The sequence below is a fragment of the Excalfactoria chinensis genome, chromosome 2 (assembly GCF_039878825.1).
Source record: "Excalfactoria chinensis isolate bCotChi1 chromosome 2, bCotChi1.hap2, whole genome shotgun sequence".
NCBI classification, from domain to species: Eukaryota; Metazoa; Chordata; class Aves; order Galliformes; family Phasianidae; genus Excalfactoria; species Excalfactoria chinensis.
In genome coordinates, this window is record NC_092826.1 from 6340735 (window position 1) to 6484913 (window position 144179).

General features: G+C 37.5%; 1 protein-coding gene and 1 long non-coding RNA gene across 2 annotated transcripts; one reads left to right on the top strand and one right to left on the bottom strand.

Annotated features, from left to right (window-relative positions):
* The first annotated feature begins 8360 nt into the window (after nucleotides 1-8360).
* On the top strand, nucleotides 8361-11477 carry LOC140247645 (uncharacterized). The gene is made up of 3 exons (XR_011902736.1): nucleotides 8361-8503; nucleotides 8627-8680; nucleotides 11353-11477. It is a non-coding gene; the product is annotated as an uncharacterized lncRNA (long non-coding RNA).
* Nucleotides 11478-24991: 13514 nt separating this feature from the next.
* KHDRBS3 (KH RNA binding domain containing, signal transduction associated 3) lies at nucleotides 24992-101966 on the bottom strand. Its single transcript, XM_072328323.1, has 12 exons — nucleotides 101716-101966; nucleotides 101468-101652; nucleotides 79984-80102; nucleotides 69027-69143; nucleotides 67051-67197; nucleotides 63168-63307; nucleotides 54529-54721; nucleotides 43440-43522; nucleotides 32273-32331; nucleotides 29049-29198; nucleotides 27604-27663; nucleotides 24992-25721 (listed from the first exon to the last, which is right to left on the bottom strand). The coding sequence occupies exons 2-10, from the start codon at nucleotides 101553-101555 to the stop codon at nucleotides 29107-29109; spliced, it is 1038 nt and encodes a 345-aa protein (XP_072184424.1). The 5' UTR covers nucleotides 101556-101652; nucleotides 101716-101966; the 3' UTR covers nucleotides 24992-25721; nucleotides 27604-27663; nucleotides 29049-29106.
* Nucleotides 101967-144179: the final 42213 nt, after the last annotated feature.

Below are 144179 nucleotides of genomic sequence, written 5' to 3' on the forward strand. Positions count from 1 at the left end.
GTGTAATCAAATTAGAGAAAACTGGTACCTTCCAGAGGACAACTAATTAATCTAGCACACAGGGAATATGAAGAATGATCAAAGTTGAACGTAGCTAGAAGTAGCAATGGAGCTGTCTGTAGGCAGCATCTGTAAGACTGCAACAAAACCCACCAAGTTACAGAGTCACCGATTCTCTACAAAATCAGGTATGCAGAACCTAGTGCTCTGATATCCTGTAGTATGTTACTGCTTATGTAAGCACTGTCTTATTCTTATTAAAGGAAAATAAATTATATTGCCTGTGTTTGATCTGGCACCATGCCCTTGAGCCTTGGTTGTAATCTGCACGCAGAAATGATGGGGAATAAAAAAACAGAAGGGCTATAAAACTTCATGGTCAATAGAGCATCATAACTGTCTCTTGGGGAAAGGAGAAAAGCCCTCTTAAGAGAGTTTGTATGCAATAAGACGTGGTTGGTTTTCTTGAATCCCCAGAGGGTCACTATTTTGTTTGAAATATGTCTATATCCAAATTAGGATTATGTAAATTGTACTTTTGTCCTCGACATCTCTTTTCTATCAATATCACTACTTATGAAAATCTGACTGACTAATTGATTGTCTTGGCTGATGACCTTGATTAATCAGGATCTAGGTGAACATCTTAAAGACTCAGAGATAGCTTTTTAGCCAGGAAAAACAGATCAACACACGATTATGCATTCTGGTGAGTCAAGTGCACCCATATGGGATCTCATCTCCTGTGTCTCTATTTCACTTCTACTAATCTAACCTCTTAGCAACATTTTAGCAATTCCTGTGGGTGAAACAAGCAGTGAATAGAAATTGAAAAACTACAGACAAATCTGAACTTAATTCCATCAGAGCTGATGGATTGTTTATTCCATTATCTTAAAGGACACCAGTTTGGGTAATAATAGTATTTAATGTGAAGGCTGCTCCAGAAGTAATGCCTCCTATTTTATTATGTTGGTCCACAACAGAGATGAATGTTGGTGGTAAGGCAGAAGAGGGTGAACCTTCCCACCAATATCCCATTGAATTTTGTTGCTGTGTGACAGCATGACAGCAGAGGTGCAAAATGGAAGTGCATATGATTCAAAGGTGTGATGAACTAGAGCCTGCATGCCCTGCTTGTAAAGATCTACATGTCCATCCGGAACATATCATGTCTTTCTCATTCCTGTTGCCACAGCTGAAATACATCATCTACCACCTCACTGTGCTCACATCCACTGTTTGTTCTCCATAAATTTTTAGTAATCATTGATAAATGTCACTGAGTGCAATACCACCATACCACCAACATCCATCTCTGACTTTCTGGGCCAAGATAATAAAATAGGAGGCATTACTTCTGGAGCAGCCCTTGTACCTTCATTGACTTCCTTACTGTAAAGTAAAACAGTAGTAATTGCATTTTACTAAAGATTATTCCTAGCTGCCTCAATGGGAAATAATTCTGGTTTAAACTGATTTAGAAGCATCCAAGTAGGAATTTGCAGTGCTTTTCTTCTGTTAATTAATATCACTTATTCACTTAAACAATAGCAACAGTTCTCTAAATGCATTATGGGCAGGGGCTGGGAATAGCATGCAATGCCCATATACAACATCTTTGTCTCACAGTAGCATGCCTGTTTTCCTTTTCTTTAGTTGGGTAATTTAATATAGCTTCTCTCACTCCTCTTCACACCCACAAAGCAAAAGCCACTATACTGACATTTCCAAGGCAAAAACATGCAGTTTCTTTTCTTCATCATTTTATACTCTATCGGGGTTATCCTTTTAACTAGTAGGAGAGCCAGCTTCACGTTTCATAGAATATGCCCTTTTTAATGCAATGCGTTAGCTAGAATGACATTTCAGTGCTGATCCTGAGAAAAGGACGTTGCAAAGTGTCTTTATGTGAGATAAATCCAGTGTAGCGTGAATAAAAGAATTTCCAATGCATTTCCATTCTGATTACATACCTACTTGGAAAACTAGATGTCTTGTTTAAATCATCAGTCCACTGGGTTCAATGCCATGCAAATTACAAAGAAGCTCTGTTTTGCAGGACCTTCTGTACTGGATCCATTGAACAAATGTGAATGTTTCATCATGCAGAGCTGAGAAAGTTTGTTGTGACACTCCTCTGCACGGATTGTGTCACTTTTCAGACTAAACTGGCTTTTTCAGTCTTTGTTCAGCAGGTTATGTCACTTGAATATACTGTAATTATTTTGAAAAAGATTTACTTTTCATTCATTACTTTTTCATTCATTTTGTTACTTCAATAGGAAATCTATTCTGTTTTTATTGTCGTTTTCTCCTTTTTGTTTGTTTGCTAGAAATATTAATAGAATCCTTTTTATAAAGGAGCTTTATATTCCATTATATGCTACAGTAGCCTTATTGTGCAAATAGTATTATTACTTCTATTTTCTACTAATAAAAGCAATAACATAACAAACGTAAGTACTTGTTTCATTTTGTGAAGATTATTCTTTTTCTAAAAATTAAATTCCAGACAATTCCCAAAGATAAAGAGGACATTTTTCTGCCAATATTACAGTCGTCAAATGGAAAATGGTATTTGTGGTGCAGTTATTGTTAACAAGCAAACAGATGGTGATCTGTGGGACAGGGAAAATCTTGGTGCACATCTTTCTTTGACCGATCCTTTGGTTTACAGGTTAATTTCCTTTCAGCGTTCTTCAAATATTACACTATGTCACAGTCATTGTAAGACACTCATATACAATGCTGAGGCTGAAATGAACAATCACACTACAAACATGAAAAATTTTACACTTAATTCTGATTTAGAGGAAGGAAGGAGTATGGCTACAGAACTGATGTTTAAGAATTCAAAGGAAAAACAGAAGAGGTCATTACCGGACAGCTTAATTCTTTTATTCCCTTTTTTATGATTCTGACATTATATATTTATTTCAGTCCCTTATGTTTTTGACAATGTACAATCTCATTATGTGAAGTTCCCAGTATTTCACTTACCCCCTTAGGGTATGTAAAAATAGCAGTTTTGTTTGTTTGATTTTTTGTTTGTTTTATTTCTTCTGTTTCTTTTGATATAACTTTTCTCCAGCTTTGCTTTTAAATGTTGTCTAGTTCTTAATGTTTCAGATGTTCTAACACGGTCTTATTTCAAGCTTCCTTACCTATCTGCAGAACCACCTCCTAGAGGACAGAAGTGCAGCTTTCATACTAGACTGCCCTACAGTTTCCCAGGGACAGAGTTGGAAGGGACATCTGAAGGCTATCTAGTCCAACTCCCCTGCAATGAACGGAGACACCACAGCTAAGTCAGCCAAGGGCCTAAACCAGCCTTGCCTTGAAAGTCTCAAGGCACAGGGAATCGCCTCTTGTGTAAGACAGAGACAAGGACCACCACTCAGCTAAGACATGGAGTATGGGGGACGATCCACCTTTATCTCTCCAGTCAGACTGTGGAATGGCCTGGAAGGAGAACTGCACGTAAACATGGAATTCTCAGAAATTGCTGTGGTCCCACCATAGCTGGATGTCCTTGCCATGCTCTGTTCTGGGCTATTTAAATATCTGAAGAGATAGCCCTCCATATTCTCCATCCACATATTAGCACATGCTGTCTATCTCCACCATGTTGGACCTAGTGTTCTAACAAACACGTATCTGTAGTAATCACTTCCATCCCATTACGTTCCCCACATGTACTTGAAAAAGAAAAAACAATTAAATGCTCCATGCTTCACCCTTCCTTAGCATTTATTTCCCATCCATGCTCCTACATATTAATAGCCAAGCAGGTATTTAGAAGGAAGTGCATGGGTTACTATTACTCATTCCTCAGCTAATGCGTATCTCTTTAAAGAAGCCATCAGGAATAGCTGCCTTCTCCCTTTTACATTTGCTGCAATACATTTTATCAATGGTATAAACACCAACTCTTCCACACTCTGCTCTACACTAGCAGTAAGTTCACTCTTAAAACAAAGAAATAAAACTTCTTATAAGTAGAATGAAACGACCTTTATTTGTTGTATGGCTGAGCAAACTTCATAAAAATAATGTGAAGACTGTGCCATGAGGTAAGGAAAGATGGTAAATTTAGGCTGATGCTGTGTCCTCAATTTGAACTGTTCAACAAGAAAGTATACAATAAAAGCAAATAGTTGGCTTTAACTCAGGCTCTCTTGGAATTCTCATTCTACTATATGCTTAATATATCTTCAGTTACTTCCAGAGTTGCCTATTACATGAGACAGAATTACTGGGAAAGCAAGAATGCTGAAAGTCTGTCACTAGGGATCAGAGCCCCTTCAAACTAGATGCTAAAAAGTGAAATCACAGTACAGTCCTTGCCCAGACTACTCAGAAGTTAAATGCCAGAAGGGTTGCAATAGATGAGCCATTCAGACAGATGAAGGGAGGAAAAGGAAAAGAGGCTGAGTACATCTGAGAGTAAAAAGAACAAAGGTTATGAATTCCAATATAGAGGCTTTTCCCACATGTGGGAGTTAAGGTAAGGAAAGCATCTGTAAGCTTGAAAAAGAGCGAAGAAGTGAAAAGGAAGCACGTCAGTCTTCTGTTCTTAGTTTGGAATGGACATTTGAGTGATTGTGGGTTTTTTTCAGTCCATCCAGGTTTAAGCTAAGCATTCTAATATTAAAACAATTAAACAAAACACCTTAAAATAGTGCTATCAAATAAACCTGACAGATGGGTAGTGGCCTCAGTGTTTCTGTTAGAGGGATGCAGCTTTGGATTAGTACTTCAAAATTATATGTCTATCTTAGCAATAGGAACCAGTGTTGTCAGCACATAGTACAGGGAACTAGAGATTGATTCAGTTGCCTTAAAAGTAGGCATCCACTTTCGTTTAAGAGACTTTAGAGCATCCTACTTTTTCCCTAGATTCAGGAACATGATATTGGTCTCCCAGCATAAGTTGTGTGCTAGATCTACTCATTCAGATATCTTGACACTAGACACCTGTGCTTAAGCATCAGAATAGAGAAGCAGTCAATAAATTCAGAGGAGCCTATGGAGAACTTACAATCTCTTAAACAGGGATTCAGCTTAGTTGCCCAATTGGATAACCATGCTTGACAGCTACCCAGCCTCCAGCTATTGCTCTAGATGGTTGTAGAGATCTAGCCAATGCTGTCTCATGGATATTTAGATTAGATGTTGAGAGAAATTTTTCACTAAAAGAGTAATGAGTTGCTGGAACAGGCTGCCCAAAGAAGTAGTGAATGCCCCATCCCTGGAGATATTTAAGGCCAAGCTGAATGGGGTCTGGGGCAGCCTGACCTAGTGCCTGATTTAGAACTGGCAACCCTACCAGCAGCAGGGGTGAGTGAAACTAAGTGATCTTCGAGTTCCCTTCCAACCCAAGTCATTCTATAGTTCTATATCATGTGGATGTGAGAGAGACTGTAGGCCATCAAAGCAAGGACTAGTTGTCTCTGGGACATCAATTGAACAGATCCTATGATGCTTGGTCGCTTCAATAATTCTGTAGGTCTCTCTGTCATGACTTTGGTCTGGATTTAGTTGCCTACAGAGAAACATCTACTATGGTCTGAGACTCCACAAGCTGTCCTACCCGGCCTCTAGTGGCCTAGAATCAACTGGGCTTTGGTACCATCTTAAATCGCCTATGTTTTTGAGATGCTTAAGAGATGCTCCAGTGATGATAATGAGAAATCTAGCATAACTGGAAGGGAACACCTCCATTTAAACTAACAAATGTTTTCATTATTTGTGGAAATATGTAAAGGCAGGCCTAAATGAAAGGAAAGGTTAACCCTGATCTTATCTAAAATATAAAACATGAAAGCCCCTGCATGTGAGGGGAATGTTACAAATTTTCCACCCGAAGAAATAATGTATAATGGAGATCAATTATCTTGACATGAGACTCCAAAGCAGCAGACATCCCACTATGTAACTCGTTTTGCTGCTGATGTCTTTTCATAAAATAACAGAATCATATCCATCAGTATCTTTCTGATGTGTATTTGTATTCTTGTTAAAGCAAATGAGAGAGATAACAGAAGCAAACAATCAAAACCCTCCTGCAGTCAGTGTTTTTAATTACTATTCTCTGTGAGGCACAGCTAGTGATCATGAGTTGTTGTGGGGTTTTTTTATGCTTCATCGCTGCATGACAGTTTCACTGCTATGCTACTAACCTAATTGTGATCTCTTCCTCAGCAGAATGAGTCCTGGCTGAACAGCCAAACATCTCTGATGCAAATTCACAAAACACCTCATGACTTCCTCCCAGCATCAGTAAGGAAAAGAAAAAAGAAAAAAGGAAAAAAAACAACTGAATTATCTTTTAAGTTGACTGGATTTCTTTTTTTTATCTTACTTGGAGTATGGAAAGAAGATTTCTTTACTGAGTAAATGCTTTATTTAGAGTCATTTTCTTAACTGCATTTTAGCTGTGTAAAAGCTACTGACAGCTTAAACTTCTATGTAAAAAAAAAAAAAAGATACAAACTAAGCTTTACATGAATTATCTTAAGCTTACAAACACATAAAGGTTTTTAACTTTTAATTTTTATTTATAATTCCATTTTAACAAGCTTTAGCAACTAGTTTTCCATCCATTTAGGCCCAGCTCCAATTTCAAGGTAAGGTGTTGGGAAATAAAATGCCATAGAGTAAAAAATATCAAAACTAAGTGGTAGTTCAGTATGACAAGACAACATATTACTGCCCAGCTGGGATGCCAAGAGGAAAATCAAAGCAAGCACTGGTGTTTGTAACCTCCCACACAACATGACAAATGTACGCTGTGATCTCAAGAGAAGGGAGGATGAGCTCAGGAAGTGTGTAATGAATGGCGCTCTGTCTTTGAGAGTCAGCAGCACTGGGAGCAACTGTGGTTCCAGTAAAACTCCATTTCCTACCATGTTTTTATATTGAGCTGTTGATAATCAATAGCAAAAAGAACTCCTGTTCCTATCTCTTCTACTGAAAAGACTCAACACAGATCTCATACAACATTTTAGTGGCTGATTGAGCCTTGGATCCCCTTCTGGGAGCTAGCAAGGAACAGCAGAAGTGTTTTCCGCAGTTTCATGATAAATGATCCCCTCTTACCAGCAGAGGGCGACACAAAGCATTTTTGAGCTGTCTGGTCCCAACTAAAGAGACTCCTAAGGGATTTGCTGAGACTGAGCACACTAGAGGAATGCAACTGCGGGTGACAAAGGGAAGAGTTCAGGAGAGGGATGTGTAAACAAAAGATAGGGATATGGTGGCAGGGCAGGTTCATATCACCTGGCTGAAATTCAAATTGATGACATCAGTGGGTCTTTCCTTGTCCACTGACACAGTTATGCCACCATAGAAGGCCATTAGATTGGTCAGACAGGCCGTACTCTTAGTGAAGCCATGCTGGTTATTCAGATGATGAACAGGAAAGGAGCCTGAGGAGGCTCCCACTGAGATTTGCCCCTGAGGAGGTGGAGAATTAAGTTGTACCCATCAGACAGCTAAGCTGGTCAACCCCATTCTATGCAGCAGCATGGCATCAGCTCCTGTGATTAAATGGAGGCCTATGCACAGGTATAAATAAATAAATATATAAACACCTTTTGCACAAACATGAAAACCAAGAGTGATGAATTCAGGCTTGGCTGTTACTTTCTTCCCTGCACAAGGACTGTGCAGTGTGAGGACCACTGTGAGATATAAAGAAGCATTGACTCTATTAGCTTTTAGCTATTCACCGTATTAATCATAATCCAGCTCACCTTTCAAAAAGTAAATAACATCTTTAAGATTATCAGAGTCAGTTTCAAGCAACATTTTTCTTATTAAGCAAGCACACGGGACTGGGAAAAATCGATAGGAGAGTTAGACTTGCCTCTGCGTAGAGGGTGTTTGTGATCACTCGTAAGTCACTGTAAAAGATGACAAAGCTGCCACATCATAGGGAAAAGTAATTTTACAGAGCTCAGGTGAGCTGAAGTTTCTGCCTTCTCCACTCCCGTTAATTCAGTACATCATGTGTGTCCACCAGCTAAATGAATCTGCAAGCTTGCCAGAGACAGATGGTCACCACAGTGACGGAGATCAGTGTGCTAATTTCCACTTTATGGGCCATGACTCCTTCCAGTTTCTTTTCAGCTATAAAGAAAGGAATCCTAACTCTTCCTGGACTTTGCAGGTCAGTGAATTCGGGCTGCAACAGCTCGATGTTGCAGGTGGTTGGCTGATGACATCCATCTGGGGAAAGGAGAGGTTCCTCATTTCAGCTGGTAGGAGGAGACTTGAGTGATCTCCACCACATTCATCACCTGGCTGACACAGTCCACTTCCCTTGCTTTCCTAGTCACCTCAAATAACTGCAAACAAGAATGGAAATTCAGTGAATTTAATGTAGCTTTGACTAAAGCTACCATGTACAAAAGTGTTTTAGTTTCCAGTGTGATTTTTCCAAGTAACTTCATGAATATGAGACTTTAAAAATTAATTAATTATGCCAAATTTTGAGGTGATTTTTGAGGGGTTTTTTACTTTGTTGTTTGTAGTTGAGGGAGTGGGCTGATTTTTTATCAAAAGAGTAATGAATTTTGAATTCTGTTAGTAAGCCTGTTATTCATTTGTATTACAACAGAGCTTTGGAGGTTGCAGATGTAACGGGAAGACCAGTGGTTCTGAATAAAAAAAGGTAAGTAGCTATTCCAGAAAACTATTTGCAATGCAAAGGAAAGGTGATAAAAGGAACAACAGAAGCAGAGAAGTATCAAACAAGTTGCCTCTGGATTTACAGCCTATCTGTATTAGAGAATCACTCCATTTACCTTCCATTTAGTGGATTGCTTGTAGTAGGAGTTAAAGAACATCAATGAAAACAAATATATATGTGTTAGAAGTTATGAACACTGAAAAAAAAATGCTTCTAGAGAGGAAACAATGTGGGTTTGTAGTAGTACCAGTTATGATACCAACCTCAAACACATAGCAAAGCCACTACCTTTCCTTCTCCCTCCTGTATCTATTACGTGAATGGAATAAAATTATTCTACCAGTGACTTTCAAATAGATGCCAAACTTCACCTAGATTAATGGGCTATTATTTTTTGTGTTTGTCTTTCTACCATTGTTAATTCTGACTTGAAGTGCAGCTACTAACGATCAATCGGGCTTCTAATATGCAAATCTTTACATTATTAAAAGCAATGACATGCACAGAATGTAGCGTAGCTGAGACTTTACTTTGTTAGCTGTGTTCACCAGACAGTTCCATAACCTCCATCTGTCCTCTGTGTATATTTTGGTAACTAACATTGAGTGACTATCTAAAGTGAATACTGTAACCCGTACTGTGAAATCAATCAATATTACTTGCTGCCATTGATATTACATTCTGAGGATATTTAATTGTATATCTCTGGAGCACAGGTGTATTTATAGAACGTGTCAATACATTTAGCTGGCTGAAATGGAAAAATAAAACCTTATTTCATTTTTAGTGGTATAAAACTTGGTCGTGCAATGTAGTAGAACTGCTTTATCCAGACCTATGTATTCCATGAAAATAGAATTATTTTCAGAATCTTCTCAATTTTTAACTGAAATTCTTTATATTGCTTCAAATTTCCTGTTGGTGTAGCATAGCAAGGATAGTGTGCAACTAGAATAAGATTATTTTAAGCTAACTTCTGCATTTGCTGTAATCTATATAATTGGTTCAAGATCAATTTTTCTAGGCAGTGAAGCACTTTCAGTACACAGTCCTGATTCATCTGTGAAATGTGCCCAATATATATAAAGACATCCTGGCTTGTATCAGAAATACTGCTGCCAGCAGGAAAAGGGAGGTGATTGTCCCTCTGTACTCAGCTCTGGTGAGGCTGCATCTCAAGTACTGTATTCAGCTTTCGGCCTTTGAGTTCAAGAAGGACACTGAGGCCCTGAAGCACGTCTGGAGAAGGGCACTGAAACTGGTGAGGGGTCTGGAGCACAGGTCTTATGAGGAACAGCTGAGGGAGCTAGGCTTGTTTAACCTGGAGAAGAGAAGGCTCAGGGGTGATGTTATTGCTTTCCATAACTCCCTGAAAGGAAGTTTTGGAGAGGTGTGCATTGGCCTCTTCTCCCAGGTAACAAAAATAGGATGAGAAGTAATGGCCTGAAGTTGCACCAGGAAGGTTTGGATGATTTTTTCAGATATTAGGAAAAAATTTTTATCAGAAAGAGTGCTGAAATGGGCTGCCCAGGGAGGTGGCAGAGTCACCATCCCTGAAGGTGTCCAAGGAACGTTTAGGTGTTGTACTGAGGGACATAATTTAGTGGAAAATATCAGTGGTAGGCAGACAGTTGGACAAGATGGTGTTGAATGTCTTTTCCTTCAACATCATGATCCTTTAAATTCAATATAATGTATAATATGTAACATATAATGCATAATATATTAACACATTAATGTTATACATAATTAGTATGTGCATATATTTCCATGGCCAGTGTACGGAAGATAATATTTAAGAACAACACCAATTCAAGTAGAACAGAAACTGTTTCCAATGCTATGTTTACATATGCTTAAAAAACATTTTACGTTTTTAAGAAAGAACAGCAAACAACACTGTTTTTAGTGAAAGACTTTGCTTTTGAGTTGCAATATGGTCAGACAGTTATGCTAGAAATGTATGTATGCCTGAGATCATTCTTTGGCACCGAGTGGTCTATATTTGTACTATTAAACAGTTCTAGCCTACAAAACAGGGTGAGCACATCCAAACTACTAACTGGGAATGGTTTCTGGTCTGTGCCGATTCCCCTAATGCGTCCAGGATGTGTTCGGGAGAGCACCAGTTGGCTGCAGTGAAAACCATAACAGGAGCCATTTAACATGACTGGCGATCAAGTTCTCATCCCTGGGAATGTTCCCTGGCACTGTTCAATTAGCTGGGATAGATGTAGTCCAAAAGTCTAAACTAATTACTGAGAAAAGAGACAGTAATTCAGTGGTGGTCTTTCATTGCCATATGCTGACACCTTTGGGGCCTGGAAAGGAAAAAAACATCCTACAGAAAGCTTCATTAAAGGAATGCTCTGAAACACAATGCAATGGGGAAGCAATTTCAGGCATCACTTATAGCACAGCAAGCAGTGTGAACATGAGCAAAGGAGGGAAAAATGAGCCCATAGGAATATGTCATGATAAAACCATGCTTCCCTTAATTTCTTTCTTACTATTCCACTAGAAAAAAATTGTGTTAAAGTGTTGAAGAAACAAAACAATTTCTTACAAAGATAAGCAGTTTCCTTTAAAATAAGCCTTTTGAATGATGTGTTGGCATTACTGGATTACAGAATTAACCACATCCTGTTCCATAGGAAGAACTCAAATCAGCTCCCAGTTAAAGCAGACTACTGGATCTGGTATCCTGAGACTCTGTTCAGGACGCAGTAGTTAGGAGGAACAGTACAAGAAACAGGAACATCTCACTTGGGAGAACCTTATCAGATAAGGCAAGTGTACCACATACAAGTTGCAGCCTTGTAAAAGCCAAGATTTCACAGTAAAAGGGCAACTGCAAATGATAAATCCCTCAGACTGAATTACTTTCCTTACACACGCACACTTAAATATATGTGGTTTATAACAAAATGTCAACTAGACCTATCCTCAGCATGGATTTGCCAGTGTAGTAATTGAGCCCACTTAATCTATTTTCTTGTCACTTGTTTTAGAGTATCATGTGCACTGGATCATAGGAGAAGGAAGAAACTGTACTGGGACGCATCATTTTGCTACTGGTATTGCATCCTTATCTGCCAGACCTCTAATGACAGAAATCGTCTGGATCAGAAGATATTGCATCAGAAAGGAGATAAAACAACACGTGAAAAGGCTATAACTTGCACTAGACCTCTCTAAGTTATCAAGTACTGGATATCCTTTGAAAACAGACAGATCGACAAACATGGAGGCAGAGGATAAACTCCTTTCATGTTTACTGGGACACAAGCCAGGATATGACAAATGTATAATCATTCACCTATTAAATGGAACAACCAAGTTTACTGTCTACCTCCAGTACAGCTCAACGACGAAGAGAGGACTAGTTTTACAGTTTTCTCAGTTGATGGAAAACATACATGTAGGGCATGACGGACATAAAAGTAACTTGATTGTGTCTCAACTAGTTCTCCTTTACCAGGACAAATTCAGTATGTGCTTAAAATGACTGCATCTCAGATGTGCCTCACTGCCCACTTGTGTACTGTTATAAGGAGAAGTTGTCAGATCGTGATCTATGCACCCTGTTAGCTTTAACCAACTTCCATTCACTAAATTGTGAGAGATGGATAAAGGTCAATTGGTAGCTGAGAAAATTGAGCTTAATCACAGGCCACCTAAATGAGGAAAGACATTACCAGCTGGTATTATATAGCAAATTAAACAGGCTGTAAACTCTCCTGTAAAGGTCATTATACATTGTAAGGCAAAGGTTGTACTATGGAAATGCTAACTGATTTTTAATATTGGCTGCTGACTTTCCTGTAGAGGGTGCTGAACGCCTCTTGGGAGTACCTGCTGACACTCCCAATTCAGCCATAATTCCCACTCCGTACCAGTAAAATCAGATAGATTTTTGAGGTCTAGTCCAGAAAAGCTGGAAAAGGAGTAAGGACCCAGGTAATAAGCATGACTCTGGCAATGACAAACTATTCAACTTCTGTCCACGGAGAGAGATACCACTGCATCTCATCTAGAAAGCAAGATAATTCCTTCCTCTCTGCATTCAGAGATGGAAAGGGCAAGTTATTATCCATCACAGAACTGGTCTGAGCACAGTGTCAAGTCCACAGTGTTTTCAGTATTTAACTCGCATTACATTTCAAATCACTTAAATGTAAGTGAAAGAGCTCAATAAAGAAAAGTCAACAAACTCATACAAGTTCAGTGGAGGCTGCTGAGATGGTCAGGTCTACAACACCAAATCAAGAGGGAGTGGCTGAGGGATAGAAGTTGTTCAGTTTAGACAGTGGAGAAAAATGATCTGAAGTGCTGGTTGGTGCTCAGCTGAACATGAGCCAGCAGTATGCCCAGGTGTCCAAGAAGGCCAATGAGATCCTGGTTTGCATCAGAAATAGTGTTGCCAGCTGGAGCAAGGAGGTGATTGTCCCTCCGTGCTCAGCTCTGGTGAGGCCACACCTCAAGTACTGTGCTCAGATTTGGGCACTGACCAGACATTAATGCCCTAGAGTGTGTCCAGAGAAGAGCAACCAAGCTGTGAAGGATCTGAAGTACAAGTCTTATAGGGAGTAGTTGAGATCTGAATGTATAAGGCTCTGAGGGATGTTGTTAGATCCCATTGCTGGCCCTCTTTTGAAAGGGAGGTTTCAATAGAGACCTCCTCAGGTCAAAGGAAGCTCTGTATAAACAGCGATACTTTCCCTTCTGTAAAGTATACGGTTGATAAACTTATTGTTTGCATACAACCAGTAGCCTGCTCTGATTGTCATCTTCAATAGCATGAAATGCTTTCAGAGCAGATAAGGTTACTGAACGCATGCAAAGCCCAAATCTTCCCAAACTCATTTAATTAGAGTCAGCTCCTTTTCAAGGAAAACCTGAAAGAAAAAAGTACATTATTTGGAATAATGTGTTTTCCAGGGCTCTGGTATGGCAGACTTCCTTACTCATGGACATGGACTGCAATGACAGAGGAAACCTCTGGCAAAGCACTGGCAAATTCAGCTCTAAAATGAACTCTGGAAGGCTAATCATCATTTGTATTAGATCACTCACATGCAGAAATAGATAAAGTCTGTGAAAGAAGGAGGATAGAACTTAACGATGACATCGTTTTGACAAAGAATAACTACAACAACAACAAAACCTTTGCTGTTTCGGAAGTGTATATTTCTAGGGGGAAAAAAAAGTAGCAGCATTTCAGCTTTCAAACTGGGACTTCTTTAAATGACACTTCCTGTAGTTTAGACAACATTACCATTTATGTTCAACTTGTCACAGCTTTGCACAAATGCTCAATACGAGAAAAAAAGAGAAAAAAAAGAAGGGGAAAAAAAAAAAAAAAAAAAAAAAAAAGGAAATGAAAAAGCACTACCAGGGCTTAAAAGGAAGAGAGGAGAACAAAAGACAGCTTATTCCCAGTGCAATCCAGGCTCCTTTTTTGTCAGATTTAAAGAATTTTATCCAGTTTCCCCATTAATCAGCCGATAAAGGGGACCCACATTCTGACAAGAAGCATAAGATAATGTCAACATTATTTGCAAACTGCTACATTACAGTGACAGCCTAATGTTTATTACTGTCAAATTACTGTCATTTTATTAAAAGGACGAAAAGAGCTGGCTTTGCTGAGCACAGCTCTCAGTCCCACTAGACTAGTGAAGCTGCTCCCTCTTCCCCCTTGCTGTTCACTGTGATGGAGCACGGTACAAACGTTCCTCTGTACAGACAGCACCATGAACATGCAAGTTAATGAACAATGTGGGGACTTTTAAATACCGTGAAGCCTTTTTATCTGAATCACCCTTTGTGTTTGTTTTTTTTTTCTCTCTCCTCAAATAGAAATATGTATTATCACTACTGTTTATTCTCTTAATAGCTATTCTCCCCATAGCATTTGTACTGTTAGGGCTACATTCCGCTAGCCTTACACCATTTGGAGAAACATTTTCCTGCTACATCAGTTCTGGCTCTTGTGAAGAGGCGTGCTTCACAATTTTAGGAAGCATCTCCATGAGGTGCTGGCCCAAGTTGCCCAGAGAAGCTGTGGATGCTCCATCCCTGGAGGTATTCAAGGCCAGGCTGGATGAAGCCCTGGGCAGCCTGATCCACTGCTTGATTTAGTGGTTGGCAGGGGGGTTAGAACTAGTTGAGTTCTGAGGTCCCTTCCTATCCAAGCCATTACGTGATTCCATTATAGCCTTTTAGATTCGGGTCTGTTACTGAAATAAAGTCATGTTCTCATTACTAACAGTTTTCCAGTACAAAATGATAACACTTGGTAACAAATGTGGGCTAATTCATTCTGTAGGCTCATCTGAAAACACGTTAACTTTGTTTTGACAGTGTTAACAAGAATGGAGTGGAACTGGTATCTGAAGATGGTAAAATCCAACCTCAGAATCAGTGGTAATTTCCTAGAAGTCTTATTACTAAGAACTGATACAATGCTTACACTAGGAAAGGAAGGGCAGGTGCTGTCTCCTTTAGCCTTCTTAAAAAGCTTTGAGATTCCTTTACCCAGCTTTGAAAAGAATCATTGGATTTGCATTTTCTGAGAGAAAAAGGACAGATGAGCCTCCTCTGCTGAATAGCCACGGGCACTGCTAGCAGGAATGGGATTTCTTACGCTGTTCTCAATGTATTTATAACAATATTTTAGCTAATATTTATTTATTGCAGGTGAACGTCATGACAGATGAACCTATATAGGCCAGAAGAACTTTTTTTCACTCAACTACATACTTCAAAAAAGAAGAAAAAAAGCTTCAGAAATACACCTTGTTCTGTGCTTTGCTGGTTTCCATACACAGAACCAGTCCTCTTGGTATGACCCTTGCCTCCAAAGTTTGCTTTCACGGCTAATAATAAGCAGACTGCAATTAGAGTTGGTTCAAATAAGAGTTAGAATGATTACTTACAAATTTCAGGACAAAGAAAATAAACTCAGGACATGCCTAACTACACACAGGTGAATACAGCACAGAAATACATGTTAAATAGCAAGTCTCACAGACACAGATTTTAATAGAATAGGTAGGAAAGAGAAAGCATAGAAATGAGCTGAGAGTTAAGAGCAATTGGCTTTGGCTGTCCCTGAGATATTTGTTGAGATAGAAGAGGAAAAAATCTCTTTCAGGGACCAGGAGAAATGCTTTCAAACTTAAACAGAAGAGATTTAGATTGGACAGAAGGAAACAAAAAAATTACGGTAACAGTGGTGAAGCAGAGGAATGGGTTTCCCAGAGAGATGGTGGATGCCTCATCCCTGGAGACACTCAAGGTCAGGCTGGATGGATCTGTGAACAACCTGATCTGACTGTAGGGGAACTGTTCAGGGGATCTGGACTAGATGACCTTCAAGGGTCCCTTCCAACTCAAAAGATTTTATGGTTCTATGATTCTACAAAGTGTTTCTAAGTTAAAATACTCTCAAATTCCATCCCAGCTGACTGTCCACACCAGACACGGTTCATCCCATAGAGTTTCAGTAGCTAATTTAATGATGAAGCTCACATATGTGGAATCAACCACTGCAAAACCGAATCAGAAGAGACCTTTCAGATACCTGCACACCAGCAACTCTTGCCTCTTTCCACCACATCCTGAGGCCTGTTGCATTCTGAATCAGATGATACACATTGTGGAGATACTGAAAAAGTAAGGCTGGTGAGATAAGAGGGGCTATGGAGAAGAAAATGTGAATCTCGTATGCATGGAGATTCTCTGTGTGAAGAACTTTTTGTAAATGTGTACATACAGAGCAATCCTGAGGGATGATACCAAAAACTAGAATCAGCTCAGGTGGATTTTCCTCTGTGCCAAGGATTTACCTTGTGCACCTCACACGGGAATCAATCTACATCAAGAGGACTTCTCTGTTGTCTTCATTCCATATTATGGGAAATGGCCAAGATGGTGTTTCTGTCCTCTTGAGGAAAGAGATTATCTTTTTCAAACATCTCACTTGCATTGCAGATTGCTTGCTTATTGCTTACTTTTACCAAGATATTTAGGTTAGATCTTTTTTTCTGGGAGTCAGCTTAAAGGTTACAGCAGGAATACAGACTAAATTTAACTAAGTCCAAGAAAAGGGAAGGGGGCACATCTGACAAAACCTTAAGAGTTTGTTTGTTTGTTTTAGTCAATATCAAATACAAATGACCTCCAGAACACTGACATTTAATTGCAAATATTTAGTAAGCCTGAAAGTCTGTCTCTTCCAGAAAAGATCGGTAAATTTTTCAGGGAATGGGGGGAGATGAAAAGAAACAGTCCTGTTCTCAGGGCTATAATAATTTAAGGACCGATATCTCTATCAAAATCTGAATCATTACGCCTAAATTTGCAGATGTCTGGAAAAAGATTTTAAAGTGAAATAAGGCAGAAGAGTAGGAGCTCTTTACTCCCAGGGAATTTCATATGCTTGAAGAAAAGCAGTTGGCTTTGCCTTCTGCTGAAATGCAGCTCTCTCTGGGGTAGAGAGAAGCAGCTGTGTAACAACACATAGCGATGGCACACAGGAACTTGTCAGGAAAGGAAAAATTGCACATGAAAGTATAGTGGGATCATGAAGTTTGCTAGACAAACTGTGCTGTCATTAGCCATTCAGATCATCAGATTACTAGGACAGAGATGGGGATTAAGTTCCTGTACCACAGGGGCTTTAAACACTCCTGTATGGGAAAGCTTGAAGCTTGATATCTTATTTGAAGGTTGGCAACCACCACCTCATAGAGCCCTTTGCTCTGGTACTGCTGCCCTGCTGTTGCTTATGCTGTGCAAGTGTCATAACTGCAGATTTATTTTCACTGAGGAGCAACATTTGGTTACAGACTGAGAATGCTGGTTCTAATAACTTGGGTTGCTTCCAAAAAAGGTTAAAAAATAAAAAATAAATAAATAAAAAGAAAGGCAACAATCCAAATATGTATCGAAAGCTGCACAACCCACCGAGTCAACAGGGACCTGAACTGAGATAATAAATAACTGGCTCTGAGTGGACATTTAAAGGACTTAGCAATAGGCTAATAGGAACAATACATTCATAGACACATTAAATAAGGCAGTGCTGTTCAAGAGAAAATAAGTAATAAATTGCAATTGGCTAGGGCTATTTTTTTGTTTGTTTTTAATATATACTAGGATACTCTTTGAAAAACAAATTCCTGAGAACGTTGCCTGCTCTTGAGATGTATTCGTAGCAGAACAAAAGATCTGCAGGGATGATTAATAAGTAGCTCTGTTTCTCAAGCGCTGATTAACTGCATTCCCACTTACACAATACTCCACTTGAATTAGCAGAACAGGATTGTCAGTGAATGGCACTAATGGGACTGGTAGCAGAGCAGCATGAGGAAGTCAATTCTTTCCTGTAAGCATATTCTGATTATCAGAAACTTATTTGTAATCATCTCACTTACAGTCTGCATTTGTACGAGCGAGAAGGCAGAAGAGGGAACACAGACTTCATGTTAAGAGTGATTATTCATTATTAAATTAACTACAATATTAACAACTGCAATTATTTCAACAGCAGTACATGTGGGTTGATAAGGATGTGTCATCAAACCTCAGACAACCAAATGAGGGCTCTAGCATAGGAGTTCTCCCACAATCCTTTGGGCAAATCATACCTGGAAGGCCTGCTTTTCCCTTTCTTCCACTGCTCCCTCTCACAGCTGTCCATAGAGGAAGCAATTAACAACTGCAGGTCCAGACTTAAGAACACATTATGTGGGTCCAAAACCACCTGAAGCACATATGCCTTTCTATGAAGTAAAGGAATTTACTTCCCCTGACTCTGTAAATACCTTTGAAAACCTCACAGATTCTGGTAGCATCCTACAAGAATCAATCAGAGGTGCCATGAACAAAACTCATATGATGGTCTTATGCCTGTTGGTTGAGGGAGAAAAAAAGATGTGACTGTTACTGACTTGATGAGAAAAAGGAACAAGAAAACATGCTGTATGTTTTTAACCTTCTTCTTATGTATCTTTACAAAATGGAAAGAAGGAACGATCACTTTTGTTTTAGATTGCTCTCAACTACCTTGGCTTGGGAAAAGTTGGATAATTAGCCCAGTGTACTAGGTAATGAAGAATGGGGGAATATTTGAATGAAGATGCATCTCCCTATTCCTTCCACTTTTTCTTTTTCCTGCTATGTACAGAATCAAAAAGACAAAGTAAAAGAGACCTGGAAAAAGGCAAATTTCACATCCATCACCAAGAATGAATGTCTGGGGAACTGCTGGGAAGCTTATGGTGTAAATTCATGCAAAGGCACATCTTCACAGAAGCATGTGATGGACAAGAAGGGGACTGGCAAGAGCCAGTATGAATGTACTGAGGGCAAATGACTTGTGACCAACCTGTTTGCCTTCAGTGGTGAGATGACTGCCATGGTAGGGAAGGGCATGGGAAGTGCGGCTGATGTCACACACTTTGACAAGAGTGGCAAACTTGCAATCAAACTGGAGACAGAGTGGTTGAGTGGGCTCCACAGTGGTAGGAAAACTAGGCTGCACTGAAAAGCAGCTTGTCATCTGGAGTTAGGGGTAGTGGCCACTGGGTTAATGCTTTGGTGACAGCTAATTCCTTATGGCACATCTCATTGGTGTACCATACCAGAGCCAACAAAGGATAGTAGCACAGAGTGCACTGTAAGCACATTGGTTTAGAATAAATTTGTGAGTTAGGATGGGTCCAATTAAGACAATACAGTGCAAGGCAAGGCATTCAGGCGAATCTTACAATGACAGTACTGCATTACAGAATCACAGAACAGTTCAGGCTGGATGGGATCTCTGTAAGTTATCTTGTCCAACACTTCTGCTCAAGAAATCTCGCCTACAGCAGCTTGCCCAGGACTGTGTTAACACAGAGAACTATAATTAGTGCAAACGTTGGGGAGTTGTGAGTCATTGTCATGTTTTATTGTTTCTACATGTTTTTCCTTTCTGTGTTTAATCAAATATATACATATATATTTTATTTGGCCTAGAAACTCCAGGCTTGTCCTCAGAGAAAAAGCATACTTTCAAAATATGTTTCTTTGGAAAAAATCATTGGAATAAGTTTATTTTGAAATGAAATTGTAACTGTTCCAAACTCTGGAGCAACCAGTTTTCTGGGAAAAGTTGAGTTTCTGAAGAACATCCAAATCAAGAAGTTCAACAAAAACAAAAAGTCTTAATGGCACATACAGAACTATCCACTGAAAAACTGCATCGATGAAAAATTAAGCTTGTTTTGGCTGTTTTTCTGTATAGTGCAAAATGATCTGTGTACATTACTTCTTCCTTAACACAATAGAATTTGAAAGTCTGCAAATTCCTCAGATGTTAAGAACCATAGGAATATACTGCCTTAGATTTCCATTAGTGGAAGTGCTGCATGTTTTCTGTTTTTAGTTAAAAGATTTCCTACCCATATTCCAAAGGAGAACTAATCTTATTTATACAGCTCTGGATAACTGGAAAAGTACAATCAAGGCTTTTATTTTCTTTCTATGAGGCATCTAATGGTTATTACTGGGGGCTAGGTACTAATATTTTAGCTTCTAAGCTGAAATAGGAAATATTTTACTTTCTTTGTGCTAAGTTTTTATGCATAGAAATTCAACTACATTTTCTCTGGTCTCCAGTCTTTCCTGTAGCAATCCCATTTAAATGTTTCCTCTAAGCAGCAGCCAACATTTATCTGAAATGTGATTCAGTGATTTATACATAACCATAAATTTTCTCCCGTATGGGTCGATTCAGCCAACGTTGAAGCTAATCCTTAGATTTAAAGTGCTTATGAGCAAAGAAAAGTATGTAGTGATGTTTAACAGAAGGCTCTGGGAACAAACAGTAGGTATGGAAGCACACAAGACAAGAAGGCCATATCACAGGAACATTTGAAGTGGAAGGCATCAAAGGATAAGTCTTTTTCCGCTCAACCTTGGCCAGAAGGAGAGGATGAAGGTGGGCAATAAACAGAGTTATGTGTACCTCTCTCACCTACTCCTACTCATTAAAATCCACTCTATGCTGTGTACCAAACCACATCTTCCACAAATTACTATGACAGCTGTTTTCTGTGATTTTTTTCCAAGTTTCTATTTATTTCCAAACCATATCAATTGACATTATTTTCACTGTATCAACAAGCCTAGATTAGGAACTGAAATATAAGTCGGAAGCACCATGCCTCACTTCAGACATCTAAAGATTAAACATCCAAATGAGTTTAATCACCCACAAAATCATGGGGAAAGAGCCTGTTGCTTTCAGAGGATGAGACACCTGATCCCAATGTACTTCTGCCTCAGGTAAGATGAGTTATCATTTGAGCTCGTTTCTCTTGGTTGACTGTGACAGGAGTCTGGGCAACCAATCTCGAGTTTGCCATCTGACTTTTAGAAGCATAAATTGTCACAGTTATTAGATCATTATTGCAGTTATTAGATCATTCAACCTATTCTCCTGTGTAGAAAAACACACAGAAGCCTGTTCTCGTTTACGTATCTTGCTGCTGTGGCTAACCCCTCTCATGTGAGCCTAACTTCTCATTTAAGACGGCAGTGCTCTTGCACCAGCATTAGTTCTTAGTTTTTGGTTTTTTTTTTTTCCATTGCTAGACTAGTCATTTAGTACTTTTTATTCTATCCGTGCTCACACAATTATAAACCACAATCAAGCTTTTCAAGTTGTTCACAGTAAGATTTCTTTATTCTTCTATTCACACTATTTCTAATACAGGCCAGGATGCCCTTGGCTCTCTTTGCCACCTGGGCACACTGTCAGCTCATATTCAGGTGACCATCAGCCAACACCTCCAGGTCCCTTCCCTCTTCACAGTCATCGAGCCACTTATCCCCAGGCCTATAGAGCTGCATGGGGTTATTGTGGCCAAAGAGCAGGACAAAGCATATCAAACTTAGAGGGTCTCAACTGCTGATAGAATAATGATAGAATAACTGAATCATGAAAAAGTACACACTTATTAATATACTGTATAACTGAGAATGTCATCCCTGGTATATTTCTGGTTCAAACCATCAGAAGTTAAGAAGCTTAAGTGCAGTAAAAAAGGAAATTATAAACTGAATATGGTTAATTTTTGCATTTGGAAAATTCCAGTAATTCCAGACAACCTCCACAATACATGTAGAAAGTATTCACCATACTTAATGTATACTTGGTCCTCTCATTGGATTTCAAGCTTGTGATCAACTATCCTGAAGGGCCTACTGAGTTTTTTAAAGAGTAAATATTCATATTGCAATATAAACATTACAAAATTATCTAGTAGAAGCCTAAAGTTCACGAAAAATACATGTAACAGAGCAATTCTGTAGCATTCCATTGACACTGGAGGCAAAAGGTTGCATCAATGGATTTATGAGCTGGTAACTGAATTATCAGGAGAATTAATTTCAAAATAGATGCTTCTTTCAAATACATCCTCAGTGACAGCAGCGATTTCTGTAGAGGCAGAGTCTGCATCTTTTCTCTAAGTAGGAGGTACACAAGAAATAGCCACTTCCAAATTAAGAAGAAATAAAATCACTCAGAAGAACAAGGAAATGAGACAATATCAAATGAAGATGCTTGGTAGGGGGAGGGGGCCAAATCTTCCAAAGGCAGATCAACAGCATTAGCACAAGTTACTGCGTCAGTCCTTTGCATTAGGAAGCAATGAACAACTAACTCAGTTTGTTTGAATCAGCAGCTGGAGCAGTTCAGAATGTTTTCCTTTGGAGGGGAAAATCACTCTAAGGTCACTAAAGCAACATTCTCTTTGACTCCACAAAGGGAGGGGTCAGCATTTCAATTCAGATAAAATTCTTCTATCTTGACTTTATACATCATTTAAGCTGTGTTACACCAAATTATTCCAGGCATAATGAGCTGTGGATAACTTCAGTTTTGCAAAAGCAGAACCTGACTCTGTGGACTGATTCACATGGGATTTCTCTCAGGGCGGTAGGAGCAGAACCTCGTTTAGTCAGTAACAGCACAGTAGCTTTCTGTCTTGAAATAGCAAGAGTTATTTTGATATCTGGATGTAAACATTTCTGAGAGTTTTTATCCCACACACTAATTAAATCTAAATTATTTTTATTTCATAAATCACAAGTATCATGAAAGCTGGAAATTTCCATAAAGTCTCTTCCCTCATTTGCTATTCTTAGTAATGTCACCATTTCATACTCTCTTAATACTTTCCAATAAGGAGACTAAAAAAGAACGATACAGCAAAGCAGCTTTATTTCTGCCCTTGGCTAAAGTTTCTGAGCATTTTAAAGATCCAAGCTAACAGAGATGTGCTCTCAGCTTGTAGCTGTAGAGACAGCCTGCCTGAAGACAAGCACCAATGCACTGTAAACTCATTCAAGGCTGCACAAACATTTATCATCTTACCAATATGTGCTTTAACACTAACTACCTTCAATAATTTCCTTTACCATAGGGGCTTTTTTTCCCCATTAAGTAAAATGCATCTGTCTTGGAAAAAAAAAATTGCTGAGCTAGTGAAAATAACTCTCAGCCTCTTGAACCAATTAATCTTTTTCATAAACTCGAAGTCAAAGATACTCTTGAATCTTGTGGTGCATTTTCTCAGCTGTGACAGCATTAGGGTTGTTGGACATCAGTTATTTGGCAATTTTACCACCCAAGGGTGGATTCAGTACCATCTATCAGCATATTAAATATATTTTTAACTTTGATAACTATTTATTTTCATCTTTAAAGTTTCCATTCACTTACCCAGAAGGATGAGGAGTTCCCACTTGAAAAGTACACTCAGCAACATGTTTTTAGGAATATGGATAACCAGGGTTTCATTCAACTCATCCACTCACAGGCTGATTCCTTAATTTATTTACCTAAATGTGGTGAAGCTACTACTGCTATTAGACACTGAAATACACTGTTGGAAAGACCAGGATGCAGACTGAAGCTGCAGGCTTGTGTCCTTCCTCCAAACCTTTAAGTAATGCATCATTAGGACCTGGTAACACAGAACCATAGGGGCTTCTGTATCACAGTAAAGGTGGGAGTCATCAATGACACCACAGGCAGGACGCACCCTATGTTGCCAACACTCATGTAGGTTCTTGTCCTCTCTTCAACACGTCCGAGATTTCACCCAAAAGAGATCACAACAAATACATGATTGCACTTACTAAGAATAGGACTCAGCAGTAACAAAGATCAAGACTCACAGCACATTTTTTAGTAGAATCAAGCAAATTGCTTTTAATGCAGAATAGATAGCCTGCAGTCAGCTCACTTTCACTCAACCCTATCAGTTCCCATCTTAGGCTACTCAGTGATTAGAAAAGATATCAGAATTACTGGCAATGCTAGATAGCTTTGATAGTGCCATATATTAAAACAAGTCAAGTCATATTGGCCAAACATTTCAGTATCAGTGATAGGAAACTCACTCTGTAGTGAATACCTTGCTTAGCAAATAGTTCATAATCCTCAAATAAGATTGTGCCAGTAGTCCTGCTGTTCAGTCCAAACTGCAGCAAATGAAATTGCTTTCTGCTTATCAAAGTTCCAGCCCCCCAGCCTCTTCCAAGATCTACAGATAGTTTTTATCCTTGGCCAGCACTTAAAATGTTAGGTGCTGTTCCACACTGGAGGCGCCTGTCTGTCATTGTGAAGAGAAGCCGTTATAATCCATCTCTGGTGCTTACTCAAATGTTTTTGGAGTTTGCTTTTAAAGCATATTATTCATTTACTATTTACTTATTGCTTGCTGTGGAAAACATTGCAAAAATGCAGTTGTAATACAGTGAGAGATGACGGCAGGGAAACTCTTTCCCAACTTTGAAAGTAACGAGTAAAAATCAACTTAAATATTCAAACACTGGAGGTTGACATTTTTTAGACTATAATCAAAGTTGTTTGTTAGTTTTTGTGGTGTTTTGTTGTTGTTGTTTGTTTGTTTTCCCCAATTTAGATTCAAGACATTTGCATCAGTGTAAAGGTTAACATGAAATCTTAATATTCCCCAGATGCCCAATAAATTTATAATCCATTCTTCAATACATCAGTATTAGAAAATAATATATGCTGAAGAGGAGACACTTGGTGTAAAGACTTTACCTGACATTGTTTATTCAAAGTAAATTATGCTTAACTTGTAGTTTTTGGTGGAATGAGACTCAGTGAATATAAGAAAAATACATCTGATGGATGTGTAACAAGAAGGGGACACTTGTGTTTTTTTTCCCCCTAAATATTATTTGCAAAGCACAAGGACATGAATTATCAGAATTTTATTTCTGTTACAAATTATCACAACCACAACTGAAATAAAGCAGAAAGCATCGAGTAAACAGAACTGTAAGATACAAGATTAATCAAAGTGTAAAAGCCTCATCCAAGACTACTGCTAGAAAACCAGTGATTGCTCATCAGAGAAAACAATTCTATGCAAACACCAAGTGAAAGAGAATAAGCGGCATAATACAACTGACAGGAATTAAAACACCATGTAATACAAGTTTCTGAAGGAAACTGGATTATCACTACTACCCATGAGTTTTGTTTGGTGCTTATGTTTAGCTAATACATAAATTTCCTGAAGAAACACTGATCCTCAGTTTAATTTATCCACGTTGTTCATATATCAGACAATCTATTTCCAAAAGCATATTTAAAGTCTAGTCATGAGAATTCATACACACTTAAGTTGCTGCGTAAGGCTAAAAAGAGTCACTACAGGAATGTGAAGGTGCATTATTGCTTTGTAACAGGACCTTAAATGGAAATTCTTTATTGAGATCCAAGTAGAACATTTTGAATCACTAAACAAATAAGGGTTCATATATACAATTATTTTAAAAAGTATATAACATTATACACTTTAAGGCTTTAATACAAGAAATACAGAAACAGAGTTTTCATACTCCGAAGCCTGTCTCATTGTTGCCTAGGCACATGGACAAGTACAATGTTCTAAGCAGTCAGTAATTAACATGGCAGAAGTTCCTGAAAAAGAGAAAAACAGAATTTATTTGTACACAATCTGAGAATAGCAAATACTAGTTTTCTGAAGACTGTCAGATTACAGGCAGTAGGATCAGGCAATAATGTGGACAGTAAATACATGCAGAATTAGGGAAACCATCGCAAAGACTGATGTCATCAAATTCAATGCAAGCGTGATAATGGGTTCAATGAAAACAGCTAATTCTGTCACTATAATCATATTATTTGACCAGTAACAAAGCAAAACAGGGACACCTGATTTTTATTTTTCTCTCTAAACAGAACCAAGAAAATTAAGGTTTATAGAATTTCAGGACTGTATAGAGGAGAAAGTGAATACATTCATCCTTCGTACGGAAGGTACTAACAAAGGCAATCAAAAAACACAACTTGGATAAGTGTCCCAGAAAGCTGAATTCACTTCTGATTCACTCATTCACCTACTAGCCAAGCCCCACCACTAGCCATTTTAGGTTTAAGCCATAAAGTTGCATTGTATATGCAAATGAATACTGATTTATGAAAAACATCATTATCTTTCAGTAGATAAAGAGGACCTACAAGAAAGAAGGGGACAGACTCTTTAGCAGGATCTGATATAATAGAACAAAGATAAATGATTTCAGACTAAAAGAGGGGAGATTCACATTGGGCATAAGGAAAATGTGTCTTTTACACATTTGTAAAAAGTCTTTTACAATAAGGGTAGTGAAGCACTGGAACAGGTTGCCTGAAGATGTGCTGGAGGCCCAGTACTCAGAGAAACTCAAGGTCAGGCTGGACAGGGCTATGACTAACCTTATCTACCTGTAGGTATCCCTGTTCACTGCAGGGGAATTGGATTAGATGACCTTCAAGGGTCCCTTCAAACTCAAATGATTTCATGATTACATGGTGTTGAATGTGTCGACAGAGATTTAAACAGTTTCACCCTATCTATTTTAAAAAGATGCTCCAGTTTGCTGCAGCAGTTCTAGCAACTACTCAGTTATTGAATCTTTGCCCTTTGAACCTGAGTGGGCAGAAATCTTCTCCAAGCTTTCCTAACCTTTATAAGGTCCTCTACTTTAAATCTTTGTAGTTGTCTCAAAATTGTTCTAAAACCATATTTGTATGTACAAAAAAAATTCTTTAGCTTGTGACAGTTGCCTCCTAAATATACTATGCAATATGATGTATAAAATATTTTAAGTATGCAGCTCTAAGTCATGTCCACTGCAGGCACCGAGTGCATGGGGTTAGCATTAAGAGTAACTGGTCCAACTAGGAAGCAAAGAGCATATCTGTGCAGAATAGTTCAATTATTTCTTACTTTATGTATTGGATTTATCAGAAACAGCACAGCTAGCTATTCTATAGCTAATGTTTCTCAGCGACTTGCTCTCCGTTTGTGCCAAAATTCACTTTGCTTCTTGTGCAGAAATGCTCACCTTTAAATCTTTTTAGGAAATGCTTTATTCAGCTTTATAAAACCACTTTAGACAAGCCTGCTGACCAGATTAGGATTTTAAATTGTCATTTGAACATCAGTGGCATAAAATTACATTCAGTTTCATTCACTTTCTCCTGTGATGAAATTCTTAATTAGCTGAAATGCTTTCAAAGGTAAATATACCTTTTATTCCCAGTTTGAGATACATTTACACAATAAGCAGCTAGAGGACAGTGTACACACACCAGTACAGTTTAATGCCCTGTTTAATAACAATTTAAATTCATGCCTTTTCCCAGTGGAACTGAAAATGGCCAGTGATTTTGACTGTATTCTATTTCGGTACCTGCAACCATTATGTTATTAAAGCCTTATGTATAAAAATTTAAGGACCCGATCAGAAGCTCCATTATTTATCTAATGATTTTAGAGGCGAGTGAAGATACCTACCAAAGCATCAGAAGATTAAGGTTTTTGTTTTCGTCTTGGCTGTCCAAGGAGTTGAGTTTCCTGACAAGAGAAAAAAACAACAAACAAACACATTTTACTAAATCTGAAATATTTAAAAGAAAAATAAAGAAAACAATATAAATCAAACTACAATAGTAACTTAATGATCAACAAAGCTTCAGAAAACATTTGCAATGTTTACATTACTAGAATTTATGGAAAAATAATATCTTACAAACTACTGGTTATGAGGTTTTACAGTTGTTTAATAGGGAATAGTTTGTCCACATTAAACTATCTAAGCTAAGGATTTTAGATTACTAACACAAATTAAACGTTTTAAAATGAGAATTTAGGTGTTCTTAAAACCTTCCCTACATTCTGAAATGAAACTCTCTAAGTTGTAGTCTCCCTGTTTTTATTGGTTAAACTAAAATAAATTAGTGAGATTAAAATCTTATTGGATTTATTTACCTTTGCAAATGAAGACCGTTTTAAGGGTTACACATCCTCTGCCTCTGACGAAAGCGACCTCAATTAGTCAAGTCAGAAAGTCTTTAAAAGCTTTGTGTTTATTGCTTCCAGCACGGAGCGAGGTGGTCATTAACGTACCAAAATTCTCATAAAAATTCCAAAGTTGCACTAGTGAAAAAACGCTCAACAAGGTGAAAACTAATCACATCGTTTTCAGTAAATTCATTAGCTATTTTAACCCATTTTTTTTTTACAAAAAATATTTTGATTTAATGTGGCACTCAAGCAGATCCATACCATTTGGATACTTTAAACAGCATTTATATCTACGGTGAGTATGTAAACGTACATTTAGGTTTATACCTTTTTTTTAAATAAAAATAAAGTAAAATAAAATAAAGTTGTGCAATGTTTAATATAAGCCTTTTATGCTGATAGCTGTTAAATTGATTTCTCCCTGTTTACTACTATTTATGAAGTTTTATTATAAGATAGACCATAAAATTAATCTCACACACACTGATTTTCTTTCAAAAGTTTATTTAGTATCAAGCAAGGGTAAAACTTTGCTTAACACTACAGAACATTTCAAGACTTGAGTTACAAAATACCACATTATTTGCATTTGTAATTTGCTTCCCTTTTTACGCATGTTTGCAAAGAGAAAAAAACTAGCAAATGGCTGAAAATAAAAACTAAAAACTAAGTTGTTGAAAACCTTTAAAATAAAAGGTTACGCTTATGTTAAAAGAACGGACTAACATATTTAGTAAACCTAGTTTAACACTAGTTAATCAAAGGTTATTTTTTTGATTACCTATTTTTCAAATACAGTCTGGAAATAACAAAGTTCCTTGTTTTACATATCTTTCTGTCCAGGTTGTTCTGTCAACAAAATATTTTAAGCTCAGTCCATCCATTCAGATTTTTAAGCGTTTTAATAAAAAGGGATTGTTCATAGAAAAAATTACTTTGAACAGTATACAGGACTGGTGGAGATTGGATATTTCACAACATCAGACAGTACAATCAGTATCTGGCATATGGCTGGTCTCTGTAGACTCCTTTTGTCGTCCTTGCCGAAGGCGCCTTGTGTCTTGAGTTGGTCCATTCTTCTTGCCCTACAAGAAGGGAAAATACAGTTAGACCTCTTTCAGTATTCTCCAATGCTGTACTTTCTTCTTATTTGTAAAATTACCGGAAATACTATTTTCTGAAACCAAGGTATACAAAAGGAAGTTTAACACTTGGTCAAAAAACTGTGGATGCAACAGATCTGAATGAGCTAGCTTAGCCTTTCAGCCCATAACAGCATGCAGAGTGATGAGACTTAAGGTGAAACTATCTAAGGTCCTCACATTCATCTGAGACTGCATAGTGCAAAGGCAAAAAATGCCAGGTACATTAACAGACAAATAATTACACTAGAATGAAATAATTGAAGGATTTCAGTTACATTTAAGTGACTCAGAAATATTTTTATTTTGATCAATAGCAACTTAGGCTTCCTTCATATATGCTATCTAACAGAGAAAAGCCACAGCTTCATTGTAAATACTTGTGGCTTCTAAAAATCTCAAGGTAACATTTGACTTCATTGAACACTCACTTCCTTTAGCTGTCAAGGAATGAGGGTACATTATAAAAATTGGGAGAAAGATTCATCACTTGCTTGAATTCTGACAGCAAAAAAACAAACAAAAAAAAAAAACAAAAAAAAAATTCTCAAAAATGTGCGCTATACTCAATGCTTCATAATTCTACCATTTTCATGGTCATAGATATTAAGGCCAAGTAGCAACACATCTTATTAAATGAGAATCTGAAATGATGTCAGGGATTCATAACAAGAGGAAAATCCAGGACCAAATGCAGAGTTTAACAAAACATGACTTAGGCATGCTTTAAAATGTAGGCACAGATCAGAGTACCTTATAAGTACTCATTTAGGTTGGACATTAGGAAACACTTCTTTACAGAAAGCATAGTTTAAACACTGGAATAGGCTCCCCAGGGAGGTGGTTGAGTCACCGTCCCTGGATGTTTTTAAGAGCCGTTTGGATGTGGTGCTCAGAGATATGATTTAGCAGAGGGTTGTTAGAGTTAGGGTACTATGGTTAGGCTTTGGTTGGACTTGATGATCTTTGAGGTCTTTTCCAACCTGAGTAATTCTATGATTCTATGACAATCCCTGAAAAAAAAAGAAATCCCAAAAACAAACACACACATTCTAGATCTGTCTTCTGAGAACTGCTCTGCACTAAGCATAAAGATGTACAACTGAATCCAATGATATCCAGAAACTAAACATGAAATCAAAATGGTTAGATATAGTAATCTAAAATGTTCAAGTCAATAGAACAAAAATATTACAGCCAACAAATGAAAAACCTCTGTATTTCTTTGAAAAAACTTCCTCTGATGGCAGATATCTGCCATCAGCTGAAACAATTAGGAAATCAATAATTTCAAGAGTACAATTTCATCATCTCATTATAATAGTCTAATTCCAGCTATTTTATTAAAAATAAAAGCACTGCAAGGCTGGAAGAATTAAAATTTACCTTAGACATCTGGTAACAGTAATATGCATGAAAAGCAACCTCTGGGGCTTATTCATTACACTGAAAGCAAGGCTGGTATTAAGCAGAAGAACCCTGGCCACACAGTAAAGGCAGCTGGCTAAGGTATAACAAATAAACTATTCTGGCTTTTACGTACTGCTGCAAAGAACAGTTTATGTACAAAAAAAAAAAAAAAAAAAAAAAAAAAAGCATTATTTAGTAGTAAGAACAGTTTGAAGGGATTACATGCTTATTATCAAGCACCTGACTAAATGAGAACAGTGGAGTCACAGTACTTTTCATTATGAAAGTAAGTACTTTCATCATAAATATTGTACTTTTGCATTCTTTAAATACTCTTAGAAATATCATACTTACTTTGGCAAAGAGTTTACTTTTTGAAAAAGTAAATATTTCACTTACGTTTATCTATCTATCAACATCAACTGAAAGTGATGTGGGATAAATAAATTTGAAATTAGCACTTCTTTTGAATTGACCTTCCTCTTAAGCAAAAAGAACTATCTTAATCAGATGTCACTGTGAAAACTAACAGATTAGGTATATTTACAGAATCAAAGAATTGTTTGGGTTGGAAGGGACCTTTACGATCTGCTCGTTCCAACCCCCCTGCTATAGGCAGGGACACCTCTCTTTAGACAAGGTTTATTTAGGACAAGGATCCTGGTTGGGGTAATTTTTGTTTCCACAGGAAGTGTTTTAAAATATAATTCAAGAAATACTCATAAAACTCTTTTAAGTTCTAAAATCCTGTAACATGCACGACTCAGAATCGCAACTCTCATACTGTGTACTAGCAATCCTCAAATGCCTGATATTTGAATGATCTTGACTTTAATTTCTCTGATCTCTAGCCAGAGATTTAATATTTATCCCTTAAGCAAAGGTGCCTTTTAACATGCTTTATGCCTCTAATCCGTAACAGATTTCTTTAATTAAACCTGTCACTACCACACTTCTACCTCAAAAAATGTGATCTTTACTACTGGCATATGGTTTTTGCTTCATTACACATTGTTTTGTCTCCAGGTGAGTAACTCCCCACCCTCATGCCTATCAGCCACCTAAAGTACTTCCACAACCTTTACCCAATTACTCTGCTTGATTTCACAGGACTGATGCATGCCAATGAAATAATGCAAAAAGACCATAACAGTTTTAAATGCATTTGGTTTGGCTTTGTATCAGAGAAGTTCAGCGTATTCCATGATGGTATTGAGTTCACCACCAGTTATGCCATACTGGAAACATTTACATTCAGCAGCAAATAACTGTCGAACTAAGGATCAACATGCATTTTTTAGTTTAAATCTCACTGAATGAGACATGAAAATGGTATTTGCAGCACAATTTAGACTATTCTCTTTTAGTTTGTTTCTTTGATTTCAGATTCACATGAGTACACTAGCTAATAGACCACAGTAGCCTCCTGCAGTGTTCTTCTCAATAACCACATGTGGAGCTCTGTGACAGTGGCAGGAATTCCTAACAGCTGTTAGCCACTACAGAAATTAAGTTTTCCTTACGGAAATTCTACATCTTTGATTATATATAATTTTTTTTTTTCAGGCATCTTTACTACTGTAGTCACTCAGCTCAAAGCTACTCACCATATGATTCATATGTTTCTTCACTCAGTCCATGGCCGTAGTCATAGTAATCAGCTCCACTGTACAGGAGGGAAGCAGGAAGGAAAGCAAGAAATAAAGGAGTTACATTTTAAGAAGCAGTGCTTACCATTACACATTCTGACTTCAAAATGAGAATCTAGAATGTAGATGTTTGCTAAGCTAAAGAAACTAAGCATTCAAGTGACAGTACAGCTAAAAGGTCCTCACTGTTCATTAAGGAGAAGGAAAAGTAAACCTCATTTACAGCTGTTTAGGTTGATTTTTCCATCACTGAGACCCCAGTCCACAGTGCAAAGTGTTATGTGGGAATTTTACATTTATCATTACACATTCAGATAGGAAAGTTGAAGATCTTAGCAGTGTCAATGAAAAGAGCGGCAGGTAATGTTCTGAATCCAATTATTTTGCTATCATTGTCTATTACTTCCTAGTGGTTTGCATTTGAATCTTTGAATTCACAGAAAAAAAACCAAACACACACAATAAAGCATCAGCGAGGATTATACATTGCTTACATGTCTGCAGAGTTTAGCATCCTCAAAACAAGACAGATGTGCACAAATGCAAAGGCTATCACTTGAAGAAGTAGAAAAGAAATGACAATCGGAATTTCAAAGCTTAAAGCAGAACTCTGCAATCATTAGTACTCAAAAAATTTGTATGAACATTATAACCATGGATTAAAACAGTCTTCCATTTCATGGTGACATTTTCTACTCACAGTAAGATCATTGAATGTAACCTAGAATACAAGCATTACTAAAAGTGATATATCCTTTCCTATTTTGTATAAGTATAGCTATGCATAGGCTGTTATCCATTAGGTAACAAAAGTCTATTAGACATCTTTACAGACATCAAAAATAAGTGTCTGTTTTTCTTTCCTTTTCTCTATAATCACAGGCAGAGCACAAAGATGATAACTGGAAAATATATACTCCACAAACTGATGTCGCCAAATCTTTACCTACTCGTTAAAGAAATCTTGTAAAATGTGATTGCTAACAAGTAATTGCAAATACTGACAAAGTGTTTCCAAAATTAGATGGATTTCTAACAAAATAAAAACCAGAGTGAAAAGACAATTTATAGCCTTAGCATGAACCGGTAGATAGAATATTATAATACAAATAAATCTTAAGTTACAATTACTTCTAAGCTGAGTAAGATCACCACAGATTTCATTCTTTAATTAGTAACTTCTGAATTCCACAGAATAATCCAAGCCAAATACAGAAAAGCCCTGGTGTGTGTAAATACGTATCTGAAACCTGTAGCTGAATGTTTTTTAATTGCTAGTGTAAAACTTCCTGAACAAAAACATGAACAACGCACTATGAAAACCCACACAATATATCCGTACCCAACAATATATCTATACCCAACAAAAACACTTTATGTGGTTTGTCAGCCCATGTGATACACAGCACAGAAATAAGGTCGAAGTTTGAAGCCTAAGATATAACATAATCTTTCCCTGCAGCAGCCAGTGATAGAACAGTCTTTATTCTGACAACCAACCTGAAATTGACGTGCACTATCCTTCCACACAGTGCATGATTATTTATTTTCAAACTGTCAACTTTAGAGGCCTGTAGCAGCTGAGCCCTATTCCCGTATCTGTCAATCCTGTCAGAATGGCTTCTTCAGGGTTTCATTTCATAGACCCAAATATCCATTAAACAAAACATGACTCATTTTACATTATGTAAACTGCAAAACAAATAAACATCTGAAATGGAAAATCTTCTACTTGCACTAAAAGGATATCATGCCTTATCTATATTAATCGACCAATCCTTCAAAATTAATAATCTGTATAAAAATAGAAATAATAATGGGAAGTAAAGTTGCCCAGTGAGATTCAGTACTTTTTACTTCAATTTTTCCTTCTCAGTGACAAAAGCCAGCTTTTTTTGTTTGTTTGTTCTTCTGTTTTTGGAACGAGTCTTCTGTAATACTTACTAGGGAAAAATAACTTTTTTTTTTTTTTTCCTGTTTTTCCATTTTACACATGTATATCAGCATTAATTTTGGAACTAATGGAAGGCAGAGAGTTTCCAGAGAACAACCAAAGAAAACTTCCAAACAGGGAAGGTATTTTGTTTTAAGAGTAGCTTCATAAATGTCACTTTTGTCCTATAGAAATCACACACAACAGCAATATTGAAAGAACAAGTATGGATCTTTTTAGCAAGATGTCCTACATGATAGACTCTGACTGATAGGATCACATCCAAACAGAACTTTTCCACAAGGACAAGCCTCTTTCTATCCCTCCCCTCAGATCTTCATGCACAGCTGCCTCTGATATCAAAATCCATCTGTCAACAGCAAACAGGAATAAGCATGTCCTAAGTATTATTGTCAAGACAATGATCATCTTAGTGAAGCTTCACATCTCCACAATGTCTTGAACACTAAGTTGAATATATGTTCTTAATGCTTTTGTGGATCATTAAAATAGATTCTGTAATCCAGCTTACAGCAGGGTATCATGAAGCCAGAACATCAAGAAAAGATTTGGATCTTACAGATATATTGTTTTATTTACTGCACAGCTATAACACTTCTTGGCAGAAGTTTCTTTGGCTCACATTTTCAGCCTGCATCTCAGCTTATGTCTAATACAGAGATAATGACTTCAGAAAGCAGCTGAGACCTATATGTGCAAGCCTTATAAAATAGGAGAAAATGATGCAATCACTCTTAAACTACATCCCATTTTAATCTCATAATATAAATAGCAAATCTATTTCCTATAATCCAAAAAGATGACCACAGTGCCCTCTCAAGGATTCTCTTAGCTATCACTGTTTAGAAATTACTTTTATGGCAGGAATTGTAATATTTTTTACTTGTGTTGAAGAACAGTGAAATGCCTTCATAAACATCTGCATTTTGAAGCTACCTACCAGGCACAAAACTAGGTCAGTGTATTTCTAACAGAGCTGTCTTTCCTTAAAGCAAACGGTTTTACCACCTGGAATGTCTGGTTACTGGTATCTGCAAACTAATTCAAGTCATTTATCCCTGGACTCCACTCCCATCATGTGTCATATCTCAAAAAGGGAAACACAAAGGACAAGCAGCAGGAGTGACTACAGTGCACAAAGCAAGTAAGATGACTTCTCAGGAATGGCAGTAGTAGGAACCTATAGTGTTACAGCTAAACCAGACTACACAAACAATCCATTCCTAAACACGGGAGAGACAAAACAAAATGTCAACATAAAACCAAAAAGCACCAGCAGAGAAACTAACAAGTTGAACCCTAACCAACCCCACAACACATTTCTCTGTCTTGCAAAGCAGTCTGAGGATGAGATAACAAGGATATCAATCTATGCTGTCAAAGGGAACCAAATTGGAAATCCTGAACAATCCAAGTGTGTACCAATGTGTTTCAACAGCTAAATGAGAACAGAAACATGAACCAACATGAACAATAACACTGAAGTATGTGCCTTCTTCCCCTCATTTTCAAACAGACAAGAACTCTCAGCACAATGAGAGCAGAGGGGATAACAAAGATCTGAATGGTATCAGTTAGACTTCGTAAAGTACAGTAAGGCAGTCCTCAAATTAAATAGATGAATCCATTTAACTGCAAAGGCTTGTTCATTGGCCTTCCGTGGGTCTGTGTTGTGTGTTTCAAATGCCTTACACATCACTCTCATTCGATGTGATTATATCATAATAAAATTTAAATTCAGATGGGTACTAATTGATTGTTTTTCATGGCATCTGGTGCCATAATAGCACAACTTCCATCTTCCAGTTATTTCTTCTAAAGTAAAATTAGGGAAGGATGAAAGGACTAATTTAACATTTTTCTGCAACTGTTTTCATTTTCTAAGATTTGGCCAATTAAACAGATACTCTTCCACCAATGGAAACAAGTAAAATTTTTCTTCCCTTGCTAGAAAAGCAAATACTTCAGGGTAGTCTCTGATCGATAAAGCTACAGTTTTCAAGTAACGCTCATAAGCATATGTTCTGTAACATAAAAATGTGTCTTGAACTGATGAAGACCTGTTTCTCGTGTCTCTGTCACTTGCCCACTATTCACTGCCTTCCAAGAAAGCGTGAGCTTCAAGTACCTTCTCCACCTAACATCAGGGAGATCAATCTTATGTATGTACATTTTTGAGTCTCCTACAAGTGTAAGAAATTATGGTGTCATCTTTTATTCCTCGCTTTAAAAGGTGATGCAGTCTTCGATCCTTCCATGTCTATCTTTCAATGAAACAGGTTAAGACATATGACAACGTTAAAGTTATTTCTAAGTGAATAATTTGTCCAATCATCCAGCTTTTGTCCCCAAAGACCATAAATCTGAGATCCCTGCTGCTGCACACTGAGGCTTAGGAACTAGGTATTTCCAAATTCATTTAATCTCACTTAAATGTAGCCTTCATTATTGAAGCTTAAGTCATCTTCTTTAGCCTAGCAACTGTGTATTCCAAAATTCAATTTACCTTACTCAATACAAGGCCTCTCTTCATTACTGAAGCTTAAGCAACCTTCTTTTTTAAAACATACTCTAATTAAATTTAAGCTCTAAAATTGATGTATTTTTTAATTTGTGACTAATTCGAGAAGTAACCATTAATATCTTCACAGACTTTTATATACAAAAAATATTCACTGTTAATTATTTTCTCTCCTTACAAAGATTCAATTTAATCCACCCTTTTCTCACACTGTTCCACCTGCATAATCAGCCAAGGAAAGATTCCTAAATCCCACCAAATACTCACCCTCTTTAATTAGCTTGTTTGCGATAATGCTTTTGAAGCTTTATTTGTGCAGAACTGTAGCCTACAACAAGCTTCTGTGTACCAGGTGCTCATAAGCAGCAATAAAGAAATTGCAAAATAGTGGCCATTCTCACTATCCCAACAATGCTGTGAATTGATTTGATTTATAAGTCAGAGAATGAAATACTAACTGCTACTAGCATTAAAATCCAGAGAATTACATCTTGAAAAGCTACAGTAACAGACACTGTTTTGCATATAATGCATATTTATGGATCCTGGAAATGCTTGACTACTGACAAACTTAACTTAATGTAAATTTAACACACGGAACATCACAAACAAAATGATAGCAATTAACTTGGGAATGCCAACAGCAACACCTAAATAAGCTAGCTTCAAATCCATCTACTCAACTCTGCAAAATTCCTCATTTCATAAAACAGTAATGTTGCCTGCTTTTTGTAACTACTAAGCACAGTTAAAAAATGTAACTGAAAATTTGAGTTCTTCATTGAAAATATGGAGGATCACATTTCTGGGCCTGGGCAAGAAACAGAATCAGTTTGCTGAAACTAAGGTGCCTCTTCAGTGGTACTAGAAGAGGGACTGACAAATCTGGAGAACTCTGGCCAAGCAATTTACCTGTATTAATTCAGCATCAGTTGAGGAACACCATTATAACACAGGGATATGATTTAGTAGAGGGTTGTTAGAGTTAGCGTACTATGGTTAGACTTGATGATCTTTGAGGTCTTTTCCAACCCAACTAGTTCTACGATCCTATGATTATTTGATTTTCTATCTTTGTATTCTCTTCTTGATGTGACATCCAGTAATTTTTCCCTCATTTACTACGTCAAGCTACTAATAACTAACCTCCTCAAACCTTTCCAACCAGAGTCCTTGCACATAGTCTTCTGCAAAAAAAACTGTCTTGAATCAGTCACTTGACGAACAGTGAAGAACAGGGCTCCACTGCATGGCATTCATAATACTGAGTTTTTAACACTCTTAGCAATTGCCACACGTACATTTCTTTTTGCAAGCTTTTAGACAAAGTTGCATCATGAACTGTTCCTTCAACACACTGAGGAATAAGCTCACTGAACTAGATGCATTGAAAGGTAAACTGAAGAGGATTTGTAAATCCCCTCAAAAAGTTCAGATTAGCTTGACAAGATGACTCTCTTTTAGCTTGCAGACAAATTACAGTTATTTGAATGCACTGCATTTTGTTGTAATTTGAAGTGGTAGGAATTGTTGTTCACTATGTAAGAAAAGTGACTGAGAAACACTGCTTAAGGCAACAGCACAATGGCTGTTGCTGAGAGAAATCTGGAGGATTAAGAAGGAAATGTGGAAAGCAGAGAACAGCATAGGAAACTAGACAAGCTAGCAATTATTTTAAGTGCTAAACTCTCCCTGTTTTTAATCAGTGTTTAGATTAAATTCTCCTGCAACAGAGTCAAGATCACTCAGACTGAAGATCTAAAGCAATTTTAAAATAATAACTGTTGAAAATTAAACATCAAATGACTCCACGACTACAGGAATGATTTGTTTTTGCCCCTGAACAGGCACAGGTATGCAGCTACACAAATCATTTCTTTTATAGCAGAGACTGCTCATCTCCACTGTAGGTAAAAAATAATGAAAATAGTCATTATTCTTATTATTTTCCTTTTATTCCTGAGGAAAAGATGTAAATGCTAGCAGGAAAGCATGAGAGTTACCAGAAACTTCTGAGTGGCAAAAGCAGACAGATGGGGTTCTCTAAATTTTTTTGTGCTACAGTAGCAGCATTATCCATTCTCTTCACAGCAAACTTAAAAGCAAACAGTAAACCTTTAATGCTGTTGGAGAGGTAACAAACCCACCCCCTTTCTCAGTAACCTTATCACATAATCTGAATTTTAGTAACAAACCTCATTCTCTGGCATGTTAACTCTCTGCAGCATCTGTCACTGCTATGAATGGTTGATCATAAGTACCTCTGTAGTCATCTCAGTGCTATTAAGCAGATGGCAACGCTAAATCCGAATGATGTAGTACATCTCCCTAGTGGACTTTGTTTCCATACACTACCATTATTCTACAATTCCTCAGTGATAAATCTTATGTATTCTAGAGAACATTTAACAGTGAACTGACAGTGCCAATTGATTTATTAGCACGTTTCTCTCCACCCTATTATCGTCCTCGCAAACACTTGTGCAGATCATGTATGAAACCACTAAGGGACAAAAGCACATTCATTCAATTTACAACATATTTCAGAGATTTAAAATGTTTAACAGACTTTTTTCTTCATACGAAAATATCTCTCAATTGATCTACCAGCTAAGAAGCAAGGCCCCATTACATTCTCTGGTTTCCTCCACAACATTCTTCTCTAGATTTTCATAATAAAAATTGTTCTAGCACTAATATCAGACCACAAAAATGCCCACTACTTTCTGCAATAAATCTGAGTCAAAGACTGGAGTTCTAGATGGATTTGGGAAGTCTCTCGAGGCTTTTCTCTTTTCACTGGTGACAGGATAAAGGGAAATGGCCACAAGTTGCACCAGAGTAAGTTTAGGTTGAATATAAGGAAAAACTTCTTTACAGAAAGGGTTTTTAAGCACTGGAATATGCTCCCCAGGGAGGTGGTTTAGTCACCATCCCTGGATGTGTTTAAAAACCATTTGAATGTGGTGGTAAGGGACATGATTTAACACAGGACTGTTAGAGTTAGGGTAGTACAGTCAGGTTGCAGTTGGACTTGATCTTTAAGGTCTTTTCCAACCTGGGCAATTCTATGATTGTAAGTCAGCTGTATTGTGCGAGCATGCACACACATAGTTAGGGGTGCTGTCAAATCTACATGCATGTGATGCACACAAGTATCTGAACCAAGAGCCCCACTAGGAAATGCCGCACTAGTATCACTCACAATTCACATTCTACTGTAAGATCCCCAAGTTTTTGACATAGCTCTTCAATATTTAATTACTATATGCTTTTATACAACTGATTTCCTGAAGGAATTACTGACTGCATAATGGGATATCTGTGCAGCATCAACAACTGTCTTCAGTTCTACTCTTGCTGCTTTCTTTACCTATGCATTATGCATCTCCCTTAAATGACTAGAGATTCTGAACAGTTTTCATTGCTCTATAAGTAAAATTCTTGGCTGCTTCAATTGTTTGATTTTCAGAAGTTGAGACATTTGTGTTAAATTCATTTTAGATTGTTTAGGTGTTTATGAAAACACTGAACAGTGTTTGACCACCTTACTAGTTTGCACTAACATAAATTTCGTCTAAGGATCCTCTGCAAAAAATTAAACGTAATATAGTCACATCTCTTCTAAAAATCAGTTAAGATAACCAGTCAAGCTCAGTGCAGCTCCAAGGGATATCTTTTTAAAGTTTCTTTAACCATAACAAATAATTTTGATAAAAAAAACATCCCCAAGCACTACAATCTGGGGCTTTGTAGCATGAACAAACAACTGTGGATAAGGAAATGTTTTAAATGAAAGCAACCTCTACAGGATTACAGGGCATTAAGATGGATCAGAACTCAGAAAGAACTCTGATGTTTCTCTCCTTATTAATGCTGTGACAGGCTTTAAAAAAGCTTTGCATTGTGTACGACTTACATACTTTCATGTACATGATAATGTTAAGTAAAATACCACTGAAGTTAAAACAAACATGATATGGTAGCATTAAAGCAGTAATAGGAATGAAGAACTGTTTGCAAACAAATGCAAACATGTAAAAATAAAAAGAATACTGAAGAGTACTGCTGTCCTGTACTGAATGGCTGAATTTGAAGAACTTGATCCTGCATGCAGACATCTTAAAGATGCAAAAAACAATTTAGAACTATTTCAATTCTAGTGCAAATGTCCATTTTTTAACAAAGGAACCAATAAAATAAGGAAAATCTTTAAAAACAAAATAAGTACTCAAACAATCTCAACTTTACCACACAAGAAAATACATCTATAAGTATTAACCATTTCTAATGAGGTGAAGAACTACTGCATATGATTTAATGAGCAATACTCATATTTTCTGTTTATTAGTCATTTCCCAGATTTTCTTGTTAATACAGAATATCTTTGATATCAGAATATTCTGGAGAAATCAGTATCAGAAGATATGCTAAAATACTATTACTTTTAAAAAGATTACTGCTTTCAACATTCAAATGGAAATAAGAGTATGTTTGTTATTAAATGTGTTGCAAGCATTCAAACATCTTTTCTATCCATGCATCACAAGGAAGGTAAAATATCAAGTATGATATAAGTTTAAGGTACAACAACAATTCTATTTTCCATTATTTCCTTCACAGAAAGAACACTGTAATGCAACTAAGTACAATAAAACATCTCTTAGTGATTAAAAAACTTTTTGCAATATGGTCTACTATTGATATTCAAATTAAAGCCAGCAATGCTATTATTTTCGTAGTTCAGATGGATGTTGATCGCTACTACTTTTTGCCTGCCAAGACAATCCTAACATTCTTTTTGCCAAGTCAGAAAGCATGCAGAGAATAAGCATCCATACCCCAAGAGAAGTGTACAAATGAACCATTTTTTGTTTTCTTTTAGCGTACTTAACAAAATTATGGGGGGAAAAAATGAAGCAATCATTCAAGACATGAACTCCAAATGTAACCATTACTGTATACAGGACTTTGAAATTACATGGAAAACACACAGAAATCAATTTGCGAAGCATCTCCTTCCAAAATAAGTTTAAGCATGTATGCATAAGAATATATAATATCCATACGTACGTGTATCATTGTTAGTTCTTTACATGAGCAGTTTCATCTCATGGGAAAAAGAATTTGCTAATTTTAGTTCAGAGAAAAAGAAATCCTATTGAAATCCTTAGCATAAAAAAGAAGCAAATCCTAGTAATGTTTTCAGTTTTGGCTCAGTCAAATGACTTGGTAATGAAATCTGATTGCCGTGTGCAATAAACCCTGTTACCCAACACTAGTAGCAGTAAAATAGTACAGAATTACCAACATAAAAGTGGAGGACTATTCTGGTAATTTTCTTTCAGGGGAAAAAAAAAATAAAAAAATCTATTACTAGCAGCTGGTCTCTAAATGCCTACAGAGCTTTGTATTTTGGAGGTCCTACACAGCAGAGTCACATCATTTCTTTTTTAAATCCATTTTTAGTAGCTTACAACACTATAGGAATGAAGTACCATATATACAAAGGTAATCTATCCCTTGTGTTAGTCCTCAACAATACAGACATTGGAACTTTCCACTAAGATATTTCACATGAAGTTGATGGGCATGGGGAAATATTTACAAATACAACAAATTTAAGTTGGGTGTGCCAATGGTTCCGTGCCATGATTCTATGATTCTATATGGCCTCAAGTTGTGCCAGGGCAAGTTTAGGTTGGATATTAGGAAGAACTTCTTTACAGAAAGGGTAGTTAAGTACTGGAATAGGCTCCCCAGGGAGGTGGTTGAATTGCCATCCCTGGATATGTTTAAGAGCTTTGGATGTGGTGCTCAGGGATATGATTTAGCAGAGGGTTGTTAGAGTTAGGGTACTATGGTTAAGCTGCGTTTGGACTTGATGATCTTCAAGGTCTGTTCCAACCTGGGTAATTCTATGAATGCTAAAGTAAAGCAGATGTCAGTTATAAACAGCTTTGATCTCAATTTTGCTTTGAAATGTTTTGTAGTCTTTCAGACTACACTGAAAAAAAGTAAACACTGCTGAAGCTAGATGGTATTTCTCTGATTCTTTCATTAACACATGTCCAGCAGCATTTCCCTTCCCTTCTCTTCTATCTTGCTTCCGGTGGGCATGGTTTGAAGCTCTCATTATTCCAAGCAACCAAGTTATACCTCAGTAAAACATGCACAAAAATTACCTCTCCTTTTTCAAATGTATCCACTAGAAACAGCTCATGATGAGGATCATCAGCCAAACTTTGTGAGAGGTGATGTTTGCTATTAATTCAATAGTTATTGATTATATACAGTTATACAAATAATTGTATAAGCTACCCCAATACAAGTAGCTGGTACTTCACAGCTTTTTTTTGTCCTGTTACTGGAAATTTGGACACATTATTTTTTCTATATTAATGGAATTTCCAAGTAACTTCTTTAAGCAAACATCAAAGAAAATAAATCACTTTCAAGATATCAATTCTGTTTCGTTTCATCCACTCAGTAATTGACTTTCATACTGGTGGTACTAAAGACAAAACAAAGCAGATTATTTATAATAAGCGTTTCATAATATATTTGTTGTCTAAAATTAATCTGAAAATGTCTAAGTAAAATTAACTTTCCAGCTGTACAGTATTACACCTACAGAACTTGAAACTTACCTTTGTGCTTGAGTACTATAGCTGTTATCATAGGAATCATAGCTTTGTTCATCATAAGCAGTTCCATAGCCATCATCATATTCCTGAAAGGATACAAAAGAAAAATAAAATATTAACCCCCAAAAAACTTCACAAACAGTAACTCAGTAAATATGAAACTAAATATGAAAGATTATACTCTCCAAAAACAAACATGACATATGTACACCCTAAAATGGCAAAATCTTTATGTTCATAGAGACTAATTCCATGCATACCTAAGACTATACGGTAACTCTGAAATTCTCATGAGCTACTGGCAGCAACACACTTTGAAACAGAAGTTTTAGTTCAACATACTGCCTTGTGCAGAGAACAGTACAAATGCCTCATGTTCACACATAGTTGAAGCACGAGAGGCGCGGAGCTTCGAGAGTTCTAGGAAGTACCTCAGATAGGAACCAAAGCATCTGAGTAAAAAACTGTGGACTTATGTAACTGATTCTTTATTCTGGACACCAAATTTAATACTTCTACCTAGACATACGAGAAAGCACCAGTAAGAACCACAGCTTTACTTCAAATGTCTCCTGCATACTCTTCAACCCATGGGAATTTAGCAACTCTTAAATAAAACACTGAAAGTAAGGAATGTAATATTGTTCCTCCTAAAGATTAAGAATATACTGTAATATTGCTTTTCCCAACAGTAGCACTGCATTTCAAGCTGAAAAAATAAGCTTCAGCTACATGATGTACAGAAGTTTAATATGGAAATGGTTGACAATGATGCTGGGCTTTCGTTAAAAGATGAAATGTGGAAAAATAAAGAATTGCTGCTAATTTACTACTGGATAACACAATGAGCTGAACTTAGCTAAGCTAATGATCAGTAAAAATGACGCTTCCTTGGTAGTGATCCCTCATAAGGAAGAATTAGGAAATAACTCGAAGGCCTCAATGAATATTTAGAAGTATCTTGTCCAGTTTCACCAAGTGAGAAAGCCCTCTGAAAACAAAGGGAGCCAGAGAAATGAAGATCATGTAACAGTGCATAAATTATGTTTTCTGAGAAAGTGGGCATCAACCCTGATAATACAAGAAAAAAGTATCATGAAAGAACAACCTCTCTCCTAGAGAAAGAAATCTTATAAAGAATCTTTCAGGAATAACTGAAAACAATAAAAACAACTACTTCTGACAATTAGATAAAGATCATCCAATGCCAGTAGAAAACATCTCCAGTGATCTCAATCTGACAGCCTGCTATATACTGGAAGGAAAGCCTTCTGTAGCAGAGTCAATGACATCCTCAAACCAAATAAGAACTGTGAAGTTGCTATCTATGAGGCTTTTTAGAATTTTCCCTGTCATTTGAAATTGCTTATGTGGAAAACCAAGCAATCAGGCCATCAGTGCTGCTTCACCACTAACCAGTGAAGATTACTGTGTCCCAGCAGTGATTAGTAGAAGGATGTCTATGAATACCTGCAGGTAGAGGAAAATGGCAGCCAATCCCTATTCTGGAAGAGGAAACAAAGATTCCTCCAATTGGGAAAAGAAATGCACGCCTAAAATGAAAAGGAAATCCATTGTTTTCTCTTTCATCAACTCACTGCCCAGAAACTAAATATTAAAATAGAGTCTTAGCATTTTCTTTGCCCAGCTGATACGGATATGAATTTTCTTTGACGCACCACACACTAAGCCCACAAAACCATTGCCTCTTGGCACTTAATTATGAACAAGCACTTTATTACTTATTGATGCAATGCACAGACATCTGTTTACAACAGAGTCATTGATCAACAGCAGAAGCTGTCTGAGTCGATGTATTTGCCCTGTTCCAGAGCACTTACATGAAATTTGGGCTCCCCTCATAGAATCTACCAACTGTGAAAGCTCCAATCCTAAGAGGGACTCCCAGATTTCAAACTATGTGCACATATCAGTGATGACAAATGAAAACATAAGACTGAAATTAATCTTTTAACATTTAACAGGAACTGGTCCTATTCTTCACATTCATATCGACTAAAAGGCATAGAAAAAAAAAAGGGGGTGGGGAGTGGGGGGAAAGACTGCTCTGAAGCTATGGTGTATCTATAACTTCTCACAGACATAAGAACAAATCAGAAAGGAATGGACTTATCACGTTAACAAAGCATAAAAAACAAAATGAAAGCAGAACTTCGGGATAGCCCATTTTTTTGTATTACACTTCAGTGTCTGTTGTTACCTTTCTCTTCCACAAAAAGTTTGTTTGGAATTCATTACTGCTGACAATTGCACATGCTAATTTCTGCAGTAGTGGATCTAATATCTTTTTCATTATTATTATTTTGCTGTAGGTGACTAAGCTTTGATTGAAAAATAGCTAGATTCTATTTTTTATAAGTAGGACTCCTATCAGTTAAGGATGATGTTGCTTATTACCATAATCTGCTTAAATAGATCAATTTTAGTGCTGTATTTACATTTAAAAAAAAATCCAAATTTACACTAAAAATAAACATCCCGTGGTACATGCTGCAAAAATAGAATATTTTTGTATAACTGCTGATGACATCTTATGAACAGAAAATATTCAAATTTCAAAATGTCTTTATAGTGTGCACTTGAAATATCAAGGGCACAGGGGCAACTGAAGTCTCTATCAGAGCATTCTGTGAACTTGGTCTGATTTGGTATTTTGTGTCAATCACACTGGATTTGAAGTTTCCCTTTCAGGAAGTCATTAACAAGGCTGGGCAAAGTAGAGTATTCTCATGCAATCAAAGCCACGCTATTTTTATTTTTGAAAAAAGACCTCTTGTAACTTCAATAAATGGCTCATTTAACATTAGTTGATACCCACGTGAAGGATTCTCAGACACCTGTATGGGAAACTGTTGATCACAGCCTGAACCTCTGATTAACCAGGTGAGGAAAGCAATGAGTCAGCAGAGGGAGCACAAGTGAAGGTAATTCAGCTGTGCTTCCTGAAGGGGTGGAGCTTGGCTCCACCTCTCCCAGATCTCATTTAAGGCTGACTACCACTAAGGCAGGATCTTTTCCATTTATCATAGATTATCTTCCTGTCACAATAATCTTTCAAAACATCTGTTTAACCTCTGTTTACCTATCAACTGTATAACTGTACAATTGTGTAACTGTAGAGCCACCTGACCTGTCTCAGGTAAAATAAAACATGCAAACATGAATATTAAGATTTGCAGATTAAGTAGAATTATAAGGCAGATGCTCTGAAATGATATGAAACTGTTCTGTAAAATCTCAAACCTTGTTTATTACTATCCAATTAAGCTAGCATCACTTTACTTTTCCTCTTAAAGAGAACTCATGCCTGCAGTTGTCTTAATGACAGTGCCTGCAACTGCTGTAATTCCAGAGAGTAGAGAGCAGCACAGAAATTTTTCATGGGCAGAATGGCAACATGTAAACATTCATCATTTAAGTATGTTAAACACTAAGTTACAGTCACGGATCAAATGGTAATAAAGATAACAACAGTGATCTTTGTCAAAACTTCTGTACTACCCCCAAAAAAATCATGAATTGTGCTGTCTTGCACACTTGCATTTCCTCATAATAACTGAGTACTTTAAACATTCTCTTGTTTATGGGGAATAGGAAATGGGGGCTTTGAATTATAACGTGCAAGCAGTGACAATGACCGATTAGTGGTTGGGACATGAAACTCACAATGTTTCATAGCGAGCATGGCAGACGGTGGCAAAAAAAGTGTAAAAATATCATTTTTGCAAGAAGGCCATTTGCAGTGCTGGAAAAAAAAAATAATTAAATCAATAAGAAATCAATTTCTCAGCTCATTCTCTGTAAGAAAATTCAGACAGGCTGGTATCCCTACAATACAAAGGTCTCTTGTTTCCTTTCCTCATCATTCTATGAAATTAATACTCACAGCAGTACTCTATCACCCAATGCTGGTGAAGTGCCTACATTTCAGATAAGAACTATCACATTCAGAAAAGTACTGAGTGCTTTGAAGGAGAAAGCACATGAGGTAATACCAGCATGAAGCAATGAAGAATTTTTTTAGGCAAATTAGAATGGTAAAAGGAAGCAACAGCTGTTTTACTGCATAAAAATGACATCACCTCATCATTTAAATAACAGGGAATAGCGAGCTATGAGGACAAACATGGGCAGCTAGTACCATCTGATGTCTGAGTGATAACAGCAGCAAACAGGTACAGGCTCTAAACTATTAGTTTGAACATTTCCATTTGTTTTCATTGAGGAGTCCATATTCAACCAGAACAAGCAAGGTGTTTCTGAAATGAGAAATGCACTGGTAGGTTCTGTTTCATACACTTTAAAATACAATAATAAAATAAATTAGGGAAGTCGCTAAAGAATATAGGCAGCAGCACTTAAATCATGACCAAATTAGTTGTGTTTCTTTGTTTTTGTTTGTTTATTGTTGTGGTTTTTTTCTGTATACAATGGCAGGAGCCAGAGTCAGAATCAAAGACTCACACCTACACAACTGCATCAAGTCACAAAGGTCCAAATAAAGATTAGCAGCTTGGACTCTGAATAATCGAGGGAAATATTTACATGCACAATACAGGCTGTATTTCAACCTCAACATAGGCAGGCAAGAGAAACTTTCCAGCTTTGTCTCCATAACATTTTACTGTTTCCACAGTCAAAAAAACATGTCTAAGTTCCTGACAAAAAACAAAAGGCTTTCTACAGTCTCTTTGGCCGATCCTGAAAATCCTAACAGTAATGATATACCAAAGAAAGAAAAAAAGGAAAATAAATAAAACAAGCAATGACTTGTGGGACTTAGCATCTTTAAATTTTTTTAAAACATTTATTTTTGCTTGACCTACTTATCAAGTAAAAGAACTCTGAAACATACAAAAAGACAAGAAACTGTGCTTTTTTGTTCTGAACTTCTTTTCCAAAAGCCTTACCAGAATTCACCCTGACTTTAAGTACTTCAGAAAAGCCAAAACTCAGTAAACACATTGCTTTAAAAATCAAGTGAGATTTCAGTGTAAACCACAGCATTATCCACAAAAGGGAACAGAAACAGAAAAGAGTATTTCTGTAATCCCCAGAGAATGAAGTTATGACAAATCCTTTTCCAGGAACTGAAAGCTTCACTAAAAAAAAAAAAAAAAGCTTAAGTAAACAAGATCTGAATTTAATTTGATTAAAATGATTACAAATTATAAGGAAAATGTCCAAATTCAGAATCACAAAATAGCTTGGATTGGAAGGGACCTCCAAGTTCTAGTTACAACCCCACTGCCCATTGCAGGCAGGGTTAAATGCCCTGGCAAATCAGAACGTGGTCTAATTCCTGCAAAGTGAGACAAAAAATTATATTGGAACTCAGTGCAGTTAAAATTTTAATCCTTTATAAAATCTTATGACTTCTGTGTTTGCTCTTTGTGTAATATTTTGCCTTGCATCCCAAGAAATTCACTTGTTCACCTGGAAATAAAGACTTCATATTTTTCATACGGTATACAAACATTCTGCTGCCACTCCTGACAGATCTTTCCTTTTCAACAAACAGCAAGTGAGCAAATGAATGCTAGTGAGAAGGAATTCAGGTTTAAATGCAGTCTGCCCTGCAAAATCAATACAGCTCCAAGAAATTGCTCTCACAGTATGCTCTGTGTAATCCTCACTTTCAGTTTTCTGACAAATTTGGTGTGATCTCAGTGAAGAGATGCAGAAAGGATACTTACAAATCAGAATGCTGTGTTAAATGGTTGAACTTCAGAACATCTTATCAGCTAGACTCCACACAGCCCCTGAACATCTTACACAGTGGATATTAAGACACCCAGTAAGTACTGAAGTCACCTAACACAAGATTATTGGTAAAACATTCATTGTGGCCTCAATCCTGTTTATATTCAAGAAGCGTCAATCTTAGATACCTGGTTTAACTCTCAGATTGCTCTGTGTGGAGCCAGGAGTTGGCCTCTATGATCTTCATAGGTCCCTTCCAACTCAGGATACTCTATGGTTCTGTGACTGTTTATAAAGAGTTCTTTAGGAATTGGCACATACACTCCTCTACTCTTTGCTCTAAACTCATCACCATTACATCTGGCATTTTCCACAGTGGAAAAAAAGACTTGATATTACAGCCAATACTCTGCATCTGCAGAATTGAAGTTGAATCCTGGAGATTAAGCCTGAGAGAATTTGAATAAAATTTCTAAGAAGATGCACTACAAAAATAGGTTGATCAGCTGAAGGGGCTCTCACCTGGAAACATTAAGGCTTTGCATTCATTCCTTTCACCAATGTATACATACATATTTTATAATCATCACTGGGCTGTGAAATGGAGTCAGGACTTTTGTTCTTAGCCATCCAGCCAAACATCACCTGTAAACAAATCACTCACACCTCCTCCTTTTAATCCTTCCCACAGAATTCTTAAGAGTCCCTTCCCAAATGGAAAGAATGGAAACCACAGCTCATAACACTGAGAATGCCAGGACAGCCAACAGCATGGTGATGAGCACATGCTCCCCAGAGAGAACGGAGGAAATGTGAATATCTTCAACAGGAATCTCAACTGAAGGCCTTCCACTGTTTTCAGTGGAACCAAGCTTTCAATTAAATGAGACCTACAGCATTACATTTGATCTTTTTTGTGTAGATCTTGTTATCCAGAATGTTATTACGTCCTTTGAGTTTTCCCCGTTCCTTGCAGGGAACAGTACGAGCATAGCCTCACACTATCAAAGTGAATGTAACTTGTATGAGTGTAGCCTTGTAGAATAGACTTAGTATGACAATTAAAAGCTGTCAAGCATGAATTCAATCTGAAGCACCAGTAAAACCAATGTATTTATGGAAATACCCACAAGTGTATGCTTCACAAACAGTAAACTTTAACCATTTCTAAGATCACCCAGAAACAGATGCTAACTTAACATAGATTATAAAATTCCAATTTTGAAATTCGTTATGGGCACCTATTTCACACTGAAGTGTTCTATATTTCTTTGAAGAAGGCTGCATCTTCAAATTAAAATAAATAAATAAATAACCCCCCTGTAATTGGCGTTTCATCTTATTCTGTAATAAGAAACTGAATTATTTCAATGAGAATGCATTCTACTTCAAACAGTAACATTGTGCATGTGGCATTAGGAAAATCTTCCACTAAGGTAACCCTTGTCTGAACATAAGAAGAAAGCATCACTAAGCTGTCAGAAACAGGACTAAAGCTCTGCAGTCACTCCCACACACAAGACGGAACATTCAGAACTAACTGATTTCTGAGGTAGTGCTTAAGAAAGTCTTGTCCATAATTTACTAGACTGCCAAGTTATTTTTTTGGTTCAATAAACAATGTGCTTCAAGTCCATGTTTAAAGTTCAATATTTAATGCCTAAGAACTGATTATCAGGTCAAGTAAATCTCACGTTAAATTTAACACATTTAAAAAAAGAAGTTGACGTGGCATCATAACAAATATATTCAAGCAGTACAGAATGGAAAGGGAATATCTGCAAAACATTTTTGTGCAAACAGAATAGGAGCAAATAAAAATCTAATCTTGAGCAGCTTCAGCCACATTGCTGTGTTACTAATTTGGAAAAAAGCCTCAACGGTTTAAAGCTGGTGGGATTCTGTTACTTATTTCCTGCTTATTGAAAATTATGGAAAAGATTAAAATCTCCAGGTAGTAAAAAAACAATTTCTATTCCTTATCTTCATGGAATAAATAGGCAACTTAAAAATACACGAAAAATATTTTGACTTACCTATTGCATGTTTGGTTCTGTAAATACAGCAACTCTTGATGAAGAGAACAGCATCCCTGAGACTATCTGTAAGTGCTTCTATAAAGCCAGCAACCATCTAGGATGTTTTCCCTTATCCAACTATTATAAAAATAATCCTGGACATCATTCTACCTCATACCAGGCTTCCTCCTGACCCAAACATATGAGGATTTAGAAACGGGAGGTGTATTAGCCTTCTGAGAAAGTTTATCACACCAGAGCAGAGAGATTAGGACAGCCATTATAAAGCTGGCTAGCTGCAGAGTCCTGAATTTTTTCCTATCGCACAAACTGATGCTACAGCTATTAAAAAGACAATGTTAACACAAGACGATAAGGAGCTGTGGTTTAGTAGCTTCAAAAACTTCATCACGGTACTAGCAATATGGTGAAGTCGAAGAGAAATGTGTGCTGGAGTCGAATACCATACAGAAGTGAGACTGGCAAAAAATAGAAAAACTATACTGAATTGGAAAAAAGTGTGCAGATATTGCTGCTATTCCAGTACTTCTGTGACATCAGCAGAGAAGGCCACATCCAGCATACGAAAGTGTTGCAGGACTCTGAGAAAGCCGACTGAGCAACGAAGGCAGTCTACCTCTGTGTAGAACCCTCTACAGAGTTAAGTCCTTGCTCTAAACATGGGACAGATCATCTATTCCTGCTGATTTTGAGCCCATATTAGCTACCATCTCTGACAAAATCAAAGAGTCTTTGCTCCTGACATCACAGAATCACAGAATGACCCTGGTTGGAAGGGACCTCAAAGATCATGAAGCTCCAACCCCCCTGTTGGGCAGGGCCACCAGACTTCCATGTTTACTAGATCAGGTTGCCCAGGGCCCCATCCAGCCTGGCCTTGAACACCTCCAGGGATGGGGCATCCACAACCTCCCTGGGCAGCCTGTTCCAGGACCTCACCACTCTCCTAGTAAACAAAGAATCATTTCAGTAGTGTGAAATACTGCCTCAAAATTCACCCTTCAGATTTTTCAGACTAGTGTAGGTATTTTCAGTTTGGATTTATTTTTACAGATAGTTTCTTAAGTAATAGAAGAGAGGAGAGAAATTAGGATAGACAGGAGGAAGAACTGAGTAAATCACTGTTAAATGCTATAGATTCATTGGTCTGATGTGTTAAGGACTATGAAATAAGTCACTAAAGGGAGTGACAAAGAAGAAACTGTTTATGTGACTCAATGATGGCCTCATTTTCTGTCACATCGTGTACACAACAGTATGTTAGAGAAAAGGGCAAAGATTTTATGTACTGAAAGCTCTGCATCATCTTAGATTATAGAATTACAGAACAAAGTGTTTGAAGGCTTCATCCAGTATACAGCTTGCTTCCTTCCAAAGAGTTTCACGCTGTTGTAAAGAGTACAGAGTACGGATATGTTTGTCTGTGGAAATGAAAATTTTCACAGATCTTTGTGGACGTTCCAGCCCACAATGGAAATGTTTCAAAGGTTGCTCTGTAACTTGTGTGGATATCTGGGTCTCTGGGATTCGGAAACTCTGCCACAGATGCTGCTTAAATAGCTTCTTAATGATACTCACAATCTATTGTCCTTTCAGCAAACTGTGACACCTTACCCAGCTTGGATATTCCAGATTGCAAAAGAGCACTTAATACTTACCAGAAATTAGTAAGCAAAGACTGAAATAGGACTCTTATCATGTTACCTTATTGACTAAAATATACAGTTATGGCCCTTTGATTATATGCTAAAATTGGACAGGTGGATGAAGTATCATGCCTTGACACACATACAATAATCCCATGGTTCATGTTTTCATCAGACTTTTCTAGCAAAGCTCTATTCTAACAAAGGTGGCATAAATTCTGATAATTTTTAAATGAATCTGCTTGCACTGCTTCATCAGTTACAGCATAATGTATTTACCATTGCTCAGATACATGGAAGATAAGTGAACTAGTTTTAGAGAATGTTGTTGCTTTTTAGCAGCTGTATAACACAGCACTGTTTTTATATGTATTTCTTAACATTCTCTCAAAAGAAACATACATCAGGAGAGCAATTCAGAAGGCTGTTACTTCCATGCCGTACAATCGCTACAAACAGGCATTTAAAAGTAAGAAATTAATCAGGTTTACTTTCTACCAAACTGCCACCCAATCTACAACGCATGGTCTAGAAATAGGCAGAATTGATATTAAAGGACTATCAGGACTAACTGATTTTCAATTCTTACGATATAACCACCTACCTACTCAGATATAGCCAAGGGACATTTGGATAGGTTGTTTAAGAACAAGGTCTCATAATACTAATAAACTACACTAGTTTATGCTTTATTGTTCAGGTATGTAAAAAACGTTCCTGTTAGCAATATTAAACTTGTACCTTCACAAAGCAACAGTACATAGAACTTCATGTTTCTGGTTAACAGACAGCAGTTGAGATTTGATTTGAAACTTTTGTGGTAAGACAGAAGGTAGGTAGAAGAAAGGTTTTCATAAAGTAGGAGAAGACACCTGAATAGAAAGAAACATTTTCTGGAACTCCCAAGCTCTGTTTTTGCAAGTTTGAATGAAGAGATATAAAGTCTGGACAACAGAATATGCTGTAAAAAGGGCACATGGAGTTTAAAGATATATATAACATCAAAGCTATTGTCCTTAAAAATATTTTCTGTTAAGACATTTTTATTACTATAGTTTTAATTTAATAATCTTTTTTTCTTTATCCCACTATTCTGTAAGTTCAGTACAAATTAAATTTACCCTTACAGTTCATAACTGTAATTTTCAACCATATACAAAGCATTCTGCTATGTTTAATTTTTAGTGCAGTGAAATCAAGACAAATATGTAAAGATGACAGAGGTGCACTGGATGATTATGGTAAAGTTCTCTGGATCAATTCTGAAGCATTCATAAAACCATTTTAATTACCTAATCACTGAGCAAGCACTATGGCTGTAAACACAGCTCTGGGCTAAAGAATAGAAATTACTCTAAGTTCAGAATTAAACATCTACCAACCACATGGGTCTTCAAATTTTTTCAAAGCAGAAACCTAATACATTGAAGAACTATGTAAATATTTTTCTGAATGCACTGTAAATGTATTTATGATCACACATAAAACCCGAAGTCTGAGCAATATGAAACTGCTCAAGCCTGAGAGGGCAATAAGATTATCACATTCTCCATAGATTCTGGATGTAAGGCTTCATTAGGTACTAATGAAGAGGTTCTATTGGGTTCTAAAGCAGTAGTTGGGCCCATTCCTTCAAAAATCCAAACAGCTCACATTAATAGCTCTGAGAACAGCTCAACTTACATATTCACCGTATGTCTCCTGCGCCGGAGGTGGTGGCAGAGGCCGGTAGCCTGCGGGTGGAGGTACTCCTCTTGCTCTGGGCGCTAGAAGTCCACGGCTACGACTGACTGGTCCTCTACTGGGAGGCACTCCTCTGGGTGCTGGTGCCCCTCTCGGTACTCCTGCAGGTGGTGGAGGGACTCCTCCACGGCCCCTGTGAATACACGGATTACTTACATAAATATCCTCCTTGGTAGCTCTCTCAGTAGCTCCCTCCCACAACAGCATGACAGCTGGGCTTTGCTACAGACAGACAAAAACTATGAAAGAGCCATTTCAGTTTGATATATTTCTGTATGCTTTAATTCAATTAAATGCATTATACAGTAAATGCTGGAAGATTAAAAACTAGCCGTATGATTCAGTGATGAACTTCTCAGTGGTTTGAGCCATTCTCTTTGCTGATCACATACGAAGAAACACTTAATCGACCATCTTCACTAAAATTTGATTTACAGCATGTGAAATCACAAACACAGAATATCAAGTTAATTTGAACCTGTCAAGCTATTTCATAATCAGATCCCGCACAGAGGAATCAGTCCCATCTCACTTCTCATCCTGAGCAAGCTCCGAAATGCAATCCAAAGATCACACTGCATGCAAGAGCTTGGATGAGTCAGAATAAATGATTTTTCTCCTGGTTCTAAAGAAGTGAATTCCAGCTGTTGCAGGAAACTTTAAGACTTGTAATAAATGCATAAAGTGTTCAATTGGACACAACCTGTGTATGTATTCAAGGACAAGAAAAAACAGTAGTATATATATATATATATATATGTATGTATTTAAAAAATTCTGAAGAATTAATAGAGGTTATCTTGCAGCCCATTGATTTCAACAATTCTATATTTGAATTACTCCTACATTTCCATACTGAAATAAAAAGTCAGAAACATAAACAGGGTCAGTTTGCAGAATTATTTGACCCACTTACAGGCGGAGTTCCCTCCTGCCTTCCTATAGTAAAGGCAGATCCCTAGAAGCACAACTTGTCAAGTTTGCATCAATTATCCTCTTTTCAACAGGATGTCTAAACTACTGCAAATAGACATCTCCTATTTAAAGGAGTCCATTTTCCTCCATTTACTATAATTGAGTTTAAATGACTGCTCTGTAGGCATATTAGACTTAAAACACCATCATTGTCTAATATAACAGTTACATAGAAGAAAATGAACAAAAAATCTTTACTACCTTCTCTACACATCAAACCATTATCAAATTTCCAGAGTAGTAATTGGATGAAAATATTCTGTCCTGATTTCAGTAGTTATTTGCAACTTCACCAATACTGTAGAGTAAGATCTAGGTCTACTTTTGAGATTTCCTATTCCATTTAAATTAAATTACATAAAGATCTTCTAATGATACCTAGTTAAGGTCCCTTCCAACCCAAGTTATACTATAACTTTTTTTTAATTAACTTATTAAAAAAAAAAAAAAAAAAGAATTACTATTTTAGCAGAGAATTCTTATTTTAAAAACTACATAAATGGTAAAAGAATGCAGAAATGTAAACATCTGCCAAGATCAGCATCTAATTGCTTCTAATTACTGATCAAAACACAGAGAGTAAATGATTTAAAGCTGTGCTTATTACTTGATTTTGGCTAATCTGTAGAATGCCTCCTCAGGACAAGGTACCAGCTGCTTATTTGACTTCACTGAAGTGGGAGCAGGGGTGAGCAGTGATGTTCCCAGACACAGCCTGCTGAAGTAATATAAAAAAATAGCAAATATGACACTTTCCAAGCGAAGTCAAAGGAAAGGGAAGTGAGTCTATTGGCATAGCCGTCTATTGGTATTGTCAATACCAAGTTATAAAAAAAAAAAAAAAAAAAAAAAAAAAAAAAAAAAAAAAAACCAGTCAAAAAACTCAAGAATCACAAGACAATATTCTGCACTTCACGTTGGGTATAAGTGAAAGAAGGAAGAAATTGGATATGCTGAAAAACATCTGAAGGAAGAAAAAAGTACAATTTTTAGAGCCTGCATCAGTTTATTCTTGGAGAGGTATTATAACACCAGATACACGATTAAAAGGCATCTTTTGCAAAGTTAACAGGACTGATGTAGTGATGGTGGGAAATCATACTTATATTAGAATACCACTTATATAAAGGTTTTCTGAGTTCTTGAAACATGTACGAACAAGCTATGAAGTACAGTACTGGGCTATGCCACTCAGATGTTAACTGCAACAGGCTGGGAAAGACTATAAAAAGGTGCAGATATGGGAAACCCAATAACTGGAGAGTTCAATTACAACCGTGCAGAGTGAGCCTATCAGGGTATGATGTAAAAAGCTAACTTTAGGAAACTAAAGAAGGTATCAGGAACTGAAGTTTGACTGACAGGAGCAATAACAGAAACTGATATATAATACAGAGGAAACTCTTGAACACCAATCCTTGCACGTCTTTACAGAAAAGAACACAAGTTCTATTATTGCTTAATTTGAAAGTGGGAAGGTAGATAAATTGTATTTGAAAATATGAAAAATATATAAGAGCAAAATGTGTACACGCAGCATGGGAAAAATTCCAGAACATCCCATGCTAAGTCATACCAAATACACAACTGTAGTCAAAAAAAGAAGGCCAGTGGAGCAGAAGGAGAGGTATTTAAACAGGTGTCACTTGAAAAGCTGAAATTGAGAGACAGAGACCATTAAAATAAATCTAAAATACTCAAAACCATGTCAGGTTAAGGCATTTTTGAAAAGCCTAAAACAACTACAAGTCATTTGAACACTCTGGAATCAGAAAAGCTGCCAAGAGTCTGAAATCATCAGTAAAGAATATCTGTAACATCCATTAAGTTTTTTGCAACACAATCAAGAAAGAATGGACAAGGTCCTAAAACAGAAGACTTCTCTTATTGGGAATGCATTGGATGCTGCAGCCAACTGTCTTAGAAAAAAAGCTACAGAACATATAAAGCAAGTATAGTATTGTACTATCTTTGTACAAACAGTAATATGAGTTCAGAGCCTTAGCTCCTTGATCTGGAGCTGAATGCCGAACTGAATGTCAAGGAAAGAAAATAGCAACCAAAATTCAAAGCAGTAAACTAAGCAGGTGCTGTTAGCATATGTGTGTGTATTAGACATACAGGCACAGCTGTACATCTCCTAACATCACACGAAGTAACAGGTTTGGAGTTATTCCTACCAACAGAGCATTTGTATTTAACACAGACCCAGTGGGTCAATGATCCAGTGAAAAAATAAGCTACCTTCTAGAAAAAATTAATAGTGAATAAATAAAACACTACTACGCTTATTTGCCATTGTGTTTTCTCATTTGCAAGGGACAGTACAGAACAATCTAAATATAGGAAAAAATTAAGTAGATTAAGGCACTTTAGACTACAATTGGGAACTGAGGACAACATAATGCGACAGAATCCAACAGAAACCAACAACGGATCAGAAGTTATATAAAGAAATATTTACCAAGCATTCTCAAGGTAAGAACGAGGGGATAGGAATTAAGAGGGATTGTATATTAAATCAGATTGCCTTAAGGTTTGAGTTGTTGTAACTGCTCCTACAGTGTATGTTCACTGAATCACAGAGTGGCTGAGGTTGGCAGGAACCTCTGGGTCCATCTGGTCCACCCCCTGCTCAAGCAGGAACACAGAGCACAGTGCATAGGATCAACTCTAGGCAGCTTCCAAAGATCTTCAAGGAGGAGAACCCACAATCTCTGAGCAACCTGTGCTGGTGCTCAGTCACACACAGTGAAAAAAATTCCCTTAATTTCAGCGGAAGCCTCTGAAGTGGTCATTGTCTTGATTACTCCTATTTATGATACTGCATACTTGCAGTACATAAGCACTACAAGAGACAAAAGTTTGCCTATTTTGCCACATTTATGAGCAAAACTCTACTCCTGAGTATTAGTATGGTAACCAGAATCCCCCGCATTTCTCTGGATAAAGAAAATTCTACTCCTTAAGTACATATATATACACACATACATAAACTGTATTATATATACCCTAACACTAAACCCTAATGCTAGTATCAGTATTATGTACTGAACAGTCTGCAACAGATAATAATAGCACTTAAGCACACGCCAAAACTAGCTTGTAGCAGGTGCTGTGAACATGACCTCCAGACATATTCTGAAGAAAAAGTGATGGTCTATGCACTTGAGGCCACTGAGTCCTGTTATCAAAGAAATACTCTGCCCTAAAACATCACTACAGCCAAGCACGTTATTGTTCCACTTTTATTACCAGCTTTGTTTAGATTTTCCAGACTATAAGTCTGACAGTGGCGAAACAAGTGACAAAAAACTGTGTATTTAATGAGGATGTAAATTCAGGTGTTTAAAGTAAGAACTGATCTTATTCCTAGAGCTTGGTAAATTAAGCTGTAGATTTTTCAGGGAACAAAGTCTTTTAGTCCTATTCCCACGGCCTAAACTAAACAAAACATCACAAATATATACATAATACATAATACATACATATATGTATATATATAAGAAAAAATATATATATACATATATATATATATTATATATATTTGGTACACTAATCTGTACTCCAGAATAATGCGTGAAAGTAACACAATTCGCTCATTATGTCATGAAATATATTTGGTTGGAATCTGAATAACACCTCATAATATCCTTCTAAAAATTATTCATACTTGCAATTTAGCATGAGAAAAAATCTACAAGAAGAAAACAATGCGTATGAAGCAATTTTCTTAATCTGCTGTTAGGAATGAAGAATGAAACAACAGTCCCTTCAGAAAATCATTTCACTTTGCTACAGCGCTATCTGTACAAATAGTATAGTAATTATATAACTTTACTACATGAAAATCCCGAAGTGCACCTGACTGTGTTCAGATAAAAATAACTAGAGCACTGAATCTTGTAATTTATTATCTTTTGCTTTTTGACTCAAGAGTGTGACAAAGGAAAAGCACTTTACTGGTACCATTCAAAACCAGGTTATATTATTATTAGACTTAGAGATGTGAACATTTAGCAGTAATTTACAGGTAGTAGTATATTTTTTGACTGCCAATGAAGTAGTACTGTACCAGCTCATACAACTTAGATACATTAACACAACTATTCAAACACTTTTGTCATCATATGCAATAATTTTTATAATCACAACTACTTTATAGTAGCCTTAAATAATTTCTATGACTTATTTACAAGAAGTAATTATCATTGTTGACCATTACAATCAGCTTCTATCTAGCATGTCCTACCAGTTTCCCTTGGCAATAACCCTGCTGTCTCTTCACTTATCAACATATTTTCATCTAATTACATAACGGATGCTATTACAAGCTTCTCCTTTCATTCAATGGCTATATGAGTTAGTATCTCTGATTACAAAATCACAGCTCAAGTTTGTACCTTTTTGTACTTTTAGTAAAAACAAATTTAATTAGTACTTGCTATATAAAGCTCCTTGTCAGTATCTGATCAACAGTGGGAAGTATATATAAGAATGGATCCAATATGAAAACGCTTGTGAAATTTAGGACTAGCTTCCTAAAACGTTATTACTCAGAGACTAAATGCCTGAAATTCCTTAATTTTAACATCCATAATTCCATGCATCTGCATTATTTTAAATGTAAGTCAATCAGCATAGCATTATTTTGTCAAAAGGCATTGAAGCATTCTTTTATTTGAGCACAGACACCTAGTCAATGCTCCTCAAAGAGGTAATTTTGTCTAGGTTTTATAGTAGACATCTGAAAAGTAAGAGTTCCATTATATTATTTTTAAGTGTGAGCACCAAATTATTGAACACTTCAATACCCAGGTCCCCAGCACAGAGAGCTAGGATTCCTCTGCCTTTTCATCATTATACCATTTATATGGCTGAGGGTAGAGAAGCTTTGCAGAGGCATCTGAATTAGATTAGGTTGATTGGCTGAGTCCAATTGCATGACCTTCAAGAAGGGTGTCAGGTTCTGACCTGGATCACAACAATTCCATGCAGCAGCATAGGCTTTGTAGTCAAAAAAAAATATATATATATCAAGGCAAGAAAACCTGCAACTATCTGGAAACAGCGAAATAAAAATCATTAAGAAATGACTTACCACATACAGGAATACCTGTGCACAAGCTAGAATTTTATATGAAAGGACAAGACATTAATTTCTACAAAGAGAAATTTTCGTATGGAGCTAAACATACATGTAACAAGTTGTCATAAAAGAAGGCACTTGATAAGATACGTTATCTCCAGTTTATGTCTGATAAGGAGTAAAAAGGCAAAAATTAGTATTCAAGTGAAACTATTCATGAATAATGTATTATAGAAAGGTTTAATAAACTGGGAACTTCAACACAGTTATCACATCCTCATTAGGATGTTGTAGGAATTAAGACTGATATTATAAAAATATTCTGCAGATTATAAAGAGAGGTTAGAACTGATTTTTTTTTAGACTTCATTTTAGAAGTCTTCTCAGGCTGCCTACTACTTTGAAGATATGCAAGTAAATTTTCTTATCCTGAAAGCTTTGCCTCAGCTTCTCATATAGGTCTCACACATGCTTATTACTCAAAATGCCTCATCATGGGAAGGAAAAGCCTTTAACAAAGTCTTATTTCAATGAAAATATTACTCACTGAAGTCAATTTGTGCCAAAAGGAATGACAGTGTTACAACTGAGTCTGAGAGCTTGAACTCAGTGGCTATAGTACTATTGCTACCATTATAAGTCATACTCAAGTAATCTTTTCTGCTAAAGCAAAGCTTCAGTTTCTGAGGGGAAAAAGAAGAAGCAAAGTTTAAGAAAGTCTTTTAAAAAAAGGACAAAAAAAACCCCACGACCATCTTTCAGTCTTGTTTGGATCACATGAAAAATGGAGAAGACAAGTATAATTTTTAGCTGCCATCTCCAAATCTTACAGTAATTAAATTTACATTTACCCTGAAGATACTTCAAGAGCATGCCAATTCAATGAATTGCAAACAACTGAGAGATAGATAGCAGTATATATGCCTTGCATAAAAAAGGTGGTTTGAAAAAATAATTTAATGAAGAGGGAAATAGTGATAACTTTTTATTATACTGAAATTCTCAGATAAGTATGCTTGTAGTAGGTACTTCATAGAGGAAATTAGTTATGAGGAACTTCAGTGAGAAAGATGGAAGATCAGAACAAACTACTTATATTCGGTATCTCTATGGCTTGAAAAGGTAATTCAGGTCCCCACTGGCTCAATTCTTCTCTTTGGAGTAAATCTAGGTTAAGGATACATTAGGAATGAGAAAACATGCAAGAGAACCGTAAATGTCTGCACAAAGACCTCAGTATCTGTAAAAAAAGTTCTGATAGAGATATATAGAAAAGTTGAAAACAAGGTACTTAAATGAAGTAAATCAGCACACAAAAATCATCAAAATCAGTTAAGATCTGATTTCAATATTTTTTTACAGCTGATTACAGTGCTAAAGATGGGAACCTCAAGGTATAATTACCACTACTTTGAGAAAAATTAAAATAAAAAGAAGGAGAATAGACATGTTTATTTAACATAACTCAACTAAGAACAAATCAGCAAATCTGTGCTGCTATGGAGAAGGCAGTTATATTCCAAATTCCCTAAATTAAGGTCCATTCTGTATTGTGTTAGCAATCATTGTTGGGACACACAGAACTATAAACAGATTATAATTTTTCAGTACTTCTTCTAACATGCTTAAGCTAAAACAGAACACTTCAAAACACTACCTGAAAACCATTCTAGAAGCTACAATGTCAGTTTCAAGCTTGCTGTAAGGAAGATTCATAGTGACATGATAAAGAAAGCAGAACATCAGGGTAAACCATTGCACTTAGCTGCAGCAGTCACAATCTACTGTAAAAGAAATGGTTATGGAGTTTATTTAGTTTTGTTTTCACACTTTAGGACTCAGGACTTAAAGCTGTCATCCCAATAGTTCAACAAAGGCAGGGGGTTTCCAGAGCAAAAACAAAACATCTCCCGTGTCAAAAAACAAAACAAAACAACCAAAAGAAGCAGTAAACTTGCCTATTCTTGGATCAAGCAGAAGCTCCTTTTTATGTAAAATGCTCCAACGAGAGATGCCAAAATACAAGTTCTACCTCTACAACATATCCGTAAGACAACTTAATCACAATCTTGAAAATTGACTGTGATACAATAAAGAATAGGAATGCATAAATTCCATAGATTAGAAAAGTCCCTCTGTAATCTGTAAGTCAAGGACACCTTTCAAAAAGCTGTGAGCTCCACAGGGCCAAGCCATCGATCCTACACGTGCCAAAGGAGCAACTGGAAGTTAATGGTTAAGTGAACAACCACAGTAAGACCGAACATCTCCTGTGACGTATAGTGTTTCTTCAAATGTATCATTCAAGTTTCATAAGATAAATTTCAGCACCATTGTTAATTCAGCCTAAATTGATTAGATGATCTTTGAAGAGTCAAAGTTATTTCTTTCTTCCTATTTTTTGGGTGCTAATGTACATTATATAGATTGTTTTGTTTTGTCTTTTAAATGTTTGAAGGGATAAGCCCAAAATACACACATACAAATGAAATTCCATTGCAGCTGAGACATCTACCTGGTCAAAGCAGGAACCGGTACTCCCCTTGATCGAATAGATGGCTTTCCACGAACTACTGGAACCTCTGCATTTTCTGAACCACCATTCAAATACGTTAACTCTTGAAGCTGTGCCTGTCTGATTTCATCATTGTAGTCCTGAAACGAGGGAGGGTAAAGGGGGAGAAATAAAACTTTTCAACCACCATACCAAGTTATAAGCAGCAAAACAAAGCTCCTTAAAGGGCTTCCTCTTAAATGAACTTCCCACTGAAAAGTTTCATACCCAGAAGAGTGCTATAAGCATATTTCTAGAAGAAGTTTATGCATTAACTGCAATTTGTGCTCAGGTCATGTTTTTCTTCCCTACTGCACATTACCTCCAGGTAGGTTTATCACTTAAAATGTGAATGTTAAAATGCTGTAGACGACAGGTGAAAATAAAATAGAAAAATCAAGGTCTTGTACTCTGAGCTGAGATCTAGCCTGTAGTTATTTAAGATGGATAGCCCATAAAAAGCAGGAAACGTCTACTGCCTAGTGTTGTAGTGTGGTACAGAAGAAATGCACTGTTATGAAGAGCCCCCCATGAACAAGGAATAGATTAACCACCTATGCTCTTAAAATCAGGAGTTAAGGAGAGAATAAAAAATGAAACTCAATCAAATGTTCACTGTTCTCTCAAAAAAAGACCTCAAAAACCTTCAGTTCTACAATAAGAAAGGGTGGATAAACTGAAGACAAATTATTTGTTTCTTATTCAGTACAAATCTTCCTTCTACAGAAAAAAAAACTGAGGTCATTTACATGGAATTAATATAGTATTTCTCAAACCCATAAGAGTCTTTTCAAGGGACTTTGTGCCAACCTCTAAAACTGGCATATCACAGGAATAAAAGGGATAGCACAATGAACTCTTCAGAACTGAACATATTTTACTGTCATTTCCCTCCACCTTAAGTGGAGCCAAAGAATTAACATGCTGAAGTGAAACCAAAGATTCATTTTATTCAGCATCTATACATATACAGTAAGTATAAAAATATTTATAGTTACTTTAAGAATGAAGTGATACTTCTGATAAAAATCGCTCTTATCTTCTGCAAATCTTTCCATTTCAAAGAAGGAAGGTTTATCCAAATACTACTGCTTTTCCAATTCCGTTATGAAATCAAAAGAGCTTCATCTCTCCCCAGAAATCTGATTTTTGTTACAATTAGGTACTATGCAGATACCAAATGGTGATAAGACAGCCTTTCATTGGAGAACTCCTGAAACAATGCCGCACAGGAAGATTAATACTTCTGTAAATTCGAAGATCTCAATTATCCTTGGAACATTCTCCTTCACTTAAACTTCTGCTAAGAAAATACAGGTTTTCCTCTACACGCCATTTATGAACCACTAAACTGAGAAATCTGGGGCACTATACAAGCATTTTGTCTAGCTACTGTTTTATAATAGGATCTGAAATTTAAATCACAACTGCCCCTTTGAGATCATTCTCTAAATAGCATGAGAAACCAGCTGGCAGAAGATGAGGAATAACTGGAAGACTGAATCAACTGAACTGTTTCAAGAACTGCATATAAGAAGTGTTTGAAATATAGATTCCATTGTAAAACCAAAGCCTGAAATCCAACGAAGTCACACTACCACAAGGAAAAGGCAAAAAGCATTGCTCTGATAACTACTGAACAGAAATCCAGAATGAATTCTGGGTAGATTAGAATCAAGCACAACACCTACAAGTCTAGCAATCGAAAATGCTATTGACTATAAAGTCTGACAAGAACAAAGCGACTGAGTAATTTAAAGGAAAGGAAGAGAATATAGCAAAAGACAGATAAGAGTCAAGGCAACTTGATGAGCACAGCCAAAAAAAGACCAAAACATCAGAAGCTTTTATGTCTTCCTTTCAGTCATTCTGAAAAAGTTAGACTGCTGCAGGTGTTGAAGGCTCACCTTTAATGTAAAGGTGCTTGCCCATGATCTAGAAAAAGTTAAGTGACCTGTAGTATTTTATCATATTCAGCTGAAAGGATATTTTGTATTTTACGATTTACCACCATCTGTGATTGCATATTCAGACCTTATCTGGAAACTGAAAAACTTCCATAAATCAGGATCAGTATCTAATATTGGAATGCATAGTCAGCTGGCACTGTTCAGAACAAAAACTGAGGTCATATATTGAAATCAGGTCTTCTTTCTGGAAGAAAACTGATAGTTCGCCTAGAAGCCACAGCAGATCATACAGGAAATAAAATCAAATAGCACTTGGCAGCAGTTAGCCCAATATTTATTACTTCTAGAAGGGACAAAGCCAGTCCTTATTACTTTATGGGGATAATGCTGCAAGCAGTTGGGATCAAGAGATTACACCTTTTAGAACAACTGTGATAAGATTACATTTGAAAAGCCAAAGGGAAATTAAGACACGATCTCATATTTCACAAGAGATCATGCAGTTCTGCTCAGTACAGTCAAGGCAATGATCAAAATGTGAGTAGAAATGTCTAATCAATAAAAAGAATTGCTCATTATCAGTCTAATTTTGCTGGTTTAATGGTAATAAGGGACTATAATTTGCTAAGTATATTTATTATGACATAAGGTAAATTAAGCTGAATGAAGAAATAAGATTTGTACAGGAATCAGACATACACTCTGAATTCTAAAGGCATTTCTTATCAAATCATGGGCATTTTCATCTAAAAACAGCTGTTTGCCCCCAAAAGCAGACAATCTCCTTACATTTTACTGAGAAGACACTTAAGCCTCCACACAAATTTGAATCATGTCAATATAGTAACCTGCTACATTAAAACGACTCAGCATTCCTACAAATATCCTGCTGGTTTTCCCTTACATCATCAGCTTGTTTGTCTGAATAGAAGTATATGAAAAGAGGTAAATATATGTAAAGAAAATCTACTTGGTACTCTAATACATATTTTTGATGTGGTGCTTGGTTATTTAGAAACATAACATAAATTGTAAACACAGAATAGTTTAAGTTAGATGTACCTCTGGGTCCATCTGCCTAATCCCTGCTCAAGTATGGACACCCAAAGCAGGGTGTCCAGACCCACATCCAGGCAGCTTTTGGAGATCTCCAAGATTTTTGTAGTCTCCATAGCCTTTCTGGGCAACCTGCACCAGCTCTCTGCCACTCTCAAAGCACGTAAGTGCTTCCTTATGCTCACATGAAACTTGCTTTGGTTTGTGTCACAGAGCAGTACTAAAGCATATGAACTACTTTTCATTAAGAAAGGTGCAAGTCAGAAGAGCCAAGGAGCACACAGTAAACTGAAGTCACTTGTGGAATTCCAGTTTCATGGATCTACTGATGCAAAGTGAATTCTCTAAAATACATATGGTAGTGTTCTCAGGTCACCAGCACCGTTTGCTTCACCCTAGAGTAGAACTTGCAGCTCCACTCAAGCTGTAGTAGCCATACAGAACAGGCATCAAACTGTTCTTCACTACACTGACTAAACGTTAAGTACCTGTACTACTGTCACTCCCGGACATGCACTTTTGAAAAGTCTTCTTACCTAAATCCCCCACATTTCCAAGATCTTATACTAATCAGGAACAAAATTTAGCAACGTTATCAGTACCGCATAAAAAGAGAAGTGAAATCAATACACTTTGAACAAATACAGAAACCAAAGCATGCTCGTTCAATAAAACTGATTTCTCTGAATTCTGTGTAGCACACTTTCTAAACAAAAGAATTGCCTTGTACATTAAAAACTATTTTCCTGGGATTATCAAGATACGAGAATAATAACTTTAATGAACATCAAGATAAAATACCTTATGAACTGATTATTCTGCACCATCTTATTACTTTGATCAAAGTCTAAGAAGAAAATATAGAAATAAATACTAACTGGGATGAGAAACTTCTTGATTTCTTCTAACGCATGTCCCATTCTGGCATATGCTTCTGCTGGTGGAGCAAAAACTTCAATTAAAACATGAAGGTCATCATTTAGGTGGAAGTATTTTGCCTCTCCGCTTTTCCTCAATTCTTCCTCCTAAAAAGAACAGAAAAAAAGTGTGGTTTGTTTTGTTTTGTTTTTACTTTATCATTTCAAACATTTTAATGTGTTAGATTTTCTTTGGATGCATTTATGCTTACTGCCTGTTCACGTTTAGATATCAGCAACTAAAAAGCCGATAATTTTATACTTTTCTGACACACTTCAAACAAACCTGTTGCTAAATATCAGAATGTTATCAATTTGCTTATCAACCCTAGAAGCCTAGTAACCCAGAAAAGGACTCAGCAGCTCCTTCTCATATACAAGAATGTTAATACAAGGCAGAAAGCTTTCAGTTTTCCCCAAGTGCACCAGTTTTATGTAGAAAACAAAAAGAGAAATAAATAAGATAAAACGGAAAGCTTCTTTTCTCAAAGGTAACATCTTTAGAAATAGGTTTGTTCCAGTATTCCACAATAGCAAGATCTTTGCCAGTATTATTTCCATCTCTTAGTTTTAATGCACTCCTCAAATGCTTCTCATTTATTTTCCGTTCTCACTGAGATGGTGTGATGAAAGAATAAGTGGGCAGTGTGGCCAACAGGTTGAGGGAAGTGATTCTGCCCCTTTTCTTCCTGCAGTCATGAGACCCTTCATGCAATATTCTATCCAGCTCTGGGGTCCCAAGCATGAGAACATGAAATTTGAGCAATCTGGTTTAGTGCAAGGTGTTCCAACAGGGTAGGAACTAGACCTGTAAAGGTCCCTTCCAACTCAAATCACTACTGCTTTGAGCACTGCTTAGACAGCAATGACTAAATTGCTTGTTTTGGTACCTGCATTACTGTCAGATAGAAAAAGATGTGTAGTCTACCCACTGGAACAAACAAAGCTTCTGTCCACATTTTAAGAATTATATCATACAGAATGATGTAATGGCATTTTTTTTTTGTTAAACATCACTTTAAAGTTTCAATTAGAATTCTATGATTTTCTAGGAAATACACGCATTAGTCACATCTCAGAACTTGCCAGCCTAACAAGTAAGTTGTTAATCAGTAATTAAATTCTAAGCTCCACTTCAGTGCAGACTGCTGTTCCTTCTCATACAGAAGGAAAAGCACATAATGGTTTTATGTTTTTGGGAACCTTTAAGACCCCAATCCCCATGCTGTAGGCAGGGACTCCTCCCACTAGACCAGGTTGCTCACAGCCTGGCCTTGAATGTTTCCAGGGAGGAGGCATCCATAACCTCTCTGGACAACCTGTTCAGTGTCTCACCACCCAAACAGATACATCACAACAGTAAGAATGCACATATATATATTAAACTACAGATTTCTGTTGTCTGCTTGGGCTTCATGTAATGGATACTGTCACAATAACCAAATATCCTCTATTAAAACAACTGCATTGCATGTTGGCTTAGCCTGTACACAGCATCCTAAATCAGGGCTGTTAGTTTTTTTCCTTCTTGTACTTAATTTGCTTTCATCACCAGTTATTCTTTGCATATAAAAACAAATGTCATTAAACATTAAGTGTTTTTTTTCCGTGAAAAATCTCTGACATTATCCAGAAGTCTTTCTAAGGTGAAAACACTGTGATGTGGACACTATACATTATAAGCACTATTAGACTGATCTATAATGAGCCACTGCTAATGCCAGTTACTTTCCCAGGAACTCTTGTTTTGGCCTCAACACCAAATGTGACAACAGGCTCCTTACAGACAACAGACTCCATCTGAGTCCAATTAGTACATTTGATGGTTTTTATTTCCTCCCTGATTTTTTTTTGTCACAGGATTTGCTCATCTCTCCAAAAATTTTAGGAAGAAATTCAGGGATCTTAAGCACTCTACTGAAATAATCAACTCTTACCTTTGTCTTATCCCTCATAGAACCTTTTCCCAAAATAGACATCTTCGTCAGCGTTTCTTCCTGCAAGCGCTTTAAAGAATTGCCACGTGGACCCAAAAGCTTTCCCACAAAGTTAAACTGTAAGAAAACAAAAAGATATTATGACCACTCAATTTCTAAGCACAGAAACATGCAAAATTTGCTGAAACAACTTTTTGTTCTGGGTGCAAAAAAGCAGCAAGTGTTTAATCATAAATGACAGTCACTAAGTAGAAACGTATAAGACAGTTAACAGCATGTTAGGGACTGCCAGATGCCAAGTGAAACCTAGAAGTATCTGAACTCAAAGAACTTTCAAACAGCATAGATAAATGACACATTCAAGGCTGAGACCAGATGTGCTCAAACTGCAATTCAGTTTTTCAACAGTTGTTATCAGGTATATAACCATAAAAACAAAGCTGGCAGCAATCCCTCACAGATGCAGTAGCACCCAAAAAAAGTTTTGAAAATGAAAAAATCTGAATTGCCTTATGCTGCCTGTAAGATTTATGAAGTAATATAGCCTCTCATATAATATACCCCACACTAAAACACAGAAACAAACAGGGAATTAAATCCAGAATTTATATGCTTGTATTTTCTGTCTCAAAACAAAACAAACATTCTTTAAGGCATTTTCAACTGTTTCCTAACCTCTGTTATCACTGAGGTTTACCAAAACCAGCTGCAGTTCATAACCAGGGCAAAACACTATTAAAGAAACTAAGGAGAAGGTAGTGATGCACTACAAATATAAAGGAACAATATTACTCGGTTAAAACTCCAACATCTCCGTTTGCACAAAGCATCAAAACAGGCTACTGTGAATACCTGGTGCTCTTTCAGCCCAGAATGTGATTCAGAGGGAAGATAAGTCAAAAACACAAATTCTAAAACCCACCCAGAGCAGAGAAATAATAAGAAAGAAAATGTCTGCTTTCATTTAAGTATACAAAATTGGGTTCAATGGAACCAGAAGGCATGAGAGATCTGCATAGCACATATATTTCCAGATACCTACTGAGAGAAAAGGTACATAAATTGAATAGGTCACTTTTCTAAATCTACGTGTTGCATTTTGGAAAGTACATGAAATCTGAAGGATGGTTAGAGAAGATTTTAAGAGTAATTTAAACAGACACTATTTATTTATTTATTTTCAAATGGGCCTGTAAAAATAAGATACATTTTGAAATTTGTATGGAACAGCACTTACTGAAAGCATTAATTCATTCTATTATAAATAATACACAAATTTGGAGATTACTGTTCAGGTATATTTACTATACCCCGCAAAGCTTTATAAAACCATGATATCCACTAACTGTTACAATCTAAGGCAACCCACTCATGGTAACAGAGTTTTAGGCATAAGTGATAAACAACAACACTATAAAACAAATACCTTTAGACTACTTATTTTTCTGGCCTCATTTATGCAACTGTTTTTCACTTGTCTCTTCCCCTAGTACTGTATGATTTGAGAGCCACAATGGAGAGCTCATTAGAGCCCCCTATCATTAGAGGGCTCATTTGATCTCCCTGCTCTGCTAGACGAATCCAATAGTAGTTTACAATGGGGCAGTAGAAGCTCTAACAAACTCTATTGTTGCTACAATGGAAGCGTTGATGGAAAAAGAAGTCCAGCTCTGGTTCTCCTACAATGAAGAAAGACTACGGCTCCAGTTCACCTACTTCAATCTGAGACAAAAAAGAAATGCAAGCAATAAAAAAAGCCTATTAAAAATGAAAACGTAATTCTTCTCTCTTTAGTACATGCAAGGTCAATTCCTGACTTAGAAACAAGATACGACTGAATGTATGGCTATGGATGACTGGTCCACATAAGCTATTGAATAAGGCCTTTCATGAACTAGCCTTTTCTGAAACTAGCAGATCAAATCTCAAAAAATACTAAGGTGACATCTTAACTCTTCTGTGATGCCTCATTTTATTGCTCACAGGTTTTTTTATACACTGTCAAGGAAACAGACTGGAAACAGGTTGCCCAAAGGAATAGAATTCTGCCATGCTGAGAGTGTTCACAAGGTCATCAGGAGGTTGTACCAGGGCTGTCACAGAATTCCCTTCCTACACAGACTTTTGACTTTATGATTACAAGGGTGTAACTGCAATGAAAATACTCAAACTAGTTTCAATAATTTATTTAAGAAAAAAAAAAAAAAAATTAAAGAAAAAGGAAAAGAAAATGCAAACACTGTAACTTTCAAGTCAGAAATGCCTTGTCATTTTCTTAAATAAATGATCACTACTAATGATCAGGGCCCTTACAGTTAAACGCAAATGGAAACCTTCATGTAATGGAATACTACATCAACTTTTCAAGCATTTCAGGTTACTCACGTTTTCAGTAGTCTCGTAAATTAGAAAAACAAGTATTACATACGTTGTTAAAAAAGATTTTTCAGCTTACAGTTGACTATGATAAAAATATTTCTGAATGCTGAGTAGATGTAGTCTGATATAAGCTACTTTTAATCTATTTTACTGTTTTCAAATTGAATTTTACTCAAAAATGTTCACAACTTAGGAGCAGGTAATTATGGAATTAACTATTCAGTGCACAGTGCTGAACTAGTAGATGAAATGAACTACTTGACCACTGAAAACTAAAAATTCTAACATACAAATACATGTTTCCAACAACAGAAATTATTTCTAGTTTCAGATGTCATTTTTGGAAAGGAAAGAAAATAACTAGAAGGCTCTGGAACTCTGAGAAGAGTTTTCTTATGTTCACTCCTGCTTTTTAATGCCAAATAGCGTGTGTGTGTGTATCAAGTATACCAAGCACTTGCTTGATTTAGAGAACTAATATCAAACATTGTTGTCCTTTCTGCAAATATGAGAAAGCCTGTAGTACAGTCACTATGAGTAGCCACACAGCTGGACATTCTAGGCAGCACATTTAATAAAGATGAAAGTTATTAACTGTACCCTGAGAACCATGGAACTAGTCTTTACTGGGCAATCAATCTCCAAACATTAGACTTGTCACTTTTAAGGCATGAGAAATCTGTGGTGCAAGACTGAAATTCTGCTGATTGGAATGTACGGTACCTTTATATATAGCTTGATAATACTAGAAGTTACTAGAAATATTACTTAGTAATAGACTTATTACATAGTCTTATTACTCCCACATAAGAAAGCTAGGAAAGGACTGAGCCATTTGAAATCGAATGAAATCTTTCAGTAAAGTTACTCTGAATATGTACTGGACTTCTTGAAGTAATGAATATTAAATAGGAAGTATCTGTTCAGAAAAAGCTCTGCATAAAATGTGTCACTAAGATACTGAAATGCTCAAAAAGATAACTACTAAATCACCTTCGCTATACAGAATATTTTATTATCTCCAGTAATCAACAACTGGGACTGGAACCTAAGGTAAGAAAAAGAAACATGGTAAGACAAATTTTCATTATGAAATTACCAAATCCAGCCTAGCTGCTGGTGGAACATAAGGAAATAAGCCTGGAAAATACAAGCTAGCTCTCACAGAAGTTTCACACATATAAGGTTCACAGCTGCTTCCCTTGCCTCACACTTCCCTTGCCTCCCACTCCTGAATTTCTTTTGTCCTGAACACAGAAAAACAAAGAAATCTGATCTGGTACTGAACTCAAGCTTGCAAACTCACTGAATTAGGCAATGAATAGTAAAAACAAGATATTTGTGCAGGTATGGACAAGCAAGATCAGACCAGTTGCTTGTTATCTCTGGTGCAAAATTCAAGCTGACAGATTCTTCTCTCCACTGTCTTCTCAGTACAGCATGATCTTATCTAAATTGCACACTATTAGTCAAAACTGTATTCAAATTTGATAGTTTCAGTTTAACAATGTATTAAAACAGTCACATTACTTTCCACTACTAACAAGTGTCAGCCATGAATGTCATTCTGTAGTGTGGGTAAATCTATGTTAAAACAAGAGATATATATACATTAAAACAGCTTCCAGGCTCTTAAGTAAAAATTAGGATCATAGTGTAGATTGCAGTATATAAACCAGAAGGTAAAGCAATCATCTCTAAATTGCTTTCAGAAAGATTGGGAAGGCTATGCCAGACACATGACCCTTAAGAAACCACATAATAGCAAAAAAAAAAGTTGAGATGTTTTAGCAAGAAGCATTAAGGCTGAGAGTAACAGACTTAGGCAGACCAGATTGAAGAAGACACCAGATATTGCTAAGTTAATGCCAAAAAACACTCCTCAATAATGAGTGGATAAACGGTACCCCAGAATTCCCACATCAACACAACTAAATTCAACACAACCTCCACTAATTCCTTAGGTATAAGATTGTGTCTCATGGCCACGATGTCCACTAGCCCAAAAACCACTTAATCTTCTGTATGAATATCAGGAAAAATGGAATTAATGCCAATGCTGCAGCATGTTTAAGTGTATATATTACAGGAAGTAGGATATAATAGAAAAAGTAATCCTCGTTTATCCCCATCAAGACAAGTCTGCTGAGACCGGTTCATCCAGCTTAAAATACTTAGTGAAAGTACAAATATCAAACCAACTGCTTTGCTGTAAAGCTCTAGCAATCCATTGCCAAAGCTATACAAAGTTTTCTTGGCATATTAGTTTTCTGCAATGGTTCATGTGTGATAGATTTGCTCGGAGAAAAAGTATTTAAGTTATGATTCAGTGCACTTTTCTTTCCAATGACCTGAAATCTTGAAGAGTTCAAGATTTTCCTAACTCATTCCAAGAGAATATGGTTTCTATAGGAAGGTGAGTGCTTCAATCATTTATGTTGTACCAAACTGCTCCCTCCTCCACACAGCTCTCATATTCTAAATAGTCACATAGTTAGAAGGGCTGTTCTGAAAGTAGTGCCTTGTATTCCTTTATGTTGGCCCAGAATTTCAAAGGTGGAGGTTTGTGAAATAGCAGTAGAGGTTGATGTATTTCAATATTGCATTTTGCTGCCATACGACAGATGGCAGAGGAGAATGATTAAATGGCACTTGACATAGAAGTGCATATGAAGCAAAAGTGTGGAACTGAACTCCCCCATGTGGAAAAAATGGCACCCACTGACATTCATCAACACTCCCTGAACTCAACAGTGGATTTAGGCACAGTGAGGTGGTGGCTGTTGCATGCATTTCAGCAGTAGTAACAGCAATGTAAAAGACTGGCCATGTACTGGATGGCCATACATAGCTTAATACCATGAAATGAACAATATCTCCCTATTAAGTGCAAACCAGCAGATTACAACCAGGAAATGGTATGGAGCTGAATACTGGCTTCAATACGCTGGAAAAAATGGTGGCAATGCTGGAAATTGAAGTTTGCCACCTAGTGGATCCCACCAATGCTCACTCAGGAAAACAAAGGAGACCAATAGTATGTATGTCAAAATCTACTGAACCAATAAAAGGCTGAAGGTGATGGCTTCCTGACTGCATCACTACTGGTGATAAGATGTCATGTCATCACTACGAGCTGGACTCAAAATTACAATCCATGAAGTGGGGACGTGAATTCCCCAACAAAGAAAAAGTAGTGATCCTTCTGGATTTCCTGAAGCCCAGACAAGCCATCGGCTCTGACCACATCATGACACTGACAAAGCCAAAAGTTCCAACTTCCAGTCAGGACAAAGATAATAATTTTGCCCTTGCAACACAATAATGCCAGATCCTGTATCTGTTGAAGACCACGTAGGCTAGATTTGGTGTCTTCTGACTTCCATCTGTCCAAGCCAATGAAGGACACATTGCACGAGCAGCATTTTCTTAGCAGTGATACCATTACAGCAGTGGTGAAACGGTGAATCGCATCCAGTGGTGCAGCTGAGAATTTGCTCCATCAAACAGTTTTATTGTGCTCTTTGTATATAGCGTAGTTTCCAAAGAAATGGGAGGCATTAATTTTGGAGCAACTTATGTAAAGTATGAATCTCTCCAAAACTATGTAGATACTTCAAATACCTTATACAGGACAGTCAGTTTGAAATATGCATTCCAATTTTAAATGTTGAGTTAGAACACTTTATGGAAGTAACTTTTGAGGATATAGAGTATCACGTCAAGGAAATAGTACAAATCACTTCTTATGAACTTCCGAAATCTACTCGGTATTTAAATATAGTTCTGTAAGCACTTTTCAAAATGGTAGATTGTCAAAAGGTGGAAGTGATTATTCCTGCAGTTTTGATTGATTCCATGGAAAATCATTATCATTCCATTTATCACCTATTAAAGCTATTTCTCTGAAGTCAGAACACTTCAATTTACTAAGCTGGCAGAAGAAAATCAGATGTCTGAGATTACAGTCTATTTCACAATGCATATTTATCAGATGCATGTGCTGGGAAGGGGAGGGGGATAATACCCTCCTGCTGCATCTGTACATATGTAAGTTATGAGAATTTTCAGAAGTTCAGGCATTTCATAGAAGCAGTAGGAAAGATTTAGAGGCCCTTCACTCTCATACTGCCACACCATGATCCTCCATTGCCAGCACTCTTTATCACTACCATTATGTCTGTGCAAGTTTAAAGATTCATTTTTCAAGCATGCCATCCAACAGAAGTTATAGGGTTGCATTTTCACACTTGACCTGGCATCAGCAAAGATATTCAGCTGATGAGATAGCAAAGTATATTAAATCACCCTAAACTCCAATTCCTACCAGGAAAAACCACACTAAGCTAACAGCAGGTTAGGCATCCAGCATTCACATGGACTGCTTTATATAGGTAACAATCTGGAATGTAATCCTACCTCAAAAAACTGGCCCTTTTCCATTGAGGCTGCATAAAATCCTAACTTCCCACTTACCCTTGTTCATCATCTATGTCTCAGAATAGGACTTCACACAGCCTTATCAGAACAGACAAACGTCTCACCTAAATATTTCAGAGTAATTCCAGTATCTCAGCAATGCAAAACTTTCAGAGGAATCCATCAAGCTAGAACAACCTGAAGTACTCCTAACAAGACTGTACACAATCAGATTTTGAAAAGACTTGCTGGGGCCTGCAAGCCTACGGTGGCTTTCCTACACAGTTCTGTCTCACCAAATAATGCCATCATCATGTTGAAACATAATGGTTGAATTCTTTAACAGCACAAATGTTTCCAAATGGAGGAGTAAAATGAATAGTATATGACGTTGTTACCATATATTGTCTATTGGATCACAAGCATCTTCTGTACAGGAAAAAAAATCAGCAATAACTGCAACATTCTCTTTGTCAAGTATACAGGTATTTCTAGAGTAAGACTAAATGCTATTGTACTGCTGGTAATTAACTAATGAAAGATAGAAGAAGAAAAAACACAAAAACAGGTAGGAACAGGTTGCTCAGAGAAGAGGGGGGGGAGGGCTCCTTCTTCAGAGATATTCAAGATCCATCCGAGCACCTTCCTATACAACCTGCTGCAGGGAATCTGCTTTAGAGGGAGGTTGAACTCAGTGATCTCCAGAGGTCCCTTCCAACCCCTACAATTCTGTGATTCTGTGAACTCTAGTATGAGAGATTACAGTCAGGCAAACTTAACACATCCACATCAATACTCAACTATTCAACTACAAAGAACTGTTGAACTTCTACTAAGACCAAGAAAACAAGATTTTTTTAAGGAATACCAACAATAATCTAACAAAGGAAAAAGGGAGATACTACTTCTCAACCTGATATATACCAGATTCCCTTCAGATTTAAAACCAGCAGCTCTGAACTTCAGTTGAATGGCTTTCTACTGCAGTTAACCTGTCACCCTTAGGCATGTCAGAGGTAATAAGGCTGAGTACGCACAGGACCCAGCCGTGATCTTGCAAGAATACATCTGACAGGACAGGTAATGTGAGCAGTCATTACAATGATGTGTTGATCAGATCAGAGCTAGAACTGTCTGACCTATGTTGAGGCTATTATGATTTATTCAAGGAGTCAGAGTTGGAGAGGTTTTAAAGTGGGAAAGCACAATGAAATACTTAAAGGAAACTCAGTTAACCCTGTGTCAGCATAAGTGAGGTGTCTGAATGGTGAGTAGTGCACTGGTGGACTGATTTGGTGCAGGGATCTCAAAAACTAACTGGTATTTCATTGATCCCATCTATTTCTCTAAACAGCAGTGACATCATGACTTACCAGATTATCACCGTCAAACATTAGCAGAATGGTTTTTGCTAGCAAAATCATTTGTAGTTAGTAACATTTTTAGATACTATACCATCTTAAGGATTTAATAACTTCAGTAATCCACTATTCTGTTCCCATTTAAGTTGAAAAAGCTGCATCATTTCGGAGTTGAAACAAGCTCTCTTTTTTGTCACTGTCTGGATACCTTAGTTTGTCAGAGTTGAATTGGTACTCCACATGCATGATGGATTTATCAATTATCATAGTACCTTTGTCAGCTCTAAACACCAGATTCTCACTTCATTAACAAAGAGACTACATGTGAAATACTAGAAGTATCCTTGACCAGGATTTGTATGCTAACTGACAGCTTTAGCATGGACTGTTGGCGTAGAGAGAGAAGAAAAATTGTGATGAGAACTGCTCTAGACTTAATATTTACATGCAGAAGAGCTTTTCACACAGCTGTCATCCATATTTATCTGCCTTACATTCCATGTTTCTGAAGCACTTGTCACCAGTACTGATCAGCAGAAAGGAGAAAATTACTCACAAATCAGAATCAACCTTCAACCATTTTTGTGAGGTACTATCAATTTGGCACCCTCTTCAAATGACATATTTGCATTAACTCTAACACCTCTTGCAGGCAAAATGGCCTGGCAAACCACTTACAAGCACAGAAAAGCATGGCCTAGAGGCGTAAAGCATCATTTCAGGCTTTTTAAGAACCATATTATGTCTTCTGGTTAAATTCTGCACCATCTGAATATATAAAAAATACGTTCAAAGAACAGCTCACTAAAGTGTCTGGAATCCCTTCATAGCTACCCTGACAGACCTGATAAAGCATTACTAATTCAGCCCTACCCTGAACGTATCTAACAGGAATAGAATTAGTATTTAGACTTTCTGCATTGTAACGTTTGCTCTTTCTCCCCTCACGTTCAAGGCATTCAAAGCTGCAGACTATAGTACATCAGAATAAGGCACTCAGTTTGTCATGTTGAAGCTATGCCACCTTGTACAAAGTATTTAAATTTATTACAGTTCGGAAATAAAGCAGCAAGCCCAATTCTAGTAAACAAGATGACACATAATTACAGCGACTGCTTGTATTTTGGGTCTCTTTCAGAGAAGACCAAGATTGCCTGTGACAAGCCTGAATTCATGCCCACCTCCCAGACTACTCCCACACATTGAGGAATTTAATTCCTTTTGACAATATTTAATCTGTAATGAGCAAGCTTTTACACAATTATCCATTTATATGTAATAAGATTGAACTTTCTGAAAGAAATATTGAGCATTTCCCTATCCATTAGGGATCAAAAACACTCTTCAACCAGGAAATACTTATAGATTTATTCCCTTTAATAGAAGAGATTTGTCTGAGAGGAGTTGCCAGTATTCTCCATTTGACAGGAAAAAGTAGAAGTGGAGACATACGAACTCACATGGGAAGTTTGTTCTGCATAGCAGCTGTGTACTGTCCCTTGGATCCTGTTCCTCTAAACATACAGGATTACAAAGCCCTGTCTTTTGGATATAAATTCAGGTTCCTTTCCATAGCACAGACAAGACTTGTCTCCAGTTCAGATAGTCAAAAAAAGTCCATGGACCAGATCTCCTACAAGGACTACAAGGACTTCCTTTCAATCTCAACTGCCTACACATCTCAACATTTAAATGAAGAAAAGCATCTTGAGTAGAAATACCATCCATGTAAGCTTCCCATATTTTTTATCTTCCGTTCTTTACAATTCTTAATGTCATATTTATGAGACAGCTCTTCCTGATGATTAGATAAACATGGAATTCTATGTCAGAATTCCAAAAAGGTGCCCAAGCATACAAATTCATCAAAGCAATAGTTCACTAAAATTTGTTCAAAGTTGAAACTCCTGCAAATTACTTGTCGTAGTCTAAGAGAAAAACACTGATAGTGCAAAGAAAACTATTTAGAAAGTAGTCTTCCAGGCAAAATGGAGGAAAGGAATGAAGATATCAGCAGAAACAGAAGCAGCCCTGAAATTTCCAATGAAAGCTATCTCAAGGAAGTAAAAAATTGCAGAATCATATGATGATAGAATGGCTTGGGTTGGAAGGTCATTTAGTTCAACCTTCCTGCTATGGACAGAATTGGTAACCACTAAATAAGGCACTTGATTAGGTTGCTCAGCTCCCCATCCAACCTGGCAAATTCTAATGATCTTCTGTTATTGTTTCGTTCCTTTTTTAAACATTAGTAGTTATATTTTTGGAGACAGAAAAGAATTAAGTTCCACAGAACACTGAATGCCTAACATGCTTCCATGCAGCAATGTATTAATACCTAATAAAGAAATATTAGGAATTCAAAGATATCAACAAAATAGTTTCTACTTCCAATAGAATACACTGCCTAATTTCAGAGTGTGCATATGCCCAGTTCAAGACTAACACTGCCTGAAACTGAAGACAAGAAGGAAGAAATTTACACAGTGAGTTTCTCTAGCAGTTCATTTTAAGCTGTATTTTTTGTGTGAAAAATCAAGTATGTCCCCAAGCCCAGAATCAGCACTAATTTAAATGTAATTATTTCTTTCTTCTATTCCAAAATGGATTCTACTATTCTGAAGATATTATTTATAGTTTGTTTTCAACATGTTTTTTGCGTGCTTCACAACATTCTTCTTTGCATTCATTGCACGAAACATTCCATGCTATCTTAAATGGAAGAGTCGTCTCCTTAAGATATACCATTACTATCTTTTCATAAGCATTCAGCTATGTAGTATGAAAATTACACTTACCTTAGGGAATTGCTTTACTGGAATCAAAACTTTTTGCCCCAACTTCATATTTTTATTGATGACCACATCAATATATTTTTCTTCCTCCTTTCCTTCTCCTTTCTGGTATTTTTCAATTTCTATTAAAAGAAAAATGTTTGTTATTTTCTTAGCTTAATACTGCTGTTTGAAAGCTTAAGAATCTTCAAAGCGAATATAAATTTAAAATAATAACTTCAGAAATAATACTGTATAGCATGACACTAATATACATAATTCCTGCAGCATAAAAGAATTGAGTAAACCATGTTTTCCACTTACAGCATTTTTAATCTTTACATTCAGATCATTATCTTAAATTATCAGTGCAAGCAATTTAAATTTGTTTTGACTTTATTTAGGATACATTTATGTATCGTATGGCTCAAGAAAGGAAAAAAACTATTTTGTCTTAGACATTTTACTTTTTGAATTCAAGAATTTATCACGTCGTTAATTACTATATGTTATTACATATACATTTGTATATAAAATTCTATAAGATATGCATTTGTAATGGTGGTTGTATACTGCAAAAAATGTCAACTCAAGTTCTCAAAATTTCAGAATTGCAACTAAAGCACACTGGAATAACACTCATCTGAGACCTCTAGACATGACCCAAGATGACAATTCGGAACGTGATTTAAAAGTAATGAGATGAGAACAAACGCAGGCCTCCTATTCTGCAGATTGAATAATTCCATTTCCCTCACAGCTGCTCGTCCTAAGTTTGTTCTCTAGTTACTTCACCAAACCTGAAGGTATCTGAAAGAACAGGCCTCCCTAGATATACATTCAAATCTACTTGGCAAGACCCTAGAAAATTTTATCGTATGAATTCTAACAGCGTAAACACTTGGGAAGACCCATATTCTGTAAAGCAACCTTCTTCCAGTGCCCTTTATACTGCAGCGCACTAATAAAAAACACTGAATTTCAGTACAAGGCCCTGCAAAATGGTGACAACAGAGAAATATTTCAACCACTGAATCAACAACGGAATTTACGTGGGTTCTGCAGATGCCACTTTATGGACTGAAGAATTATAAGCAATAAGACAGACGTAAAGTCATATTGAAATTCAGTCCCAGATGAAATTAAGACTGAAATTTTGCAGACCATGATGTTCCAGTTCACAGAAGGCACATGAATGATGTGTTAAGAATTCTGAATTTCTCAATCCACGCAGACCTGAAGTGCAATACTACTGCAGTACTCTGAAATATAAATGAACTACTTCCAACTCCCCTGCTTCCTCATCTAACAAGGACAACAAGGGAAAGGCTCTCATTTTTTCGGATAACAAGATCAGACACCCAAAGTTTCATGTTTTGAAGTGCAAAGCAAACTATGACATTGATTTTTAGCACTATAGTTTGTACACGCTAAGTATGAATCCTCAAAACTCAGAACTGTGAAACCAGAAGAATGAAGAACTCTAGCAAGATTTTATACCAATATTAACCACATAACAAAATTGTAACAAAAACTGTTCTATTCTATGACTGAAGCAAATACAACCATCATGAAATTTAACAGCAAGACTAGAAGTTGTTTAGAAAAGCAGAATAACATAATCTGACTGCATTCCAGATCCAAACACTACAAGACAGTGCATTAATTTCATTTTGAAACAGATCAGTGCACAGAAGACTCCCGGTAGTTACCAGATACAAAATCTTTAGACGTTTTCAGTAGCAGTAATGAATGATAAAGTAGAGTCATCTTTCTAGAGTAATTTAAGCTCACAGAGTGGAAATTGCTTTAAGACTCAAATTCAGAAGATCATTGTGTTTTTATCAATGGGTAGGTACAGCTAAAAATTCATTTTCTCCTGCTGAGAACACATTACAGTATGGTACATACAGCAATCCTCCCCTGTCCACCAGAGGTATTTTCATAGAAGTTGCATTTGTAGATCTAAAAAAAATCCAAATTAGAACCATGAATTTGCAAATTAATCCTTGTTAAAAGATATTCATGGAAAACACTAATAAGTATGACACAACTGAAAGTTTCAGGAACATTTGGAGATCTCAGACTTGTAGATGTTTAAGTGTTACAAACGAGGTCCTAAAAACATCACAATAATATTCCTCAGATGACCAACCACATAAATTCCTTCAGTGTGATGTTACTTGCATGTTCTAAATCTTAGCTCTAAATCTTAGCTCATCGTTTCAGTTTGGTATTAGAAAAACTTGTTGATGGCAACCTCAATGCAACATTTATTCATTATTCTGATTTACTTAAGACAGCAAGATTAAAAAAGTCATAAAAATAGCATCATCTTCTTGCACTAATAATCACTCAACATGAAGCAGCCAGTAAGTTTTGGGGAAAAAACAAACAAACAAACAAAAAAAACACCTCTCATTTGAAGAGCTTCTTTTGTACCACTAATAAGCTATGTACTTTTATTGACCACGTTAAGAACAGTCATTTCTGTATTTCCCACTGCTTAAAAAACCTTCCAATTGATTGAACAAGCTACTGAACCTCATGAGATTGCCAATCAATTGTTAGCAAAATGGATGACATTTTCCCCTATTTTACTTCAAATTCTTTTTCTTCTGAGCAGCCATAAAATGCACTGACGTACCATTACAAAACAAGAATTTACTCATATTATTTTCAAATTAATGTGAATAACCTAAGACTTCTTAAATGTTCACTGAACTAATGACAGAAGCTATCCAAGGAGCAAAAAATTTTATCACAGATTTGTTTTTACTGATTTCATTACACTCAAAACTAAGGCAAATCTGAAATAAAACTAAGCATTGAATTAAGCATCGAATCGGATTTACGCAAGTCACTTGTTATTTATCATCCACGTATATAAAGCTCTAGATAATTAGGGAAAAATCATGCACAATCACATAGTAAATCCAATCAGATTTCCAAGGTCAAATGGACAGGAAGATTTGCTTTTTCTTAATCCTTAGATTACATTCAGTGCTGCTTAGCTATATGAAGTAATGACATCTCTAAGATCACAAATAGTAAATGAACATGTGATTAAAGCTTTTCCTAATACTAGATATTAAAATCCCATGCTCTCAGATCAAGGATACAACTAATGCAATAGTAGAGGAATTTAGCTGGATGAAGAAATAACTGCTTTTATTTTATTTTATTTTATTCTTCTTTGCTTGTTTGGCTTTACATTTAATCATAGCAGAGATCTATGCAATGATTACTTCTCAGTTAATTCACCAAACAACACTGTTAGATACATTAGATAATGACAAAGTAGAATTGCTTCATGTTAATCTCAAGGTAGAATTAATCTTCCTTTGGAAAAAACTACAAGCTACGATTCCAGGTCCCTCTCCTAAGCCAATCTAAGTACCTGCAATTAATGCAGAATGACGTGATAGTGTGTACTTGTCTCTTGTAAATCAATTTGTAAATCAATGCAAGACAAAATGTCAAACTCAAAGTAAACAAGTGTGTATTGCATTTATACTTAATACAGTGTTAACAAAACGACAGAAACAAGAATCAACTAAGTCTGGAAATCCTTAAGGAAAGATATTGCTTTTCCTCTGACTCAGAAGTTTTATTAGAGACCTTATTAAATTCAAGTGATTTCATTAATTTTCCTACTTCAGATGAAATGTAGGTGAAGAACAGAAGGTTAAACTCTTAGGACATCGAAATGTTTTCGAAAAACAGGGTGCTGATGAAAGCGCACTGTGGTTCCGCTAGAAATAATATTCACATTCATTTCCAAAATTAAAATATTCTAAGAATATTATAATTTATGAATGCACTCATATAAAGGGTGACGGCAAAATATGCCAAAGATGTTTGGAAAGCTGCTAGCAGCACAAAAGCGTAACACTGCATCTTCTCAGCAAATCTGAACACATAACGGACATGGATATCCTAGGTAAAACCATTCTGCCTGGAGACGAAAGTTGGGAGGGATGTCAGAGTTCATAAAATGAGGATGCAAAGATGATGGAGCCAGGCGCTCCTCTGTAGTGTCTAGCACCAGGACAATAAGGCACTGAGCACAAACTGGAACACTGGAACTTCCCCTTGATCTTCAAAAAGCTGTGTGGATGACAGCACTGGCACAGCTTGCCCAGAGAGGCTGCAGAGTCTTTTCTGCTACTGGCCAGATAAAATAATTCTCTAGATAGATGCGTGGCCTGACAGTACAGTCATTCCTTACACTTTCATGTTGGATAATATATATATATATAAAATATACTGTTATATATATATATCAGTAAAAAGATTAGAACTACACTTTGGCTCACTAGGTTGCATTTTTATACAGATCTACATTAAAGAATACACATAGGCTTTGAGAAAAGCAAGCTTCTGAAGGAGGAAAAGAGTATTCTCAGTAGCAGCATAATTACAGAGTAGTTTAATGGAGAAAGAACAAGGACAGTATTATCTGCCCTGTTTCAAACTTTCTACAACTCTTCCAGCACAGAGCATCATTAACTACTTCTGAAGCAGCCTTTGGGATTAAAGGACTACATTTATACCATATGTGAAGTTCTCCAGCATTCCATGCTATTTTTCTTATTTGAAATTTTTCACTGTAACAAATCTACACTTGGATCTCAGAAGATTCAAATTCTAAGCTTACCAGCTCTGAGGATGCTGGCAAAGGCAAATTAGAGAACTAGAATAATCAAGAAAACGAAAATAGACTCACCGACTTCAAAATAATGGACAAATGTTTGTGGTACAGTTACACCTAAAGCCATTCTGAATGGTTACAACAGACTTGAATGAAAAATACGATGAAATTATAAATGTTCAATGCAGCTGCTCTACTACCGTACCCATCCATGTTCATTATTTCACAAATTCCACCCATATTCTTTAGTCATCATTTTAGTACTCTGAAAAAAATTGGGTTTTAGCACAAATTTAGACTCAGCAGTAGTTCATAATTTGGAATTGGTATAAAATGAAATATTTCAATCTTAAACTACACATAAGAAATTTATAATAAGGAATTTATTTTAACAAATGTACATTATTACAATAGCAAAATTCAGAACAAATGGTTCAGTTTTTATTGTTGCTGTTGTTATTTTTTAATATGCCACTGCCTTTGCAAAAGCAATTGACAATGAATCTGATTTAAACGTAAAATAAAATGAGTGGTTCATGCTAGAATGATGTCTGCAGCATTCAACATACTCAAATTAATAACATCCATGTTGAAGGACTTAAACCAATCTTGATAATAAACTGCATTCACAAGCATTTTAAGTTCTCTTACCCAGTCCAAATACTGCTGTCTGCAATGATCTGAAAATACATCTCAGTCACCAATATGACAAATTTGAACAGGCTTTTTATTTAAGCAATTCAAAACTAAATGAACACCTATTACCTTCACACCCAAAATGCATATAATAACATTTCTTCAGACTTACTAACGTTGAAACTGTTATTAGGGAAGTAGCAACTAAGATATTCGCAGATGTTCACTCAGCCTCAGCTCAGGAAAACAAGGCGTAAACATAGGCTCGAGCCCCAGATTCCCACACCACTTCACTAAAAAATTATTATTTATCTTACTGTAAGTAGAGCTTTGGAACTCATCTGTATAATAAAGCGCTAAAAGTTCCCAAATGATTCACCTAATGTTGACAATTTTCTTCAGAGAACAAAGCTCATATATGGCTAGTTCAGGAATCCACTAACTACAAAAACATCAACTCCTTTGTTCCATGATTTCATAAAAGATTCCAAAAGCAACTGAAATATATATAACCTATGTGGATCATTTTGAAAGTAATGCCTCATATTTGTTTCCATGGAAACTACAACAAACAGCACAGTAACACTATCTACACAGCAAATTCTCAGCTATAAGACTCAGCACTGAAATGTAGTCACCACCATTAGCTAGGTATTTTCACCTGCATACCACACTCAAGTGCGCAGTCAGTGGTGGGTCCTGCACTTTGGCCACAATAAGCCCCATGCAGCTCTATAGGCTTGGGGTTGAATGGCTCGATGACTGTGAAAAGGAAAGAGACCTGGGGGTGTTGGGCAATGCTCAGTTGAACATGAGCCAACAGTGTGTCCAGGTGGCCAAGAAGGCCAACAGCATCCTGGCCTGTATAAGAAATAGTGTGGCCAGCAGGAGCAGAGAGGTAATTATCCCTCTGTACTCAGCCCTGGTGAAGCCGCACCTCAAGTATCGTGTTCAGTTTTGGGCTCCTCACTACAACACATCAAGGCTCTGGAACATGTCCAGAAAAGGGTAACGAAACTTGTGAGGGGTCTGGAGCACAAGTCCTGTGAGGAGCAGCTCGGAAAGCTAGGATTGTTTAGCCTGGAGAAGAGGAGGCTCAGGGGAGATCTCATCACACTCTACAGCTTCCTGAAGGGAGGCTGTGATGAGGAGGGGCTTGCCCTCTTCTGCCAGGCAACAAACAGGACCAAAGGAAATGGCCACAAGTTGTACCAAAAGTGGTTTAGATTAGACATAAGGAACAACTTTTTCTCTCCAAGAGTGGTCAAGTGCTGGAATGGCTGCCCAGGGAGGTAGTAGAGTTGCCATCCTTGGCAGTGTTCAAGAGGCGTCTGGATGAGGTGCTATGAGATATGGTTTAGTGCATTATGGCAGCAATGGTGATGGGAGGACGGTTGGACGAGATGATCTTGTAGGTCCCTTCCAATCTTGCAATTCTGTGATTTAAAAATCTGCACCAGTGGAGTGACTCAATGTTTCACAGCTGCTATGACAGCATCACTGCTTAGAAAATATTGCTCAAGCAGTCCACTATTCAACGTGATAACATCCACTGCTTGATCTCCATAAATGTTTAGCAAGCATCAATGAATATCAACGGTTGCAATTTTCTTTTCCCATGGGGAAATTCAATGACACATCTTTACTTCACACACACTTCAGTGTTAGGCAGCATTTTGTTAGACTACCCTCTGCTGCCAGCTGTCACACGGTAACAAACTGTAACCGAATATTGGTGGGGAGATACAACCTTTACTGCTATACCGTCAATGTTTGTCTCACTTTGTGGACCAACATGATAACACATAGGAGGGATCACTTTCAGGGCAGCCTTCATACATTTCACAAGTGGTGTCCCCCAGGACTCGGTACTGGGTCTGCTTCTATTTAACATCTTTACTAATGATCTTGATGATGGGATTGAGTGCACCCTCAGTAAGTTTTCAGACAACACCAAGTTGGGAGGGAGTGTTGATCTGCCAGAGGCGAGAAGGGCACTACAGAGGGACCAGGATAGACTGGATCAGTGGGCCAAGGTAAACTGTATGAGTTTCAATACAGCCAAGTGTCAGATCCTGCATTTTGATCACAACAACCCCAGGCAACACTACAGGCCTGGGGAAGAGTGGCTGGAAAGCTGCCTGATGGAAAGGGACCTTGGTACAGTTTCTGCCCCCTTGCTATGTGCAGAGTCACCAACCACTAGATCAGGCTGATACCATGGGAATCAAAAGAATGGGGCCAGGCTCTTTCCAGTGGTGAGCAGTGATAGAACAAGAGGCAACAGACGAAAGTGGAAACACAGGAAACTCCATACAAACTCAAGGAAGAACTTAATCACTCTGAGGTTGACAGAGCACTGGAACAAGCTGCCCCGAGTCCACAGAGTGTCCATCCCTGGAGGCTTTCAAGAGTAGCATGGACATATACTGGAGTGACATACTGCTGTGAATTTGCTTTAGCAGGGCAGTTGGACCTGACAATGCCCAGAGGTCACATCTAACCCCTAAGGTTAATTGCACAGTTGCAATCCAATAGCTGTGAACAATGTCCAAGTGGAGATCAGTGACAAGTGGCATTCTTGTGAGGTCCATATTGGGAACACCATTGCTTAAAGTAGTTTTCAGAAGCACAACAGTGGGATTGTGTGCTCCCTCAGGACCTTTACCAGCAACACCAGTGTGGTATGGCTGAGGAACTGGAGAGAACACATGCAATACCAGAGGGGCCTGGAAAGGCTTGAAAGTTGGGCTTGCAGAAACCTTATGAAATTACATGTTGACACAGCATGCACATGACAACAATGAGATAAGGCCTAACCAGCTCGGGTTCATGAAAGGTAGGTCCTGTCTAAATAGCCTCATCTCCTTCTGAGGGCTGCAGACTCAGCTGGTGAATGAGCAAAAGGCTATTGATGTAGACTACATAGGCTTCACCAAAGCCTTAGCCATTGTCATTCACAGTATTCTGGAGGAGCTGGCAACCCATGACTTAGACAGGCACGCTCTTTGCTGGGTAAAAAGCAAGCTAGATGGCCAGTGTGACAATACATGAGCTAGTGCCAGGCCAAGTGTGCTGATCCCTAGGGGTCAGTAGTGGGACCCATCTTGTTTAATATTCTTATTAACAATTTGGATTAGTGAATTGAGTGCATCTTCAGCACGTTTGCATATGATACCAATCTGGGGAAAAGCACTGACATGCCTGAGGTCAGGAAGACCCTACAGAGAGACACTGACAGGCTGGAAAGATGGACAAAAGCAAACTGAATGAGCTTCAACAAAAATCAAACAAGTCCAGCACTTTGGCAATAACAAGATGGGAAGGTACAGGTTCAGTGCAGAGTGGCTAAAAAGCTGTGTGAACAGAGAACATCAGGGGTATCGATCAAAGTTCAGTCGAGTATGAGTTAGCAGCATGCTCCTGAGGCCAAGTCAGCACAGGGCACTCTGGCTTGTATCAGAAACAGTGTAGCCAGCAGGAGTAGAGAGATTATAAATACCCAGTAAACAGAACTGGTGAGACCCTAAGTTGGTCCACTGGTCACAGCCAAAGGGTCATGATCAACAGCTCAATGTGTGAGTGGAGGCTAGTCAGATAAGGCATTCCCCAAGGGCTGCTGGTTGATGTTGAATAGCACCAGTCCCAGCAATAAGTAACAGAAATGAGTGTACCCTCAGCAAATTCGCAGATGAAACCAAGCTAAGCAGTGCAGTCAATACACTGGAGGAAAGGGAAACCATCCAGAGGGACATCAAATGGAGAAGGGGATCCATGTGAGCCTTATTAAGTTCACATAGGCCAAATGAGAAGTGCTGCACTTGGGCTGGGACAATCCCAGGTGTTTATACAGACTGGGAGAAGAACCCCTTGAGAGCATCCCTGCAGAGAAGGACTTGGGAGTCCTGGTGGACTACCAGCTCAGCTAGACATGAGTCAGCAGTGTGTGCTTGCAGCCCAGAAGGTGAACTGTGTTTTGGTCCACATTTAAAAAAAAAAAAAAAAAAAAAAAAAAAAAAAAGGGTGGCCAGCAGGGAGAGGGAGGTGATTGTCCCTCTCTACTCAGCACCTGTCAGGCCCCATCTGCAGTACTGCATCCAGGCCTGATACTCTCCACACAGAGAGTAGTGATGCAGTGGAACAGGTTGCCTAAGGAGGTTGTGGAAGCCCCATCCCTGGAGGTATTCAAGGCCAGGCAGGATGTGGCTCTGGGCTGCCTGGTCTGGTGGTTGGCAACTCTGCATATAGCACAGGGGTTGAAAGCAAATGGTCATTGTGGTCCCTTTCAACCCAGGTCATTCTATGATTTCATGATTCTATGCTAAGCAACACACTAAAATTTAGTGGAATAATTAACAAGTATACCGACATTCAAGATGAACAAAACCCAAGCTGAACTGGTAATATTGGCATATATCAAGGAGTGAGTAATGCCAGAAAATGCCAGAGCTACCATTGACTACAGCCACCTTCACTGCCTACATAAACCCAGATACTTAAGTTACTCTTCTATTGCTTTTGCCCACAAAGGAGCAATATGAAAAGTACAAACACCAAGAACCAGATACATAATTACATGGTGATTCAATTATGTTTAAATATCTTCAGAACTAGAACAGAAAACACTGATGCTCTCATTTAAAAATAAATAAATGTATTTTCTAGATGTGAGTGGAGAAAGAAGGTGCAAAAAACCAAGTGCTTCTATTCAGGAAATGCAGGGTCTGGCCTCTCAGAGGATGAAGGTTAGCTGAGAAGAAACTCAGTATGCTATGTTACCTATGGAAGGTAAATGGAACAGTTTAAGGGTGCATGTGAAAAATATCAAAGCAATCATAATATGCACCTATTTTCCCACACATTCATCTGTAAATCATGGATCTTGTATTGAGATACACACATTAATGTATCAATCATGCTAAGTTTCACACCTCACTTACCTTAATTCACTGATGGTATTTTAGAACAAGTGCAGGAACAGCTGATCTCATTAAAAAACAGTAACTAAAATGCTTGAATGTGCTGCTTAATATTAAGTCAGGAAATAAAGGTTCTTAAATGAACTGAATAGGATCAGACTGCCCGTTAACAACAACAAAAACTAGAAAGAACATTTAACCAAGGAAAGTTTAATTTTTCATCAAGGCACAAGCATAACTAATCACAAACATTTCCACCAGATTCCTGATATGAGGGTTTAGAGACTTAACAGTCAGTATTTCAGAGAAGAAAATAAATGTTAGTCTCCACTGGAGACAGATGTAAACAACACTACATTCTCAGATTTATTTTAGTATCCATTTCAGAAGCTAAACATCTAAACAGGTTATTATTCCCATTTACTATGGCTCAAAAATATGAACACTAAATTCTTATTAAGAGCAGAGACAGAAAAAGCATTTTTTTCCCCCATTAATTTCATATAGCTTCCATTTTAGCCCTTGTATAATAACTCTATTGGCAGTACCCCTTGACAAGAAGCAAGGGATTAACTATGTAGCTGGCCAGAAGCATCTACTCTCTTTAATCTATTTTTCTGAAGGGGCCATCTGCTCTTATTTCTTCATTTCATGTTCTAGCTTGAAATTGCATTCGCTATTCTGTTAGGATTTCAATTAGTTGCATGTAAAAGTTTCTACCATGTTAGGATGGCTGTCTTGAGAATGAAATGCTCTAAGGTAAAAAAAAGGGGAAAAGGGGCTATTAGCAAAAGCTGATTGACTGTAATTTATACAGCTCAAATAGCTAATTAGTCATCACTGGAGTGAAGGGAAAATAACCCTCTCTAGCATTTGCCTTATTACAACACAGCCTGACATCCAATACAGACAAGTGTGTACAGCCAAGTTATAAGGTGCTGAACTTGAGAGAGAAGGGATCACAGTTTTTCCTCTCACAGCTCTTTCCAGATGATTGCTCAAGGATCAGTAACAGCACCAAAAACTTCCAAATGATGTGCCAAAACTGCTTCAGAAAAATGCTGACAAGCTATTGCTGCATGATTAGCGCCATTTGCATGGACTTATGAATAGCTACTTCCAAAGAACTTACCATACACTACAGGTCTGAGCTCTATCGAGATACCACTAACAGCCTTCTAGACAAGTCAGCCAGCCAGTGGAAGCTCTGGGCATTGCCTTGAGTGCACAAGCAAATGGAAACAACACCCTGTGGATCTACTAATTACTTAAGTACAGCAAACATGTTAAGAATGCTGAGCATATCCACAGAAGTCTAGAGAAACTGATTTACTTGTTGAAAGCAGATCATATCAATTTCTATCAGATGCATTATTTCAGTAATAATTTGTTTAGAATTCTTCACAGAACTCATTTCAACCAGCTACTTGCCACTTACATGATAAGGAAATACTCATCAGCGTTTTTAATTAACCTTATATGAACTATTACTTGGTGTTCCAAACAAGGCCCGTTATTTCAGATGCGTAAATTTTTAAGCTACCTATGAACATATGACTTACAAATAACAATGATAGTTGCCCTGCACTCTCCATTTAATCAGTGATAATTATGCGATATTCTAAGAGCTTACAGTTGAAAGGTTTGGTGAAGTGTTGCTCTTAAATATCAATTTAACACTTAACAATTGGCTTGAGCCTTACTAGTTAAAGCATACATCAAGACAACAGCACAGGTCAAAGCTACTTCAGTTCCTCTCCACAACTTAATTGCATTTGGAAACCCTGAATCCCAAGTAAAGTTGATCTACTATAACTACAGAAAGCAGTCTATGTGTAAGCCTATGTTTATGATAAAACAGTGAGCAGCAAAGAGACAAAAAAAATAAATCTATGGGACAGAGGAGCAGTGTGATGGTGTGATGTAAGCAACACCTTTCAGAAGCAGACCAATTAAAAATTAGAGCCTCCATACACGGAGCAACCACTTTTTACATTTACATAGTTAAATTGAATCATTTTCACAAAGTGATATTCTAATCACTGAAGTCTCAGTTAACCATACGCTGGCTTTCTTTAGGAGGGACCCACACTTCCAGGAACAAACAGAATATAATCGGCTACAGAAGTTGCTGTGACAGATGAACACCGACGCCATACAGCACTCAGGTTCAGCTCCCTGCTTTCTTTCAATAGGACCAACATCATTTCCCCAGTTTTGTTCCCTCACAGCAGCAGCAGACACTCGTTAGGCTAAATGCCGGCTCCCCCTGCTGACACACTATCAGTACGAGAGTCACAGCACAGCTGTCATGCTGAAGATAGGGGCTGCATTTCAAGAAATCACAGCATCATAGAATAGCTCAGGTTTGTAAAGATCATCAAGTCCAATCACAACCCGACCATAATACCCTAACTCTAACAACCCTCCACTAAATCATGTCCCTGAACACCACATCCAAACCTGAAAACATCATCAAGAAAAGAAGCCTGAAATTAACATCTCCACAATGGCTCTAATATTTGGTGATAGACTGCTAACAATAATGTTCCTTAGTAGAGGTAGAGCAACCAAAAATAGTTTTGAAAACAGATAACTTTAAGATACACTTCAGTTACCCTACAGCAAATTCTACTGTGGAACACGTCTTTCCTTACTTCTCAGGCTAGCATTTCCTAATAACCTGAGAAGCCCAAATTCAAAGAAAAAAGTTAAGACTGGAAGAAGTCTTAGAAATACATTCATTCCCTCACACACTTTACTGAGTACTCAGGGAAGTACTCACCTGATAGGTGCTTCACCTGGAATTAACACATTTCTGTGAAGTCTTCAAGACAGACTTAAGTAAAAACACATTTCAAAAACACAAACATTAAGTTTTAAGATATAAATCCTCTGTTGTACACTCATATAGTAGGCTAATAGAAGCTTTAGCCTTCCCCCCCCCCCCCCCCCCCCCGCGATCACAGTGTAATAAAAAAAACAGTATGTAAGCAAAAAGAATCTTTAAAAGAACTCTGTTTTGGACGAGATGAATAGCATCACAGCAATCCTTTCCAGATTTCAGGTTAAGGAATACATTTCACCTTCCAGTCTCTGTCTAGGATATCATTAGGATAGCACTAGAAGATACTGACTAGAGCAAGAGGTACCACTGCAATTTCAACTTATCTGCTGCAGATCCTCCACTGAAAGTGAAGCAGACTGCTTCTACAGTAACCAGGGTCTAAAAAGAGGAACTGAGTCAAACAGTTCACAAGAAACCTTTTCATTCAGAAAATTCTCCAACCCCCACAGAAGTGTTTGGGGAATCCTTGTAAGGCACACAGGGAACTCAGCTTCAATAGTTCTCCCTTGAAACCAAGGCAAATTGCTCTTAGAACCAAAGCAGGCTGGAAGTAGGAATGAAACTATCAGATAATTAATACAGTGAAAAACCATTCTAGCTTTCTGAACTTCTTTAACCTGTAATAGAGTAAGATTGGAAGGGACCCCGAAGATCATCTAGTTCCAACTCCCCTGCCACATGGATAGGGTTGACAGTAATAACACATTTAGTTATGTTCCATATGAAGTGATTTCAAAATGCTTGTGACAGTTCACTTAAGCAAGATGGCCCAGACTTTCCCCTACTTCTGCGCATATGTATCTATGGAGATCTCTGGTGTAGAGAAGAAAGCAACTTTGACTTCATTATAAGTGTAGAAACTGGTTTCATCTCTAATGACAAAAATCAGGGGAAAAAAAAAAAACAAACATGCTTGCAGCAGCTTTAGGTCAGAAGCACTGAGGGTGCAGAGGGGTGACAAGTACTCCTGTCATACTAAGAGGAAAGTAATCAAAAAGCCATTAACAAAAACTCCTTTGGCTTCTGTATTTTTAAGTAATACTACTACTATCCCAAAACAAGAGAAAAATACAGCTGAAAACATTAAACATTTGCTTTCAAAAGAACTTGCTTTCAAGAGTACAGTTACAGGAGCACTTCACTACAAATGCATTTAGACTGAGCAGTCAATGAACGCAGTTGAATGTTCAGTGTCAGAGCAACAACAAATTTTGATTTCATTCTAGATCTGTTTAGTACATGGAATCTTTCCCTACTGATTGTGCCTCTTGTACAGCTCAAAATAGACTGACAAAACTGAAGAAAATCGGTTAACCCTCAAAGGATTTGAATTTCCAGTTTTTCCACTATCACTACACTGTATCAGGATCAGCACAGCAGAACTTTCAGTATGAAGGAAATTTGTTAAGAGCAAGAGCAGTAGGTTTACTGAAATGATTCCTAGTTCTTACATGTGCATCTTGATATTGACAGTTATCAGTACTAACCTGAAAAATCTAGTTAAGATTGAATGCCCAGAAATCCATGTATTTTGAAACAAAGTTCTCAAGGAACCATTTATTTTAGTTTCTTATTTAACAACTAAGCACTCAAAATATTGTGCTTTCGTTTTCACTTCATTTTTTTTCCTATGCATTTCATAACTCTGAAGGGCCTCTTTGCACCTTTACCTCTGTAGAGGCAACTACACACAAACCACAAGTTAACAATTATTTTCACAAACAAGAAACTTATAGCCCTTTTATCAAGGTTGTAATATTTTTCCTTTTGTTTTTCCATGATCTTGAGGGTGAATACTAGATACAGAATTGTCTTTATGTCATTAGACAATGAAATTCTAGTCCATACGACCTTCTCATCTTAAAGACATGATTATATTAATCTTGATATTAGTTATGTACTTGGCACTTCTGCTCAGCTAGAAGTAACTAACTTAGGTCATTCTCAGGACTACAGTCACTACTACTCGCACCCATTTCACAGAATACTCTGAATCAGAACCCCTAGAGTAGGACAGGACCTTTAAAGGTCTTCTATGATCCAACTCCCCTGCAATAAACAAGGGTATCCACAGTCAGATCAGGTTGTTCAGAGTCTGGTCCAACCCAACTCTGAACATCTCCAGGGATGGGGCACTCACCACATTTATGGGCAACTCATTCCTGTGCCTCATCACCCTCACTGTAAAAGACTTTTCCCTTAAGCCCAACCTAAATCTCCCTTCTTTAAGTTTGAAACAGTTTCCCTTTGTTGTAGAACAGACACTGCTAAAGAATCTATTTCCTCCTTCCCTGTAGCTCCCCTTTAAATATTAAAAGCTGTAGAGAACAATGAGGTTTCTCCTCCAGAGGATACAATCCTGTTTCCCTCAATCACTCAAGTCTTGCTTTACAGTCCTTTTCATCAGCTTTGTTGCTCTTACCTGCAAACACTCAAAAAGTCCACATCCTACTTGTAGTGAGGGGCTCAGAATTGAGCACAGTATTTCAAGTGCCTTCTTATTAGTGCCACATACAATGAGACAAACCCTTCCCTAGTGCTGCTGACCATGCTATTTCTGATGGAGGCCAGGACACATTTTACCTCCTTGGCCACCTGGGCACACTGCTGGCTCATGTTCAGACAGCTGTTGCCTCTAGTTTTCTGTTGGGCAAATTTCCAGCCACTCTCCATCAAGCCTATATCACTGCATGGAGATCATTCTGACCCAAGAGAAAAATCAGACCTTTAGTCTTGTTGAACATCACACAGTTGGACTCTGTCCAGTGATCCAACTTATCCAAATTCCTCCACAAATCCTTCCCACCCTCGAGCAAATACAACCCAACTGAAGCAGATCAGTTCCCTACTACATCAATACAAACCATTTGCCCAGTGTATCTATCCTTAATTTTCTATCACTATTAATAACAAACACTAAGATCAGCTATGAACAGTCAGCCTATTTGCTGTAAGCTATTAGTTACATCAGTTACCAGCTAATCCATTTCAGCATGCTTTTTACTGAAATTGCTTAGTGTTAATTAGAAGTCACAAAGTACCACACTTTCCAAAGACTGTTCAACTCTGAACTTTGATACCTAACTCTCCCAAAGAAGGAAGGACATGACTTTGTTTAATTATACCTCAATCTGAAATCAGATAGAGGGAACTCAACAGCCACAAATATCATATGCACAGATTACAGGTACATGCAAGTAGAACAGAGCAGGACATGGGTCAGAAGAGCAGCCATTCAGTGTTGTGACTTCTCTGATTTCTTCAGTAAATAAGTGCTCAGAAGGTTACCATTTTAATTTGCATGGATGGTGTCGAAAAGGATTGAAAGTGACAAACCATGTCAGCTTAAATTTGAAACCTTTAAATTTGATCTCTCTCATTGACTGCCAAAGTAAGTGTGCAAGTGAATTAGAAGTCAGCTTTGGTCTCAATGTGATCATGGGTGAGCAGCTGCAGGCTAGAGTCACGCTTCAGAGCAGATGAGCCCAGGGTGAAGTATGTATGATTATCTTTAGCTGCATTTCCCAGCTTCACTGTTAACATGACTGGAATACCTGATAAATCAATTCCCCTGCCTTTTAGGAGACTAAGACTCAAACCTAATTGTTAACAAGCTACAACTTTCCCAGGGTAGTTTCACTGCAGAAAAAGCAATGAGTCAACCACAACAAATGCCTGCTTCTGAAGCGTTATAGAATAGGGAAGGTATAGACTGGATGAAACAACAAAGACAGACACTGATGGCTTCAAGTCCTTACTACTTTTTAAGCTGTCTTAAAAGAACCAGAATCTAAGCCATCCTCAGTTGGTTTTATGGGGTTGCCATCAAGCACATTCATATTTCTGACAAATTTATCCTGCATTACGCCTGACAAGTAACCCCTGTAAGCCTTTACACACTACTATACTGAAATTTGATCATTAGAAGATAATAGCAGAGTTTCTGCTTTCTAGTTAACCTCCAGGAATGACAACTAAAGTAGATTTGGTCTGAAAAAAAATCTTTCAGTCGGAAGTGTGCATTACAAAATTAACTCATATTCAGGATTACATGGAACATACAGAATCCCATCAGCTTTTTTCATTTGCTTTACAAAATGCCTATAGCCTTCAAAGAGCATTTTGCCAGCCTCTGAAAGCTGGATACTCAAAAGGAGAGTTACTTTTTGCTTGTGGAGGTAGCAATGAGGAACAAACGCATTGTAAAGCCGTACAGCAATGGAGGATGTGCAACATCACAAGGGACTAGGAACTGAAGTTATCATGCACGTCTGCCCCATGCCATGTTTGTCCTCAAAGCAGGAAGATGATTCACTAGCAAATAGATTTATATCACAAAGTTGCATATCAGTTCACTAAAAGGTGTGCTTGATGACAAGTAAAATTTTACATTTTCACACAATTCTTTGTAAAAAGATAAATAAATAAAGGAAATACTTAAGCACCCAGTAACTCATATCCCTGGACAGATTTATTCAAAATCATTAACAAGTATGTTAGTGCAACAAATTAAGTTCCTGCTTTAACAATTTTTACACTGCAGGCACAGAACAGTTATAAACATAAGGCAGGTTAATATTCTCTACAACACAAGAAGCCAGCTCACTTCCCACACAGTCTGTCCTCCTTGGTTTTTAGGAAGGTACTGGTTTAAAAAGACAGTGATTTGATCACTAACTCGCCAAGCTTTGGACACAGGTCAGCAAACCTGTGCTGATCACAGACCGTCACGTGGCTCAGCACAGTGATCCAGCATACAGCTAGCACACACAGCCATCTACTGATCAGAAGGCTTGTTATTCCTGTATATCTTGCTCTTGACAGGAGTTTAAAGGTAGCCTTGCCAACTGAAGCAATGCCTTAAGTCTCAATATAGCTAAAATAAGATCTTAAGAATTCCTTAAGACCAGCCTACGTAGAAGTAAAAGCTGTCTCTCAGGGAAGGCACTGGGACTCATTACCTCTTAATGTAATGATTTCAGCTGCCCTAACTTTAATTACTGGGTTCCCTCCACCTACACATTTAACATCATATAAAACAAGCACCAGACATCAGTTTTAATGTCTTCCCATTACAAAACACAACCGATATCAACATGTTTCCACAGTGAGCTTCTGGTAGCACACAGTCTGACATACCCTACCCCACACTGACAGAATACTTGCCAGATCAGCACAGATCTATAGGACGAAAAATAAAGCAACTCTTTCCTTTTCTATTACATTCTTACAGTGTCATTTGTGAAGTTATCCAAGCATAGTATTTATTGTAATATTTACAAACACTTGCATGCCATGGGAATAGCTTTCAAAAATACTGCAAAACACAGCTACACAATGATAAAGAACTAGTTTTACTTCAGTAGTATCACTTTTGCACTCACAATATACTTTACGGTTTTTGCATATAAAATGGAGTATTGATAGCAGTAACTTGGAAAAATACAAAGACACACAATACCTATAACAGATTTTTGCTCCGTCACATAACTGTATCTTTCCCAAGGCTATTTACTTATAAGAGTAAACAGGCAATATTCCAGTCCCCACTGCATGGTATCAGCTGCGAATTAATCCTATTAGGATGGACACAATTATGAGAAGCATTCCTGCTTCCAACCTACAGCACACTTAAAGGTTAACAAAAAAAACATTTTTAAAGCATAAAGCAAATCTTATTCAAAGCAGAAAAAAAGATCTCCTTCAAAAGATTCCTACTACACTAAAATATAGGCAGCAGTTGAATATCAATATTCCTTAAAATATATATATTATTAGATTTTGCATCCCAAAGGTAGACAGTCACCGAATTCCTGAGCAGTGTTTATCACCAATCAAAAAACACCTCAGTATTGCAACAATACTGCAATATACCACAAAGGATAAATCATGCTGTCTCCAAATTTAATACTTCCAAAATGCTGAAGGTTTTTATTAGGGCAAGAGGAGACAAACACCTTAATCCTGAGAGACCAACAACACTGCCTATAGAAGTATTCCAGCAGCATCCTAGTCATCTCTGTATTGTGTTTCAAGTGACTCCTCTGAAACAAGAAAGCATGTCAAGCTCTTTCTGTATCATTTGCAATTACGTAATTTGTATGTATCCAAATTATAGTTTGTAATTACAAGCGTAACATGCAAATGTGTCCACTTCTGTGTGAAAGCTGTAATTAACAGATTTTTGGAAGTCTATACACAGGCCACTTTTCCCTAGCCTAGAAGCTGAGTTTCAGCATGGGTAGTTATTTCAGCTGTTTTGCTCTTCTGTTGGTGTTGAAGCAACTGAAGTGCAGGTGGAGCATCTCAGGAAGATCTGCAAGTCCGACCATAGAATTCCTAAGCATCAATCCTGAGTTTATGAAAAAAGTTGGTTTATTTACATTACTTCAGTTAAAGTAAATGCAAATCCTATATATAACGCTCTTAAGACATCAAAACACCATTATGTAATTAAGCTAGTTATTTTAAGCACCTAAAGCCACTGCTAAGATGCTCTCATACACCTAGGCTAAGCTAAACTCTGAAACATGCTTCATTCTAAACAGAGAAACTAAGCAACTACAGCTTTAGAAAAAAACAGCGCTATGAGCCGCTTCATTTGCCTCGCTGTTTTATCACAGGAAGAACTCACTGGAGTTGGCGTATGAAGAACAAGCAAAAATAACACACTTTGCCACTAATGACTGTACTCACTTAACTGTGAATATCAACTGAAATAAATGAACCAGCCACTGATCAAGCTCTGTTAAACATCTTTCCTCAAAACAGTGAGTTTCTCATAGACATCCAACTCGCCTCACTTGGCTCTTCAACTGCACAACTGCCTAAAAGGGTTTTAGATAGCAGCTACAGAAATACTCATTTTAAGCTACAGTTAACTGGCTGGTAGTTGTCTTGCTTCATTTTTCTTACCTAACGTGTGAACACTTCAATCAGATTTAATGCAAGACTTGCAATGTAGGCAAAAACTTCAGTGAAACTAAAATAAAGAGGTTAGAACCACAACCATCCACTTTCCTACCTAAGAATACATGACTTGTTCTTGGAGCTACAGGTATGCAGGAAGGTACAAGCATTATAGAATAAAAGCAGGTTGACATTTCTGCCTCCGAATTGCCCATTTGAATGACAACTCCAAAAACTATCAGTCTACAAAAGTGATTATTCCGCAGTAATAACTGGAGAATTGTATTTCATAAAGAATACTTGAAATAATTTACATACTTCTACAACTTACATCTGATTGTACAAATTGTGTAAAGGTTCCGCCAACATTAACTTAAAGTAACTTCACTAACTTGCAGCCTTAAATCCTGAGCCATCAAGCTAGCTTTTAGCATTTCTTTAATAGGAAACACAGAAATAGAGAGCTGTGTTAACAAAGAGCTTTCTCTCACTATCAGTGGCACTTAGACAAAATCAAAATTGGAATAAATAGGCAGAATGTCAACAGCCCAAGGGCAGGCAGCTGCAAGTCACCCAGTATATGCATTCCACAGCTGAAACTAACAGTAACACCAGAACATTTTGGACAGCAGTCGAGTCTCCTTCCAATTTAAAGGCTGGCATTTGCAGTCCATTACACATCAAGCAGTATGTCAGTGCACTGGAAGAAGTCACACTGATGTAGCCCTATCCCTGTAGCATGCAGTACATCATACAGCTAGGCTATCACTTCAACTGAGACAATAAACATTTAGCTGCCACTGAGTTACACTGGAAGACCGGTCCCTAACTTGCTTCACCCCAGCATACCAAACACCCAGAGTGTCTACGTACAGAGCAGGACTTGTAAATGTGGAGATGTGTAAGGGGCAGGTGATTTATACGAAGCCAGGTCACATGGCACTGCTTTTCTACTCAGCATTACTGAAACAAAGAGCCAGTACGACAGGACGTGTCAGAGGCAGAGGGATCACTGTGACTATCTGGAGCTGTGTATTTGAAAAGAAGCATGTTCGCTGTTTTGGGAAAAGGCAACTAAATGTGTTGTTTGCTCCTTAATACCGGAGTTATAGAGAAACCAGATCCGAAACAAAGATGTAGGCTCCGTCCAACTGGGACACATCTACAACCAGTAAGCTAATTACGCTGGAGGATAAAAGAGGGAAGCACCCGGGGGCTTAACTACCCCAAAACTTCAACCCATCCTACACAACAGCTCAACTTGGAATACTCTATAATTTAAACAACGGAAGATTATCTTAAACCACCTCAGAGCAGAGCGGGGCTGTAGGAAACCGCCCTCAGCCTCCCGCGGGCAGGACTGGGGGTCAGGAGCCGGGCAGTACCTCAAGCAACAGCCACGGGAGAGAGCACAAACCGCCGCCGTGCCGCTCAGCGGCCTCCGCGCCCCTCCGCGCCGGGCGTCTCCGCGGAAACTTCCAGCAGCGCGGAAGGATGGAAGGAAGGGGCCGCCGCCGCTCGCTCGCCCGCCGCGCCCCTCACCTTGGTTGACCAGCCGCAGGGTGTGCGTGAAGGACGGGTCCAGCGAGTCCTTCTCCGCCATCAGCTCGGGCAGATACCTCTCGTCCATAACGGCGGTAGAGGTCCGGGGCGGCAACGGAGCGCCCGCGGGGAAGGAGATGGCGCGGGGCTGGGTCCCGGACGGCGGTAAATCCTTGGAGGCAGCGCTTCCCCCCGGCCGCCTCCCGCCTGGGGCTGCGGGGACGCATCCAGAGGGAAGCGCCGCGAGCCTCCGGCCGAGAGGGGTAGGGGAGGGGGGCGGCCCCCCGGGCGCGGGACGCGAAGAAATCCCTCAGTGGACGCGCACGGGGCGGAGGAGAACGGATAAAAAGGGGCTCCGAGAGCCGCCGAGCACAGCTGGGACGCGCCCCTTCCGTGTACAGGATCGCGCCGAAAAAAAAAAAAAAAAAGCGTGTTTAAAAAAAAAAAAGAGACACCAAACAGACACAACAAACACCCTCCACGGCACCGCACCGACTGAACGAACAAATTCCCCTGCCCCGGGTTTAAATACCCCCGGACAGGCCACGCCCCCCCACCGCCCTAAGCCACGCCCCGAACACACACAGCCGCTCCCCGAGGCGTTGCTCCGCCCCCGCCTCCTCCCTATGGGCGGTGTTGCTTCAGCCCCCTCCGTGTCGCCCCGCCTACTTCTCTGACGACTCCCATTGGGTACATCGGTTTGTCAGTCAGGGCGCGGCCACGGGTTGCGATTGGTGGATACTCCGAAGCCCCGCCCTCACCTTTCTGCCCCTCAGCGCGCTCGGCGGCTTTTGTCGGCGGTTCCTCACGGGGCGGGGTGGGGTCACGCCGAAGGAAGGGGGAGAATTTTGTTTTTCAAATGAGAACCAAAAACACGATTTTAACTAATTTTCTCCCCCCAAATAGTGGTCGTTCTGTTCATGCAGTGACAAAGCCCACAGCAAGCGAGGACGTGGGTTCTCCTCTGTCACACTGCACAAAGGGGAGCAAATCACTGTAGCCAAAATCACCGTGCTGAATTTTGGCTTTTACCCGATGAAAGACCACCGAAAGTGTTTTGTCTCTGTGATAATAATCACCTCACGCCGGCTTTTGTATTTCATGCAGAAACAGATTTGCAGTGCGTTTTAATCATATCCTCTTTCAGTCATAGACGGGGACAGAAAGCCCTGAAAAAATGTGAGAGGAATCACTCCGAGTTAGAAGGTTAAGGCTCCTTCCTCAGCTCCGTGTGCTCCTTCACCCTTAAAACAGAAGATACCTTGCTTCTTGTTCTGTTTTATGGACTGGAATGCCACATACAACAATGTTTGCTGCGCTACAGTATAACGTCTGCTTGATTTACATTCTCTTTCCGACCCTTCCAAATAAATCTGACCCAGCAGTAACAAGAACCAGAAATAGATGTACAAAAAAATATATATTCTTGAAAATTCTCCTGCATGACATCAAACTTGACAGGCGTACGAGCCTACAACAAACACGAGAGCGACTGCAGAAAGTTGGGTTGTAATGAGTTTTTTATTTCAATCCTCCATCTAAATCTTCTATATAAAAAAAAAAAAAAAGAAAAACCTCCTGAAAGGCAGCCATCTGTTGTGAAAGAGGGAGAAGGTGACACAGGACAATATGTAGGAGTGCAATCTTTATTGAGTGACCTGGAGCAAAATAATCCCTACCACTGCTAGTAAAACTAAAAACGTATTTACAGTCCCTCTGCAGCAAGCAGAACCTCAGAAAGAAAAGTAGATATATTATAGAAATGGCATAAAATACAGCGTGCTTTTCTTGGAAAAAGTCATATTCCTCCTAGTACCTGATTAAATAAACATTTGATGTTTCAGAAAGCCACAGTATTTCTTCCAAAAGTATAACAATTCTCCCTGACTTGAAATACAAAAAGACTTACTGGATGTCTGTAGAGTTGTTTTTCATCAGGTCTATAGTAATGTATGAAGTGTAAAATTACCACATTTTATCCTACTGTTGAAAATCAAAACTTGCACATAAGAAGTATTGTACATTGTATTCTCAAGTGAAATTCACTAGGATGTAATAGAAATAGAAGACGACAGGAAAGATGGGAAATGGGAGCCATAGGAGGCAGTTCAGGATATGGTTAGCTAGAAAACCTCCTCAGCATAGCTCTTACTGTCAATAAATAAATAAATAAAATTGGATTTGATTGATTCCTGCTACAGACACGATGATCAATTTGATTAAGGAACTGCCCAGTAAATATTAGCTTTACTTTTCATAGAATCCTAGAATGGCTTGGGTTGGAAGGGATCTCAAAGGTCATCTACTTCCATCCATGTTCCAGTTGCACACGTGTATAAGATATGAGTCTGAATTTTCAAAATTCACAGTTTAAGTGTTTTTACAACTACTCTCCAACAGTAAAATAATGCTTGTTCAGTTTGCTGTGTATATATGTACATGGTAGTCTCAGGAAGTTAGTTCAGTAGGTGTATATTGGTCAGGAGCCAGCATCCAAGAAACATTTCTTAAAGCACCAATTATCTGACCTGGCAGGGTGTCTATCTTCACATGCAAAAATGGTAGAAGCCAGAATTAATATCCACATGTAATGGAAGCATTTGGACATTTTAGTACCCTTGCTATCTGCAATGCAATTCACTTTCTTACTTCTTGTACCTTTTGGCACAGGCAAAAGGACATGTGAGAACTGTGATGTGTGTGAAAAGGCTGTGACTGTGTTACATCCTCTCCCTGGTACCTAAGAATTTTAGTACAACTTGTTGCAGGTCCATCTTCCCTGTTTGCTGGGTCAGCAAAACAAGCAGTATTCTCAGGATTACATCTATGTTCCTATATTCTAAGTACACTTAAATATCCATGATCCTGCCCAAATTACCTTCCACTCATTTCATGGCTGCTGTTTTTCCATTAATTCAACAATCTTATTAATCTACTCCTGACCATGGTAGACTTTATGTGGCTTTAATATAGCTTTTACTTCTGATTTACTGATTTAAAGCTCAAACCCTAGAAGACTGCTAAGAAATTATTATTTGAGCCTTCAGATTGTTGAAATGCATGCAGCTAAAGACCTATAGAAGCAGGGTTTATTTTAGGAATAGTTTGTCACAAATATCTAGTGAATATGTCCTTGATATGACTCACCATAGTTCTGATTAACATGTTGCTAAGTAGGTGTTGGCTTCCTTAGTATTCCGGTATTGTCAATTTCTATTAGGCATATTGAAATTATCATTAAACATTTTTTGTTTGTTTGTTTGCCTAGTATTGCTGTGGCTGAATTGTTTGTTTGTTTGTTTGTTTGTTTGTTTGTTTTCTTTTACTTGCACTTGGGCTAAATTATGAAGAAACAGACGAGAGCATACTATTAATCAAAGAATCATGGAATCATTAGTGTTGGAAAAAGCTTCTAAGATCACTTAGTCCAACCATCAGCCCATCACCACCACACCCACCAAACCATGTCCCTCAGTGCCACATCTATCCTTTTCATGAAAACACCCAGGAATGGTGATTCCACCATCTCCCTGGGCAGCCTGTTCCAATATCTCACTACTCGTTCTGAGAATAATTTTTTCCTAATATTCAACCTGTATCTCCCCTGGTGCAACTTAAGGCCATTTCCTCTTGTCCTGTCACTGGTTACCTGTAAAAAGAGACTGACCTCCACCTTGTTTTAACCTCTTTTCAGGAAGTTGTACGCATATCATTAAATGTTTTTGAAAGCTTTGGAATCTTTCTTCTAAAAAATTGTAGGTTTCTCCTTTGCCTCATTTGCTCCACATTTAAAAGTGAAGACTACTTTCATCCCCAATGAATCTTATTGCTAGAGCTGTTTCTTTTAAAAGATTTGTTACGTGGTTTATTCACTTTATTACATTTACTTTTAAAAGAAAAAAAAAAAAAAAAAAAAAAAAAAAAAGAGTATATTGCATTAGAAAAAGAAATTTTCAGCCATACAAGCTATTTAGTCCCACGTTGACAGCCACTGCAGCATGTGTGGGCACCTATTCATCCAATTTTTCCTTTTTTTTTTTTCTTTTGTACCTTGTTTTATGGTATTAAATGTCAGAAATAGATTGACAGGAACCTTATGGAGTTCCACAAGGAGTAGATGTCCCTGCTCCTGACGGGTGATCTTTAAAGGTCCTTTCCAGTCCAAACTATTATATGATTCTATGAACAGCAAAGTCATTTGGGGTCTACTACTGGCTGCCTGATCTAGCGGAGCCAGTTTATAAAGCCTTCTTCCTCCAGCTACAGAATAAAGAGTAAAATCCAGGAGCTTAATTTTAGGTAAGCCAACTTGCAGCTCTTCTGGGAGTCAGTCAACAAATCCCTCTGGGAATCTGTCCTTGAGGACAAAGGAACAGAGCAGAGCTGGAATATCTTTAAAGAAGCTTTATTTGCAGATGTAGGAAGTCAGCAAAAGGAAGGCAAGAGACTGGCCTGGCTGAACCAGGACCTGGTGGTCAAACAGGAGAGCAAGAAGAAAATGCACAGGTGGTGGAAGCAGGGACAGGTGACCTGCGAATAGTTTAAGACTGAGGCTAGGCTGTGTAGGGATGGGGTTAGGAAGGGCAAGGTCCAACTAGAACTTTGCAGGAGGTGTAAAGAAGGGTAAGAAAGACTTACATAAGTATATCAACTGGAAAAGGGGAGTTTAGGTGAGCATACTCACCCCTGTGAACAAAACAGGCAGGCTGGTAACAATACGCAAGGAGAAGGGTGAGGGATTTAAGAACTTTTTTTGTTTCAGTCTTCTCTAGGAATTGCTCTGTAAACAGCCCTTGAGTGGAAGCTGGGAACTGGGGGAGCAAAGCAAAGATCAGGTTTGCAGCCGCCTGAGGAACCTGAACATCCATAAGCCTATGGGTCCCAATGAGATTCGCTGCAGACTCCAGAGGGAATTGGCTGGTGTAGTCACCAAACCACTCCTGATTATACTTGAAACTCATGGCAGTCAAATAAAGCCCCCGGTGATTGTATAAAAAGGCAATATAAAATCAATTTTTAAGAAGAGCATTCAATTACACACGTTTTAAAAGAGAATTATATTCCTCTTTCACATTGTATGTCTTTGTTGTTGTAGAGTCAGCATCCTGACTGTGATCCCAGTACTATTGTCTTCTCTTAGTTGCTCTACATTTCTGCTGGTCTAAGTTATCATCCTCATTATGTTCTCAAGGTATTATAAAAAGAAACGCAATTTTAATTGCTTTAAGCACTAACTCTGGAGAATTTGATACCCCCTCTATTCTTGGACATAAAATGATTAACACAGCCACACCCGCTTTCTATTAACTATGATCCAATTTTAGACTGTACCACCTAGCATTTTTTTCCTGAATTTGTAACTTTGCCATAATTTTGTATTTGCTTTTCAGTACTCATTAAAAATGGCTAATTCCAAACAGTTCTAATAGTCTGTCATTTAACTTTTCTTAACTATCCCATGTGCAGCAGTTATGATAAAAATCATTTCTTGAACTGCTCTCTTCCAGAGAGCTGAAAAACATGTCACTACTCTCTGCTTGGGCTGACCTGCTGGTATTTGTGTTGAGTGCCTAATATGTGCAGTCTATGAGAACTGGAGAGATGACAGATGACATCAGCTGTAGGAGGTAAATTTTAGCCTTCCTCCTTTTTTTTCCTTAGAAGCATTTTAGAAGATAGCACACTGTATCACAACAGCCTTCTCATTTCTTGTGCAGTAATTGAGACAAAACACCACAGTGAGTTCATCACCTTTTTCACTATATTCATGATCTATAGAGCTTTTTTCTTTTCTTTACACATTACTGCTGATGATAGTTGTAGCAGTCCAAATAGTCCTGGAACTGCATGCACATGTACCTTGACCATATGATCTGCATGCAAACATAATGAATAACGTAATATTCTCTGTTATGAAGTATCTCATAAGATTAAAGACTCACTTCTATTTAATTATTTATTTTTAAATTAAGGTGCAGTTGCTTTACATCTTTTGTCCTGATACTGTTTTTTACATGTTTTTATTAAATATCTAGATTTTGACGTCTTCCTTTGTATACTTGCTAATATTTCATGTAGTTTTAAATATGCAAAACATATCATTATCATCATGCTGATAGGACCTTTTTGTGTACTTTTTATCTTGCGTCATATTTGAGTTCCATATATACTTTTTTCTATGTGTATAAAATGGTTTAAAAATACTTCCTTGATACTCCTTTCTTGATCCTGTACTGTAGCTATAAGGAACACTGAATTATTGCTAAATTTCTCTGCTAGGAGCATTTGCCAGGTTGTGTGCATTTTGCTTTCCTATTTTCCCATGTAGTGTGTCTATAAATGTGGTTTACTCTGTACACTTTGTGACTGCCTTCTCTACTGCTGAACAATCAATGTATACTACAAACCCAGTCTTTCCACAAACCTTTTACTGTACTGAACAAGGGTGGTGCCAAATCCATTTCACCCTTATGTGTCTTATGTCTGTTGTTTTCCTGGTCACACCTCCAGTAGCACATTATGCTGTGTGCTAATGGGTACTTTCTTTTGCTTTTAGGACATTTTTTTTCCACTGTGAAATTGTTAATACTTTCTTTTTTTTTTTTTTGTTTTCTTTTTTACTCTTATGCAATCTCATTAAAAGCCTGTCTTTCACAGACAGACATTCATATATATTATGGCCTTATAAGCCATAACAGTTGTCTTGCTAAGACCTTTGTGTATCTCAAAACATTTCACTTGGTGTGATGATGTTTTCTTTAGAAAAAACAAAACATTCCTCAGTTCAGAATGTTGATCTGTTTTTTCCTGTCTCTTCTTACAAGTTTAATGGATAACTGAGATTTTAAAATACATCTGCCTAAAAAGTATCCTATTAGAGAAGATAAATATTATGAAGCCTAAGCCTTGAAAGAAATCTGCTGCATTAGTATGTCTTCTACCTATCACTATTTTCTTCACTAAATCTTTGCTGATGTACTCTTGGACTATTTCTTTCATTATTCTGCATGAAAACTGTAGTCAACTTTTTTCTTCCCGTAATGTATTAGAAAATATTATTGCTGAGACTGCTCAGGTCCACAGAGTCAGAGTAAACTAAAGTTATATAATAGAGACCATTTGGTGATATTAGTTTATTGAATTTGCCTTTAAACAGAGTTAACAGGCACAGTAATCACAAGCAGTTTATAAATAGCTATTCTCAAGCTTCTGTTAAGGGGGGGATGGACAACAGTAAAATGTCAGTTTTTCTTTTGGAAAAAAAAAAAAATCTAAAATTGCACAAAGTAGTGGATTTTTTTTGTTCTGTTTTGTGTTGTTTTGTTTGTCCAGGTGTTCAACTTCATCAGCTACTGCTAGAATGAACCAGAGAACACTTTGTGATGACTTTGCAGGCTATGGTGAGACCAAAATGCACTAATGAGGCTTATGAGTGACTTTGAGAAACCTACATATCTAAAGTGAAATTCTGAAGAAAAATAGCAGTTGTGGGAGAGCCCCAAAGGAGTCACTGAAAAAGAAATCAAATTTATACACCACACACTGTAAGCAGTTCATCTTCTGTTTGTGGATGGAAAGCATGCTCTTTCTAAGCTTTGTACAGGCAACAAGATGAAAGGAAAGGAACTCACCATGAAAGACAGCGAGATTTTAGCTCCTGCTCAAAGTATTCGGGCAAATCAGTATGTGAAATATTGATTTTATAAGCGCTCTCAGTCTGTCGGGCATGTGTGCTACAATGAAAGTATGAAGAAGTAGAAAATGTTCTCAGTCATACGTTCCCGGTATTTTTGTGATTCAGAGGGGGAAAGGAGGGAAATAGCCATAAAGCATTTGTAGTCAGAGATTTGCTCAATTTACTAGCAATTGCTGAACAGGCGAGCATGACTTTGTATCTAGTTCCAAGTGAAGTCTGATTTCATGTGTAGATTTGCTTTTATATCAGACATGTACTGACATTCAATGCTCTGCAGCATAGTTGTAAATTAGAATAGAAATCTTGAGTTACATTTTGTAAGAGTTATATAAAACATATAGCACTATATTCATTTCTCTATTTAAGGTAAATTAATGTGGGTGGAAGAATCAATGTAAACTGTTTAACAGGATTTATCTTTCCATTAGTTGTATCATTGCTGGAGAAAAACAGTGCTTTCATCAAGCATTGTTTAAATTCTGAATAGTCACAAAGTTAGGTAGCATTACATGGAGATGTGGTGAACGGGAGAGGGAGATGTTTGGACTTTTGTTGCAACCATTATATTAGCTTTACAAGTATAAGGTGTTATCTCAATGGCTATCTTACAGTCTCCTACTATGTGCAGTTTTATGTATGTAAATAAGTTAGGAAATGGGCCAATGTGTTAGAAGAAATTTCAAAGGGAGAGAGGTTTCGGAATGTGGTCTAGCAGTGATATATTAAAAGATTAGCATTAGAGTCTCAAAAATAAAATAAAATCTAGAGGCTCTCACGGATTTGTGAGTCCTAACCATGTTGTGGAAGCAAGACAAAACACACAGAATGCATTAAGATCAGAAGAGTTGAGAGGGCTTTGTTTCTTTGGGGGCTGGCTGGTTAAAGGAAGTGCAGCTCTGAGAGGAGAAAGAGGAGTCACTGAACCAATAAAAAAGTAACCGTTTCTTCAAATAATTCTAAGAATTTAGCAGACAAGAATTATTTTACATTTTTAATTTATAACTCGATTGGAAAACAATAGTCACGATCATAAGCTTGCAAGTATAACAGCACTTCTGTCAGCATGGTACGTTTTAGCAAAGTGAAGGAGCATGAGATACAAGACTATTTCATTGCAGTCCAATCTGTAAAGTGAAATAGTAAGAAAAAATATACATGTGCTTCTCTGCTTGAATGCTTTAATTAGGTGTAGCATATCTTCCTCACCCAATCATTTTCCTTAATAATTAGGAATACTGACTTAATGAAATTCTGTGACTTAAATTGAAAAAATGCATTTTTTGTCAGAAGAAAAACCAAGAAATCAATAGTTTGTCTTATTATTTTAGCAGTGAAGAACACGGAATGTTAGCTTTGGTTAAAAAAAAGAAAAAAAAAAAGAAAAAAAATTGCTTAGTGAGGCTTAAAATTTATCCAAGTACAAATTCTTTAAAAGTTATGTATATCTGGGTTCATAGTGAATTTTGATCTTTTTCACAGGTTTCTAGGTGGATAGGTGGATTTTCTTTTTTTGAATTATTTTTTTTTTAATTAGTGGAGAATTAGAACATAATACTTCCCAAGGAAATAACCTCTATTTTCTTAATGAAACTGTGTAATTTTATTGACTTTTGGAGAGTTCACCTCTTAAACAGTTCAAGAAAAAGTGCAATGTGTGAAAAATGGGGTATAAATGGGTCTTTTAAATTACCTCGAGAAGCTAAGGATATCTTTATAGCATCAGTATTTAGTAATTGATGCATTCATCCTAAATCTCAACTTTGCTGCTGCAGCAAGTCACAGAAATTAGCATAGCAATTGTAAAGAACAAATGAGTCCCTTGCTGTAAGTTTCTTGGCTACTGATATTTTCATTTATTACTGTGATGTTTTTCTGGTGTTTTGCCACAGATCTTTTGTTCACACGACGTAACATGCAGTTAAAATTACCTCATTCTCTGTGTGTTTTTCAATAAACAGAATAAGTTACACAAACATGCCATGTTCTTAGCTGTTATGCAGTGTTATAAATGACAAAGATTATTTGACTTTTAATATTCCTTTTTTTTTTTTTTTACTTTATAATGTCCTATATTATAGCTATAAGGATAATAAAATGATGTCTTCAGCTCTATATTGCATTAGATTTTCACAGCAGATTATGAAACAATTCTAAGAATATCCAATCCTAAATATATCCAGATAAATTTCTATCTCATTTTTTTATAGCACATAAATAGAACAGCTGAAATTTTATTCTAGAAACTGATCTAATTTGAGTAAAAACACTTCAGGTAGGCTGGGACAAATTAAATCATAAAAGTGGGAATGTGTGAAAGAAACATATGCTTCCATTCCAAGATTTGTCATATTTAGCTATGGCAGTGCTAATGTCCTGCTGTTTTGGTGGGTTTTCTTCATATAGAGGAATATATAAGCAGACAAATTTCTTTAAGATGGGCTAGTAGTCAATTGTAGCTTTATAAAAGAATGCCTTGGCAAATGCAGTTGTATTCCACATGCAGAAAAAAAGTAAATAAATCTACATGTATTTTCTTTTTGACAGCAGTCTTACAGCAAGTTGTGTGATGCAGAATGGTAGGAAAACAGGGTGGAACAGACCCCACACAGATATGAAATCCATCTCTTCAGCTGATGAAAGAATCCAGGAAACATCAGCTGAACTACCTTGATAAAAAATTAGATGCAAGATTCCAAGCATGGGCCTTTCCTTTAACCTACAGTCTCCTTTGAAGTACTGTTAGCCAGGGTAGAGCTCACTGTAGGACTTGAGCTTTTGCTCTAAAATTATGAAGCAATGCATATAACATTTGTCCCACTTGCCTTACGTGTAGAGGTTGTTCTTATGCACGTTGCAAATATTCATTAATATTCACTTAATCCAAAGAATATGAACAATTATGTTTTGGTTTTAGAACATAAGACTCTATACAACTGCCTAACTGCCTACCTTACATGAAATGTATAAGATAAAAGTCTATCAGTACCCCTTATTATATCAACTTCCATGTGTTTCAGTCTTCACCAAGTCTAGCTGTGAAAATAATCTTTGTAGTACTGTTTGCCAATTAACCCTTTTCTAGCTAAAAATGTTTCTCTATTTCTTAGAATAGTTTAACTTTAAAACCTACTGCAATAAAATAGCTGCAGACTAATAGTCTTCGATGTCCCATTAAATGTAAAGGCCAGAGTTTTGAAAGGTTAACAAAAAAGTTATGGGCTTTCGAAGAATAAATTCTGAATAAAAGTTTTGTAATTAAAATTATAATGCTTCAGTCGTGCTACCTAAATTGCTGTGCACTGGAATATGGGATGGGTGAAGTTCAGAAACAGTATTTAACCTTAAAACTGTTTCAAAACCAAAGGACTCAGAAAATCACTTTTAAAATAAGTCCAGACAATTGTTGCTACAGATGCGGTAAGACAAAAGATATTAGTTGAATGAAAGAAATGAATTCAAAGTTTGTCTGGTTTTTGTTTTCTATTCTAAAGGAGTCTCGAGGGCAGATGAAAAAAAAAAACCAAAAAAAAAACCAAACACCCAAACTCTTAAATTTGAGGAACAAGAAGCTATTTTATTCATCATGAGGGAAAGCAGCCCATCCATTGGATGGTTCATTCGAATCCAGCAGCTTGCACAATATGGATTTATAGCGTTTCCTTAATGTGTCTGACCTGTGACTGGCAGTATGAATATTTGCATCCCTCTGTAGGGAAAAAAAAAAAAAAAAAGAAAGAAAAAAGAAAAAAAAATCAATTATTAAAAATATTGTTTAATAAGAAAGGCTAGCCCATATCTACCTTTCAGAGACATAAAATTACACTGAACGTGTAATCTCAAGTTAGCGTACAAGTCACTGGAAGAAGAAATAACTATAAGAAGTGTTCATATAATCTTTATCACAGGTAGCTTTTTCTTACTTACACAGAGCTCTCATTTTCTATTTGTCCTGGTTTTGTTACAGCGAAGAAAATCCTTACATCATTTTACACAGATATACTGATTTGTCCAGATATACTGATACAGCAGGAGTCATTACTAGAGTAATGTCTGGCCTGCTTTTTGTAAAAGCCGTCGAACTCTTAAAAACCCATAAGTCCACTTTGTACTACTGGTGACATTTGTAAAATGTTTCTTTATCCAAATGGGGAAAGGAGAAGCTCTGGAATTCTGAATCCATTTTTGATAGTCCAGGATCTTAGAAGCAATCCACCAAACTGGTGGGGGATAGGCTCTGATGTTGTTAAGTATGAAAAAAATAGACAATAGCATGGACTAATGTAAATGATTGTATTATCTCTCATTAACAACACTGTGTTGTTTTTAAGGCTGTTTAAGGCCCCCAAATGCGAGTTCTCAATATAGCCATAGATTTTTCCCATACAACACCATGTATTGATGAAATTCTTGAAAATTTTGTTCCCCAGTCCAAACTTTGTTATAAATAAATTAGTTGTAATGAGCAACAGTGTATGGATGCTACAGTACAGTAAGCTGAGACAAGATAAGATCTCTATAAAAAATTATTATTTCCTTTTTATTAAAAAATAACTGCAGACCCCAAGCTGAGAAAAACTGTAGTGCCAATTGCTGTAGTGGTTGATTTGACTGGCTTTTCAAATCCAGCTCCTAACAGAAGTTCATCAATGAGGTTTCCTTTTATGTGGGTCTTGAGAGCTATTAGAAATAACTGCTTTGCAAAACAGGCTGAGAAATGTAGTTCTACAGAAGGTGATTATTTTGGCAATTAACCCCTTAGCACACTGCTAAACAGGGATGAAGAGCTGGAGTGCTCACTTAAACCGTGTGTTGCAGGTAAAGACTACTTGGCAGTGAGCAACACAGTGTCAGGGGGCAGTAAGGGTCTATAAACATAGTTGTGCTGTGTTTTGTACAGGTTATCTGAGATTCTAGATTCTGTGTTGTGATGGCATTCCTTAAAGTAGTAAGATTCTTTCTATGAGCATAATGCAGGACAGTTGGTTTCATGTCATTTGTTTAACAAAAGACTGTGAGCAACACGCAGTAAATCATCTACTGCAACCTGTTGAGATTTTTTTTTTTTGTGGTAAAAGCTAAAATCTTGAATTTTATGACACTTCTTCAATATTCAGACAGAGGGGTGATAGCTTTTGCTTACAGCTATCCGCTTCCTGTATGATATAATCAATAGTTTTACACACCCTAGAATTCGGTTTCCTGCAACTCTGATGCTGTAGTGTTCTTGCAGATAGGTGATTCTGTACTGCCTGAGAACGTTTTTAGTCCCTCATATCTGAAAGTCACAGAATTTATTGGAAAAGCAGATTATCCAGTTTATGATACACAATCTCTTACATTTTTAAAAGGGGTTTACCAGAATGAATACTGTACTTCAGAAATTCATAGTGAATGCTTTTTGTTTTCAATCTGAATCAGCCAATGGATATCTAAAGCAAAATACTTTCTTCTAAATTTAATCTTGCATGAGCTCTAAGCAATAAAAATGTAGAGCTTGTTTTGTATATGAAAAACAATTAGCTCTCAATGAGATTTTACCATGAATTTTAGAGTGGAAGGAGAAAGGACTGAGGGTGAGTTAGAAGTGCTGACAACCATAACTGTAATTTCCGACTTCTTTATTTTCATTACAAACATGGCAGTGATGCTGCCACCAGTGATACAACATAGAGAGCTCAGTGAGGATTATGCTCCTTTTCAGCATGAAGGTGACACAGAATTCATTTGGTTGGAAAGCTGGTACCAAACGCTGCTCTAATGCAACTTGACGTGTCTAGTTTAGCAGATTTGACCTCCAGCTACTGTTGCAGATGCATGTGGATCACCTATAGATCTTATGTCATATTGCCTCTCCCTGTATAAATGAATCTCTATACTCTTATCTCAAGGAGTCTAAGGTAACACCAGATGTTCATGCTTAGGCAGTTGAATTGAATGCTTCCTGTTCTTGGAAGATTTATTTCTGGCTCATGAAAAAACAATGGAAAGACACTATCGTTGACAGATAATTATGGTAAGAATGACTGGAATTTCTCATCCCAGTTAAGAAAACAGTTATATTGACTTCAGACTGTGTTTACTTTTCTGTAAATGGCTGAGATGTGTCCAAACATTCTGTTTCTTTGATGTTAACCCCAATGAAATTTGTCATTAGCTGATTTGTTTTCACCAACCAAGTCTGCTCTGTATGGTTAGTGACTATTAAAAAGACATGTTTAAATAAGAATGTAAATGCTTATTCTTCTGTATTTTTACTAGAGCTACTAGGGAAATTAAAATTCTTCACCAGGTTTTTCATATTCTGACAATATTTAATGACATGATGATGCTTTGGTAACCTTTTTAAAGAATTCAAAACAGGCTAGCATGAGAAGAGATGAAAATATCTATTAATATAATGGCTAATTGCTATGGTCACATTGTGCCAAAGGTTATGCAAGTGTTTAACTTCAAACATACACACAGATCTGCTGTGATGGCCTCTAATGAGCTTGTTTATAATGGAGACTGAGAGCCTCAGAAGTTTTAGACCAAATGAGCCTTCTGGATCTTCCAACTTTTCCATGTTCCTGCTTCTGTGATGAAAAACTTTCTGAGAACTGCTTAGCTTTTTTTCTATAGCAGTTTTCCAGTGAAGTAGGACTCCTTCCATTCTAGCAACATAGAGTGAAATTATCTCACATCACGACTAAAGACAGATGGGTAAAGAACTGCAGTGATTTTTTGAGATAGTGTTTTTTTTTTTAGGTGTCTGATCCCAAAAATGGAAGCCAAACCTCTCGGTGTGCTTTCTATGCAATGCCGTGGGGACAGCTAGTTCCCTCAGAGATGCAATTCAAAGATACTCAGATTCAACTGGAATCTGCTAGTAGTTTCAGCAGTTACTAGTAGAAATGTATTTTTTATGCCCTGTTTTTGTACATACCACTGTCAGTTCTGTAGAGGAGATATTATACAACCTCGTCAAAATCCAGATCCAGAACTTGCCCTTGAGAGAAGATGCCTAATCTGAAAGAACGGAAAAAATATTGCGCTACAAGTATTGCAATGTCCTTCTTTTTCAAAAATAATCAACTAATTTTAGCACATAATCAGGAATGCTTTTACAGTAGTGCTTAATGCGCTGATTTCAGAGCATGGAGTTCTGAAGTCTCACTTTCCCTCAAGATTCTTCATTCTTTTTTGATGCGTGGACTGTTGAACGAAAAAGATAGTAGCCTGTAGGTACATTCAGTGTGTTCTGCTGTGCTGAAAATGAAAGATTCATGAAGGCATCAGGAGAAACTGTGGAAGTGTAAGCTTTTAGCTGGCTAGAGTAGCTTTCTGAGAGGAGGGAATCTTCCCAAAGCATGCAAGTTAGTTCTCAGTAGCTTCTGGATAAATACTGTGGCAACTGGACCATCATAATGACAGCTACTGCTGCAGGTGGTTGGGTTTTTTTGTTTGGTTGAGGGCTTTTTATTGTGATTTTTTTCTTTCTTTTTTGGGGGGAGTGTTGTTTTGGTTTGATTGGTATAGAAAGAAACTATAAGTGCACTTTGGCAGCATTTGTCTTATTGAATATGTCTAGCTGCCGCAGACGTCTTTCCAGACTGGGTGTCTTGGGAGTCAGGCATTGCAATACCTGTTTTCTGGATCCTGACAGAGTTTGTGCTTTGGGCTATGGGGGAAACAAGGTAAAACTGTACCTGCTTGGAAGAAAAATGCTGTATTTGTGTACAGAAATGAGATACCAAACAAATATCCTCAAGTTGTTTTTTATAAGCATTTAGCATTTAGTCGCACATGATTATTCCTAAATTCTACAGTGAATTCAGCTGTAAAAGCGACTTAAATACCTATTTGATCTGTGTTCTAAGTGCAGCAAATCTCACAATCAATCCTGCAGGAAAGTAAATATTCTTGTTCCATTTGCTCCACAGACGAAAAGAGGCAGAGACAGCATCACACTGAATATCTCAGCATCTCCAAATTAATAATTATGATAATGTTACAGTCTTGCTTTTGGATATAGGTGTTTTTGTTGTTGTTGTTTTTGAAGGAGGATAAAGTGTTGGGGTTTAGATAAATATTTTTAATGAAATATCAACAGGAAAAGCATTTTCAGTGTAGTCCTCTGAGCCCTGGTTGTTACAACAGAAATTCCACAGCATGCAAACAGACAATAATCAATCTATCTGTATAATTCACTTTATTTAAGAGAAAATGTGAGAAAAAACAAATATATTGAATAATAATTTTGTTTTTATCAAACAAAGGGAACCCTTTGAGATGCCTTTTCCCATTTATCGATCATGGTACAGAGCCAAGCTATGTAAGTCTGTTTCTGTGTGTATGTGTAGTTCTGGTGTCTGGAACAACACATGATCATTGCATTAGTGTTTAGATACAGCTATTTTTCTTTCTTTTCTTGTCTTGTCTTTTCTCAGTTGCTGCCCTTTTCTATATAAAGATTGCATTTCAAAGATACTGTATTTTCAAAACAGAAGACAGGGAAAGCAAATTCCAGACACTGTGTGTATATTCAAACCTTATTTTTGTGTGGAAAGATTTATTTCTGTACCTTGGTAAAAGCAAGCTAATCTTTTGTATGTTTTAATGTAATTTTAAGGAATTACATATCTCATTTCTTTTCTCACTGATGCAAGCCAGAAATGAGATTTCCTTGTCAATGAAATTATACTAATACCAGCAGTTATATAGATCAGGACAAATACTGCCATAAAAAAAAATCTATCAAGAAATGAGAAGGGTAATTAATTATAGGTTAAGCTTCTACCAAGTCATGACATCGTACAGAACATTACGAGGTTAATGATTATGATTTTTCACTCTTTTTAGCTGCAAAAGGGTTCTAATTTGCAACCAAACAGCTGTTGCTTACAAAATTTCACCAACTTTAATAGAAATAATATTTTTCTTTGGAAAACAAAACAAAACAAAGTCCTGTAGAAATTCACACTCACAATAAATATGGGTGATGAGTTTAAAACTGAGAATTTCTTTGGCTGTGTGCTTTTTGATGGTCTGGTTCAAGAAACCTGGTCTGCTCTTTGCAAACGCAGAAATCTAAAGCTATGTGAAAAATCAAGTTGTGTGATTAAATTAGTGAAACTACTTGCAGGTTGCCTCTGACATATTGTGCAGCAATAAGAAATAAACAAATAAATCATATAAACAAATATTTCTCCTCTTCCCGAAGCTGCTGAATGTCTCATGCCTGTGGCATATAAGTACTGCCTGTCTAGCTTTACTGCATTTTCATAGAAGAGAGCTCTACAGACCTCTTATCTGAGCCTCATTACAACAGAGTCAGAAAGCTCATGACAGTCATTAGATGATTTATCTTTTAAATTCTGTGATAATTAGTGAATCTTTTGCAGGTGAGGATCCAAAGCACAGAAAATTTCCTAAAATAAGCTGCAACAGAGCACAGAGTGGATTAGGTTTCAGCTAGAAACTCCATAGAACACATTGTCATCTACTGCCCTGATGTGTCCTCCTGGTAACATACTGCTCACGTTGGAGGATGGCAGGGTTCAAGCCAAGTGTAAAAGCAGAACCATTTATTGTCATTGGCTCAGGTTACTACTCGTATCCATCATCTCAGGTGATGCACTGTCACATGAGCCCAGATACCAGACCTGAAGCTGATCTGCAATTAGCTGGCTTTGAGTGGAAGCAGAATTAAAGACAGATCTTTCTGTATGCCTGAGCACACACTCATGACACAAGCAATTATACCAGATATCTGATATTCCTATGGATTAACCTAGTAGACTTCCCATAACACTAAAACCTTTATACTGAAGGCAAGTTTCAGTTGAGATGCTGTATTGTGTTTCTCTCGATTTCTTCTGTGTAGTGAACTAAATAATTCAATGTATGATGTACCTTGAAACTGTCCACTTTCAGTTCCTTATGCTATAGATGTTACTATGCTTAACACTGTCAGCAAATCTTTCTGAGTTAATTGTTGCTGGGCAGCCCAGGGAGATGATAGCACGTCTATCAGTAATTAGAAGTGTGAGCATCTACCTTCAGGTGGAAAAGAACAAATGTCTGCCTAAGAAATATTGTGGAAAACAGCAGAAAAGGGAAATGTTACACATGCAATCAGCTTCAGGGATTAAACTCTCACACATATGGATCAATGGAGATCATTAAACATAATTGAATGTAGCAATTTTCATGTTATTCTTATTATAAAATAAAGCTGAATGCTAAGTAGTGTCATATTTTCCCAAGTTTATGTCATCTTATAAAAATATGATAATTGTTTATGACAATCAAGTTACGCCTGCTCAGACTGTGATCCTCTGTAGGGGAGGGCTGCATTTTTCATGAAGATCCTTCAGAATCACTGAACGTAGGGGATGAAAAGACCTACAGTATTCCACAACTTGTCCAAGAGTTATTCATTACATGAAGCAACAACAATAATAATAACACAAATATTTTCCTTTGGCATAGTGGAAGAAAAATGCTGAATTTTCAGAACTTTTATACTAACAAGAGGCAATACAGCAGCAGCATGTTTCAGACTTCTGCAGATTTTCAACTCTGCCACACATGGTTTTGTTTTTTCTTGTGAAGTTATAATCAAAGAGGTTAATACAGTGGAAAATTAATAAAACACAAATGTAAGGGGTTTTGACAGTCAAGAGAAGAGTCGCATTAATTCATCACTGTAGGTTTCTGCTTTGGCATAGCAGCTTGCATAAGGTAAGTGCTCACAGTATAGATATTCCCTAAATTCTTGGATGGAAAGAAGCTCTTTGCTAAGTATATTTTGCACAAATGCATCTAAATGTCTGTCAGCAATGTGTTTTCTGCACGTTGGTGCTCCTGCTTGGAAGCTGCTGCTCTGCGCTACGCAGCGCTGGGGTCGGAGCAGAAGGTAGAACTCTTTGACACTGAGTTTGCCAAGTGACAATGCTGCCTCCCGGTGGCTTCCTCACTCACTCTTTCTTGATGCCTGTACATTTAAAGCCTCGTTTTGGCTGAAATGCATCGTGCCGTTTGTTTTCTATTATTTTGTTGTTAAATGCACACGAGTGAGCACGCTTTTTTTTTTTCTTTCTTTCTTTTGTTTTAACATACATATATCTATGTATATAATAATACATTGCTACACCCAACTGTGCACTGGCAGGATCTTTTTTCTGTTTTTTGTTGTTGTTTTGTTTTGTTTTGTTTTGTATGCCTGATTACTACATTTGCACCAATTGTGACTCAGACTGAAAAACCTAACACCTTGTTTTCCTTTCATTCTGACTTGGCAGCAGTTTCTAGGGAGATGCACAAAGCACTATACTCCTTAAGTCACACGTAAGTCCAGAGCAATTTTCTTCTACAGCATAGTGAACAATCAAAATGCTGGCAACTTCTCACAGTTTTTGTAAGCTTTTTTCATGCTTTAACTAGTTTGTGTGCTTTAAACTAATTATATACATTAATTTTGTTCTGTTGCCTGTGGCTTTCCAAGAACAGCCAGGTCCACCTGACCCATCTGCACAAAGACTCAGGCTGCAGACGTGTGGCAAAGCTTTACAAAGCTGAAAATCAGTGAGAAGAATGGTCAGCCTCTCAAAAGTTTTGGGCACTTACTCCAGCAGCTCCCACTGTCACATTTATAGTAGTCTTTTTAATCCTTCATATGCTAAGTAGCTGAAAATCTGAGATGTGATTACATTATAGATGTATCATGTGACATGTAATATATATATGAGATAAGGCATGTAGCTCTGAGTATGGACAAGATGGATGAGAAGCTTAATTCTTTACTGTGAGGGCTGGAGAAGTCTCTACTAGCCATATTTCTTTATCCAAAATGCGGGAAGAAAGAGGAAAGGAGCTGTAATGAATGAATATGCAACTACTTCTGAATGTCCTCCTTTCAATGTTTCAGTTTAAAACAATGCACTTCAACCTCGCTAAACTAAAACCATTGTTTACAGTGTGCATGATGTTATATTAAGTCAAATGAAAGTATAGGATGTGTTGAGATGTATGTGCTCTTTTACATGTATTTTATTCAATTATATATGAATTAGAAAACCTCATTAAATATCTGCTTTGCTGAGTGTGAAACGATGCCTTTTTTCTTAAAGATAAAATTAAAAAAGAAAACTGCATTAACTGTCTAAATGCAACATTATGGCTGTAAAGTCAATGCTGAATGTTTATTTCAATACTCAACTTGTCCTGTTGAAGTTTCAGTCTTTTTGTTTGGGTTTGTCATTTGGCTGTTTGGTTTGGTTTGTATTTTTTCTCACACACCTTTTGGTCACGCTCAGGATTTCATCTAGTGATGTCAGAGCATCTGCACTGGATGCCAAGACCCCATTAAAGTTACAGCCTACTTTTTTGAAAACAACTACTAATTTTAGGCAACTGTTTCCTAGCTGTGATTTTACATAGGAAGAACCAAGGCTTAGACTCTCAAGGCTGCCGTTCATCTATATGTTCTTGACTATACTTTCTACTCACGCTTCATGCAGCTAAACCCTGCCTTGCTGAGAATGTGTGTGTAAAACACAGATGTGTGAGCTGATGCTACATGGAGATGGCACTGGCTGTGCCTGCTCTACTAGCCCCTTGTGTCTTCAAACCAGGAGAGATTTCAAGAGAAAAGTGGAGGTATTGTAGGTTGGTTGGTCAGTGTGTCTCATGTTGTGTATCAGAATCTGAGAAGCCCAAAGTGCTAATAACTTTTGTATAGGTGACTCATGATATGACTCAAGTGGGAAAGATGGATTTAGGCACAGCACTAAAGACAGAAAACAGTTGTGACCTACCGTGAATCTGCATTAGCAGCTGTCTCAGTGGAAGAGGGAGGTTGTTGGTATAGAAATGTAGGCAATCCTATCTGTTCAGCTTCTGAAGATGCTGCGGGTATACAGATGCGTCTGTACTGTGCAATAAACATGTTCTGATATTGCCAGGTGCAAATTAGTTTTTTGCATTTTGGAGCAATCCCCAAGGACAGCTTTCCCATAGTGCTAAATTCATGTAGCTGGATAATGATACTCGTGTCATGTAATTAAGGGAACAAGTGCTGCCATAAGGCAGCTCTGCAGCCACTTTGTATGCAGAGCTTGCTGCATGCAATGTTTGGGCAGTGCTGCTCTCAACCCTGACAGCCAGAGTTAGTTTTCCCAACTCTACTTTGCAGGAAAGGGAGGAGAAGCGGGTTCACCAGGGGCCAGATTACCCAAGGTATTTGGTTCCAAGTTTTCAAGTGATTACTGAAAAAGCATTTACCAAAGAAATTACAAATTGTTATGTCCAGCAGTGTCTTTCTACATCCTTACTTTGTTTGTGTGATTTTCTAAAACATAATTGGCTGCCTACAGTTTTGGTGCTAGCCAAGTTCCTTGGGAGAGCAGAAGCAATCCCTGCCATGCAGCAACTTTTTTATTATTATTATTATTATTATTACAGACTTTTTGTCTCCCTTGTGCATTCAATCCACGTGTGCCCTACAGAAAAGAACTTATTGTCTTACAATAAGCGATTAATAAGTGGTTAAATTTTTCCATGTTCAAGATAACATAGCTCCAAGGGAGGCAAAGGGAGGATATTAAATGCTTTCAGTTACTGGCAGGTACTTGAAGGACAGCTGTGACACTGTACATTGGTAGCACAGACAGGCGAGGTGCAATACGGATGCTCTACACAGTGATTGCACAGTTCTTTTTGTTTCAGAAAGCACTCTATTTCTGCTGCTGCTGACCTTTGTCAAGCATGGTTAAATAGCTTTTAGTTGTTGGCAAGTTTTAGTTTAGAACAGTATATATGATTTTTGTTTTTTAAAATTCTTTCTATTATTTTTTAGGAGTTCAGGTAAATTATGGCTTTTTCCTCCTTTTCCTTTCGAACATCTGAGCCTCCAGGGCATTATTTGGATGCAGTGCTCTTCTCCTCTTGGCTCAAAAGCTTTACAGAATTGCTGTTATCAGTTTTCTGTCCTGTGCTGGTACATTTGAACAGCAGGGAATGCTGCAGCCCAGAAGCCTGCACCTGTAATGGCTCTGCATGTTTGTGATGTTTATGACATATTGTCTGGAGCACAGCAGAATTCTTGTAAGCATCTTGGGTTAACAAATACACATGCAGCAACAAAAGCAATATTCTGTTGAAGAGATTGCTGTAGGTAAGAATCTCGTGTGCCAAAAGTTTTCCCTTCTAAGCAGTTCTAAATTAATTTATGAGGCTGAGCTGGTCTGTGAGTGCTTGCTATGGCTTTCAGGGAGCTGCTTGCTCCATGATTTAGTCTAGATATATATTTTTTTCCTTCATTGGCTTCTCTGTGTGTCTCCATTCTTTTTGCAAACGGCGGCTTGGAGACACGTTAAAGCCCCTGAATGGCGAGTGGAGAATCTCACTGCCACTGGCAAGAATGTTAAAGCAAGGAAGAGCCGCTCTCAAGGTGCTGCTTCGAGAGCTGTTGTTTTCTGGAGAAATGGGAAAAATAAAGTGTTGTGCAGGCAGTCTGGAGGCAGCCAGGCAGTGAATGCAGTAGGTGATAGTGAAGAGGGATTCAGGGACATGTGTAGGATGTCCCATGGAAAGGAACCACCCAACTTGGCAGCCTATAGGAGAAGAAATAAGTACAAAATATGAGAGTAAGCACGGGAATGTAAAAAAATAGAGGTGAGTTTCGAGGTGTGGAGAAGCGTCATCAGAGGAGCAGAGAAAGAGAAAATTGATGATCAGATGGATTCAGCATCTTTTCTTGTATAAAAATAATGAAAGCAAGTGGCAGTATTATACTGATAACATTCCTGTGAATGCAGACATAGGTGTAAATATTTACATATATGTACATTGTGTTGCTCCAAAAGTAATGATTCCTATTTATTTCCGTGGAAACTACAACAGCTACAAAGAGCACAATAACATTATGTGATAGAGCAAATTCTCAGCTACAAAACACTGTTTTTCAACACAGTCACTACCATTAGCTATTTATGGCTGTCCAGAGTGTAACTTGTCTTTCCTATCACTGTTGTCTCCACTGAAACAGACCACCCACTGCCTCCCTGTACTCACATTCGCTATTTGGTCTCCATAAATGTCCTGCAAGCACTAATGAATGTCAATGTGTGCAATTTTTTTTTTCCACATGGAGGAATTCAGCGACTCCCTTTTGCTTCATATGCACTTCCATGACAGACACCATTTTACCAGACTGCCCCTCTGTTGCCATCTGTCTCATGGCAACAAAATGAAACAGAATATTGTTGGAAAGGTTCAACCCCAGCTGCCATAATATCAACAATTGCCTCTGACGTTGTGAACCAACATAAGAAAATGGGAGGCATTACTTTCAGAGAAGTCCTCATAAATAAAATATGGTTTCCTTTCTATAAGAACAACAGCTACTTCTGCCAAAGAACAGAATGATTATGATGGTTTCACTGCAGTTTGCAATAATCTGTGAAGCCTTTTGCTCGAGATAGTAAGAGCGTGTCCTGGGATATGACTGATTTTCTTCTAAGCTGCTGCATTTTGGATTTTGGATGAGAACAATGTTGATAACCCCCTTGTGTTTTAATCACTGCAGTGCAATGTACTCTAAGTTGAGCTCTTCACCCTGCTCTGAGTGAGGGGTTCAGGGCGCACCCCCAAAGGGCCAAAGGGATGTCCTATGCTACACAGTGTCACAATGAACAATAAAACTGGAGGAGTTGCTGGGGGACAGACAGTGCTCAGGGTCTGTCTGGCTATTGGTCAGCTGATAGTGAGTGACTGCACTGTGTATTTCTTGAGTTTTTATTATTTCCTTTGCATGCTTGTTTTTCTGTTTTTCTTGTTAAATTTTCCGTATCTCAACGCATGAGTTCTCACACATTCACCTTTCCTATTCTCTCTCCAGTTCCACTGGTGTGGCGAGTGAGCAACTGTGTGGGGCTCAGCTGCCCACTGGGTTAAGCCACAAAAGAAAGCTCCTGTATTTCTCAACAGAGTGAATATTTCAAAGCATTTTGATATCATTACCTCAGTCTAGTTCCTCTGTAATTCTGTGAAGTGAATATAGAGACTTGGATAATTCAAATGTATGAGTTAATAAATTACAGTTAGAGTATATCCAGTTACCATAATGGCTCTTAAATAATTGAACAAAGCAATCTTAAATAGGATACTGCTACACTGCACTAACTAGAAAGGTGTCATCAGAGCTACTAAAAGCCTATCTCTTAAGGTCTCCTTCCACTGTGTATGTATGTACAATTAGTGGTTGCTTTGTGGGTCTGGAGGAATTGAGTATAAATCAAAGGAATAGAGAGCTTGTTGGGAGTCAAGTGGAATATAATGTTGAGATCTGTGTAAGTTATGGAAAGTGTGGCTTAGTTGCTGTTGATTATTTCTAAGATGAACTACCTCACTTTACTCTAACTTGTTTTAACTGTCTGCAGATCAGCCACGGCCCCCTTCCAGGCCACTGCAGGGATGAATGTTTATAAAGATCTTTCTCATTCTTCAAAGAGGACACTACTTTCTAATCAACATCTGGAATCAAGATGGTATTGAAAGGCAGCAGTGTATATTGACCATGCCTCTGTCAGGCCTTGAAGTCCTGATGAAAGCAGAAAGCTTTGCTCTTGTAATTAGTTCCACCAACACCTGATAATTTACTTACCAAAGTGAAAGGCACAAGATTAGTCCTCTGTTAGGACTCTTGCAGGAGGTAGATTTACAATGAGGCAATAATGGGCTAATTGATCTTTTGTGCAGACCTTAGTGAAAATATTAAAGAAAGATGCCTAAAACTAAAGGAAAAAGAGTATCATATCAAATTCTCATATGCATAAAAAATGGAACGAAGATATAAGAATAATTTTTTGCCATATAAAACTAGCGATATTGTCTAAAAACTGAGTAAAGGATATAGAGCATATCAGGAGAAGACTCTGTGGAAGAACTTTCCTTGAAGGCTTTTTACTATTTGCAGGATTTCAGATATTCTCACAGCAGGTGTGCCATATATTGTGTCACTTTCTTTGAGAAATTGCAGGAAAGCAGCTGGCGATACACAAGGTGTCATCCAACACTGCTCTTATATACAGTAAAGCAAATGAATAATGTGGGTTTCTATGATTTATCAATAAACAGCCAAACCACATACTGGAATTGGCTCTATACAACTCACTCAGTGTTCTTCCAATATTAACAGCTAGGATTTATGTAGTTTCCGTCATACTCCAAAGATCCCAAAGCATTTTACGAATTCTCTAGAGAACAGTTTTTGAGTGGAAACTTGGGGCTCATGAAGAAAAGGTGACCACTGTTTGGGCCAGAAAAATAGGCTGACAAAATATGCAGTACCATAATACTACAGGATATTGGGCCAGGTAGTGAACAGAAGAGCAGACAAAATTTAGCTAGACATCATGAATAAGTTCATCTATCTAAGTACACTGAAACTGGAATCTAGATACAGTACTACAGGGGATCCACTTCCTTTAGGGGATAGATTTGTACTTTTTTAGCCTATAATACAAAACCAATCCAAAACTTGGTGCTGAAATACTGTCCAATGTGTGCATCTGCAATGAGAATGTATTTTTATCACTGGTGGTTACACTGTCGTAGTATCCAAAATATATCAGTTGCTGTAGATATAGTGCTTGGACTGAAAAAAATAGGAAAAAATAGAGCAAAAAGTGAAGGATGTATAAGAAGTTATGAGCATGATACTGCAGCTTACTCTGCTCCTTCTTCCACACCTTGTATTTATCTTGATCATCAAATCTGTCTTCACAGAATCTCAGAATCATAGGAGTTGGAAGGGATCTCTGGAGATCATCAAGTCCAAACAACCTGTAAAGCAGCTTCCCTACATGAGATTGCACAGGAAAGCATCCAGGTAGGTTCTGTATATCTCCAGAGCAGGAGACTCCACAATTTCTCTGGGCAGTTGTTTGGCCATTCTCATTTAGAAACAAACAAACAAACAACAACAACACTCTTTTTCTCCTTCATGTGAGCTGTGAGGCTATTTTCACCTTTATCTCAATCAATGGGAATTAATAATGGTGTATTCCTACAGTCACATAGAGCTGATTTAACTTGAATCCCCTGTAAATCAGTAGGGCTTTATGCAGTGTAAACAGGACAACCTTTGACCTGCTGTTCTGTTTGTTTGTTTGTTCGTTTTTAATAAATATTATGAGTGTGTGGGAGCAGGCTGCTATATTTTTTAATTCCTTGCCTTGCCCTTCTGAGTTGTCAGAAGCCCTGAAGGGAATGCCTTTGGGAATTATTTATTTGCAGAAAAGTGAAGAGAGGTTTATGGAGTAGTGAAAAAAGCATCTTATTTTGTTGCTGTATTTTCCACTTTTACTCTGAGAGATTAACCTATACAAGAAAAAAACACTTTAATGGAATATAACCATTCTATGAAGAGGGGCTGAAGTGATATCTGTGCAGCATTTTGTAAGATGTCTCAATTACAACTGCAGAATTGTTTGATGATTCAGCAAGGGCCCTGACAGTATCTTCAATAACTCTTTTCCCTTTTGGTCTTTTTAGAAGAACCAAATATATGCTACTGTTCGGTCTGTTATTCCCTTTAGGTCTCACATTTTGGTACAGAAAGTACATGCACATTATTCTGTGAGCTGGAAATGCAGATGAACCAGGAAGCAAGGGTGAGCTGAATGGCAAGCCAAGGTTTTGTGACAATGCAAGCTGCTCTTCTCCAGGTACTGTAAGAGAAACATGCCTGGCTTCCAGTTACATGGAAAACAAAAGAAAGCAAAACAAAAACACGCTGAGGATATACCACTTACAGTACTCTCAACAGAACACACACAGTAGTCTCAACAGAAATATTCTGTGATTAAGGGAATGTGTTACATCAAATTGTTTGTGTAGTTGGTGTGCAATGTGAAATGATACATTTTCATTGTCTCCAAAGGCAAAAGCCCAGAAGTTAAAACAAATGAAGAAGCCAAGAGAAGAAGTTGGGAAGGGTTGACGTACCATCAGGGGAGCTGGTAGCAAGTGTTGGTCACACAGGAATACGTGAAGAACTGTTGTTAAGAATATTGTGACAAGTTATATGGAGCGCCAAGGGAAACTCCAGACTTTATCAAGAGTGAGGCAATCATTCCCAGTGCCATAAAAGTATCTTGGCAGGCAAAGACTATAAAGGTAATAAAAGAGGAGGGTTGGGGGGGAAATGTTGTCTGTGCCCATAAAAGGGGATGGTGATTGTGCAGCTATAGTGCTTCATAAAATCTTTCAAGTTAAAAGGAAGGGAAGAAATTGGGCTAAAAGACCGGCACAAAGCAACCTATGATATTTTTGCTGTGAGCTGGTAAGGATAAAGGAAAATATCATCAGAACCTCAGTCTGATTTTATGCCTTTCTATAAACAGGAGCTACTCTTCTATATTGGAGACAGGACACCGCATGATGGGCTTTTTTTTCCATTTTCAGCTAAAATAAAAGATGGTATTAAGAGTGAGAGAAGCAAAATTATTGAATTAATTAAGGTCTCTTTGCGCTTTTACACACTAAAACAAAGAACTACACAAAGTACAGAGTGGAAGCTGGAAATCACATAAGACCTTATTCATGGATTGTTTTAGCACAAAAGCAAAACTGATTACAACTTTTTCCTGACCTAAATGATCGCACTCATTGAATGATGCAGGTTAGATGACAAAAGTAAACAAACAAACAAATACATAAATAAAATATTGAGGAAAAAAAAAACAACACAGAACATTTATGTCAGTTCAGAAGAAAGATTTTGTGACAGTGATCATTTCCTTGAAAAATTCTTTGAGAATGAAATACTACTTTCAATATATCTTGTATATATCGAAAGATTTGTGGTTTACCCTGATTTATTTAGGCTTTACTCTGCTTCCGCAAGACAAGACATGGTAACAGGTAAAGATTCAGGCTGGAAAATACATGCCTTTGGAACAGCAGACTTGCTTCAACTGTTTAGATACAGTGATTAGTGAGAGTTGTGATAGCTCTCCAGAGATACATAAAAGACTGCTAATGACTGGTTCATTTATAAGTGATGAAGATCTCTCAAGATCAAAACCCTTCAAAAATACGATAAATGAAGAGCTGTGAACTTGCAGAGATCTTGACAGTAGTACATTGTCATTGTCACCCCACTGCTGAGATTTCTCCAATGCTCAACTTTTAAAGGAAATACTTTTCATTTACAATATCTTTTAAGCCATTTAATTTACTTTCATCTGCTTCACACTTCAGCTTTGCAGAGCCAAGTGGTTTATGGCTGCCTTAGGTCCACATTTTCTCCATCACATTTTTTTTTGTCTGAAAGTTTGAGTCAAGTGAGAGGATTTTTCATGGTTCTGTATAACTGCAATGTGCTTGCAACCTCCATTGCATGGATGGCCAACCTACTGGAGAGGTTTCAGAATGCTGCGCGAATAGAGATCAACTGAACAATATCTGTGCAGCCTGTCTTACCCTTGTAGAAGTTGCAATACAGCTCTACATTTCTGCCTGGAAAATACTTATCAAAATAGTATAGCCCTTAGAGATGAATATTTAAATTGCATGGAAACCTCTACAAAAGCACGAATCTCTAAGCAGAGAAATACAAGGATATAAGTCAACATGTGAATAATGTGAATAATTTATTTATCTTTTTGCAGATCTTTGTGTTACTTGTGTGACAACAGCAGATGAAATTAGATCACCTAAATATAAAAGATAAAAAGTAAACACTATTTTTATGTTTATTGGACAGATAAAAAAATAATTATTTCTAGAAATAATTATTTCCAAATTTTTTTCTTCAATACTATTGATAGACAAATACCTTGTTGATTGCCTGGAGCCCTGAATTTAGTGAAGGTTAATCAATTCCTCCCATAAGGGTTTATCTGAATTACTGGCAAAGTTGGACACAAATTATAGGACTCTGCTATTTGCAAAGTACTTTTATGACTTGTGTATAAAATCTATTCTACAAATACAATTTTACTTATTTTTCTTAGTTTCCTCACTGAATGTTCAGTGTAATTCTAAATACATATATAAATATATAAACTTCTTTACATATAGCTCTCTCTTAACCACACTGGATGAATGGCAAGACTGACATTTACTCTAACATTGGCAGTCTAATCCATGATCTGAAACAGAACTGAAATTAGAGCAGACAGCATCAGTGATGATTCAGTAGCTTGAGAAACAGAGGTTGGCTTGTGACCTCAGAAGTACCAAGCATCTGTATCTCCCACTGAAGCCAAATTATAAATGCTTGACCCCTCCTAGTGCTTGTCCCACTATTCCGAAACATGGATAATGACTAGATAACAGAAGATGTCAATTTCAGCAGGAATATTTTGTCAGAGTTGAGTAATTCATCAGCAGCTGAACTGTGCTGAGACGGATGGAACAGATCTCTTTCTACTCAAACCAAAATGTTAATATATTCTGAATGAACGAAAAGGATTTTGCCACTTATGTCATTATGAAAATTAATACAGCTGTGCATAATAAGAAAAACCCACTTCAATAACATGAGCATTTATATAATATCAGTATTAGATAATGGTTAAGTTGGTGAGGTGTTGTAATTGCCGTTATTGATTATTACTAAATGATGCAATTTGGTGATTGATACTAAAACAGTATTCTGTTTCAAAAATCCCCTTCTCTGCTTTTATTTACCACTTTTTTTCTCATTCAGCTCTCCAGTGTTTCCTATCGGTTTTACTCATGAGGGCAGAGATTCTCAACTCTTCTGGCTTCTCCTATAGGCAGTACCTTAATGAGAGCAAACAACAATTGCCATTTCATTTATACTGAAGCATAAAAACCAAGCAATTCCAATCTGGCTTAATCTTGGTCACATAAAGCAAATATAATCCTGGATTAATATTGTCGCATACAGAACATACATTAAAAAATAAAAATGTTAAATAAATATATGAGCTTCTAAAATGTTAAATTATGCATTATAATATCTGTTTTCATGAGGTCAGGAACTGTTTTGTTTATTCCAGATTTACACAAGAGCCTCTTAAAATAAAAAAAAGTCAATGGTGCTAATAGTTTTCCCTTACCAAGCAAAATGCCCATTTCTGAAGGGATTCCTGAATTGTTTTGTGCATGCCAAGAAATATAATTATTGCTGTATTACTGCCTGTCTCTGGTTAATGGAGGAAAAGAAAATTTAACTCACCCAAAGGATCATTAAAAAGATGCAACAGAACTCAGATCTACAGTCTGGGATTTGACCTGTAGTTTCTGGACCTTGAGATTTTTTGAACAGTAGCCTATTGAATGTTAAATTTATACCTACGGGTGGAGTTCCCTTGATACTCAGGGTCACATCCAGGTCTCTGAGGTTTGGCTTTCTGTCTGGTATACAGGAAGATTTAGGCAGAGGAAGCAATTTAATAGTGTGTAGCCTGAGGGTGAGTTTTCATGGAAAAGGCAAAACCAAGCCAGAGGTAGTTTTGTCCCTTCTCTGTTCCCTCTGAAAGAAAACTACCCTGGGTAGAAAAACAATGAAGTTTTCTCCTGGACTTGTGAGTTGCAAGGTATCTGATGAATGTAAGATGCAATGAGATAATGCCATAAGTATGGCCATAAGTAGGGCACCCCTCTGATTAGGAAGAACTATTAGATCAACTCAAATATTTCAGAGCTCAGGCTGATCTCTATATATCCAACTGCATTTATTAAGCATGATCGTGTGTTTCCAACTCTGGCACTCTTTCAGAGATAAGAAATCACAACGAAGTAGTATTCGACTTACCTATTTAGAAGCAAGTGTTTAAGTACTCACTTTAGGATAAGTCCCTACAGTAGTTCTTCTAAGGAGTTAATTTAATGATTATTTATTCTTCTAAAAGAGGAAGATGGAGCAGTAGTCAAGTCACTCTTCAACTTTCAAGACAAGTGGTTAGCTCTTATCTATGAAGTGAGACCTTGGTTCCAATGACTTCCTCAGCCATGACAGTTTCAAATCTGCTTGAACATCATGCTAGAGACCAAGAGGGAAAGGAATCCTCTTCCCAAGCCAACTTGGTCTGCTGTCTTGGAGGAGTATGTTACGTGATACCCTGAATAGGAGAAGCTGGTAGTACCATCAGTTAGTACTGAAATAAACATATAATATAAACGTAGCCTGCACTTTCTGGAGAGCTATTGGCTGTAACTGGTTGTACTGGTTGGTTTGACAAAGCTATTGTGGACCCACTCTACTTTTTTACCCCATCATGACCTAGATAGTAAGCTAGAGGTAGGACTCTATCTGATTAACCAGGGCAAATCTAAGCATGAATTCAGGACCAAGAAGGCAAACCTGATTAGTGTGAACTATTTCAGTGTTATGTATCAGCAGACCCAAGCCCCATGTTAAGTTTACTCCTTCTGATTCTATTTCACTTGCCAACACTTTTTCCACTCTTGATATGATTTTAATTCCTTTTATATCAATCATTTAATAAGCAGTGACCTCCCTGAAGTCATGGCCTACTTCCAGTAGTTAGAACTATTGCTCTCCCTCAAACTAGCAATTGCTCCAAAGGCACTTCAGAAATATCCATGAGTGGATTTTATAAAAATTGATGAAATAAATATTTTACTGATAGAGTAGAAATCTCTCTAATTATTTTTTGAGAAAAGTTTGATGACTCTAATCTGAAAGTTATTTAAGTGAATAACATGACACATTTAATGAGAAGGAGGTGGTGTAACCGTGCTTTCCAACCTCCCAACCCTCTGAGAGACTTTAGGGGGCAATAGCATTCTTTAAACTGTAAAATATTAAAGGGACAGCTGAAATATTTCCCTTGCATATTCTACCTAAAGTTGATTTATTTGTGATTTAACACTCAAGTACTCTCAGTAAATAGGAACACAGAAGTGGCCATATTTCTGTGTTGATAGGCCTGATGAATTATGGGGTCTGGAACTTTTTATCCTGTATCCCATGGTCAAAAATGAGTGCAGTGATATCAACCCTGTTTCTAGGGGTCAGACGTCCACTTAGTGACCCTAACTGTTGGCCTCTTCTGTTCTTTCAGATGACAGGATGACAGCTTACTTGTTACAGAGACAGATGTGCAGAATAAATAGGTTTAATAACATACTTGTCAATCTATGACAAAAGAATTTTTCTTTCTTCTTTCCTAGGCTTTTCCTTGTCTGTTCAGAAGCTGGAAAACTCATCACCTTTTGTGAGAAATATATTCTACTTTTAAAGGAAAATCTTTCATTGCTGCTTGAGTTAGTCTGCTTCTGGGGTTTGACATTTTACTTCTACAAGGGAAAAACAGCAAGAGCATGATGTTGTTTGTTTGTTTGTTTTTTCCAGCTCTCTTATCTCACCAGTCCACCAGTCCCATTCTTCCTTTTCTGTGCACAGTTACATGGCAACTCATCCAGAAGCAGAGTATGCCTGTGAGTCAAGTTTCCTTTTGCAGGCAGCCATACTAAGACTCTTAATTGTTACAAAATAGTCTAGAAGTATAGATACCTTCTTTGTGGCCTTTGACACAACTGAAACTGAAGAGTTTGGATTATTTTTTTTCATTAAAATCACAGAATCTCAGGATGATTTAGATTTCAAGGGACCTAAGGAAGTCATCTGGTCCAAATCATCTGTTCAAGTAGGGCCACCTACAGTAGGTTTCTCAGTAAGTAACTTGGTGAGAAATCAGCCAACTTGCATCTATATTACTGCAAGTGACACTGAGGGGTTATGGTGAAAGGGGAAAAGTGCCAATGCAAACCCTCTACCTAAATTTGATCTCAGAGATGACTTGATTCATATCAAAGTAAGTCAGAATTTCAGGTAAATTGAGTATCTCAGCACAGAGAAATACTTCCTCCATTTCACGTAGTCTTTTTATTTCTCTTCCAGGGCTTCAAAAGGGAAGGAAGCCATTTCTGCACACTGGGCTTTGAAAGTGAGCTGCTTTGTGAAAACTCCCTGCAGTGCTGTGTTGCTGAAGAGAACAGCTTGAAAATGTAAGCTGTACTTCGTTACAACCCATCTTTTGAGTGGCTGTAAATGCTAAATGCAAAACAAGCTATTCCTTGAGCTATACCTAAAAAAATTTAAATTAATATATGTGTGTGTATATATATATATATATATATATATATATATATAAATCTCTGTTGTTTCTCCCAGCTCCTATATTCAGTTTCAGATCCTGCTCACATTTGCCTTCATGTTCTCATGAGACCTAAACACCTTCTTCTTCCCTACATCCATGAGCTCAGAAGAAGAGGCCTGTGGTTCCTATCACCCAGCAATGAAGCTCTGAAGGTTCTGGAGCACAGTTCTTATGTGGAGTGGCTGAGGAAACTGGGATTGTTCAGTCTGGAGATGAGGAGGCTCAGGGGAGACCTTATTGCTTTCTACAACTCCCTGAGAGGAGGCTGTGACCAGTTCTCCCAGGTAACAGCGAAAGGAAAAGAGGGAATGGTCACAAGTTGCTTCAGGGGAGGTTCAGGATGGATATTAGGAAAACTTTCTTCTCAGGAGGAGTGGTGAGGCACTGAAACAGTCTGCCCAGGGCATCCGTGAAGGTATTCAAGAGAAGTGATACGTTTTGGTGAGCATGGCAGTGATGAGTTGAGTTGACAACTGGAACAGAAGATCTTAGTGATCTTACCCAATTTTAATGATTCAGACTTTCCCAGCCTGGAAGTTCAGGAGCTGCATAATATCCTCCCAAGGGATAGGAAGAGAGAGCTCTCTCTTTCATTACTTAGAATACTTAGCCATGTTTCACTTACTGAATATGAATATGACTATCAATAGATATGTTGTTGCAGGGACCAATGTTTTTGCAGGATTTACTCTCCTAAAGTATCAGTATTGAGGTTGTGCATTGTGTCCAAAACAGTTTGGACTTCTTTTCAATGCAAGGCCCTGTATTTGCACTTATGCTTTAATATTATGCACTTATTCATGCTGGAAAAGTTCTCTTACTGACTTACAGAAACATGTAGAAATGATTTGATATGAATGGTTTCGTACGGTTCCTTACTTGTACTGCATCATTTGAATAATATTAAAGCTGGCTTCTGTTTATCTTAGTTTCCTTTTTAAAACTGCAGGGAACTGATAAAGATTTATCCAATGCCTGCATAAGTCAATGGGATACATGAGATCTTTTAAAAACAAATTAATTTTTCTGGTGGATTAAGTGGCTTTAGGTAAAAGGCAAATTAAGTAATGTAAAATATCATTAGCCTAAAATGTTATTTGAATATTATTAGTTTTATTACAGCTTTCAGGCTAGAGTCTGATCATAATTATGCTAGTGTGAATGCAGATAACTTCTTACTTAGAACTACTAAACATATTCTGAACCTTTACTAATATAAAAATCAAAATCTGAACATCTCGTCCTTTCTGGTAGCACTATTTCCTTTGCTACTTTTCCAGCTGATATTTCTTCTGACTTCTACAAAAGTAAAACCCAATCAGACTCAGATCTGTTGCCAGAGAGTTGTTTGGTTTTTTTTTTTTTTTTTCTCTTTTCCACATTTACCTTTCTGTGTTCTTTCTCTGGAGAAAAAAAGTGATGCAGGTACACACTTAATAGCTTTTTACCACACTATTGATTTAAGTAAGTATTTGCTCTCTTTAGGAAGTTACTTTAAAAAAAGGTTCAATTGAAAAGGTGTAGAAATACATAAAAAAACATAATTCCTATCACTACGGAATGTCAGTACTTCGATGTCTGTCTCCCTAACAATTTATTTTTCCTAGGTAGCCTTGTATGTGCATAAATAACAGGGTTTGTAAACATATGTCCCAGTCCATACGGTCACCCATATGCTGGTAAAAGTCCCCAAGCGAGATACCAATTAGTGGAAGCACTAATGTAAAGTTAGGAAATCTACAAAGACTATGTTATTTGTATAGTTTGCAGATGACAAATCTCATTATCACTGTTATAACTTATACATTTCCAAAGTGTCTTTCATCTTGAACGATTTTGCTTGTACTTTCCAAGCAGGATTACTACAGACGTAATTATGTGATGAATTTCTGACATACAAAAGAATTCAAAATAAAAGGACTACAGAGTTTACAGGTCAATTACCTATGTGAATTGCCCTCGGAGGTGTTTGAGGCTAGATAAGGCTCTGGGCAGCCTGATGTAGTGCTTGCTCTTGCTGTTGGCAACCCTACTTGTGACAGGGCGCTTGGAACAAGATGATCTTTGAAGTCTCTTCCAACCCAAGCTATTCTATGATTCTATGATTCTATGATTCTGTGACGCTACTGTTAAAGACCTGCCTCCTTACCCTTAAATTCACAGCCTTGGACACTTATGTTTCCAATAAAAGAGAAAAAAATTAACTAAACTTGTGTGAAAGGTAACAACTGAAACTAAGTGATTGCCACGCATCCAAGCTGCAAATCACAGAGTGCTTTTTCATAGAAGCACAGAATGGTTGAGGTTGGAAGGAGCCTCTGGAAATCATCTCCTCCAACCCCTGCTCAAGCAGGGCCACCTAGAGAAGGTTGCACTACCCGGTTACATTTCTACCTTTCATCTGACAAGAGGTGGAGGAGCAAGGACTTAAGGTCAGCATGAGCACTCTGCAAACACACAAGTGCACCCTCATCTTGAATCTTGGGTTTAGCAAGACTTGAACTTGACAAGACATTTGGTGTGTGTCTGTGCTAATTGCCAGTATTCTCTCAGAGAGCCAGTGGATGTATTCTGACAACCTGTTCTTAGACCTGTCCGCTCTTATATCTGGGTTATCTTTAGATTCTCGAAAGTAACTAGATTAAGAGCCAGGACAGAGGTGTTTTAAAAGCATGTCCTGAATTATCCCTTCAGTGTGCTTTTTATTGACAGTACCTAGGTGGCTGCACTCAAAGCATAAATACTCTTGGCAGCTTTCTGCTCAGCACTGTAGCTGCCTCGTAGTGTGTTATCCTCTGTGTCTCATATCCAGGCACTCAGCAAAGAGTTCTGGATTCTGCCCAGGGGGAATCAGGCCTCTGAATGTCGTGTATTAGCTTCCAGGCACAGGACTCACTCACTGGATCTAGCTTAGAAAGCAGAAACTACACTTAGGGGAATGAACATCTTTGGTGAAGAAGTATTCATGTCTTTTTCAATGGCAAGTGTAGGATACTGCCACTAATCATTTCTGCTCGTTTTTGTTACTCAGACACTATTTGAGTGTGATTTGGGGAAATTAACTAACTGAAAGACCCTCCACTGAATATTTTGGAACATAGAATAATTAATCTTCCAGCAAGATCTGAAGGAATTTCAGATGTACAGAGTGTTTTGATTGGTGGTCACAGAGAAGATTTTCAAAGGTCAGGAGAGAAGAGGAATGAAGAATTTATCCAGGGAAAAATTGGAGTTTGCTATATAAGCAAGTTAAATTTATATCAAGTCTGAAAAGAGGTGAACATTATTTAAACTTTCAGTGCTGGAAAACAGATGACTGTAATGTACACTATTTAACACAGTGGTGCACCGCACATGCAATAAAGATCAGAGAACTCAGGCCATTATTGTAGGTATGTATGATCACTGCAAAACTTTGGTTCAGAAATTCATAGGACAATATTTTTGGCAAGTGGACAGTTGGATTAGATGATCTTAGAGGTTTTCCAACCTTAATGATCTTATGATTTTCTGAGTGCAATTAGCTGATTGCCAGATGTTGGCAATAAAAGATAAAAGTTACAGTAAATCATGTTTCTCTTCTGATTAGTAACTATGCGAGCTGTAATGTCATACCAAATGCACAGCATTCCAGGGGCTTTGAGTCAAGTACAATCACTTCACCAGCAAAAAGATGTGTACTCATTTCTTTCCTTAGCTGTCAGAGTTGGTCACTCAGTTTGGAGTATGGCAGTGCCTTTTCTCTGCTGGCACTCTATTAGCAGCAGTACCAACTCTGTAACACCTTCATAACCCTCTCACACTTTCTTTATCCCAAAGTTACAATAAGGCAAAACTTTTCTACAGAAAATGGCCTTTTAGAGATGGAAATTAGCACTGTATGGAGACAGAGGGATATAACCGGAGGACATATGGATAAACCTGTGTTGCCACCTTTATTGAGGGTAGTGGTATAAAAGGAAAAATGTATCTGAGCCCTGTGTGTCCAGCAGTCAGAAATTGGACGTGTAAATACATGTAGGAGTTCTGGAGCACCCCTCCAGACCCTTCGAAGGTACCTCTGTGGTGCTTTCTGTGGAAAACCTCAGCTCTGGTTAGCACTTTATAGGCACAGGCTTGACTTTGCAAAGTGAAGGAAAACCCCCTCAAGATTTATACTGAGCGTATTTGATATGAAAATCACTGGCATGAAATGCTTATGGAGCCCCACTGTCATTTGAAGAGCAGAAGCACATTGTAAATAGCTATTAGAAAGAATTTACTGGGCTAAAATTATCTGCAGCAAAAATAGGTATAATAAGACTCTGAACAAGAGAGAAATCTGTTCTTGAATTGTCAGGGTGGATGAAGAGTATGGATCTGTGTCATGATGAGCATGTTGTTACTTATTAGCTTGAAAGACATCCCAAGATATCTCAGCAGTGATGATACCCATATCTCATATTGTATTTAGTACAATTTCTAATCTAAATGAGTTATTGATTTTGGTAATATTTTCATTTCAGCTTTAAATTCTTGTGACTTAAACATGACTATTTCATACTTGTTAGTAATGGGTATACATGCAGACTTTTCTTATGCATATTGTATTCTCAGAATTTTTCTAAAGATGTGAAGGGGGAAGATATGGAATTTAAACCTGCAGGGAATGAAGGAATTGTTGGTGGATGAAGAGAAAGGTTTATGAGAAATCCAGATGGACAAATGAGCCAAATAAAATCAACTCCCATGCAACAACAGAAACTTACTGAGCTGGAAACTGTTTGCTGATTATATATGTTGCATTTTGAGACATGTTTGTTAAATAAAAAAGCTGTTATTGTAGTCGACTAAAAGAACAAAATAGAATTATGTCAGATTTGAGCTAACTGCTTTTATATTCTTTTTCCCCTCTAAAAGGGCTGATTTTCAGGCAAGACACCAATGTGATTCTTTATAATATTGATTTTTCTCTGGGAAACTGAAACAGTGAGGAAGGCACTCAGATTATTTAAGACTGGCAGCCTAAGTGAAGGACTTCAACATAAGACCCGTTTATGACCAGAATTGAGAGTCATAGGAGAGGACTCATTTCAATTTCAAAGCCAAACTTAGTGGTGTATTTCTTACTTCCAAGACAAATGAAATTCAGGACTTTTTTTGCTCCTACACTGTTTCTTCTCCAATTGTATCATATGAAGTGGTGTCACAACTTCTCTGTCTGGGGATAAAAATGTCAACAAATGCTTTGTAAAGTCTCATCAACTATTATATGACATTTTGAATGGAGAATACTACGGATATACAGTAGATTGGTGTTACTGGGAGACTGAGCAAAGGGTATATTGACATTCTACTGGAAAACTAGCCAAAATGACCATAGCATGTGCTCCAGACTTTTAAGGGTATAAGCCTTACAGATCCTAGGAGAAATCCAATTGCCATGGCCAGAGCCTCTGACCCCTGGAACTGATTTATGCTGTGACAGCCTGTCTGAAGCCCTGCCTGGCCTGGTCTTCTCCACCGCCATCCCAACAGAGGTACTATATGACTTGTGAACAAGGTTGTGCCATCTCCATCCTTGAAGGTGTTCAGGACCCAATTGGATAAAGCCCTGAGAAGCCTGGACTCCAGAACTGCCCATACTAGGTATTGGATTGGAGACTATAGGTTCTTTTCAACCTGAATTATTCCAGGATTCTCTGATTCTAAGTTATTATCAGACATAAATGTTTGTAATAGGAATAATTAAAAATGAAGCTATGCTAAACAGAGCACAGCACAAGTATCATGTGGTTGATAGACATTTCTTTGACTGCTGTCTTTATTTCTTGACTCTTCCTTTGGCTTCTGTTACACTGTGATGGAATATTACCTGGCTTAACCATGGGACATTCTTGATGTAAAAACATATGACTAGAAATATCTCTTCAAAAGTGAAGCAAAGTGTAAATTTTCCCATTGATAGTCACTTAAAAGTTGGTTTTGCTTACTCAAAACTTTCTGCTCTGGACCTCATTGTAGATTATTCTTTGAAGATACCTGCTGTGATATTGTGTCATGTAGTGTGTCATTCCTCTGAAAAGTGCTATTTGTTTAACAGACTGAAAATACAGTATATGCTTGTGATATATTCACTTAGCAGCATAAATCAATGTGATTCTTTGATATCTGTGGAGGTATGTTAGATTGTCAGAAAGTGATGTGACTATTACATACCATCTTTGCATACCTATATGAGGTTTATCTTGGCCGCATACAAAATTTCATTTAAGACTTCCTTTCACAGAAGTATTTTATTAGTTGCCAAACTCAAATGTTATTCACTTGACTTCGTAAGGATTTTGTATTTAAGGACCCTATGAAATCACGATAAGGAAAAACAAGTAAAGGATGTAAAAAAGGAATAATTTTAACTGTTCAAATCTGCCTACCAGCTTAATGGAATGATCTGAAATCTCTATGCTTCTTTTCTTCTTTTTTTTTTTTTTTTTTTTTTTTTTTTTCTTAAACTAACTTCTCTGCAGGGTCCCTTCTGAAGGATTTGAAGAGTCAGCAAATTCCTTTGGTATTTACTTTGCACTGCAGTACCTTCACTTTTCAGTTGCTTTCCCTGTAACATAGACCTGTTCTTTGTCACTTGACCTCCTGCTTCGCCTTTTACAAACTGCTCTTTTTTAAAAAGCCCTGCTACTCAAAAGATTGTCAAGTGCTGCGGTTTCTATTTTCAGCTTGCTGTTAAAAGATCTTTGTTATTTTCACAATCCTCCTTTCTTCCGACTTTTACACTACACAGAGGTTATCTAATCCCTATCACAAGAATCCTTGCAAAAATACTCATCAAATTAGGTCAACTGAATGTAAGAACAAATCCTATCATGTCTTAAGTTGCATTTGGATTAATATGATTGAGAAAATTAAGAAGTATAGAAATGATAAAAAAAAAATAAATATGCACTTTTAAAGTCTTGCAGTGTAATGTCCATGCAGAGTTGTGAGACAGTCCAGTGTTCTAGTTGAAGAGCACCAAAGAAAGAAGTGTGTGCCAGCAAAAGTCAGTAAATAAATATGGGGCCACCTGGGGAAAGACGCTGTATCAGATCAAGAAACTGAAAAGTATAACCATGGACTAAACATATCATTGGATCATAGAATAGTTTGGGTTGGAAAGGACCTTAAATATCATCTCGTTTTCACTGCCCTTCTGTAAGCAGAGACACTTTCTGCTAGATCAGCTTGCTCAGAGCCCCATTCAGCCTGGCTTTGAACACCTCCAGGGATGGGGCATCCACAGCTTCTCTGGGCAGGCTGTGCCAGGGTCTCAGCAACCTCATGGTGAATAATTTCTTCCTTATATCTAATCTAAATCTACCCTCTTTTAGTTTAAAGCCATTACCCCTTGCCCTATCATAACATGCCCTTCCAAAAACCCTCACCAGCTTTCGTGTAGGCCCCCTTTAGGTACTGGAACACCACTATAAGGTCTTCCCAGAACCTTCTGTTCTCTAGGCTGAACCCCACCTCTCTAAGCTTGTGTTCAGGGAAGTACTCCAGCCACCTGATCATCTATATGGCATACCCTGTCCTTCTCATGTTGCATGACTCAGATGAACACAGCTCAGTGTATGTGGTAAATACAACTTTATAAGGGCAGGCATACAGGTACAGATATACAGACAGGTAAACCAAAGCCTGAGTTCATGATGTTACTTTGCAGCATTGTGTTTCCCTCTGAAAATGACTGACATTATTTTGCATATAAGAAATCGAATCAGTTGTGCTGGAATCATGTGTCCTGGCAGCTTCGCTGTGCCCAGTCAAGCTTGCTCTGTCACCTTAGTTGGTCTTTTGGGTTTGACTCAATAGAAAGGGTGGCATTTGTCCAAAAAGCATGCTTAACCAAATCTTTGTACTTCAAATGTCTTATAGTTTCTGTTATTATAGGTTTCTAATCATTTTATACCTTGTCCATCTGCTAATTGTTACAAATGCTTTCTATTTTGAGCTTTGTAATTCAGAAAAAGGAGAAAAAGTTGCAAACTGATTGCCTATGATTCACCTTTCATTCAAGTTACTCTTTAAAGCACACACTTTACAGAAACCTACACAATCTTCTTTCCAAGTTTAGATCAGTTTGTATTATAAAATGTGGTGTGAGCCAGTATCTGTGACACAGATGGGAATTGAGACTGGACTCAATTCTTTGTTCTGCACTAGAAACTGCCAATAACCTTTAAATCCTGTAATTTCTTTCCAGCTAAACTCCACCTTAGGGATGGGAAATAATTAACCCTTTCTATGTCTGCTGTGTTGGTTGCCACAATTGCTCATTTTTTTTTTCAGTAAAAACATACAATAAATCAAACAACAGCCTAAATTGCCTAGCTCATCAGTGATCTGATTGCTCAGTAGATAACGCCAATACTGTGCTATAAGAGATGATATGTAGCAAAAACTAACACTAATTTATACCTTGCATCCAGACTACTTGCAAGAATATTCCTTCAGAGGACCTGTCATTAATATTAATCTCTTCCCTCTTGACTACCATTTTTTTCTCCTTACATTTATGTAATGTCAGCACTTCAGCCCAAAAGTGCAGAAAAATATTTACTCTGTTTGCTACATCATTCTGCTCCCAGTCGGCAGCAGATGTGCTTGATTCGCTTTTCAATTCAGAGGTGTGTGAGAGCACATTCACGTTAGGCTAAAGGCGAGATTCAGCTCCCTGCTGAACAAATTGCTGTGCTTGCTGACAATGGTATCTGCTTGTGAATGCATGTAGGAGTAAAATTGGTATTAAGATTACAAGATTTATGGGGCAGGGACGATATCTTTTTATCTACTAGAACATGTGTCTGAACCAAATGGCTCCATTCACTTACAGGGCTGTAATAAGACCAGTGACGAAGCTCTTACTTGCAGGATATTGGAAGGAGTTCAGCAGTTTTTATAAGGACGGGTAGAGACAGTATGAGGGGAAATGGCTTTAAACTGGAAAAGGGTAGATTTAGACTAGATATTAGGAAGATATTCTTTACTGTGAGGGTGGTGAGACACTGGAACAGGTTGACCAGAGAGGTTGTGGATACTCCCTTGCTGGAAGCATTCAAGGCCAGGCTGGATAGAGCCGTGAGCAAACTGGTTTAGAGGGAGGTGTCCCTGCCTGCAGTAGGGGGGGGGTGGAACCAGATGGTTTTAAAGGTCCCTTCCAACCTAAACCATTCCATGATTCTATGATTCTATTCATTTCCTTATTGTTATAAGAAAGTAGATTGAAGCTGTTGTATCAGTTGCAAAGAAAAACCTCATGGTGAAATATTTTGGAATGAAAATACTGAGGAAATGGATTCTGGGGACAAAACTACACTGAAATTTTTTGGGGGGAACTTTCCTATTGTATTACTGGGGGAGAGTGGGGGGTGTTCTGTTTTTTTAATGTTATTTTACTAGAAGTGAGAAAAAAATAATGATAACCAATAGTGAATATTGCTGCAGTCGACTCTGTTTTTTGCTGTGGAGCTGTGGGGGGTGAGTGAGGGTACTTATAATCCACGGTGATGCTCTGTCTTCAGACTCACTGTAGTGTATTAAACAGAAAAAAGTGTCCTGACTTACAGTAAAATGAACAATCTTACAATGAACAACTGACAATTAGTTAAGTTAAAATTTCTCTGATTCCTGATCCAGAAGGCAGACGTTTCCACAAAGCAAACATCCAAGTTTTTTACTTGAACTGAAGTTGGTGGAGCAAACCTCAAGGCCACGAATGTGCTCATTGCCTAAATCTCATATTAAGTTTTTAATCTACAGTGATTCCTGAGTCCTCCTCAACAGGGCTTCTCTCAAGGCATTCTCCCAGTTTGGGATGGCCTTGACCCAATTGCAA

Excerpts from the sequence above, each read along its gene's own strand:
- KHDRBS3 (XM_072328323.1), bottom strand. The coding sequence starts at position 101,555 with ATGGACGAGAGGTATCTGCCCGAGCTGATGGCGGAGAAGGACTCGCTG. Across the intron at positions 80,103-101,467 it reads CCTGCGGCTGGTCAACCAAG|AAATTGAAAAATACCAGAAA; the intron begins GTGAGGGGCGCG and ends TTCTTTTAATAG. Across the intron at positions 54,722-63,167 it reads CCGGTTCCTGCTTTGACCAG|GGGCCGTGGAGGAGTCCCTC; the intron begins GTAGATGTCTCA and ends GTGTATTCACAG.